The sequence below is a fragment of the Archocentrus centrarchus genome, chromosome 7, assembly GCF_007364275.1.
Source record: "Archocentrus centrarchus isolate MPI-CPG fArcCen1 chromosome 7, fArcCen1, whole genome shotgun sequence".
Lineage (NCBI taxonomy): Eukaryota > Metazoa > Chordata > Actinopteri > Cichliformes > Cichlidae > Archocentrus > Archocentrus centrarchus.
The window spans coordinates 22485464-22629642 of record NC_044352.1 but is presented as its reverse complement, the minus strand read 5'-3'; the positions used below and the strand labels follow the sequence as shown (position 1 = coordinate 22629642).

Genomic DNA, 144179 nt, shown 5'->3' with positions numbered 1-144179 from the left:
ACCTCTGCGTCTTTACACCTCGAGCAGTAGTAGAAGCTGGGGGGAGCGGTGGGAGTGTATAGGTGCTTTCTTAACTCTGAGTCTAGGTGTTGAAAAGTCCTTCAGAATTTTAGCGGCAGGCTCTGCAGTCCTCCTCCTCCCGCATTTGTTGAAAGACCATAGGAACGAGCTGCGTTCTTCTCAATGTGTCATGCTGAGTGCTGCTGGGTACAGTATATCACCTGATATGGTGTTTATCCTTGAAAGCTTCACTGAATACCTCAAACTCCTCTGGCAGGAGCGCAATCTGACGCGTCTGTCTTCACTACAGCCGCTACTGTGTGCACAAACTGGCCTCATTTAGCAATTTGTCAGAACTTGGAGAGAGTATTAAAAAAAACAAAACAAAAAGCTTATCACACTGTGCTGCGTGGTTTCTATATGGCAGGCAGCGTGTCCGCCCCTCATCCCTTACCAAACAGCACCCACTGAAAGTGTTCAGTTTTAGGACACAGGGGTCACACCTGTTGTGGAACTTAATAGAAGGCTTATTTATAAACTTTCGGAGCCCTAAATTCCTCCTTCAGAGAAAACGCTGACACACAAAGAGGTGAGGACACGGTCAGCTGAAATGCTTGTTTGAGAACGCACCAGCAAATGGAAAATCTGTGAGACTCCCAAATGAGGACATTAACAAGCCATAAAAAAAAAAGGGGGGATCAGAGAACAAGTGGGGCTATCAGGAGCAATTCTTCTCGTCTCCACACCGGAGCGTATTTGCACGTGTCATCTGCAGGATCATTTGGGTGTGTGCGGCGCATTTTCTTTCGGTGAACTTCGACACGTAGTGTAAAACTGGGCGGCTCAGCTACGTTTTCTGGCAGCGCTCTGCTCGCAACTGCGAGTGCCGTGAAAACACTCTTTAAATCATGTCACACTGTGTATTCTGAGTGACCTTCACAGAGCCTTTGTGGTAATTTGAAAACCAAGCACCGCACTGGGGACGGCCTCTGTTAAATACTTTGCTCCCTAAAAAAGGCAGAAGTCACAATCAGGGTCCAGAGGGGAGCATCTTAATATATTGCCTAAATTTAGGTACTGAGTTACAGCCCGGGGAGATATCTGGGTGGGCTCAAGTGACGTATGAAAAGTTCTGGTAATGCTGAGTGGATTTTAAGTACAAGAGGGGACACATTGTGGCTGTAGGGGAGAGCTTTGCAGTGACTGATACTGTGACAGGTGCTACCTGACAAGTGTGTGATAAGTGCCCTTTAGAAATAGGAAATATATATATTTTATTATTTCTCAGTGCTTGTTTTCTTGTTTAGAAATAACTGCAGCCATGGAGTATGTTAATCAGAGTATAAATGTCTTTTTCTAATTCAGATTTGACCTTAAGCTTAATATCTTTTTATATACATCGAGCAAAAACCATAAATGAAACGCAACACAGTATAGTAGGTTTCAGGTTCTTCAGCAGAAAGACACTAATAGAAGTGTCATCATATTCTGCTGAGCCCCTCTCTCCGTCACTCTTGCTGTGCCATGTAATGTAATGTCGTTCCCTTAACATTTAGCAGGGTTCAAGTCATTCTGCACTGGTCAGGAAGCCGTAAGGACCAGATTGCGCACAAGTAAGCAGATACTCCACACTTTATTATAGACATCTGGGTATAATATTAGTCATCTCTGCCAATACCAGCAAACCTAACAGGCAAACCATGTGACAAGGCGCAATACCAGACAAATCGATGGCTCAAAACAGATTGCATTGCAGAGATTCCCTTTGCTGACAGGCCAAGGGATAGTTTTGGCTTTTAAAAAATAGCGACATCTTTTAAGGTGACCCCTGGAGTGCTTCTTATAAAATTACAAGAGACAGAAATCCATTTGCAACTGTGCTATAACACTGAGATTACATTGTTACTTTAGAGCCTCGGTGCAAATTAATTTGAGGTTCATTTCATGTATTATATAAATGGATGGTGGTAGGAAAATTAAATCCCAGTATTGCACATTTCTATATATTGTTTTATTTCTGCAGAGGGTGTTTTGGATCACCGTGCTTGCCATTCAATTGGCCAGTGGGGCAGGGTTCCAAGCAGATTTAACTCTTTTATGGGCTCGCTGTCAAGAGAAGGACAAAAACAATCTGCCATTCGCCGTTCGTATAAATAAATGCAGGACAAGACTTTTACTGTTACATAACTGAAGATGAATAATACCTGACAAAAATATAAATTCTTTCAGTGCATGTTTGCAAAACAATTTGTATTTCCTGGGACCAGTAATTGGTTATCTGTAAGTAGACAATAATATTTCTTTGAGGCCCAGTTTTTAGCAGCAGTTCAAAAGTGACCAAACTCACATTTGAGATTTTTCCGCCGTATATACTGCAGGTGTGCCGCCGAATTTGCTTCCGCATTTTAAGAGCACGCACTCACCTGGCAGTAAACAGCAGCTGAGGTCTCCCTCTGATTTAAGATCCGTGTGCTCAGATGGGACTGCAGCACTGTAAAAGAAAAGTTGTATTACTGGATCACTTTGTTTAATTTAGACTTTTATTCTCAGCTGTTAATCACGTTGTAAATATTGGCTGTCATAATGGATATGGTTAAAGCATTTGATGCTACTCTGGTATTTGCTGCAATCTAACTATGGATGAGGAAAAAAAAAATGCGACTACTACAGAGATTTACACTTTGAACTTTATTTTTACTCCAACATCTCATGACTTATTTTTAATCAGATCAGTGGAGGCCACTGATCATCCACTGCTATTACAATATGGGCTGCATTTTCACCTACTTTAAGACAGCTCACATGAGTTTCCACTCTGCATTTTTATTCACTTTGAAGTGAAGCGAGAAAATGTCAGTTTGCTCTATCAGACGCCTCCTTTATTCCTCCTCTCAACACTGCTGTTTCTCGCCTTTCAGCCCTAAAAGAGCTGTTACCACTAAAGTTGTAAACTCTCTGACTGTGCTCGGCAACCCTTGCACCCAACACCAGCCACACATATGGAAAGAGTGCACAGCGTGTCAATGGGGCAGCCCTGTCAGGTATGAATATCGGAGCATCTCATACCCTATCTAGGGACCTTGGAGCCATGTGTCGACATGCATCGCACTGTTAGCTACATCGCCTGGTCATATTGGGGACAGGAAAGAAGTGGCGGAACAGAAGCACTCCAGATGTTCTTCATCAGTGGGCCACAGGGGAAGTCTGTTACCACAACACCTGGCTCATTCTGCTCGGAGCTCGGAGGCAGAGTGGCGACGCTCTGCCACAGTCTGGCTAGCTGACTGAAAATAGACTTGCACTGCTGAAGGATAGAGCATGATCCACTGTTAACATGGACTTTATCATGTTAATTCCTCTATGGATGGATTGGCAACAATCCCGTGTATATATAATGAAAAGAAGCTGTGCAGTGACTATACTGTGCAGGTCTAAAAGTACACATGTGAAGGTTCAGTCTTGGATTGCTTGATCAGATTTGATCCAGCAGGCTTACATCAGCCAAAAAAATGACTAAATGGGAGAACTACATTTATTTTTGTTGCAGATTTATGACTTTGACACAGACTACGGAGCTTTAAAAACATTCAAATAAGTACTCTTTGCAATAAATGATTTAAGGGTGAGAATGAAAATGTTCTCCTAAGGTATAACAGTTTAACCCCAGAACACTAACATCAGTAATAGTGAGAGTGATTGTGTTACAAAACTCACGTTAGTATTCTAGAGTTAAAATAAACTCTGATTCTTCTTCTTGTGCGTACTTTGCAGATTTGCACCTACAACTGTCACCTTGTGGGCGACAGATTTGGAGCCTTTGTACGGGTGAAAAAAGGTGTTTGTTTTCACTCTGGCAGGAGAGAGCAGGGACAGTGAAGAGGGCAGCGGCCCAGGTGAAAAACGGCAGATGCCACGCTCAATAATACCAATGTTAAAATCTCCTTGACCCTGCAGGTCATCAAATAGCAACACCAATTCGTTTCATATTTTGCTTGCTGGATCAATGGTGGCATAAATTTGGGGCTCAATGACAAGAATAATTTAAAACGGATCTATAAACGATAGAACGGTATTCCCCATGGTCACAGACGCATAACAATTTTCTAGATTGACAGGATGGACTGCAGAAAGAGATGTGCACGTATAGGTATGACAATTAAAAAAACATCATATAAGGCATGCTTGTGCGTAGCACACTTTGCCTTTCTCATGCCGCTTCCCTTTATCCTGTGAGTTCAAGAACATATAGAGAAATCAATGTTTTCTGAATTTTCTTAGGCTTTTCTGCTCTGATCAGCAAATACTGGAAGGACAAATTGTTTAACACGTCTGAATAAATAATAATATCAATGGTGAATCTACCGACCCCCTTACTTAAGTCAAATGAATCTGACTTTCAGCACCTTCACACATTACAAGAAGGGCAATAAATATATGAAATCCCAAAGCAGGAATGAGCCTCAGAATAGGAGCTTTAATTAAAAGAACAGAAATACAGATGTTTGTTGCCTTATAGCTTTTTTTTTTTTTTTTTTCTAAATTCAGCTTAAACTTGTGGAGGGGGGGGTGGGGGTGGGGGGGTTGACTTATCAAATCCCAAACCCGCCTGACCAAGCCTATACGCAGACACCGTTTTCCTGCTTAGAGGACAAGATTATTGGACTTCACGCTAATACTGTTTTGCAAAGCATAAAAGCCTCTTGCTGATAAATATTAATTTGAGCCTTCATGATGTATTTGAAAATTCCAGCTAAAATGTCACCACATGGAACATTAATGTAATATTTCAAGGCCTGAGAGCAATACTCATATTGATTGCATTTATTTGACTCTGGGGAGGAGAAATAATTCTTCAGTGTGGAGACACATCTGGTAGCCAAAGATGCGAAGCAGGGAATGAGAAAATGCAAAATAACAATAAAAAATAATAGGACTTGTATTTAAATGCATTATCCCAGAATTGTTTGGATACCAATGCCTTATTATAGCTGAGAAAAAGACAGATGCACCCGGGTCTTTTACTGCTACCTCTGAAAGGTTTAATTTTCTATAAAGTGTTTAATACCCAACAAGAGGAGAGCAGATCGTTTGCATCCAGCTACCCCCCCCCCACCACCACCACCACCACCACCCGCTGCTATTTGCAGCAGGTCCCCTGTGATAAAGCTGAGCAGCTAAATGACAAGAGTACCAGTGCTAATGCTCCCCTTTTCTTTACAGTACTGAGCTACACTTTGCATTGCTGCTTGCGTGAGTTCATCGGGATCCAACTTCAAGGCGTTGTCACATCAGGATTCTGTCCTTTGTTATCAGCGATATTGACTCGCAGCGTGTCGGGGCGTCTCACTGTCTTCGTGCAAATGAACTGAAATCTGAGAAACGGCACTTTGACCCTCAGCCCATCCGTCACCAGCCACGCGGACTTTTATTAATTGGATAAACAATATTTGGGCGTTTGGTCCTTAAATCATTTGTAGGCGGTTTTGTGTTCTTTCTCTCTCTCTCTCTTTACTTTAAATAGGACTCCCTTTTTAATTATTATGCAGCCTTCAGATTTTCTCTGTCACTTTGGAAACAGATTCAAAATTAATAAAAGAAAAAAAAAAAAGACCAATTCTTAATTTTAAAAAGTGCAGGCCTGCTGCAGTCCGTCTGTCTAGTGCTGTCGTATGTATTTACATGCCTGCAGGCGATTTGTGCCACCAAGGTGTTAGTTACAGTTATGGAAACATGCCGAATATCTCCTTCTGCTCCCCACATATCTTCATCATTTCCTCGTGTTGTGCACATACAATAAAGAACGAGGCTACATTTTAGAAACTGTGATCACAGTTTTGCTAAAATGCACGAACGAAAAGAAAAGAAGCGCCCGTCAAAAAAAGAAAAGAGAAAACTTTTCTCACGTTGAGCAGAGAGAGCTTCTCCGTCCTGCACGCAGGCGGGCTGAATACAACACGGCTAAAGCGCCTCCCACTGGCGCATCTCAGTACAAGAGCTTCTCTGCATGGCTCATCAAACACCTGAACACCACCTTCTCCCGTTTCTTTGTTTTCTGACGGGATTTAAAGTTTGAAATATAATGGAAAGTATATATATATAGCAATGCAGGAGGATGAATAGGTGCAGAAAGCAGTGATGGGACCACAGGGGATATTTTTTCCCCCCACTAACTAGTTGTGATGTTCTTATAACTGCAACACTAAACGGTGGCATGCCTGCATTTGTTAGTTAAAGGATACATTCTGTAAATAATTAATAGCACACCTTTATAATTATGTCTTAATTCTGTTTTATGTGGAGAAAAAGAAAATATCTGCTAGTGGTTGAGTTGTCCACAAAAGTATTTTTAGCTGGGAAGCCCTTAATATGTGTTAAATTCAGATTTTGGTTTGGTGGTTAACCCACTAAATGAGGCCTTATTAAACACACTTGGCAACTCTGTCTGTGTGGCCCCTTTTGGTTATCAAAATATCTGTTTCAAAGAATGCCAGTTTATTTAAAGATCTTTTTTCTTCTTCTTCTTCTAGTAACTGCAGTAAATAGAGACAGGAAATGCAGAAGAAACATGATGAGTCAAAAGTCTTCCTCTGAATTCATGCTGCAGCTTTCTCATGAACCACCAGAACAATTTGATCCCATAACGCCACAGAGTTCCACAGATCTGTAGGCCTATTTTTTTCTAGGGAAACCCTGAATGATTTTACCGGATATTCCCTCTGTTTCGTTAAAAGTGGGCCAGTCCGCTAAACCAGCAGATGCCATGTTGGGATAGGATGAAAAACTGAATGGTCTCAAATGAGAATGACAGGTCTGTTGCTGCAAAAGAAACTGTTCTCATTCTCGTCTCACTTTTCATTAAAACTTTTTGAATTTGCACACTTGCGTAGCTGAACTATCCAGGTGGGGGGTTTCTTTCCTTTATGCTTTGCGCCACCAGGAACCAAGAAGTTTTCTCCAAATTCATAACAATAAATATCCAACCAAGGATGGCCTAAATAATGGATTTACACAAAAACCCAAGACAACGCCTTCAAAAGGCAAATACCTTTTATCGCCATCTGTAGCGGGCACCTGGGAAGATGGGCTTTGTGTGTAGCAGAGTGAGGAGGGAAATCACAGTTTTGGCGCAGACAATGTGAGCATTTAAATAAGAAATGGAATCTGAGCCTGACTGTTTACTTGATTTCTCAATTCCCACATCAGTTCATGAAAGCAGCACAAAAAAAAAGAGCAGAAAAAAAGAAAGACACTTTTTTAAGTGTAAAGAAAAACATAGACCAGGAAATGACAAGTTCCAAACCAAAGAGCAGTGGCATGGCAAAGAATGTCACTATAGGATATGTGATAATTGTGATGAATCTCCAGTGTCCTTCTCCCTCTCTGCACTCACATGCACTTTTCACTTCCCTTTTGCATGCATGAAAGCAAGGGAAAGCAGTAAAAAATGATTTCTTTTAAATAAGAAGATCAGTCACAAAGAATACCTGCCTGTTGGTCCTGAACTGCTACCGTGTGTGACATAAAACAGAAGTATGTACTGCTGGGGCCAGACGGGTCAGCCAGGCATCAACAGCGGCATCAGTAAAGTGGCTGCACCGTGGCAGGTGATTTAATGGTTGTCACAGCAGCAATGGAAGTGTACGGAGACAGGATTCCAGTCAAAGCTAATATTTGTGATGAATCACTGTCACGGCAGAGGTAAATGTAACACTAATAGACATGGGGAGATCTACTGTTAGCTAGTTTTGCTAATGAGCGTATTCTTTCAGAGAGGTGGTGTCACTTGTGGGTGCTGGTTCCATACAGTAAGTAGAGAAATGAGGGGGCTTATATTGGATTGAGTGTAATGAGAGTGTCATAGCCATACTGCTGAGAGGAGCTCAGCGGAGGAGCTCAAACATGCAGCACAGCGAGGCCTGAAATGCAGGCAATGTTGCTGGAAGACAGTCTTTATGAAAATTGCTAAACTGCAGGTGAAATGTTTACAACTGAATCTCTACTTTCTTCAACAAAAAAATATGACTTTATACCTTTGTGCTTAACTTTATTTAGGCCTGTACTTGCTTTGCACATTCAGACTCTATATTCACATCAGATCAACTTACAAAAACTAAAATTAATTCTGTTCATATTTCAGAGGGTTTTTTTCAGTTTACATTTACACAGTCTTGTTTCCGTGTGCAATTTAGGCACAAGATCCTGTATTTGATCTGAAACCATTAAAAAAAATTCCCAAAATAGAAATGCAGTCTCATTAGGCAGCATCTAGATTTTTGTTAAGCTGCAGTAACCTGTGGTACACTTTGATTCAGGCCAATAATTCAGCATATGGAAGCCATAATCACAAAAGCTACAAAGGCATCTAATTTCCGTACCTTTTACCTGTTATTTGTTAAATAGCTGGAGGATAATATTACTTTACTGCCTTTCTTAAACAAAGAATGTAGATTTGAAACAAAAAAGATTGAAAATCAATCAGTTTTCAATTTTGCTCTTTTTTTCTGTTTAACTTCTTTCTTGTATTATTTTCATTAAGGCTGTTTTCACATATTAATCAGTGATGTCTGCGGACATTAAAGTCCCAGAATGAATGCTTGAAACAGTTTGCATAAAACTCTCATATGCCACATTTTCAGGATCCTTTTACTTTAAAGACTGTTTTCGATGGCGCTCGGATGTGTCGATCTGCAAAGAGAGGAATTTGTTTTTGCTGAATGGCAAGTGTTTGGTTTCCTGTTTGGATTAGCCAGCTTTAAATCAGGTGCAGTGATACTCAGTGCAGAGAGAGTCTTCAAGGTGGAAGGTCACAGGGAAGTTAGTGCAACACAGTAGCTGCAACTGACGCCCTCAGCCAGGTGGAGTGACTCTTAAGCTGACTTGTAGATGTGTCCACACACACGCACACACACACACACACACACACACACACACACACCACCACCACCACCATGGAGTCAAATCTGTTGTATGCAGGCAAAGAGAACTGTGTGCTGGCATGAAATTCTTTTAGTTTATTAGCCTGCGGCATTTCTCAAAAAGCTATAAATCGGATAGGAACAGGATTTTTTACTTTTTCCCCACAGATGAGAATGAAGTTGTTTGCTTTGGGGTCCTGTTTTTTGCAGTTGTCAGGCAGATTTTAAACCATTTTCTAAGCCACTCTTCAACCTGATTTTTTTATAAAAATCTTAGGCTATATTGCCATGTACTTTCAATCTTATTTGATTCAGCTGCATCCAACTGCTGTTATTTAACAGCAAATCTGAAGGATTGTACAAGCATGAGAGAAGATAGGACTGCTTTCTGCTGCCTTTGCTTGAGATGAAGCACAAGAATTCTGCTTCTCAGACTCAATTTCCAGCTTTTCCAGCAGCTTTAATAAGATCATGGAGTCATACAACGATTATATTTCATTTTAGACTTTCAGTGCCAATGTAGATTTACAAATGTGCCTATATAAACCAGGAACCACAAAAAAGCACTAGTCACTGATCTCACAATTACTTAGTCCCTTTGGCCATCCACCCAGTCTTTGAACTCTATCTTGTGAACTAAAAGCGCCTTCCTACACTGGAACGAGATGTGGCAATACCACATGATTATTGCTCAATCCACTGAGTATTCACAATTGCAATGAGGTCTGTTGCATTTCCTGGAGCATGAAAAGGAAAAAAAAGAAGAAGCCTGAAGCGTATCAAAGTCTTTTGGCCTAATTTGTCTTGCTGGGGGTCTTACTCAGTCCTCTGCATCCAAGTAACACACCGTGCGCTTTTGCTTAGCACCCCACCCTCAGCCGCTCCCAGCACACCCCCCCTCCCCCCTCAACACATTCAGCCCGAGCCCTCAATTGCTTGTTTAACTTGACACATAATTACTGTGGAAATATTTGTGTATTTTGTACGAGTGCCACAGTCTGTATTGCAACCGACTGCCAAGTCCTCGCTGCTCCCACTGCAGCTATCGCAGCCAGAATCCCTGATTAAAACAAGATGCTTTCATTTGGGCCAGCTTTGGAAGAAATCATTCCCAGAGATGGGCCTCTCCCTGCCAAGCCCCTACTGCTGTAAGGTTTGCCATGTGTGGCAAGTCTGACATGCTCATTGTACCAAAGGAGCTTTCCTTCTTTTCTCTCTTTTTTTTTTTTTTTGGTTTAAACCCAAACATGCTACTGAATCAAGCCTCCTCCATCAAAGTGGCGCTCTGAAAGCCCACAGTGGAACTCTGGTCAACATGAAACAGAGAGTTGTTATTAAAACCCCATGCAGTTTGAGGTCATCGCTATAATTTTTCACACAGAACCCTTTAATTTTATACTCATTAAATAGCTTTTCATATTAAGATTAAGGTAAATGTGCATGAAATAAGTACCTTTAGACGCAGAAAATGTTGAAACCTCCTTCACTCCAAATTAAGAGTTTTAATAGCATATTTTACTTTCCCTTAGCCTTTCTTAATCTACTAACTTAAGGGCAATTGTAGGCATTTAATGCAGAGGTGTGAGGGGAGCCAAAGGCCTTATTACAAGCTGTATAGGTAATGCATGTGTGATTATTTTAAAGAAATGTTTGCATTTTCCCAGTACAAATTTGCCTTTACATCTCTTAGTGACACTAATAAAGCTATAAACAGAAATCGATACAATGTTGTAACATTTTAAAGGATTCATTCGTGTTTCATTTGTGTGTGTGCGTGTAGATTTTCTCCAAATGGCTCACAAAAAGGTGCTAACCAATTGCATTTAGATAGTCTATAAAAGGTTTGAATCTGCAGTATCGGTTAGTTTTTACCGGTCATCTTTGCATCTATAATTCATAAGTAGCATGGGAACGCACAGTTGTGGGAGAGATGTGACAACAGCAGGTGAAATGCTCTCTGACATCTCATGAAGTCACTCTCATTTGGCAGTGACTGCATGTCTGGAGAGTCTGGCTCCGGCTGACCCATCAGCTTTGACTCACCAGTGGCCCCAAATCAACAAAATCTGAAGAGTCACTTGAGCTTTGTCCTGACACCTGTCATGCAACTTGAGATCTTGATTTGCTTGTTTGAAATTTGCTAATTTGAAGTTGGGAGGTAATTTCTGAGCCAAACAAATAGACCTGCGGCACTGTAAGCCGCGCGATACAGTACCGCATTGCAACGCATCCCAGCAGCAAAATAAGTAAAACACACCACTTCAATCAATGTTGGGGGCCACTTTCATGTAAATTGGGACCTCATTCACAATATCCAAAGCAAATTATCTTCATTAGATTTCCAAAACCATGCCACTGATTTGTCAAGCTGTGAATGATAATGAAGTTGTCTGGTTAATGAAGGACTGAAGATGCAGGGTTTCACAATCATGATCATCTTCTATATAACCCTTATGAATATTTAAGGATCTTAATTCTGTATACTGTATAATTGCGCACCAAAGCTTGGCATCTCTATAGACTTAACAAATAGAGTATGTAATGGAGGAGACAGACCTAGCTATATTTCACTGATCACTCATATTAATTAATTGGTGAATGTATGGGATGTTTCACTTGCGGGATCCATAGGGAACTGTAATAAACAAAATGTGTGGCAGAGGCACAGATTTCTGTGTTTATGTGTCAGATTATTTACAGGAAGTCACTTCATGGAGCTCAGTTAAATTGTTTCTCTTTCCAGCAGATTCAAATGGTAAAGCTCAGGCTGCTGCTTTGAAATGCTGTAGTAGGGCTCACATCATTTAAGGGAAATAAAGGCTCTTTGGTCTTTATTTCCCTTTATTACAGCACGTGGAGCAGAAGTGCACATGTGACTCAGAGCACGGGGCTGGAAAACAGGAAGTAAATAAGCTTGGTCGTATTGTGATCCCACCAGGTGCCTGTTCCCAGAGCAGCTTTTGGAGTAAACTGGAGTGGATTTGAGTGTCATGGTGGAAATCTTCAGTCAAATAAAACAAAGTGGGGCTGCATTGATGCTCTGTCTTGTTTTATATGATGGCTTGAAATAAATGAACTTTAAATGGAACCTTGGCAGGGACTCGAGCTATTGATCGATTGAAGCAGGAGCTGAAGTTTAAGGGCACAGCTTTCCCGGGGCTGGGGCTGTAACTGGAGTAATGAAATTGATTAGGCCAAGGGAGGGTGACAAGCCAGTAGAGTCAAGCCCTTGATGTAAGGAAACAAGAGTGCCATCTAATTGGGGTGTAATATGGGTCTTTAGAGGACATTAAGCACATGAGTGGCGGAAGGGAAGCCACTCTACTGGATGGAGCCAAGATGATGTTGCACCGGTGTTATTATTTTGTAATTATTCACTTAGATGATTGGATTATGGGAGTCAAAACTGAGAGTCCAGCCAAGGGTCAGCTTAGTCCCAAATTGAAGCAGCTTTTGTAACAAGTCCCACTCGATCCATGTTGTTTTTTTCTTAACAAGTCATATTTTACTTTAAAATGTTGTTTTTTTTAACTGCTTACTTCCTTAATTCTTGAACTTTCACCAGACAGGTAAATACAAATGCAATATTTGTCATTTAAAAACTGCTGGCCAACTGTAGCGTAGAGATGGTTTGTATTCAGCACATAACATATGCAGACTGGCTAAATATTCTATTAGTATTGACATGGAATGTAACTTTACACTTGTCCTCCGTTACTAGTTATGTGCACATTTTGGTGATTTTTTCAGATACACCAGAGCAGGTCTACACCGAATGTGCACAACAATTAGTCTTCTTACATATAATCATTGCAATGGAGGCATTTAATATATAATTAACATCATGAAGAAGGGGCCAAACTACATGTCCAATTATATCAGACTCCTGAAGAAATAACATTTTTTAAATTTGTTTATCATCTGTTGAAATGCAGTCTGAAAATCCTACTTACTGGGCTGTCACTGTTTGGAACTTATGAGTAAGTCTGGCTGGGATCGCGGAGAGTGCAGTGTCCTCCTGCCAGCAAAGGCCCTGTCCAGTGCAGGGGCATTTATCTCCTGGCCTGAACTGTCTCACTCAACGGGATGGCCAGAAGTTACGGTGCATTACAAGCACTTAGCGCAGTGATATCAAGGTTCACCTCCGATTTCCAATCTCAGGCCAGAATGGTGGGCTGGGAGGCCGTCATTAAAAAGCCATTACATGCCCATATTTCATATACCAGTCTCTCCTATGTTTCAAGGTGTTAAAAGCTCAATGTATATTTCCTCTATATTTAAGCAGCAGGACAACGGAGCAGCACATAGCATCTCGCTAGCAGCCATTGACCTTGGCCTAGCCAGCCTTCATTAGCTTTTAGACACTTATCAGTCATAACTGGGTTTGTCCTCTCCGCAACGTTTCCTCCTTCACTTCACTTAGGCCGGAAAATAATGGCTGAAATCCATTTATCTGCCATTTCCAACAAGTGCGTGACATTAACAAATTATCTACTTTTCACTAAGTATGGCCAAGGTACCCTCTAAAGGATTCCTCCACTCTGCTGGCCAAGGTCAGACCTTTTTAGAAACCGCCTTTTTTTTTTTTCCTACCTGAGCTATTTTCTTTCCTTCCCATCTTTAAATATTCATCCTGCTTTTGCATGCCAGGGCTGAGATTTTATGAGCACCATCAGCCATATTTCTCCAAACACACATCTTTATTTGTTTTTGATTATTTATGCTCCACTCTGACTTTATAACTCACATCCCTAGGAAAACATTGATCCAAGAGGCAAATGAATCTAATTAGGACCTCTTTCTTCTGTGCTGAATATTGACTTGTTTTGAAAGGTGCCTCTCCATTTCGAGAGAATGTCTCTGGAATGCTCCTTCCCAGTCTCTTTAAGGAAAACTTCTAAATGCTGATGAGATATTTAAGTCCATAAATGTGATCCTGTACTGATCTACAGTGGCGCCTAGATGTTCATAATGTTTTTCATTTATTGCAGGATGTCGTCAGTGCACTAATTTCCAGCTCTCTGGAACTCACGGGCACCCGTTGTTTGTTCACTTATTGAGTGCTTTTTCCGTTCTTTTTTGAAGTCGTATGTCTTGATATTGAATTTCTTAAACATCCTGCAGAGACAGAGCGGATAATCTCTGCAGTGCATTCAGGGCTCCCAGGCCCAACCTGTCAATCTCTTGAACAAGGACAGCATAGAAAGTGATGATGTACCATTAGTCAAGAATCATCTCAGCTAAGAAGAATCTTTGTTCTTGACACAGAAAACTTGTGTTCCATCTCGATCAGTGAGGAAATGGGGCCTGGCGAAGCGTGCGTCGTCTTGCATTTGTCTTGAGTTGCTGTCCCAAGGCACCAGCGCTTGTTCACAGCATTACGCCGCCGCCTTTTGATGAAAAGCCCCTGCATTTCGCCATTTCACACAAACTCGGTTTCTCAAATATTCTGTCGCATTCCATGTAGTTGATTTCTATTTAAAATGGTCATGATTATTTTATTTTGTAACATTAATGGAAGCACATTTGGGCTGGAGGAGTGTGGTGCTGAGGCATTTGCAATTCATATTCCCCTGCATGATTACATTAAGAGTATGTTCTGTCATATTTGATTAATGTATCGTGTTTTCCTTAAAACAGGATTAAAATATGAAAACAGACAGAAATTATTACATTACAAAGGGTTATCAATTTTTAATAATCTACTTAAAGGGGGGAGGGATTGTGTGCTGCTCAGAAATGCACAGATCAGGTTTCTGCAACATTTTGTAATCAGGCTTTAAGTCACAGACTTAAATTAACACGAAAGGCAACTAGCAAAGCCTGCACGCTACCCATGTTACACAACACTGAATGCCGGGCTTCGGCGTCTTTAATAGCGCGCCTTTGTATGTATCTGGAGCCAGCACAACCGGTGTATTTACTGTAGATATCTTTTAAATTTCCCTGTAATTTACAGAAGCAATCATAAAATTTAATGCGCAGTCTTTAATTTCGAGGGGTGACCGCGAACGAAAACATAAATAACGGAGAAATACAAGCTTAAACACCGTTGTGCAAAGTACTTTAACTGGCAGCTTTTTATGAGCACATAGTACATCATCAGATGCACCCTTAGATGTGCTGTTTGTTGCATGTTCTGAATTATATTTTCAGGAAATTCGTCATACACGTGCAAAAACTACTGCATTCAGTAAAATCTTTACCACTGTAGCAACATTGCAGTGAATCCAATTGAATCTCTCCAGTCAATGTCAATAGCCATTTCTGAAACTGTGTGTATGTGTGCGTCTGTACTGGTATAAACACAGGCCTCCAATTCCAGTGTCAGCCATTTAGCTTGACCATGGGTGACTGTGAATTAAAAAGAGGGGCCTTTATGTGCGACCCTGCAGCACAAAAGGCTACATCCATAACTTATAGAGGCAGGGAGACCATTAGCCACCACTGCTAGTCCGCCTTTACATAATATGGTGTGCGCAGACCAGGGTTATAATAGTTTTGGATTTTACATTATAGTTTAGTTTTAGTTAGTTTTTACTTTTATTTCTCTAATTCAGTTAGTTTTAATTAGTTTTCAGAGAGGTTTTGCTCGTTTTTATTAGTTTTTATTTTTGGTTTCATGCTTAGTTTTAGTTAGTTTCAGTTAGTTTCAGTATTAGTTTTAGTATTTTCATACCTGATCAGGTGCAAGATTCAAGGCGCAAAAGTGACTGTTGTGTAATGAAAACTTGACAAAAGATACAGTTTAAAGAAATATAGTCAACAACCAACTGTTCACAAGACATGCTAATTTTGTGTAATATTAAGGACACACATGAACATCAACAGGGAGAAACAAAGAAAAACATGAACTCCCAAACTCAATAAATTCTACAATAAACTCCACAATAAACTTCAGCATCAGTGCAGCAGATTAATAACGCCTACATGTGGTGTTAAACAAAAACAAACTCTTTGAAGGAGTCAAAGGTCAAATCCATCTGCATCCTGATGTTCTCACCACCTGAAGCTGCTTCTGTTTTGGAGCTAGCTTGGTTAGATGCTCGCTAATTAAACCTGCAGGGTCTTTGCGGCCTCTGTACACAAGCTACAGAAGTTGCCGACCTCATGTCCGCATTTATGCTTGTGTAGCTGGATTGTGTGTGTTAATTACCTTGTGGTCGTGTGCAGGTGTTTGTACTCAAAGAACCTCCATACGGGACTCTGCCGCTTTCTCGGCAGACCGCAGCCATTACTTTGCGGACCAGCGCGGCGAGCGCACGCACATGCGCACTCACACAGTTGTCCTGTGGCGCTCCCAGCTTAAACTCGGAGAGCGGAAACAATGATTTCATATCAATCCACAAGGCTTAAAACCCCCCCCCCAAAAAAACAAGTAAATGAAAGTCAGTTTATCGATAATTTCAGTTAGTTTTAGTTAGTTTTGTAAACTCACAATTCAGTTTTAATTAGTTATCGTTTTTTTCCTTTTAATTATAGTTTTTATTTATTTCAGTTAACGACAATGTTTTTTCAATTTCAGTTTTCGTTATTTCGTTCGTTTTCGTTAACTATAATAACCCTGGCGCAGACTAATCGCTGAGCTGATGAGTCAACGTTCTTTAGCACTGTATTGTATACGTACTCCATCCACAAAGGGGGGGGGGGGGGATCTAAAAAATGATAACAACCTCCTTATGTGTCTCTCAGACGTGTTCTGTGTTAATGCTACTCGGAAAAGCTTTTTCAGGGAAATCTTTCCCTTCGGCTCTGCTTTTGGTAGCAATTAAATTCTGTTAATCCTCGGCTAATATTTATCATATGAGCTCAATTGACAGTTTGTCTGTGAATGGAAGCCTGTTTCTCCAAAACAAATCACATCCATATGGCTTTCCAAATGCTGGGACAAATCAAAATGACTCAGAAAGGCCAAATATTAACGCTGAAGTGGTGCTTTTTCTGAGGGCAAAGACAACAAAGTGTGACTGTGGAACCAGAACCACATGGACCCGGGTGATGAAACTACAGAGAAAGATCCAACAACAAACTATTAGCAGTTGCCAGTATGGAGTGTGAACTCGATATGATCTGCGTGCTTGTTGTCCCATTCTTATCATTTTCAAAGCATCATGCACACTTTCCAGTAAGTATTCGCTCCCAGTGTTTTAGTTCTGCTCGTCCTAATAGTTTTAGATTCTTTTTCCTGTTATTTTTTAATGCCATGGATTATGTTTTAATGCATTAATCCATTAAAAACAAAGTAACCACTCGGAGCAAGATTGAACTGTTTTCATATTCGTCCTGCTTCTAATCTTTCAAACAGAGTGAACCACAAGTGTCTCTGATTGTGCTTATCTAAAACACTTAGATTCACTATAAAGCTGCTAGTGGCAGAAATCAGGTAAATGATACTGTGTATCCTGCTTAAAAAGGATTTGCAAACCATTTGGTCTGACTGCTCTTCATATTACCTTAATGCCTCCCAAAAGGCCAAAGCCAAGAATGAATTATTGATAGCCATCATATGGATCGCACACTGTGGCTCCACATGCCTATTAGAGGGTTTTCTTCATTCATTTGCGCTAGCTTGGACTTCTGCCTTGACCGACGCATCACTCTTCTTCTTTTACTTTTATCCATTAACTGTTAACAATAACTGACTTTATGCAGGTCCCTGCCTTTCCAGCAAACAGTACAAACAAAGTAATGCAGTGCGTATCATTTGCATGCTCTGTGCTGGGGTTGCACATCACTTGCCTGAAATTTGACCTTTGACATCTATTGGTTAACCTGCGGACCATTTAGGCTTTACTTCATTTCTGCATGGAAATTGGAAAAAGGGGAGACAATAATTCCTGGTGAAACCATAGCTGGAATAATAATTGCTAAGTTAAAAAAAACTGAAATCTAATTGTGCCGATCCCTCTGGGAACTAATATTGGACTATCTTATAAAAGGCCCACAGTATCCCAGCAGTGATTTATTGCTGAATTCCAGTCATTTTCAATACATTATAGTTTCCAAATTGTGTTTAAATTGAGTGTAGAGGAGAAAAGGCCATTAGGAGATGCAGAAATGAAGATTATATTTAAATATTCATGTACTCGGTACCTTATTATTGAATCTGTACACTAACAAAATCAATATTAAGTGCAGCTTGACATAAATTTATTTATGAATTTCGACTTTCTAAGTACTTGTGTTTTTTCACTCAAAAAAAGGATGAGTATAATGCTGTAATGATATCAAAACAGAGTGTCAGGGTGCATTAGTCTGGGAGTTTATGAACCCGCACATAAAAACTCAGGAGCGTCCCTGTAGAAGTGCTTACTAGGCAGAAATGTCGCTTTTTACAAACATCAGTCATTTTACAGCCCTGTATCACAGAGCGCTCCTCGGCTGTGGGTGATAGTTAGAGAAAGATGCAGTCATCTTGTTTGTCCTAAATGAGATCTTTGCAGTAAGCCTACTTGTATTAAGGCCTGGGAGTGGGACTGTGTAACATTTAATTAAAATGGATGTCTCTCGTTGTGCCTAACCTGTCCCCCTAACTCCTTCTTGTTTCCAGGCCATGTCTTTGTTTAGACAACAGCCCAATGTGACACTTATGACACGAGGACACTGTGGTTCAGTGGATTTTCTTGTTGCATGAGTCTTAATACAGCAGCATAAAATAGCATGTGATTGGCTGTCCCTTGCTGAAAGCCTCAAGGAGAATTATAAATGTACTACCAGTAATAAAATATCTGCGTAGTTTATTTTTATGTTCTATTGTGTCACTGAGAGGAGAAGAACCGCAACATTTTTCATTCATATCACACCTGCTTTGCGCACACAATACTGCTCAAATTTAATAGATTTTCACAAGTTTTCAAAACAGTTTCTTTTGTTCCCCTTTTTTATAGAAATGTGAGCAAAGTTAAAAGGCTATTTATTGGAGGAGCCGCATCTCTGGACACAAGATGATGCCATAAAAGCAGGAAGGCATGGAAAAGCAAAACATCAATCTGAACTAAGAGGGGGAAGCAATAAATCAGAGAATCATAGCCTTCAGCCCCGCCTTTAAAATCATTTAAACAGATTCAAAAACCCTGATTCTGCTCGAGTATGTCTGTAAGCACCCTTATAAAGCCTTTATGTGCCTTAGACACAGAGGATAAAACCTCAGAACCTTATTGAGAGACAGAAAAATGACACCCTGTTCCTGGTAAGTGGACGCTTTAAATACTAGTATCGGTATCAGGATCGCAGAGCGGACATGAGTAAGTAAGGATAAAGGAAGTCATCCATCCAAAGCATTCTTGTAATATGTTTTAAAAACCCATTCAGGTCTCTGTTTCTATGTTAAGGTCCACTCATATCCAAGGTTAAAGGGTTTACAGGAGTTTATCAGATTGTCAGTTAATCTGCATTGTTGCAATTTCCTTATTTCCCAGTTTAGAAACATATCAGCTGCTCTGTTTAAACTCAGTGCCAGTGAGTGGGGTGGATAAATATGTAACAGTGTGCATCAGTCAGTGTCACCTTATCTGCATTTGGGCCTCAGTGTGACAAAGCAGTGCAAGTTTGCTCCTGACCCAGAATAGAACAGAATAAAACAGGATATCTTTTTAACTTTTCAGCGTAAGAGACAGAAACTTGTTTAATTACACAAAATCAAAAAAGCATCAGAAATATTACCTGTTACCAGACAACAGCTGAGGAAACCTTAATTTCATTTTTCTCCCTGTGAAGGGAATGCAGTTTACTTACTTGGGAAAATAAAAGATTTGGTCTGCAAGTAGTCTTAGTGAAAACTGGAGGGACATGTGTTCAGCAAACTGCTGAGAATGGAAGGAGAGATTGGGACTGTTCAGAGCTAAGCTTAGTTTAAAAAAGAGAAGAACCTGTTTTAGTTAAAAGGACACGGCTGCTCTTCTGGACTTACATACAAACACATGTATCTCTCAGCACTGAGCAGTGATTACTTAGCTCTATTTAAATCTAGTTCTGTGGTACTTCTACTTTGTGTGAGCACGGTGTTCCCCGAGTAATTTCTGCATTATAGAAAACATATCTGACAGGTTGTTTTTCTTCAAACCAATACTTAAAAAAAGTTTTTAAAGCATACAGATGTTTCATCTGCTTTATTTATAGTTTTGTGAAATTTCTCAATTAAAGTGACACTTTATGCGATCTAAAGCAACAAGCCCGTCTGTTTCCTGCGCAATTTCCCAAAAAATTGAAAACTTTTCTTTTCATTTTGATTTTAATATTTCTACCAAGGAATTTGAGTATTTCAGCCATCACTGAGAAAGATTGCTAGAGTTTGCCTTACTTAACTTAAATTTTAAAACCCTGTCATAGACTGGAGCCCTGTCCTGGGTGTACCCTACCTCTCATCCATTGGAAGCTTGGAAAGGCTCCAGCACCCCTGTGACACTGAATTGGAAAAGTGACCAAACAGATTTAAGGAAAAGGATGGATACCTTAAATCTGCTTTTTTCTTTTGGTGCATCTTATCCAGCCACTCTTCCATCATTCTCTATGTTGTTAGATATATACTGTAGTATATTCTGCAGTTACTGTAGGTGCAGGTACTCTAGATTCAAGGTGAGTTCAGAGCCAGCAGTGCTTCCTATTCCAGCAGGTAAACTCACAGAAACATTCTTTGTCTTTTTTATTTTTTCTGCACTGCAGTGACAGAAATGTGAGGACTTATAATAGAAAGAACGTAAATCCACAAACGCTGTTTGAAAACAGCAATGATGTCATGAAGTATGATGAAAAATGCATTAGTACAAAAAAAACACACGTCAGAAGGAAAAATGTTCTCGGTGTGTTAAATGTGGAAATTTGACTTTGAATTTGTTTATTTTTATACTTGGCAAAAAAAAAAGAAAAAAAAAAAGCTGATAATGAATTAAATATTTGTGTAGCTTAAACAAAATGTGCAAACTACTAATAAGAGATGGAGACAGCAGCAGCTTATTAGCAGCAGAGCTTTACAGTGGATGAGCTGTTGGGATGAAAACACGTTTATTTCACAGACAGATTCATTCATGTAGGTTTTTTTTTTTTTTTTCTTTGTCTGAATGTCACTTTTAAAGAGTCTGTGGCGCGAGGATAGTTGGGACATTTTAAGTAAAAGGGTTTGCTTGTGTTGACGGCGAAACAATAAAGTGCTCTTCGGTGATCCTCATGCGTCCTCTGTCTGTTTCAAACCCTCGGTCCTCTTTCATCCCTGTTCACCCAAGAAATGGAATCATAAAAACCATTCATGCTAAATGAAAAAGGGCATCATAAAGCTGCATTACACTGGAGTACACTCCTCTGCGCCTTCCATCCTTATCAATATCACCTTTCGTCTCCTAGCACATCTCTCTTCCCTCCTTCCTGGTCCTCTTGAAACAAAGTATAAAAGCCTTAGAAAGAGGCACAAGCTGTCATTGCTGTAATATAAGATAAAAGTCTTTAAAAGCTAAAGGTCCGGGTTGTTTTTGTTTTTTTCTCTCTCTCCTTCGAGTCGGCAGGCTTTAGGACTGCTCCACAGGATTAGCAGCATAAAGGACTATATATTATTTGCAGAAAAGCTTAGTGAGCACAGTCTAAGCCTATACATATAAGTCAATTTATATTTGAATTTCCATACATGCATTTTCTTGTTAGAGTCAATATGCAAAAATGGTACTTACTAACAAATAATGCATAATGTACTAGAGGCAGGGCCATCAATAACTGCGTTTGAGCTTTAAAAGAAAATGCAAAAATGCAGAGCGTAAAGATGAGCCATATAAAATCTACAATACATTAAACACAAAAACGTCAAAAATATAAAGATGGCTCTTTGCCCGGGAGACAGCGAGTCATTTATCTATGAAGAAGAGGAGGAAATAAAGAGCTTCCATCCCGAGCTCCTGTGTATTTCATTTACTAACAAAGTCAGGTTATCTGTTTAGAGACAACTCTCTTCCTCCTGCCCATCAGCAGCACAGACAAAGAGACAGGAAGGGAAACAAGGCAGACAAAAGACATTCACATTTCTCATCATCTAAACATCCGCTTTTAATTTTACATGCAGTAAAGAGGGAGTTTCTTTTCATGCTAATATATAGTTAACACTTATTATGGGCACAATGAACTGGAAAAGTCTGTCCCTCCTTTATGTAAGATCCATGAAGAAAGAAGCTGTAAATAAAGAGCAGCAATTTGGGAAAGCACTCTTGAATACAGAACCTGTCAATGTACACCTCCTCCGGGCAGTTTGGTACACCACATAACACATGTTCCTCTCTGCTGGCTGGCTCAGAGTAGAGACGATGCTGTGTAGTTTTGTGGTGAGGTGTTCTGTTGCTTCTGTTGCATTTTCTCCCACTGGTTTGACATTCAAGATCTCTCAATTATGTATGAACGGCAAGCAATATCCTTTACCATCAGGCCCCCATGTAACATATTTCATTTTCAAGGGCTGCAGAGCACAATCAGACCCTCTGTGTAATTACGACTTATTAAAAATGATTCCAAATTATCAGTGGATCTGCGGGCTGGTGTCTGGGTCCAAACTGAAAACCGTTGCAGTGTATTACTCACAGAAAAACTTCCCACGGGTGGAAGGTCTGTCAGCAAAGATCCCTGTCTGTAGATCACTGAATACTTCAAATTAATTAAAGGAAAATCACAGTAATTTGGGGGGATTTTGCATACATATGTGTAATGTGACAGGGAGAGCCAATGGAATCTTTTTTTTATTCTGTTCTATTCTATTTTTTTTTTGGCTCTGCAGACATGAGCGGCTTTTGGGAATCAGCATTATTCGAAAATCACCTTCAATGACTTGTCGCTACGCACTTTAAGCACTTTCGTGACTAGTTTTTGCTCCCTATACACAGTCTCATAATGAGAAAACACAGTTCAGCAGAGAAAAGACATCTCAAACAACATGTTTACCCTTCACACAACATGGAGGAATTAAAAATGGATGAGCGCCCCATCCATTATTTCAGCCTCCAAATGGCAAAATCTGTATAAAGCTCTGAGTATCCGTCTGGGTGAAAATAAATAAATCAAATATGCACTTTAGCGTTTCCTGCTCTTTTTCGGCGCAGGATACGGTGGTGTGTTTGTGGAGGGCACATCCTGCTCCTGAAAACATGATGAGCTTTTCTAAACACATGTATAAATAAACCAGGAGTTTTCAATTAGCTTTTGCATCTTTTCTGTTAATTCAAATGATTTTGTCACTTTTCCGGGGAGAAGCGCATATAATATTTAGGCAACTCTCATATTTCTCCCAGACCCGCTCTCCCAGCTGAATCCTCCATATCTGAAGTATTCTAATTTGTGAACACAGTGGTGTCAGGAGTGATTGTGCTGCAAAGTCACTAATTACGTGTAACATCAATGCGATGGGGGGAAAACGTTAAAAATTTAGCATCACAAGACAAATGGAAAAATGCGCGCTGAAACAAGGAAAAGAGGCACTAACATTCACAGTTTTTCAATGAATAATACATGTAGTTTTTTTTCCCCCCTGCTTCACAAGGACTCACCCAGACTGGCTCCAATGTCACTCTCATCTTTATCCTAAAAAAATATATGTGTGTGTGTTTATGACTTTACACGTGCAGCACTGCTGTTTGCGTCCATTCTTTAAAGGAACACTTTAGTATATGATTTTATTAGCAGCCTGTGTGTGCAGAACTGGAAAAAAAGACTAGCAATTCAAACTTATATGTACTTTTTAAAAAAATAAGTATTCAATATGTACTCTAAAGTACAAAGCTTCTCACTCCTGGAATACGAGTAAAAGTTGTTTCAAAGGTTTGAGCATTTCTTGTCAGTTCTGTGCAGAAGAATAGATTAGTATTAACTGGCTTCTAATAACCTCACATATTTGCAACAAGACTGAGTAAAAGTACAAGAGGCTGGGGTTTGCTGTGGCTCCCCAGGTACTCACCAAATGGCAGCCATGTGTACTGTATAAAGGCACAAAGGAGGCTGATAAACTGTTGGTGCATCACGCTGACAACAGCTAACGTGATCTGCCCTCTGAACTCCGGTAACTTAGACTGACATCGTGAGGTCAGCGCCGGATTGACAAAACAACTTTGCTTTATTTTGAAGGCATTTTTTATGGCTCCCCTTACACAGTAATTATATTCCAAATCATTATGTGTTGTAAAGTCTATTGACCCCTGGTAAACTTATATTTACCAAGCTGGAACAGTTAATGAAATAGTCTTTTAATTAGCACTCCTCTTAAGGGTGGAACTTCAGAAGGGGTCTCTGTTTTGTTTTGGCTTTGTGGTTGACTGAAGTGTACAGATCCACTGTTCTAAGATAAAACAGTAATATCTTAATTAAGACTTGCTGTTTAACTGTTTACAGTCAAGCTCGGCACCATCACGAGCGCCCCCGTACCGTTGGCTGCACCTGCAGTACAGGAATAGTCACCACACCGTGAATCAATGAAACAATATCATAATTTCTTCTTTTGTTGTTTTGTTTTTTTTAAGGCCGGGTCATTTTTCAAGCTTGACTGATTGAAAGTGGTCTGACTACTCAAGGTAACAACTGAAGGGAGGGCGGGGCAGGGGGGGGTTCTTTGCCTCTTGTATAATGCAGTCTTTGGCAGGCTCTCTCTTTGTATTAGATACATTAGGATGGAAATGTGCACCAACTTAAAAATGCTCATGTGAAAAAACATGGAATGTATTAAATTAATGGTCTCTTTTGCCTCAGGGCAGTAATGAAAAGGGACCCCCAATGAGTTCATTTTTCACGGCTTTGGTTATGCATTCAACACTCTAATTGAATTTCAATGTAAGTTTTAAAAAGTCTTTATTACAGTGACTCTTGATGCAAATTACATGTGATCTATTGTGGGACTTTCACCCATTAAGTAATTTAATTGTGACACGCACTCTCTACACACCTCGTGCTTTTATGCCCATTCCTCCTCATCCAGATTGTCACTTTCTTCTATTATTGGTGCTGTTTATGTGGATTGAGGAAAGTAGTCTGCATAGACTCTAGGCAACTTTCACGAGAGCAGCTCCTTAAAAGGAGTAATTGCTAAGAGAGGGGACAGCACCCGACAGCTAAAGTATACTGGAGTATATACAAGTCACAAGGATTTGCAAGATGTTTGCAGATGACTGCACAGAGCACATTTTATGTGTGAAAAGAGATTATTAGGTTTATCTCATAAAGAGGAAAAATACGGCGCTGAGAGGATGTGAAATTCATGATGTTTTCCAAACTTTGGCACAGGGGAAGCCTGATCCTGAGCAACCTGCCCCTGAGAGACACGCGAGAGAAAAGTGTTAAAAAGTATACATAACACGCACGCTGCGTGCCCAGGAGAATTCAAGTGGACTCTCAGATACTCCGTGTGTACGTGCTTTGTGCTGTGTTTCAAAACCTGTGAGCTGCAGTCTCAAAAATTTGTCTAAAATGCAACCTGGGAGTCAGTTTCCTCTGTCTCCATCTAGTGTTTCTGGTTGAGCTGATTTTCTGAGCCCAGGGAATAAATAGAAAACCATCACCTCCCTTTTCCTTTAACATGAAAGAACAACAAAAAAAAATGTTTAAGAAAAACATAAACCCACCGAGAAGACGGAAATCCAATCACAAACTGTATGTTTCTCATCAATGGCATGACCGCGTGTGGTCGCACATGTGAATGTGCATGAGCCCTCTGAAATACAGAGCCTGAATTGACCTGATCATTAGAGGGAGGAAGAGGCTTGACCTGATATTTCCTCTGTTGTTTGGTCAGGAAAGGGACGTTATTGTAAAAGGGCTGTAAAGATAAATAACCCTGCCGTTGCCATGGCAAAGGCACAAACAGTGGTCACCGAAGACAAAAGAGCACGAGACAATAAATCCAACTCTGTCAATTTTGTTTAGTTTTCAAAGTGTTTTTCAGGGAAATATGGTTTCAAAACAAGAGGCCACGTCCATTTTTCCACAGAGAAAGGGAAATCAGATCAGTTTTTTTTAACAAGCCACGGTTTCATCTTGTACATTTTTTTTCCAGGCCACAGTATCCTGATTAGTAATAGGAATATCTGACACTGTATTTCGCCTTTGGATCAGGAAACTCCTTGTACAGCTGTATACATGTTTTTATAGCCTTTGGAAGAAAGGGTATTGTCTTTAAATTCCTAAGAAGGCTTTGTGTCCAGCCTTCAAATTTAAGTGGAAAACCATCTTAGGCTCTATTTTTTTCCACAAGCTAAACAATGATGAGTGAACATGCACCTATGCCTGATTCTTCAGGTCAAAGAGAGTTCACCTCATTAGAACAATCCTGGTTCAAACGCAGCCCATCAGCGATTCTTGTCATAACAACATTAAAAAAAAAGGAACTCTGCATTTGAGGATGTTCCTTAATTACCAGCAAAATATCAGGTGCAAGTCTTTTACTTGCTGCCTTTTAATGTCATCAGCCAATCACCATCTACAATGCTGTCCTCTCTGCCCCCCAAACTTCCCATCTTCTCACAGTCAGGGGAGACGAGCCTCATCAGAAGCGAGGTGTGATGAAGTGCAGCCTTATCACTCCAATACAAGAGCAAACACGGGAGTCTTTACAGCACGTTGTCTCAGGAAGCAATGCAAGGCAAGATTACTGCCCTTTAAGAAGCCCTAAGACACGACCAATCCCAAGTAGTCCTTTATCTTGACAGTTTGCAGCTCTTTGTTTGCCTTTTCTGTGAAGCCTGGGGATAAAAGAGCTGCCTCTGTGAGTTGTGTCTGATTAGGATCTAATTGTTAACATTCACTATGTCCCTTTTTTTATTATCAGCCCGGCGTTGCCATACATGCAGCAGGTAGAGGCCTTTTCGGTGTTATGAAGGACTCTTCCCTTGCTGCTCTCGTGTGTTGCTCAAGTACTAGTTAGCACAAGGTGGCAGAAGAGGAGCCCCCAGCTCGACATCAACAACAACAACAACATCAACAAACAGGAATTGATGGCGAGTGTTTATTATCTGGTTTAATTGCTCCTCATCTGGAGGATCTGACAGTTGCGGTTAATGAGAGAGGGAGAGGAGGCACACGCTGTTGGCAGCCAGTTTCACAGTGTAAGACGTGTAAGTGTGTGTGGGTGTGTGTCTGTGGTGAAAAGAGGATAGATCACATTCCAGCTCAGAAGCAAGTACCACAGAAGAAACATCAAACAGGATTCATCGAATTATCGGAACAGGCCTCTGAATCAGGAATTTCAAGTCCACACCCAAACCTGCACACTCTTACTGTAACCTGTGTTCCAGTACTGCACACACAATTAGACAAATACACCTGCACCCATGCAGACAAACACAGGTTTTGTCCCCAATGCGGGTTGTGTACAGAAATGAGAGCTAAGACAGGATATCACCAAAACTGAGCCTCTTCCTCAGTTTTTCATCTGGCCTGCAGCACACCTGGCTCGTGTCCAATCAGGGACCTCCCTGACATTGTGCAGTGTCACGCATTCACATCCAGGCATGGTCTGAGAGAGAAAGTATCAAGAGCAGGAGGCATTCGAGCAAGCAGAGATGCTCAGAAAAGGCCTAGAACGTGGGAAAAGGCTCTCACCTCAGAGAAGGATGGAGGGAAATTGTACTTTTACTGACGATTTTTTGCCCTGCAACTGAAATCCAGACACACACATTAACGCAATATAAACACGCACCACCACAACCACACACAGTGGCTCTTTGTCCCATTCATAAATTTCTCCTGTTGAGAAATAAGGGCATTTCTTAAACAGGGTATACCCGCCCCTTTTACTATTCCAGCTCAGCAGGCCCACATGGGAACAATTAGGGGTGTATGCAAGTTTGGCGAAGGTCCGTAGCAACCAGCTGCATCTGTTTTTATTTACCTTTTGCTCTGGTGCTGGATAATGTCATGAGCACATCTGCTACTGTGCAACGTAACCGTGGTTACATGCGTGGTTGACCCATGATTCTGTAATTACCCGCCGAGCGAGATGAAGAGGCCCAACAAACCACTCAAAGCCACACATAACCTTCCTCTCCCCCTCTTTTCCCCCACGTCTCTCCAGTGGCATGAAACTCCGTCTGCCTGAGAGCTGGTAGCTGATGCCGAAGTGGCATTTAATGGCTCAAAGTTGCTCACAATAGTAATTTTGACTTCATTTGATGTCATTAAATTTGCCAGTCAGTTAATGACACTTTCGTTCTATTATGCAGGATTAAATGTGGTTATTCTGAAATGGGATGAGACTTATCACGTTCCCTAATCTGATTGCTTGTTTGTGGTCATGCAGCACAAGCTGCTCAGCCTTCTTGTTGGCCCACTTTTAAAGGCCTGAAGTAGAAATATTAAATTTTTGCAGCTCTAATCAAGAGAAGCAAGAACTTGCTCCACAGGATGCGTCTTGTTTGAAAAGTTGTGGACAAGCGCTCGTGTACGGAGATCCAGACTAGTCAGAGATGGTAAATTTAGTTGCCTGATCAGACTTTGCAAGATGTCTGTTCTGAACTAAATGAGACAAAGTTTTACCCACATGTTGTTGTTGTTGTTGGTGTTGTTGTTGTTGTTTTTAATATATAATTCTGAAAGTTCACACTATTAAGCATCTTTAGACAGCAAACTCAAAGCGACCAATCATGACAGAACTTGTTTGTAATAATGATGAGTGATTATGAGCAATAACAATGAAGACCATATATGGATCACTTCACAGAAGCTGTGTGTGTGTGTGTGTGTGTGTGTGTGTGTGTGTGTGTGTGTGTTGGGGGGGTGGGGTGGGGGGTGCCACCATGCTTAGCATCTCCCAGATGTGCAAACCATATGCTCTGACTGAAATTAAAACAAAAAAGAAACAGTGAAACATGAAAGGGATTTCTAACTTTGTAAAGACAGTTAACAGTTGATACAGATAGGCTAATGGCCGAGAGAGGCCACATGAAAGAGCCGGGGATGTTGGCTTGCTTTTTGCACCACTTATTCCATTTCCTGCTCATAAGTTCACTGAGCAGATGGGAACCAAAGGCACAAGGAAGTTTAGATTTTCTGCCCCACAGACCATTGTATATGATGCATGTAACTGCGTAACACTGCACGGTTATCATTTAGAGACGCTTTGGTGCATGCCGGGAGGTCACAATAACAAAGGTTAAAAAAGGCTGTGAGACAAAAGTGAAACATCTTCAACCATTTTGCTCAGAAGATTTTGATCCATATCAGTGATTCTGTACAGAATACCTTTAAGGGTGTTACAATAAAGAACCAAGACTGACTACATTTAAACTCCCCTCTATACTACATGTTGGATTTTCCGGAGTTATGTCATGATTAGTATAGTTCATCTAATAGTGCAGACAAAAAAACAACAAGAACAGCTAAAGCTGAATATTGGTTCACACACACACACACACACACACACACACACACACACACACACACACACACACACACACACACACACACACACAATAAAAAACCCCGTCAAACTGCTTAATTTGGAAAAGAGCATCTGGAGGCAGGCTGTGACCCATCAAGAGTCCTCTGAAAACATGTTCAATAGTGCCCTCTTCTGTTGGTTCGGTATACTGCAACACGGTTAGACACCGCTGCAGCTGGCATTACACTTAGAAGCTAAATTTGATTTATTGTCGAAAATAATACATGCCTTTTTTAAAAAGCATAAGCATCATCTAAGAAACATTAAAAAAAACCTCTTAAAGTTTTAGCATGATCACTGACAACCAAGCTTTCATTATGATTTTCTGTACTGTAAGATCACGTTTCTCAGAAAGGTGGCATCAACTGAAACAAGGTCTTCTCTTCATCAGCCTGTTTTGCTGCTCGGAAAGAGACGTGTTTATTTAACGCCTGCCTTTGTCTGAGTCTGGATAATGTCCACCCTCGGGCAATAGCTGGCAGAGCTCTGACAGTAATTCTGCTTGCACTGTATAATCAGCCTTCACTGACCACTGCGTCACCTTTCATGACTGCAAACAGATGCGTATGTGGTACCAATTGGGATAAAAAGGAAAAGGCTAAAAAAGGCCTCAAAATGAATAATACTCAGGACTTTGAATTTGTAGTTGAAGTCTTAATTTGACTCTTTTAAAAAAAAAAAAAATCTACTCATGCTAAATCCACTTCATTTTTTCCCACTTTTGCTGGCGTTTATTCCCACTGGTTGTGTTGAGCTCCTGGTACTGTTCATCAGGCTGAATCAGTGTGGTATGAGGCACATGTGGTGTTTCAGCCGTGGCTGCTGACGTAAGGAAATCTGGCTCTGCTGAAACGTTTGTTGCAGCATGTAGAGAATCAAAAAAAACTAGTTTCAGTTGCATTGATGTAGATACTGGTGTCATTTTCAAACACTAAAGATGCATTATCTCTTCCAGTCGCCATCTCATCAGCGTGGAAATTAAAACTGTGGGCCTCTGTCAGCGTGCGAGGAAAATTAGTTGTGGGAAACTCTGCAGGCTTGAACGGATTTCTTTCGTTTAGGTTTTCCTCAGGGACAGCGGAGAGGTCAGGCAAAGGCTCGTCTGTAGTTACAGTCTCAGGTCTAAAGTTGAGCGTGGACGGGCTCACAATGTTTGGACCAGGAGAAGGTGTGGCATGTGATGATGTGTTACCAGGCCCAGCTGTGGAGATAATGGTGATGTAAGCAAAGGTGAGACTAATAAACAAAAACAGTATTTACTGTTCTACATTTTTAATAACTGGTGCAGTGCTGAGCATACACTACTGTTGTGATTCAGTCTGGCTTACAGGGACTTTAAACCCTTCTGCAAAACATGATCTGTAACATTGCAGCAATCACAGGTTCAACACAGAATTTACACGAGGATGGTGTGCCACATTTTTTTAAACAATTATTTGCATATTCCCAGACTTCCTTTTTTGAAACAAAGAAGTAGTTTAGTTGTACTTTAAAACATTTAAGAGAAAACTAACTGTGCACAGAGATACTGAAAGTGACCAGAAATTAAATGATCAAATTGACATAAAATCAAGATCTCATCATTGTATTGTTAATACTGATTTAGGAAATAAACTAAAAAAAGAAAACACCATGTCTCTTAGACACCAATTCACCAGCCACTTTGTTAAGTACACCTGCTCGTTAAAGCAAACATCTAATCAGCTTGTCACATGTCAGCAACCTAATGCATTTAGACATGCAGACATGGTCGAGATGGCCCGCTGAAGTTCAAGCTGAGCATCAGAATGGGGAAGAAAGGTGATTTAAGTGACTTTGATTGTGGCATGGATGTTGGTGCCTGATGGGCTGGTCTGAGAATTCCAGAAACTGCTGATCTACTTGGATGTTCCCACAAAACCATTTTTTGGGTTTACAGAGAAAAGTCAGAAAAAGAGAACGTATCCAGTGAGCCGACTTCTGACACCGACTTCTGACACCGACAATGCTTTGTCGGTGTCAGAAGTCAGAGGAGAATGGACAGACTGCTTCCAGCTGATAGGAAGATGACAGTAACTCAAACAACCACTAGTTGTAACCAAGATCTGCAGAAAAGCATCTCTGAACACACCACACCGCAAACTTTGAAGCAGATGGGCTACAGCAGCAGTAGAAGCGCCACTCCTGTCTGAGAAGAGGAAACGGAGGCTACCAGATTTGCAAGGGCTCACCAAAACAGGACAACAGAAGATTGGAAAATTGTTGACCAGTTTGATTAGTCTCAAAATGGTGTCCACAGTCACCAGATCTCAGTTCAATAGATCACCTTTGCCAAAGGCATAATTTTCAACAGTGTAGCCAAAAGAATGCCCCAGAAACCAGAAAGTAGGTGAAGCTCAGTTGACCTGATATCAGATGGGCCCCTGCCTCCACCCATATTACACAGAATGCACCCACCGACACATTAAAATTATTAGTTCCACTGTATGTTTAAGTCCTGGTCATATCTTGTGACCCAAAGCCTAACTCTATGCAGTATACAGTTTTCCTTATGTACTCCATTTCAGCTGCAAATAGTTCAATAGCTCAATCATTTAACACTCCACTGATTAAAGCAGGCACCTTTTCTGAAAAGTCTTCATGGCGGAGGGGCCTGCTACAAAATATATTACTTGTACTTGCTGACCTTGCTCCCTCTCATTAGTGGAAAATGTGCACAAAGCTGTTGATGTCAAATATGCAACAATTTGTTTTTCTCCAAGTGTCGTATAGAGCAGTTTGGCAGCACAGTGGCATTTAAATTGTGTTTAGTGAGCCAAAGCAAAAAAGTGGTGCTGAGAAGAGGCAGGATGAGAGTCCAACCAGAACTTTGAGGGCAAGGCCCAAAAGATGAGGTTCTGATGGGTGAGTAGTTGTCTTTGTGTCATGATCCTGGGCCGTTCGCCCAGTGTGCTTTAGGTTTATTCTGAGAGCTGTGTTTGTAAGCTGGCTAATGGATGAGGATGTTAGTTTGCCATAGTTTTCTGTTATAGTTATGTGTTTAGTTCCTGTTTCCCTCATGTTGTCTTTCCTGTGGTCTGTGTTCAGGTGTCTGTTTTGCTTCTCATGTCTTTGTCCCTTGTCTCATGTTTTGTTTCTCTTCCCAGTGTTTCCCTGAGTGTTGTGTTTAGGTTTCCATTTTGGGTCATGTTTAGATTCCCTCTGTGTGCCAGTCTCCCTATGTGTTAAGTCTACATGTACCATGCTTGGTTACTTCCTGTTTTATTTTGACAGTCCTCTGTCCTGTGCACTTGTGTTTAGTTTTGCTTCCCCTTGTCTCGTCTCTGTAATTATGTTCGGCTGTGCTCCTCACCTGTTGCCTGTTCCCTCATTATCCCTCTGTGAATATATTCTCTGTGTTCTCCCTCGTTCCTCATCACTTCCCTGCTGTGTGCTTTATGGTCCATGCTTTGTCCACAGTTCATGTTATGTCCACAGTTCTGAGTTTAGTATTGCATACTGCTGGCACCTGACCAGTCCTGCTTTATGTATAACGCTTGGACAGTAAAGCTTGAGTCTATATTTAGTTCTTGCCTCAGAGTCCTGCATTAGGGTCCTCAGCCCTGCCAGTCACAGCATCACCTCTTGCACTTTGTGTTTTTGTAAAGGATTGAAACATTGTTACCACTCATATGCTGAAAATAAGCACTCAGACTGCAGTGTGTGTGTGTGTGTGTGTGAGGGAGAGAGAGAGAGAGAGCGGGAGAATGTGAGATGCTGTGTTTGCTTCGGCACAAGGTGGCAGTAAGGGCCCAAAACACATCTACCCCAGGTCCTGTCACAGAGTTGTTGCCTGTGACCTTTAAGATGTGGGAGATTCACAGCAACTGTGTGACGCTATTGTGTCAATATGGACCAAAATCTTTGCGGAATGTTTCTCGGCACCTCGTTGAATTGATGCCACAAAGAATCAAAACAGGTCTGGAGGCAAAAGGGGGTCCAACCCAGTACAGGCAAGGTGTACCTAATAAAGTGTCTGGTGAGTCTATATTGCACTGTTTTTATTAATAAGGATGAAATATTAAGCAACTGACTGAGCAACAAACAAAATGTGCCTGGTGTGACTACATTAAATGCCAGGGTCAAAAAAACATCCAATAATTGATCACCTCTTCAGTTTTACTGTGTTCATCAGCAGCACACTCACCTATGCATGGCAGCGTGTGCTCCATGGTCCAGTGCATTTTGTGATTTGTCTCTCTGAAGGTGAGCACAACATCCAGCCTGTAGAACGGCTGCAGGAGCCGTTTGTCGTCTGTGCAGGGCTGTAAAACAAACCTAGTTTAGATGTTTTATTCTTTAATGAATCTTTATGTGTAAAACCACACAGTTTACACGTTAACACATGCCATGAGCCATCCTGTCTGCTTCACAAACCACGCACTACCGCTGTGATTTGGAGACATACAGTCACCACCTTTTGTTTCAGCACTTACCTTTGTCTGGAGTATTTGGGTCGTGGGAATGGACAGAGTTACAAATTCACTCGATTCGTGCAGTGTGAAAGCATCTGTCTGGTTAACTGACACATCACTGACTGTCAGTGCTTCACTGTGATAGGCGCCTCTTCTGGTTAAACCCATTGGGCGTTTGAAGATGTGCAGCACAGTCTTGTCTGCTGTGGATGTATTCACTGAAACATATGTCAAGAATGGAACGCTTTAACGGGGTTAGTAATTAGTAATTACATTTATTTGTTTAAGTACTGTACCCATTATCATTTTGAGGTATTTGATTCTTAGTATTTTCTTCTTTTGGGGGGCCATTTTATACTTCATTGAATATTTGGGGGAAATACTTTTGATTGCACTACATTTATTTAAGAGATATACAATTACGTTTATACGTTTTTTTTGGACAGTGATACATATTTTGTAATTTTGCTTCTTTACACCATCACAGTGGATTTTAATTAAGATGTGACTGAAGTGCAGACTTTCAAGGGGTTTAACAAAAATAATGCATTAACAGTTTAGCAAATACAGACATTGTCATACACAAATGCCTGAAAGACCACAGGAGACAGCTAAAGTGGATGATGACAGAATTATTTCCATGGTTAAAAAAAAAAAACTTCACAACTACTAATAGACTCAAGAACAGTCTCAGAAAGGTACGCATGTCATTGTCAAAGTCTACAATCAAGAGACGCCTTCATCAATGTAAATACAGAGTTTACAACATGGTGCAAACCACTGGTTACACTCAAGAACAGGAAGGTCAGATTAGACTATGCCAGAAAACATCTAAAGAGCCAGCACAGCTCTGAAAACAATCGTTGGACAGATGAAACCAACATTAACTCGTACCAGAACAATGGGAAGAGAAAGGTATAAAGGAGAGAAACCGCTCATGATCTGACATTATCTGTCAAGCATGGTGGAGGCAGCAGTATGGTATGGGCATGCATGGCTGCCAGTGGAACCAGGTCAGTAGTGTTTATTGAATATGTGACTGCTGACAGAAGCAGCAGGATGAATTGTGAAGTGTACAGGGCTATACTGTCTGCTCTGATTCAGCCAAATGCTGATGAGACAGGTCTTCACAGTCCAAATGGGTAATGACCCAAAGGAAAGTGCAAAAGCAACCCAAGAGTTACTCAAGGCAAAGAAAAGGGAAATTTTTCAGTGGCCAAGTCAGTCACCTGACCTCAGCCCAACGGAGCATGTTTTTAGTTATTAAATACAAAGCTGAATGCAGAAAGACCCACAAATTAGCAGCAACTGAAGGCAGCTGCAGCAAAGGCTCTAGAAGAGTATCTCAAGGGAGGAAACAGCATTTGGTGATGTGCATGGGTTCTGGACTTCAGGCATTGACTACAATGGATTTTCATCCAAGTATTAAAAAAATCCTAATGCTTAAAATTATGTTAGTTTGTCCCGTTAATGTTGAACTTCTAAAAATCAAGGACTTTGTATAACAAGAGCTGTAATTCCTGAACAGCTGGTGCAATACTTTCAATAAAATCCTTGAATTAAAGCTCAAAGTCTGCACTTCAATCACATCTTTTAAATTTAAAAGCCACTGTGGCGGTGTACAGAGGCAAAACTACCAAAGGTGCATCACTGTCCAAACAATTATTTAACTCTCGTCAGTCATCTGATGATACCCACAGATTTAAACCCTTTGGGTCTGATCTTGGATCCACTGGACCAAGATGAAACTGGCTAACTTTGGTTCAAATTATGTTCTCTATGATCACATACAGAATAAGTTATTTTACTGTGAATATGTTGCAGATAATAATATTTTTGTACTTTGATTTTTGGATTTAGGACTTTTACTTCTGAATTTTTTTTTTACATCATTACAGTGTTTTTACTTTTTTCTGACATGCCCTCCCTTCAGAAGCTGGAAAAAGAGTTAAAGTCCCCATCCCACACTTTTTTAATCAACAGCAGACATAAAAAAAAAAAAAAAAACAGATCGTAAGTGAATTTTACTGATGTGAAGATCAGCACAGTGGCATCAGCAAAATCGAATCAAACTCAAACCACAGTTTGGCAACCACTGCTCTACTGCTGGGTATAAAACCAACACTTATTGATGTGGCAAAGTAAAAATAACTTCCAAACCCAATTCTTTGCATGTTACTCACCTTTTGGACATGCCGCTTCCATACTGTAGGCATACCTGCCTCTGACCAGCTTTAAGGCCAAAAAATCCCCTTCATTTTCCATTATCTGTAATAACCAAACAGACAGTCCAGTAATTTAGTACATTTCAGTTGTAATACTAGCAATAGTCAATATGTGGCATAATGTTGTGTGAAGTCGCTCACTTTGAGGGGGCTTAAGATCGCCCTCCTCCTGCCTTGAACACTTATGTTCGATACAGTCACATCAACGTTCATCTGAATCAAGCTGGCGTCCTCCAGAGCTACAAGGAGGTGATCATCCAGACACAGAGACCACTGCAGCTGCAGAGGAAAACCAAACATCGTAAATACATAAAACAAAGTCAAAGAAGTTAAACATCTGCAGACATAATTGTGATAATTTAGAAGGCAATCAGTATTCCAGGCACTGAATTTAATTACTACCTCACTATCCCAGTTTCCATAGGGAACTTCTCTGATCACCTGAGGACACGCACATCCAATAATAAAGCAAAACGATGCTAATATAAAAACAGCCTGCTTGGTTGAAATGTGAAAAAATGTCAGAAGTCTCCTGTGAGTTATTACCTGAATATATTCAGGGTCGCAGCGGATTTGCTCTCTGCTTTGAAGTACAGAAATTTCAGGACACTTCACAGTGAAACTGTGAGGTCTGCTTCCGTATCGATTTATCCTCTTCCCCAAATTCAGCGTCAGGACATTAAAGCCATCCTGAATAGTCAGCACACACACACGGATAATTATCACCACCAATCCTGGGTGCACAAGTGAAATATCAGAGGTTGTATATGTGGACTGCATATTTCAGAAAAGGTTGGCACACCTGCTGCTGAACAAAACATCCAGTGTAGCCGACTCTAAAAACATAGTTGTTGTCGGGGTCTTTGTGCAGTGAGAATCCACAGGCAGACAGCTGGAGATTCAGGTGATCCAGAGATGCAAGGCTGACTTATAAAAATACACAAGTGATTCAAATCATTTAAGATCAAATGTGTGTAAATGTTTTTTAAAGTATCTTGTCAGGAAGAATTACCTTGGATATTTAAAGCCCCAGACAGCCAGACGCTGAGCTCTTCGATTCTCGTGCTGTGGATCCACATCTCCATGTATTCAGAAAAACACACCACATCTCCTTCTGAAAGTGCAGCAGGTATATTTTCTCACAAACCGAGTGAATGGACTCATAGCAGCTTCAGCTTATGACAGAATGACTGTTCACCTGTTAACCTTGCTGCTGAAGGATGAACCCATTCTCTTATCTGAATGGAAAACGCACTCTTCATGACAAAACACTGTAAGAACCTGCAGAAAGGAACGTCGAATTCAGCTTACATTTGGAAGATGGTGACGAGATAAAGTTTGCACATCATTACGCTACTCACATAGTAAGGATGCAGAATCTGATGCGATCCATGATGAACTGATGGAAATGTCAGTGGACAGTCCTATTTGTAGGTGAGGGGTGGTGTCAGTAGCTTAGAGAGGTTAAAACACAGCTGTGTTTACTTTTCCTTGTTAAAAGAACAAACACTGTCTCGAGCATGTGTGAAAATAGACTTTACAGGAACGTGTCCCTTTGTGTTTGTGAGCCATCATGAATTACCCATTTCACACTCAGTGCCCTCCTTTTATTAACCTTTATTAGATTGCTTTAAACAATGTTATGCCACAGTATCACACAAATGTGATATTCACATTGAGTGAAGTATTCAAAGAAGTCATCAGTGTTTAACAGATGCCCAGATCCAATAAATATACAGTAGTGTGGAAAAGTCTTGAGCCTTCCTTATTTATATTTTGCATCTTGTAACTTGTGACTTGTAAAATAGTCTTGAGCAATAGTTCTCTGGGCTTTTGTTTGTTTGTTTGTTTGTTAAGCCACTTAACACTGACCTATGAATCATTCAAGTATTAAAAAGGCACCTAACTCAAGGCATGAACCAGTGTTGTGTCTACATAGTAAACATACACACACTCGGGTCTTGGTTAAAGCCAACCAGAGTAAGAAAACAAGACTATATACAAAAACAAGTAATATATTCATATTGTAAATAAAGTATAAAAAATAGACAGTCAGGAAATGACAATCAGTTTTCAAGTAGTTTCACATATCTGTTACTTTTGGCTGGGGGCAGCAGAGACTACAGAGCACCATCAGAATTCAGTCTTACAACCTTCGGGGAGAAGCTGTTCTGGTGGTTCTGCTCTTGATGCTCGGCAGCCTCCTGCCCGAGGGGAAGGGGACAAACAGTGTGTGCTGGGTGAGTAGGGTCTTTCAAACACAGGAGGTCCTTTTTGGCATCTGCTGATATCTCCTTTGTTTTTGACACTGATACAGAGATTGTTATTCCTGTACCAAATCTGCAGTTGCTTCACCTCCTTTTAGCCACTTTTTTTTTACTAGTAGTCTGTTGCAAAAGCACAATAATTTCATTAGCTCAATCTATGAAAAATTTCAGACAGCAAAGTTTGGCAGGCATAAAATAAAATTTTCACACATACAATATGATTCCCAAAGAGCTGTTAGCCAAAAACTTGACATATCTCAGCATGGTGTGCAGTGTACCCTTAACATTTTTGAGGAAACTGGACAAGTGGAGGACAAAAGAAGATGTGGCAGCCCTGAAAAACTATCTACAGCAAATGAACAGTCTCTGAAAGTCATGTGCTTCAGAAATAGGATGGAAAAATCGAGCAAAGGCCTGCCTGATACAGGAAGGAAGGGAAACAGGGAGGAAAGGATGAGTTATGCCAAATTACCCAAGAACTGGGCTGAAAATCAGTAGCAACACGTCTTCTGCAAATTTGAAGTTTTTGGCTGAATCGTCAGCATGTATGGAGGAGGTCAGGAGAAAGGTATAACAGTGAGTTTCTACACTACAGCCATCTGGAAAATACCGTGGAAGCTCTGTCATGGTTTGGGGGCTTTATTTCAGCCAGTGGTGTTGGAGATCTTGGCAAAATTGATTAAATTGTGAACACAGAAAAGTCACATTTTAATCCACCACACAATACCATCTGGATAGAGTCTGATTAGCAGCTGCTTCCTTTTTCAATATGACCATGATCCCAAACACACTGCCTATGCAGTAAAAGCAAACCTGGATAGAAAAACACACAGTGGAACATTATCAGTCATGGATTGGTCTCCCCAGACCCCAGACCTCAACATTATTGAAGCAATGTGGGATCATCTTGACAGAGAACAGAACAAAATGCAGCCAACATCCAAAGAGGAGCTGGAGAATTATTCCTGAAGACTACTTAAAGAGATTACAAGAAAGCTGTCTAAGAGAGTTCAGGCTGTGTTGAAAAATAAAGGACTTTCAACCTTATTAGAATTGTAAAAACTCTCTTTTTGTCTTATATCCTGTATTTCCATGTATGTTTGCACATTTCAATAAATCACTGCACCTATTTCCCATTTTCCTTTTTAGGGGTCAGTGCACATACAGATTTTTTTAGGTAGTAAAAACAATTCTAAGATCGATATAGCTGATCATTTTAATGTAATTACAGTCATAGTTACGTCATACTGAAAAAGAGGAAAATAGGTGTTCATTGTTTATTAGAGTCTCAGCAATGTGCTTCACAAATGACCATAAAGACAGCAGGTTTGGATATCTGGTATTAGACAATATCGGGCAATAATACTGGCCAACCTTTGCATCGCTTGGGCTCTACTTTTTTCGTTTCATTTCTTCAAAATATTACGCACGTTTTGTTTGGGCTTAAAACTTTATGTGAGGGTAATCGGGAGTTTTAAACTTCGCACAAAAAAGTTAGGAGACCCCACTGGATAAACATAAAAACGCACATTAGATTGAACTTAAATTTACTAAAGTTCACAGAGCATTGATAGTCATAAATCAATCTACTCAGAAGACGTTTTAAAAATGATTTTTTTTTTTTTTTTTGTAACCCCACAAATAAAATAACAGTGCGCCCTCCCAAGTCGATGATGTCATCTTTACAAGGTGAGCATCAGCAGCCATTTTGTTAGCTAGCTTGAGGTTAAAGGGGTTAGCTGTGTGTTGAAATGCTCACTTTGGTGGTTACGTTTAATCTAATACGCTAACTTGTCGATGTTGTTGTTAAAGTACAATTTTCGGCCACGGGCTCGTTAGCAAGAGGAGGAGCTGTGCATTTGTTGACAGCGCGTCGCAGAACTGGACGGCCATTCATTTTTCTAGCTGACTTAAGTGTGCTAACTCGGTAGCTAGCTGGCTAACTTGTTTACGTGTGTCGTTTCTGTTAAAGAAAACATCCAGCTTTCTTGCTGCCGGCCTTTGAACGCCAGAGAGTTGTAAAGTGACTGTTTCACATACGTGTCTGCGCTTGTGTTATATTTTGCTTCACACACAGTTAACAGGGTAAACTCCACGGACCCGTTCGCACCGCTCCGGTGTTTACTGATAACTTGAGCTCTCCCAGCTGACTTCTCTTGGAGCAGAGCTCAGCCATCCTGGATACCATGTCGGAGCTTTACATTCGGGTGGCTGAGGATGAAAATGAGGAGCCTATGGAGATCCCCTCAGAGGACGATGGTACTGTTTTGCTGTCATCGGTAGCAGCTCAGTTTCCAGGGGCTTGCGGGCTGCGATACAGAAACCCAGAGACCCAGTGCATGAGGGGAGTCCGGCTTGTGGAGGGTGTTCTGCACCCACCGGAGAACGACTGGGGAAACCTGGTGTATATCGTCAATTACCCCAAAGGTGACTAATTGAGAGCGTCATAGCAATAAGTCCTATTACCATTAATATTGTTTTGGTCCATATTTGAATGGAGAGTGTTCACATTGTAGTTAAGTTGCTTTATAATACTGAATTACTGAAAAGTAAACAAGGTTTGTTACTACACATCTCTCATTATTATTATTATTATTATTATTATTATTATAGTGCAATAATCAACAGCACCACAAACTGGACCCTCCAAAGAGATAAGAGATTACTGTATTAGACTGGCCTAAAAAAAACAAAACAAAATGACGCCAAATAAGAGACTGCTTTTTGATGAAGTTTAGTTGAACTGGACTGACTAAAGCTCAAAGGCCTATAGTAATACCTTGCTTATTTGTATGCTGCTGAATGTGACCTAATCCTGCAGCAAGGCTGTAAAACTGTGGAAAATTGTAACAGATTAGTGGAGGCTGTTATGGCAACATGTTACTGACATGGTAAACTTGTATTTGGGTTTTCATGCCTTTGCTTTATTTAGAGGACCCTTGTAATTACATGACGTTTTTTGTTTTGTTTTATTCTCACTGGAACGTTTTTTTCATTATAGATAACAAAAGGAAGATGGAAGAAATAGATGCTGCCTCGGTTGTGAAGATTAAAAGAGGCTTTCAGAAGACGTCAGATCTTATTGTCCTCGGGTTGCCATGGAAAACAACAGAACAAGACCTTAAGGATTATTTCAGTACCTTTGGGGAGGTCATCATGGTGCAGGTATTGATGTCTCATCTGGCTCTCCCTGTTTTCGTTGATGTCGTGGAACAAGGGTGTATCTCTTGTTTTCATTAATAACGAAGTTTGCTCATTTGGCCTCATTTCAGGTGAAGAGAGATGCAAAAACTGGCAATTCAAAAGGTTTTGGGTTTGTCCGGTTCACTGACTACGAGACGCAAACCAAAGTCATCGCTCAGAGACACATGATTGATGGAAGGTGGTGTGACTGTAAACTTCCCAATTCAAAGGTAGGGTGGGTACGATTTTACTGCATCTCAGCGGAGTGTTTCTAATAGAAATGAATTTAGATTCACTTTAGATTTAAAATAAGCGGATTATGTGCATCTGCTGTTTTAATGAACATTCTAAGACATTTTTACATTCAAAATCATTACCCATTAACAACTCGCCTTGGGTTAGGGTAGGGTTTTCTCTTAGCCGCAACCTGAATAGGAAATTCTCAGAAATGAATTGTTACCTTTCAAATAATTTCTCATACTTCCCGGCAGTTTTTCTAATAAAAGCTTTTCCATTTGGGCATTCCATATGAAAACATTAATTAGACCCTGACACTAGATGGGTCGCCAGGGATCTGGTGGATGTTAAGAAGTTAAAACTGGAAAACAAACTGCACGCAACCATAAACTTCTATAAATCATTTGGCGGTTTTTTGCTGTCCTTACCTTCTTTGCAAAATTACAAGAGAAGAGTTTTAAAATGATATGTAACAAGTGATTCTGGTGGATTTAAAAAAACAAAAAAAAACAATCATCTGCCTTAGTCTAAGTTTAATACAGGTTACAAATGTTGATTAGCTTTTGGAAAACTGAATCTAGATTGTTAAGCAGCCTTAAAATGAAATGGTGGCTGTGGCTTTTTGTCCTCTCAGGCGTGTCCTGATGAGCCCATGCGGAGCCGTAAAATCTTTGTCGGTCGTTGCACAGAGGACATGACAACTGATGATCTGAGGCAGTACTTCATGCAGTATGGTGAAGTCACAGATGTCTTCATTCCCAAACCATTTCGGGCGTTTGCATTTGTCACATTTGCTGACGACCAGGTAAGAGTCACCTTAAATGACAAGCTTTGAGTAGATGATAATACAGGAGGAGTGCGAGAGACCTAATATGTGTGCTTAAAAAAAAAAAACTGTAATAAATCTCACTAAGTATAAGCATAGAAGTTTGGTGTAGGAGTGGAAAACATGAGAGCTATATTACAGATTATTTATACTGTTAAAAAAAAAAAAACATACATAGACTGTTACTCATTTCTTTCTCAGGTTGCCCAAGCTCTGTGTGGAGAGGACCTGATCATCAAGGGTGTCAGCGTGCACATCTCCAATGCTGAGCCCAAACACAATAATAGTAGGCAAATGATGGAGCGAGGGCGGTTTGGGGCTAGTGGGTTCAATCAGGGCTATGGCAGTAATCGTGGTGGACTAGGCAGCGGTAGCGGTGGGGTTAACTTTGGGGCTCTCAGTCTAAACCCAGCCATGGTGGCTGCTGCTCAGGCAGCACTGCAGAGCAGTTGGGGAATGATGGGCATGCTGGCTAACCAGCAGGGTCTGACCACAACGGCAGGCACAGCCACTACAACCCGAGACCAGACCTATAGCTCTGCAAGTACCAGTTACAGTAGCCCCAACACAGCTAGCCTTGGTTGGGCTGCAGGCACTAACACGGCCTCCAGCAGTGGCTTCAGCTCTGGCTTTGGCACATCTATGGAATCTAAGTCTTCTAGTTGGGGAATGTAGATAGCTGTGAGCTGACTTTTTCTGTTGCTATAAGGCTGACCTGGTAAGTATACCTATGAGGGGGAATGGCTTAGATATTATTTAAAAAAAAAAATACACTGCCTTTTATTTTGTTAAAGAGGAAATTTATACTTGTGTGTGACTAATTATGTAGTCATGCATTGAATGGCTGAGAAGTTTAGTTTTAGTGGAAGCTGCCACACTACCTGGTTTTGTTTTTGAGAATATGTTACGCAAAGATGACTGTGCATGCAGGATAAAATTATTTATAAACATGCACGAGTATTTCAAGAGCCCCTAATTGCCCCTTGTGAAATGATGGGCTTTATATAATTATATATATATATACACACACATATATATATATATGTATGCATTTGATTGTATCTTTTTGTTTTTGTTTGACATCTTTTGGAAACGCCTTCATGAAAATCTCTTCTGCAGTTCACCAACTCTTTCCCAATTTCCCGGGAGGAAGCGCCTCATTGGCAGCAATGTTCGACAGATCTCAGTATCATTTCCCCTCCTCCCATGTGTAAATGCTTTGTCATCCAAGAACACAGCTTCACTCTGCATATACTGTATTAGACGGTGGGTGTTGTCTTCTTTCCTCTCCCCTTTTTTTTGTTTTTGTTTTTTTGGGATATAGAAATCATGTCTGCTCTTGTCGCTTTTCGAGATCAATGAGTGGGATTGATGTTGGACCGAGTGAGAGTGAGCGAACGGGAGAGCAAAATGAAAGAAAGCGGTGTGAGAAGGACTGTTGGTGCAGAGTTTTTTTTTTTTGTTGTTGTTTTTTTTTTTTGTTTGTTTGGGTTTTGTTTTGTTTTGTTTCCAAAAGAGACAAATGCCTGCGAGAGTTGAAGAACCTGTGGCTTTGTGCGAGTGTGAGAGGAAGAAGCAAGTACGAGTGTGTTCACAATGGCCATCACAAGGACATTTATTGCATCTCGAGATCCCTATGGTCTCTTTCTCTCATTGTTTTTCTATCAACGTTAATCCTTTAAAATCACAGTGAAATGTTAAGTGCTATGAGTATTTGTATCCTTTTGTAGCTTTCTCTTGCTATCTGATTTGACGTGAATGCTGTGTCTGGTTGTGTGCTTTACTTTCTCCTTGTTACCACCCTCTCTGTGTGAAAATGTGACCTTGTGCTAGTGAAGTCTGTGGGGGGGGGGGACTGAAAGAGTGAAGTTTGAAAGCGAGCTCAGAAGTTGATGTGGTGAATGTTTGATAAGTTCCCATTGAAAGTTTGTGTTTGAAGTGGTTACGAATGCATTTTCTATGTTTTGTGAATAAAAGGAAGTCTGAAATAAAATTGAATTTGACTAGGTATGATACCCTCTTGACAGTCACTTATTTTTGACTTACTTTACATTAATTGAACTGCCAACACTTTAATTCACATGTATAGGGACCTCGGACAAGGAAAGCCCAGGTTTTCGTCTGAATGAAGGTGGGAGTCAGTTGCGTGGAAGCTGAAGCCATTGTTGGGTGTGCCGGTGCAAACCACAATGAACCTTAATCCTGAAAAGGATCTTCACCTCACTTGCAAGAAACCTCGGAGCACCAAATTTAGAGCGGACCATACTCAGTGACAATCGAGGTATTTTTTTCATACATAGAGATGTCACAGTTAGGACCAAAGTAACACCTGCTGTTGGGCAGTGATCAAACCTTTGTCTGATCCCCAATCTGTGAGACTGATCCTGCCCTTCTAAAAAAAAATTTAAAAATGGCTGTTTGTCAGTAAATGCTTTATCCTTTTGTCTCCCAACAGTCACTGATATCAAAGTATTAATTAGACAAGTGTTCGACGTGGTCAGAAATTATCACTGTAGCAGGAAGTGTTGTTTGCCTTGATTGTAACATGGCTGAAATGTATCACCTGACTGATCCTTTTTTTTTTTCTTAACAAAGGGACTTAACTGACTGAACATGCCAGCAGCAATTCACACCTTGTATTCTGACATATAGCATTGCATTGTAAAATAAAAGTTTGGAGTTTGTAATCATTGTGGTCTCTCAATGTAGATAAAATGTCACTTTTTTCCTTTTTTTTTTTTTTTTTTTTTTTTTATAAACTGGGCTTAGCTTCAGGCTATAGTCTTTACAGTTTTCTTTGCTTGTAATCCATATCCCTTTTTGGGATTTATTTAAAAACTCAGATTTAGTCCATTGTGGAAACTCCCAAAGCATCTTTTAAAAAAACTAGCTTGTGTGTAATATATAGACGATACCCTGTGTGTATAGACACACAGTGGACTCTGTTAGTGGATGTAATTTAAAATTTATTCCTCATGATGGTGCTATTATACTTTTTTCTGTTGTTGTTGCTTGTTGAACAAGACTCCCACATTCCCTTTCATCTATTTAAATTGGTCCCTATTTTAATTTTTATAGGGATGTAGGAGTTTTGTGTCTGTGAAAATTAGTTTGCACTCAGTTTACACCTAAAATGCATTCCTAATCTGTCTGCAAGCAGCGGGAAAAATGCTCTTTGGCACTCTAAATGACTCTTAAGTAATGTGTAGAAGTCCCTTATTTTTATGGGCCGTCTGACAAGTTTTCTGAAAAGATGTTTTTGTTGTGCATTTTGTTAGAAAATTATATGAAATTTGAAAGACAAGCTCATTAGAACTGTACATAAATGCATAAATTAAGTGGAACTTTTGAGTGTGGTATAAAAGAAAAAAGGCATTAAGACCAATCAGTTTAAATTTTACAGCAAGGTTCATTAATTTCCTTGTGCTTAAAAAGTATCAAAATTCCCCTTTTGTACTTCAAAACTTTGTTAAAAGTAAATAAATAAATAAACATTTCAACACGGTGTGAATTAATGTGGTTTTTCCCACTGCAAGCAGGTTGGGAAGGTTTTCCAGAAGAATTTGTTTCAGCGTGGTCTTTTCCAGGAGGCCGTCTGGTTTCTGAGGGTCTTCTCTGCCATCATCTCACTGAGGTATGCATCTGTTTATCTCAACTGTGGCTCAGACAGCCATAAAAAAAAAAAGGTGAGCATTTTCATATACATTGCAAAAATAAAGCTCAAACATGAGATTTATGGTTTTTAAATTTATATGGAAGGGTATGGATGCAGCCAAAGAATCAAGTGTGCATACGGCTAAAATTGTAATTGATGTTGGAATTCACTTAAACTGAACCTCAGTCAATTTATCTCGTTGTATTAGAGTCTCGTCTTGTCACTGGTTGGTAGGGCGTGGGATTTAAGTACCAGACAAAATAGATGACATTTTGACCACTGCGTCTGATTCATAAACCCTTAATTCATGAGTGACTCACTTGACGTCAGTTCCAGTCCAAATTAAACCACTTTCCATGTACCCACACAGGTTTTTAATGTTATTTATTGTCGTGGTGTCAGTTTAAAGCTGTTTTTCTTCTATAAGTAACTTTGATATTTTAGACATTTAGAAAGATTCAGCTTCAGTCACATGATGTCATATTTATATTTAATCTGCTTTAGTAGACCAGGAAGCAGAAGTGCGCCTCTAAGTGTGCCTCTAATTGCATGTCCAGTTTAAGCCTGATAAATTTGTTTCTCTCTGTGTAGATTCTCCACTACTACATTACTACTGTATACTGTACTTTATTTTGAGCTACAGTAAATGAGGACCACCCAATTTGTTCCCATTGCTAAAGATGAATCAAAATCAAACACCTTCGACCTTTAAGCAGCCTAACTGCAGCAAAGCTTGTGCTGAAAGCCTCTGCCAGTGAATATTTTAGTGTACCAGCACAGTCATTGAGCTGTTGGCTTTGGTTGCCAGGTTGCTGTCATTAAGGGCTGATGAAACCCGCCACACACACACACACAGCCCTGATAAATGACATAATTTTTCAGCAATAGACCCCGTGTGTTGTTAATGGATCTTAAATGATTTATAGAAATCCTTGAGACTGATCTGAAATGGAAGACATGGACCAGGTTTGATCTTGATTAAAATCAATTTGTGTCCGTCATCCAGTCTTCGTGATGCATCATTGTCACACTGTCTCCTTGGTACCTGCTGTGTCTGCACATGACTCAGAGGTGTCATCTTGCACCTGCACTCCTTTAACTGAGCTCTAGTAGCCTCTAGTGCTCTAATGCAACCCCTGCATAGCATCAGGCCACATTAAGAATACTAGGCCCCATTAAGTTGTGCTTCCCTATGATAATGGAGCAGCCTGTTTATGGTACTTGAAGTGTATATATGTAGTTAAGCATTTAAATGACAGTGATTATATTGTTTTTGTTCTGCTGTGTTCCCTTTCAGGATCAAAGCTCTGACACGAAGAGTCAAACGAGCTCTTTGAAGCGTCCCAAGATGGCCAAATGGAAGCCTGATGTTAACATCAATATGGTAATCACCAAAGCTACTGCAGCACAGGTGCACTGAGGCGAGGCTTTGTTTACTGCTTAACAGCAGGTGTAATAACAGCTGTGACACACTCCTGTCAGGTACAACAACCGTCACTCCTGTAGGAGTTAAAGTGGCCTTGTTAGCATTTTTTTTCCCCAGCAGCTGGGAATTTCCTGACAAGACTTTTAGAGAGGGAAGCTCTAGTTTTTAATCAAGAATTTTATATAATATACTTTATACATGATGCTTAATTATGATGCTGAGTTTAGATTGAAATTTTGAACTTCTGTTGTAATTTTGATACTGACCTGCTGTATATGAAGTAGGTTTTTCTGCATGTTGCTTGAATAACATATCTAACATTATGTCTGATAAAACAGCTCAAAAAAATCATTAACTCAAAATTCATTGTGCGGTAGCCTGCAATGTCAGTGGATAGATATCTTCATGTTGCTGTTCACCAAAACAGTGAACAGTGTTAACAGGATTGCGTGTGTGTGTATATACATATAAAGAAATGTGTCAGCAGGGTCTTAGGGCCACCTGCTGGACAACTACTGAAAAGACAACACATGAAATGGTTCATTAGTCATTTCACTGCGGTAACCTGTATATACATCACATCCATTGTTATTAAGTCATCACAAATCCTGCTTCGAAGCATAAGTATTATTCTAATGCAGATCTGTGTGTCACTGCTGATTAAAACTATTTTTACCAACTGGAATAACTGGAGCTCCAGAGGCATTACGCACTTTCTATCCTGGTGTAGCAGTTAGCACATTCACCTGCTAAGCAAAAGGTAGTAGCTTCATTAATCATATCTTCAGTGTCTAATGACTCGTGTAATTCAAACAAGTGTTGCATGGCTACGTGGCTCAGAGTCTTTGCCTTTAAACTATATATCACAGTTATATATCAGGGTCTTCTGTAACGTGTTGTCTTATTTAGTATTACACACAAACTCACTTCAATCCTGTTTACAGCATCCAGACAGTTAAGGACCATTCAAGCTAATTATAGAGGGATTGAAAATCTTTATTTAGTCTAACACAGGACAGTGCAAGGGTTCACCTTAATCCAGTGTTAACACTGTGGACCCTGTGCCCAACATGACTGGTGAACATTATCCTGACAGCCTGTGTAATATCCAGATGGAGTCGACACACCCCGTCTGACTACATCAAAACAAACGGGGGAATGTTTAGAGTGCACATAACCTATGCTTCCACTTCTTGATAAATAAAACTGCAACAAGTCTCTGTGAGGAGTACAAAGTCGGCTGAAGTTTATTCTGGGTCTTTGATGGGTGAAAGGTGGAATGTTTAAAATCTTCACTCATTGATAACATCCCCTCGTCCTTGGTCTTGTTTTGTGTGATGTGGAGATCATCCTTAAGCATTGTAGGATGAAGAGGAGACATTTCCACCGTGACCTGTCCAGTTGGTGTGGACGAAGTGACCGGGGTTTGAGAGCAGCTCATATGTATGGGCTCCAAAGTAGTCTCTCTGGGCCTAAAACACAACATAAAGCCAGGTCCAGTTAACTTTAAAACAGAGATGCAGGAATCGGTACTGTTACATCTGTAAATCCTTAAAACAGCTGTTTAACCAACAGGATCTTAAAGCCTCTAGATTCTAACAACAGCCGGAGCTCAGCTCTGTGGTGACGGTTTCCAGTGTGGTCTTACCTGGAGAAGGTTGGCGGGCAGCTTGTCATGTCTGTAACCATCATAGAAGGACAGAGCAGTAGTGAAACAGGGCATGGGGATGCCATGTTGGACTCCAGTGCTGACTGCTCTGCGCCATGACTCCTAGAGCAGGGTTAAGGTTAGGTTAAAGGCATCATTAAGTTTGTTTACAGAATAAATTAATTCACTGTGAATCTGGTCATAAATTAGGGGCCATGTCAAGGATCATCAGTTTCTAGTAGCCATGGCATTCACTGCAGTTGGTCTAATCTTTCAAATTCTGCAGGACAAGGAACTCACTGTGACTGCATCACTTGCAGGGAAAAAACAAACAAACTGGAAAGTGGGAATGGCAGAGGAAAACATGTACTGTGTACTTGGGTTCTTTGGGGCTGATTCAATTCTGATCATCTTCGCACAGTTTGAATTAAATGAAAAAACACTGTTCTTTCCATAACTCTATAACACCGGGCACCTGCCGTGAACAGCTGGTTAACACTGAGCGTATCACCACTGAGATGTCTGATCAAACGCATTTTGAATTACTGTAATTTGTCCTATCAGAAAAATTCAAACAGTTTCTGAAAGCTGAAAAATTGCACTTCATACCCAACATAGGGTTATTGTGGTAATTATTGCTGGAAGTCCACGAACAGCGGGACATTTGAAGTACACTGTGTCCCTAATATGTTCTGCGTTATAGGGTTAATGTAAAGGGAAATGGCCAGACCACTGTGAAAACTACCCGTTACAAATCAGCCTCTCAGAGTGCTGATGATTGTAAGACAAGTCGTACTGTTGATTCACTCTTTTGCTGTATATATAAAAAAGAGGAAATAACTTATTTCGGGGCCTTTGTCAATGTGGTGATTGCACCTTATTGTTTGGCCACTTCCTCCTTCCTCATACCTGGCAGTCTTGCACAGCATTACTGAAGAAAGTGTCCAGCAGCAGGTTCTGCAGCTCAGCGTCCCTGTCGAATGCCTCTTTGATTTTACCCAGGAAAACACTGGTGAGAAGAAAAAGCAGTGTTAGTGTTTCTCCAAACATACTGTAATCAAAGTTCAGTGCCCTTTGAAAACTTCTTTCCCATTATTTGGCTGGTGGTTGTACACTGCAAGGCATAAAGTGTGTTTAATTTGGGATTACACAACATCTTTGCCAGATTACACAAAGTAAACCAATGTCACAATCGCAATTTCCTCATTCTTCTCTCAATTTGATTTTATGAGTACAGTGATACCGTTCCTCTAGCTTTTCTCACTCCAACATTACAACACAGCGCAGTAACAAAGAAGAAACTTTATAACTTCCTTCATGGCACTGCATTAAGGTTTTTCTTACAGACTCAGTTGCTCTCAAATCTTACTCAAGCAACAACAACAAAAAAAAAAAACTTCTGTTTTCTTCACACTTTCTCAACAAGTGCTCTCAGGCACCCTCACCACATCTTTCACCATCGGTGTTAAAATTTTTTTTTTTTGCACAACATGGAAGTGAGGCAAACTTGTGGACACATGAGATCAAAAGCACCTTCGGATGATACAGCCTCCTCTCCACATCAGGGCAATCGCACCGTAGTTCAGCGACCAGCCGAACTCTTTAGCGGCCTGTCGCAGCAGCATGAATCCCTGCGCGTAGGAAATAATCTTGGACGCATAGAGGGCCTGGACAAAGAAAGCATACTAGTTTATTCATATAAATTACATAGTTTTAGATACACATTAGTCACAGGTTTTTTTTTTTTTTTTAAGTGATTAAGTCATCAGCAGCAGCTAAAACTTGAAGGTCGATAAAGTGAAATGTGTTTTCATCATTTCTGATACTAATTATAACTGATTTTTTCTGAATAGTTGAGTCATGGTCATGCCAAAGCACTCAAACATTTTTACTTTGAACTCTCCATAATATGCTGGTCTAAACGGGCCCATTTATAGAGCAAATGGCTGAGTAAATACTGTCTGTTCTACCTTCCTGATGTCTTCTAGGAAGGCAGCCTTGTCGCCGCTGAATTTGACCCCCTGTGGCCCTGACAGGCTGCGGCTGGCCTCCACTCTCTCATCCTTTAGAGAGGACAGACATCTGGCAAAGACAGCCTCCCCTGAGAGACAGAACGGGAGGGGAGAGGGGGAGACAAAACAGAAGAAAGTGAACGGCAGTGTTACTGCACATGCTGCACACGCCACATTAACTCTCATATGAAAACACAGCTAGACTTAGATTTCCTGAAACCTCTCCCAACAAATTATCACATAGAATTTCCAAGCTGATAGCAAGTCGCAGTGACACTGTGCATTTAGCTAATGCCCGGGGATCAGCATGACTCAGCAGTATTTGTGATACTGTTTTTTTTAAGCAGGCATGCCAAATCTAAAGTAGACAAACCCCCAGATTAGAAATGATCATTTTCTTGCAAATAGATGGAGAGGGAAAAAAAAAAAAACCTGTTGGGTCAGCATGACTTGCTAAAACCTGCACAGCTCAGTGATGCAACAGACTAAGTCAAACTGGCCTAGTGAATAATGTTATCCCTACTGAGTGAGAGATCCTCCTGTGCATGTTGTACTGCTTCAACTGACTAGCTTAATTCTCACACAATGAAGCCTTTTATTCTGAACCCATCCCGCTCTGTAACAACAAGGTCTACAACACACACCAGGAAGGAGCAAACGGAAGAATTAAAAAAAAAATAAAAATCTCATTTATAGCGATCGGCGACTGGTTGGTTTGTTCCACAAATTAACTGCATTAAATTTTCCATATTGTTTACCCTGTATGCTTTTTAATTTATTTTATTAATCTTGCTTCTTGTTTAGGTCTGCTTATGAAACAGACACAGTCACAGCAAAGACCAAAGCCAAATCCCACTTATGTCTCCTTAGACGCACAGGCCATCAGAAGAGCCTTCAATCTTCTTACAGGCAGCAATATATTGATCACATTCCCTAAAAGAAGCTCACAGCCCATGTTCTGTGTTTGCCAGCTGACAGATCAAAAACAGTAGCCCAAGAAATCTGATCATTAAAAGGTGATTGGATAAGTGGCTTCTGCGGCATTATCATGACACAAGCTTTTACCAAGCAGTTCCTTGTCTGCAGCCTCCTTTCTTCCTCTTACCAATCAGTGTAACGGGCGTCCCATACTCTAGGGCCGAAATGGCCGTCCACTTTCCTGTGCCTTTCTGTCCAGCACTGTCACGAATCTTGGGCAGCAGGTGAGTACCATCAGAGTCCCTGAATTTAAGGATGTTGGCTGTGATCTCAATCAGGAAGGAGTCCAGCTCTGTCTTGTTCCAGCTGTCGAAAGCCTTCAAAACCACATATTGTCTTTTTTTGATTTTACATAATTAATGCTAACAGGCAAATGTGAAAAATTGTGTCATAGAGGTACAACAAGCACACCTGTCCCATCTCATCGTGGTCCATACCCAAAACATCCTTCATCAGGTGATAGGCCTCACAGATCAGCTGCATATCTCCGTACTCAATGCCATTATGGACCATTTTCACAAAGTGACCTGCACCCTCATCGCCAACCTGGTCAAGGAGCAGCAAACAATATTTGTAAGATGACTCGATGTAAATACATATAGACATAGTTACATATATGCTCTTACAGAAGAAGATACACCACTCACCCAGTCACAACAAGGCTCTCCTGTTCCAACTTTGGCAGCGATACTCTGGAAGATGTCTTTTATGTACGGCCTATAACAAACAAAAACGGGTTCGATTTACACATGAATTTTTACTGATTGTCTTTTTAACACACACAAAATTAAGCTTTTCACTTACCAGGCCTCTTTATGTCCACCTGGCATGAGTGAGGGTCCATAGCGTGCACCCTCCTCTCCGCCACTTACTCCACTGCCAACAAACAGCAAGCCCTTCTCTTTTAGACTCTTACACCGCCGCTGTATGACAGAAGCACAGAAGAACTATGAGGATATCCTTAGGTATAAAGAGTTTCTGCTACACGATTATGTGTGACTTACTGTTGTGTCTCTATATTCAGAGTTGCCACCGTCAATGATGATATCTCCAGCCTCAAGAAGAGGAACCTGAGAACGAATGAATGCAGCAACAAAGCCAATAAATATATTGGATACAGTTTCCTAACTTTAGCGCAGTTCAGTACCAACTGCTCACCAGTTTGTCAATGAAGTCATCCACAGCCTGCCCAGCCTTGACCAGCAGGATGATCCTCCTGGGCTTCTTGAGCTTGGACACCATGTCTTCCAGGGACTCTGCTCCAATCACCTTGGAGCCCTTGGCCTCATTCTGCAGGAAGTCATGCACCTTGGACACGGTCCGGTTGTAAGCGCAGACCTGTTGGAGAGAGATTTTCAGAAGTGAGTGAAATAGAAGTGGAACAGGTTATCCCAAGAATAGCGAGTATAAACAAAGGAGGCATCATCTTACCACAAAGCCGTGGTCATTCATGTTCATGATGAGGTTTTGGCCCATGACGGCCAAACCAATCAGTGCGATGTCTGCTCTGAGGAGACAACCACAGCTGTGAGGATCTGATAGGCATCTGGCCTCAGGGTAATTAGCATCAAAACAGCTTATCTAGTATCCACCTGCTCATCTAGTGTATTTCTATTTTTAAGTAAGTTAAAACATGGGCTTCAGAGTCCCCACTCCACAGCTCCCTTTCATTTCCCAGAGTCCACAGCGACCACATACACAATACATATTTCTATAAACCCTAACGCTGTCAGGCCACATAACAAGATAACAGCATGTTTAGCACTTACTACTAAAGAAGATTACTCTGAGTAAAGAAGGAAAAACAAAGCGCAATGACTGAACCTCAACTAGCAGCTACAACCTTTCCACTCGGCTTTCTAGGCATAAAATAGCTGAAGGACTTACTCGGCCATTGTGCTCTGCGGTTAAAGTAACTTCAAAGTAACTGCGTTAAAATGACAGTCGAGCTCGCTAGTCCTTTCCTTTAGAGTTCCTCTTCGCTCGTTTTCTCACTTCCTCGTTCTCCTCTAAACTTGATGGAGACGCTTACGTACGCCCACGTAGAGAACCCTCCAATCGGAGAGCTTCCAGCAAACAAGCCACGTCGACCGCGGTCTTTGATTGGTCCAGAATTCTGAGCAGAGATATCCCTTCTCCCGTTGGCTTCTCCGGAGGTCACTCATGACGCGTCACATGTCTACTTGAACTAAAACCTGTTTGGAGCATGGATTTTTTCCTCCTGAAGTCTTGATATAAAGTTAAACTTGCGTTGACTAGTAAATTTAAATACACATTTTAATTTTAAGCTGATTTTGCCGTCGCTGCTAATTTTATTGGCAACGGTCAAATCCGTTGAGACCTCAGAGCTGTGCTTGCTTCCGAAGACTGAATATATATTTTATAGTTATGCAGACAGCAGCCCAGTCCATTAATCCATTTTTCTCTTTCTTTGGTGAATATCTGAACAAGTGCATTCTGCATTTCTTCTTTTAATCACATTAGATGGAGAAGCTGTACATATTTTTAACCTTTTTAAGCCATGTCTCTGTTACCACAAAATCTAAATTTAATGATGATTTCAGCATCATAATGATTGTTAGCCCTGCACGTTTTCTAGAAGAAGGCCTACATAATTATTGAGATTAAACAACACCAGAATAAGTGAGTAATAATTTCAGTCCAAAAGCGGTCATTTTTCTTATTGCTAACTAGCTCCATGCAACCTTACAGACAGTTATAGTCAGGATATTGACAGTGCAGACATCGATTTTCTCTCTAAAGTTATATTTCACACATTCTGGCACAGGAAAGAGATATGTAAGGCTTGTGCAGCAGTTAAAGCTTTATAATTAGATTTCTGGGTGATATTCTGCTGCTCAATTGCACTATTCTGAATATTTTATTTATTTATTTTTTGCTTTTGCTTATTCTTTTGTCACTTTTATCCCTTTTTATCAATTTTTATCCACTCATTACTTTGTACATCTGTTTATTACATATACATCCACTACTACTGGATGCAGTTTGTACATATTCTTTGAGAACACTTGTTTATGATGTTTTAGTTTTTTATATATACATACAATTACATCTCTCTCTTTTTTCCCTCTTAATCTATTTATCCTGCATGTTTCCACATACTTGAGCTGCTGTGACACCTGAATTTTCCCCTGGGGGGAATAAAAAATGAATATAAAGGAATAAACCATATCTCATAAACCATCTGCTTAAATATAAAGGAACATCTTATCTTGAACAAAACCATCTGCTTAAAGACCTTGTAGTACCATACTATCCTAACAGAGCGCTTAGCTCGCAGATTGCAGGTTTAGTTGTGGATCTTCATTTTTCTAAAAGTAGAATGGGAGGCAGAGCCTTCAGCTTTCAGGCCTCTCTGATTTGGAACCAGCTCCCAGTTTGGATTCAGGAGACAGACACCCTCTCTACTTTTAAAATTAGGCTTAAAACTTTACTTAAAACTGCCGGAGTCTTTCCTTCCCACTGTTGTATTTGTGTAAGTCCTTAAAACACACACATACATGTATAGATTATGACTTTAGAAGTTATATTAGCCTCCTGAGTTTCTACGCTCTCATATGGGGACATTTTGATTTTTCTGCACCTTATACTTAATTCTCCCCAATAAAATGTTCATATTTTGTTAAACAATTTGACTTTATGCTGTAAAATCAACCTACTGTCTCCACACGAGGACAGCTATGTAACTGTCCTCATGTGACTTCCTGTTCAAAGAGGAAATTTAGTTTTTAGCATTGTGAAGACAGCAGCTTGTGCAGCCTGGTGAGAGCTGAATGCTAGGTTATTGCTGTCACTGTTGTGACGACCCCTGCCTGTTTTTCGATCTTCAGGTGTTTCAGGTCTTTGATGGGCAGGGCAGGAATCGTCACACCTGGGCCCTGTGTTCCCAGGCTATAATCCCAGGAACTTCCTTCTGGGTGCTGCACAGCAGCCTGTTGCCAACATGTTTTGTGTTGCCTTTGTTTTCCTTTAAGTTTTGTTGTTTGCGGCATGTGCAACACTTACAAACATCTCTACACTCATGCACACCCTACACCACTGAGCTACTGATTTTCACACCTCACCTGTATTTCTGTTGTTTACAGTTTGTTTAATAAACCCTTTTAAATTGGCAAATGGTGTGTCCATCCTTTTTGTCATGGCCTTACGAGACAGGTTGTGACACTGTACATCCACTTGGTCGTCTTTTACTTCAGAGCTGTTCCCAGTTTAGTGTTAGTTTGGCGTCAAACTCAGGATGTAGCACTTACAAGTCTGGCAAAGGGCAGTGCAAGGCAGGCAGAGTTTCTGAAACTTTGTCCCTCTTTTTCCTATTCCCTTGACTGTGAAGCTTTAATGCATTTCTACAATAATTTAGAGAAACACTTATCAATGCTAAGCTGTTTAGAGGCCACCTATAATAATCTAGCTGACTGTTCAAACACACCACACGTCTGCTGAACCAAAACCTGTTTCAAAGATGGATTTTCCTCCTCAAGTCTTAATATAAAGACAAACTTGTGTTGACTAGTTAATCTAAACAAACTGTTTCAACTTTGTTGATTTTGATTATGTTAGTTTCGTCTTTTACGCCCACTGCCAGTTGGATGCCTCGTTTTTATTGGCAGTTCCTGACTTTACACAGACTACTTCTAAATAAATTGCATTGAATTATAATGCATGTGAAACTTTATCATACTCTCGACCTTTGTTTGAGGACATTTTCTCTGACTGGACTCCCTTAAACTTTAATTGAATACCCCTGCTTTAAAGCTGATCGAGGACAATGAGAACAACCCCAGGTTTCTTTTCAGCACTGCAGCCAGGCTGCCAAAGAGTCACAGCTCTGTTGAGCCAAGTATTCCTTTAAATGTATCTATTAATAACTTAATTAATTTCTTTACAAATAAAGTTTTTAATCTTTATAGAAAAAAATTTCACTCTGGATGGCATTACCTTAGCCTCCAGTAACACTGCGAGGAATCTGTTTTGACCAGGATGTGTCCTTCAGTGTGCACATTAAACAAATATGTAGCTAAAATTAGAATCATTCTGCTGTGATACTGAAAATCTAGTTCATGCATTTATTACATCTAGGCTGTAATTCATTATCAGGTTGTTATAAAGGTTCCTTGAAAAGCCTGTAGTTAACTCCAAACACTGCAGCTAGAATACAAACAGAGGCAAGAAAGAGAGCATATTTCTCCCACGCTGGCAGACATCATATCACCCCAACAGAGCACTTCACTCCCAGGCTGCAGGCTTACTTGTGGTTCCTGGGGTATTTAAAAGTAGAATGGGAGGCAGAGGCTTCAGCTTTCAGGACCCTCTTCTGTGGAACCAGCTCGCAGTTTGGATTCGGGAGACAGACACCCTCTCTATTCTTAAGACTAAACTCAAAACTTTCCTTAAGTTTATATTTAGGTGACCCTGAACCATCCTTTATTTATACTGCTATATGCTCAGACTGCTGCAGGACTCTGTGTGGATGCACTGGGAATTTTCTTCTCAGCTCTCCTCTTTTGTCTCTCCACGTGTTTACACACCACTGCTGCCTTGTCTCTCTTCTCGAGTCTGTGTTTTGTCTGATCTCTGTGGTCCTTCTCTTACAGTATAAAGCATCTTGAGGTGACTGTTGTGATTTGGGACCATCTAAATAAACTAGAGTTGAATTATGCATCTCTTTTAAAAATCTGTGGCAGATCACAGGAAGATGACTCTGAACCAAACATCAGAAGATCTCGTCACGCATGAAGCGGCACAGGAAAGGATGGTCTCCCGGGACTAACCGCACATATCAAATCACAGCAGGAATGTTTTCAGAAGCTCACATAAAGGAGAGGACAAACAGGCACGACTTGTTCTGCTAATGCACATTTTGCACTTTTATTGTTGCCTCATTCACTAAACAGTTCAATGGTGCAAGATTACCATACACAGAATTAGGATATCTGCATGACACATCTATGCTATACAGCGAATGGATTATAATTATTACAAATACAGTAAACATATTTACATTTTAGTTCAAGCTCCATACAACACAGATATTTACAAAATAAGTATGAAAATGAAACCGGTTCTGACAAATAATGTACAGCGTTAATGTCTTTTTGTCGTTTTCCTTTTCTTTTGGTGAACAAATCCGAAAGGGAGCGCGGTCAACTGATATTAACTGTCAGAGGGGAAGGTGGAAAATTTCATGGCTAAGTTTTGTTTGAAAGGCATCAACGGAAAAAAAAAAAAAGTCGGTGTGAAGAAAGACACAAACAATAAGCGTAATGTCGTTTTAGGTGTCAAAAGCTACTTTGTATTACATCCCTGATATTAGAAAAAATAAAAACGAGTTAAATACACCTTTATTTTGATAGAACTCAGATGGACGCCTAGCATGAGCAGTGAGTAAATATTCTCCAAAACAAAAAGCAGACTTCTAATTCACTCAAACCACTTTCTAATAAAGAGGAAGCACTAATGTAACTCACCTCCTCAGACGAGGTGCGGGGGGTTACATTTTAGGTCTCTTTTTCCATTTTTTTTTTTTCTCTCTCTTACATTCAACCCTCCCCCAGTTCACACTAGAACAGGCGGCCACACCATCATTTGGTTTAATATGAGTGGAACAACTAAACCGCACAGACTTTATTTGATCAGTTAGTTGAACCTTTTATTAATATGTGCAAAGAGCTGCAAACTAATATATACATTGCAAACAATAAATACACAATCCAAAATAAAACACCTCTGCAAATGAAGTGAAAATGTTTGCTCTGGCAGCGCTTCCTATCAGTATGTATATGAGGTACATTGCACTTTGAGATTGGTTCTGTGCATAGGTGCATCTATGATGTGCTGCTCGACAGAAAATATTTGCTCCGAGGTCGACGATCCAGCACGTTTTTGTTCCGCTGACCATCAGGTTGGCTAACCTGAGGTCACCTCTGAGCTTTTTAGCCTTTACACTAGGAAACGGTGAAGATATGTCACCAATAATTTATGCTAAAACTTGTAACAAACAATTGGTACCTCTGCTCCTACACTTCATATGATACGGCAGGCACACTGCTGGTTGGCTGGCCAGAGTTTTTTTTTTTTTTTAATGCCTGTCTGTATTAACACATCTCGAGAAGCAGAGGCACCAAAAAAAAAAATGAATCCAGAGCCAAATGTAGCAGCTTTAGTGCAGCACACAGAGCAAATATTTTCATGGGGTAGTATCAGAAATAAAACCTTTTAATATGTAGTCCCTTTAATATCACTTCTTTCTTTCTAGTAAACCTTTTGAGAAACAGCTATCCAGTGTAGTCCTGATGTGTGCTCTTATCGCTTGTTCCTGATGCTCAAATATAATCCTGGACTCGACGTATGCAGATCTGCCTTTGTCTTGCTATAGATATGTGTTAATGTGCAAAAATAAGGTTAAACACCACAAAATTTTGGCTAAAAATTAAGAAATAAATGCCCTCTGTTACATTTCATAGAAACCTTCATTGTGGAATGATTAAAAGCATAAGAGAGGGGGGGACAAAATAAATAAATCAACAATGTTAAAAAATATATAGTAACACAATGAGTTAGATGATGTTTTGATTCAAGAATGCAAATAGAAAAATGAACACATGGTTCCCTGTGGTACTTCACTTCAGAGACTTCAGCCGACACCGGTGTGACAGTGGGGGGGGGGGGGGGGGGGGGGGGGGGGGGGGGGGTCACGGGACCGTATCGTAATCTGTCCTGCAGGCGATGTGAAAGCAGCTTTGCTGGCTAACTACTGGCGTCAAAGCAAAAACATTGCACCGTCATTCTTTTTCTTCACGTCCTCCTACCCATTTCACTGTGTTCTGTTTTTGTCTCTGTCGTCACAAGAGTGTAAAGTTAACATGAAATAACAGTGAACGTCGAGGCCATCTGAGGCTCAGCGAGTCAGCGTAAGCCCGAAGAGCGAAGAGGAATGTCTTAAATGAGGGTTAACTACCGCCCTGATCCCAGAACAGACTGTATGTACAAATGAATATCTCCCTCTAGTCTGTTTTCATTCCCCTAGTCCTCCTCCTCATCTCCTTGTAACCCTGTTTTTTTTTTTTCCCTTGGGATGAAACAGCAAAAGGACAGCGGCACGGACCGATTCCTGCAGGAGGAATCGGTTGTTGCGTTTTTACTGCTGAGATATGAAAGGATCCTCGTATGTTTTTGCTTGTTTTTCTCTAGTTAGTGTGCAGCTTGGATGTTAACACAAATACATGAGCGTTTTACTCACTAAGTGACACTATCGGGGGGTTGGAGTCGGTGTATGCACACAGATTGAGGAGGATCTAAGCATCATGTGGATGACGGTGGAAAACCGGCACTGCCCTCGAGTCAAATTTCTTCCCATTTTAAGTTTTTGTTTTAGAGACCGTTCAGCCTGATGCAAATCTCATCTTAAGAAGAAAAAACCCTATAATTCTATTAGCAGCAATAGTTTAGGTAGCAGAGCATAAACTAACTCACTTGGAGAGATCCTTAGATTTTTCCTTCATGGTTTCAACTGCAAGTTGGCTGATATGGTTCAATTTGTTTTTTCTTAAACTGAGTAAGCCTGGTCTTCTCCTGAGGACTGCTGCAGGTATCATGCAAGCATGTTAATAATAATAATAATTAAAAAAAAAAAAGAATAAAACTCATTTCTGGAGACAAATAACACTCAGACTTTTTTTTTGTACAGATGATTGGCAAACAGAAAGTTTCTGAAGAGTCGTGCACACACAAGTAGACTACTACAACATGCTACTTAGTTAGGGAGTTTGGGAATGACGACAAAGCGGAAACAGAATTAGACCCAAACATTGTCAGAAAAACGAAAACACAAAAAGCTGAGGGGGTGGAAGGAGGGAGGAGGAATAGAGAGGAGGACAGCTAAGTTGGCAGCGGGGTTGCTGGAAGGAAGTGGGGAGGCAAAAGTTCTCTGGAACTTAAAAGTTTTAGTCGCATGAAAAGAGACTTAAGCCACAAGTCTACTTACAAGAGAAAACCGTCAAGAATCACAATGATTAATAAGTGTTAACACTTGGTATTTTCAAAGGCTTTTGAGAAAGGATGGAAGCGGTGGTTTCCGCTCCGCCCGCTCAGTTCTTCATCAGGCCGCTGCGCCGCCTCGCCAGCTTAGATCTGCGGGGACAGTTTTACGTCGCGATGAGAAGGGAATGTTTTTGAAGGGTGCAGAAGCGTCACGTGAAGCGTGAGTGTGTGCGTACCTTATCGTTCCTGCTAGCAGAGGATTAAAAGCGTACAGCCAGTCGTTCATGTCTTTCTCGTTGTTGGCCTGCAGGAGGATGCCTCGGTGTTTTGTGCACACTGCAAATGTGTTGGGAGTCTGAAAAGAAAACATCAGACCTCATTCCTGCTGCTCTTTCTTTGGGTTTCGAGAAAACTTTTAAAATCGGTCAGTTCACTCCAAACTCTAATTTCTATAGTTTTCCTAGAGTGCCTCTTATCCATCAAGATTTATTTTTCTTATTGTTGAAGACCTTAGTTGAACAGATGCCTGCCTTCCCATCAGTATAATACAACTAAATCCTCGTGGTGCTTAAACTACCACAAACAATCCATTTTCTACTGAACTGCATCTACCTGCGCTTGTGCTTGAGGCAGCGAGAAAGGATATAAACACTGACGGTGTCCCCGTCAGCTGATCTATAACAAGAACTACCTGCAGCTTCTTTTGGTTAGTGGGATTTGCCATTTAGTGTCTGATGTGAGTGTCATTGTTAAAGGGCACAGAATAAAAGCACAGCAAGAGTAGAAAAGCACTATATAAATTCCAGTCTATATACAGGGTTCTAGCCGGCAGTAGCAGAACTATCGGAACTGTTCACAATCACCACAATTTTCTAGCGTGCGCGGCTATTAGCCCCCACCCCCGGGTCTCGTGTCTGCGCCGATTAACCTGATGCAGCGTTTTCTCCAACCAACCTGAAGCCCTACCTTGAGCATGGCCTGCTGGTCTTCGCTGTATTCCACCTGTGCCGTGGAGAGGTTGAGGACGCCTCGCTCCACTGGGTCCTTGTCACTGTTGTAGATGAAGACGTAGGGCCGGCGAACAACCACAAAGTGCTTCACCCATGAGTTAGAGCGAGGCTCCATGAAGCTTAGGAAACCCTTCTTGGACACAACAGATCTGAGACAAACACACAAAACAACAATAACAGATCTTTTTTTTTTTTTGCTTGATTTTCTGAGGAAGAAGCAGATTTGGTTTACTTCCAGCTGAAATCACTCAGGTTCAGAAATTTCAATCAATTCACATAATTTCTGCTTGAATCAGAGAACAAGACTATTTATGCAAAGTTGGTCTGTGAGACACGTGCCATCGCGACAATGTTTGGACTAACATGGCATTACTCACCCTGGCCGCATTTCTTCAATATCAGGCACCAAGTTGAGGAACTCATTCTTTCCAGCCCGTGCTAGGTAAGAGGTCTCCAGAGTGGGAACCATTGGGAAGTTTTCATAGTCTGAGCAGGAGGGACTGGAGGCACGAGAGCTGTTTTCTGGGGTCCTTTGACACAAATTACATCAAGTTAGAATCAAAGAGATAATGTGTCGACAACCTTTTAGAGATAGAGGTCGATGCTCAGAAAAAAAGTTTTACTTCTGGTCCATGGAGCCACAGCGGGAGTCCGACAGAGAGGGGCAGGTAGAGGAGGGGGTGAGGGTGGCACTGCTGAAGCTTGTCACTGACGGATCACGTCCGATTGGTGAGATGTCAGAGAGCTGGAGTGAAACAATAGAGTGAGCTAGAAGTTCTAATCACTTCCTGATGTCACACAAAGGTCATTTTTTTGGTATAATTTCTCACCTTGCAGTCACTGATACTGTTGACAAGCTGGTTGTATTCACTATTGAAGGTGTGTGTCAGAAGGCGCAGGCACTACAACACAATAACAACAACAAGACTGATCAGCTCACAGCAGAGGAGGGGCAGCAGCGAGAACGCGTACTAACCCAAAGTTTCTCTCACCTTGGTGGCCAGCTCCTTCTCACGATCCACCAGGCTCTCGATGTCGGTGGAATCGTAGCCGCTGCTCTCGCTCGGCGTGATGGCGCTTTCAAAGGTGGTGTTGGAGATCTGCGAGGAGATAGAGGTAGAGGTGGACAGAGTGCCGGAGCTCATGCTGGGGGACAGCGACTCGCTCAGGGACTTGGTGGTGGGAGCTGTTCCAACTGGAGCCGCCTCTCCCAGCTTCTCCCTCAGCGCGAGAAGGTGACGGGTCTTTTCCACCTGGATGAACAACAGGGGGAAGGGTTAGTCATGTGAAGTTTGTAGTCTATGAGGAAAAAAATCGAAAACTTCATAAAGTTTCTTTTTTAGACATTAAACAAGGAGAAAAAACAAGAGTAACAAATTATGAAAAGGTTTGGAAGGTCAAAAAAGGTAAAAAACTATAATAATTATTAAATTGTATAATAAGTTTAAAAAAAAATAAATAAATAAAGGTCCCACCTCCTGCAGCTGCTCCATTTTCTCTAGCTCCCATTGGTGCTCCAGGATGAGGCTGTCTCCTCTGGGCCTCCAGCCAGCCAGGTTCTCCTCTCCACGCACATAAGCCACCGACGTGTCCAGGACCTTTCTCCTTCTCCTCTGCATCCCTGCTCAGGACACGAGCACCCTCATTAGGATGAGGCTCTCAGAAGTTTTATGATAAAACAGGTGTTTTAAACATTTTTCCAGGCTGCTCACCTGGGCTTCCGGTGTCAGACATCTTACACAAACTCAGCTCGTAGATCCCCGTGACTCGGTTGCTGTAACGAAGCAGAAGAAATTGTGTACAAGGAAACTCGGTGACACGGCAGCAATCCTGTTGATGCATTAAAATATGGTGCAGATATCTTTAATTGTGAAACAGAAAAGGCCGCAGTAAAGAAGGCTGAAGATTTACCAGTCAGGAGTTTTGGAGTATCCACTCCCGAAGAGGTTCCTGAGAGAACGGGGTGGGGAGATCTTGGCGTCTCGCGAGTAAAAGACCATGCAGATGTCTTTGGTGATAATGGCAGGCTGGATGCAATGGTCCAGCTGTAGAGAGGAGATACAGGATGTGTGTTAGCCACGACGACGTCAAGAGACTTGAAAACCAACTGAATGTAGGTACAACACAGCGGAGCAGTGGCTGACCTCCAGATATGCAGACAGGGTCATGTAGATCTTCTCTCCATAGGGAGTGACTCGATTGAGCAGGAGGGAGTTGTGCAGCGAGCTGTCCCACACTGCCTCAAAGCGATAGAAAGTCCTGAAAAAATCCAAGACGGATACAGAGAAAGTTAATTTGACAGCATTATCGTTTATGAAGTCCTACTTGGTGCTAACATTTGAGGGTCTTTGCGGCTACAGCAGTGTGTCATATTGTTTAAAAAAAAAAAAAAAGTGACGCGAGCACAACCCTGATATAACAGGAAGTGAACACAGTGACTGAGGTGGTGCTCACATTTATCCTTAGTCATGACAAGCTGTGAGGAATCACTCTGAGGTGAGACCTTAACAGATGGTCGGAGTGTTAGTGTCAGCTGACACAATCCAGGATGGTGATAAAAAGGAAATTAATTTACAATCATGTGAAAAAAGAAAATAAACCCTCGTTCAATTCTAAGGTTTTGTGTATAAGGGTGTAATAAACATCATCTGGTCCAGATTCTAAAATTATTAAATACAACCTCAGATGAACAATAACACATGACGTATTACACTGTCATTATTTATTTAACAAAAACCAAGCCAAAGCGCAGAAACAATAATATTATAACTAAGTAGATCCCGTGATTCAGTAGCTTGTAGAACAAACTTTAGAAGCAATAACTCGAGGGAATTGTTTTCTGTATGACGTGGTCAGTCTTTCACATCATTGTGGAGGAATTCTGGCCCACTTGTCTTTACAACATTACTTCAGTTCATTGAGGTTTGCAGGCAGCTGTTGATGCACAGCTCTGTTAAGGTCCCGCCACAGCATATCAATCAGGTTGAGGTCTGAACTCTGGGCCACTGCAGCACCTTAATTTATTTTCTTTCTCAGCCATTCTGTTGTAGATTTGTTGCTGTGCTTCGCATCACTGACCTGTTACATGATCTAATTTGTCCAACTTGGGACAAGTAGGACAGACGGCCTCACATTTGACTCCTCTGTATACTTTGGTATATAGAGGAGTTCATGGTCGACTCAATGACAGCAAGGTCCCCTCCACCCCTCCACCACTGTGCTGATGGCTGGTATGAGGTGTTTGTGCTGATATGCTGTGTTTGGTTTTCTCCAGATGTGGTGCTGTACATTATGGCTTAGGTTTTCAACTTTGCAAACCTAAGCCAAGTTGCCATGCTCTTTTTAGGGAGAAGAGGCTTTCTCCTGGCAACCCTTCCAAACAAGCCATACTTGTTCAGTCTTCTTCTAATTGTGAACATTTAACATGATAATTGAGGTCTGCAGTTTTTTTTTCTTCACATTTTCTCTTTGGCACTGCACGGTCTGACCTTGGGGTGAATTTGCAGGGATGTCTACTCCTGTGAAGACTGGCATCTGCCTCGAATATTTTCCACTTGTGAATAATCTTCCTCACTGTAGAATAATGGACTTCTTTGGAAATGGGCTTATAGTCTTTCCCAAACTGATGGGTGGCAACAATTGCTTATTTCCTCTGTGGCACTGTGTTAACACCCACATGAATGTTCCAGACCAGCAAACTGATAATAGTGATCAAGTACATTTGATTACCAGCACCTGGCTGCTACTTACTCTCTTAACTCCTTAGGTAAATAGTAAGGGTGTACTTAGGTTTTCACATGCTGCTTCTGAAGTCTGGCTTACTGTTTGTTGAATAAATAATTACATAGTATATTATGTTATGTGTTGTTTATCTGAGGTTGTATTTACCCAATTTTAAGAGCTGATAAGGACCAGATGATTTTTTTTTTATGTCCTCATACATAAAACTTTAGAACTGAAAGAGGCTGCACCTTGTTTTTCACATAACTGTATATGTTTAGAACATAGAGTGCATATGGATACAAATTAATGCCTTACAGCAGCAATGTAAAAACTACCACTATACAAGGTTACGCCGTTCCTGCTGTTAACACCAGGGGGCACTGTCGCCCACAGACAGCGCTCTGCTGGTGCTTCACTGGCCTCCAGTGTTACTGAGGTAAGACTCATACAGTGAAAAACAACTGAGAAGGAAAACATTGATCTGGAAACGTCTGAGTGTTACAGAGGATAAACATAGCACTGTGGTTCAAATCGGTGTCACACAATCACAAACAAAAACAAAAAAGGGGTTGCCTCAAAGATTGCCTTTACTAGTTTGGAGTTTAGGAGGATTTAATATAGACAGAAATAAAGACAAATCTTATGCAACACACAAGCACACAAACGGTGGAGAGCTTATTTCTATGAATCTATAGGACTAAAGAGAAGCATAAAGGTCTTTCAGTGAAGGAGCCTTATGTTCTCTGGTCATTGGTACCTATCAATATCCTTATCAATAGAAAGCCTGAGCACAATCATGAGTCCAGCCGCAGCAGGAGGAAGAGAGAACGCACAGGAAAAAAAAAAAAGAAAAAAAAAGAGAGAAGCACAGAGAGTCAGGCAAAAGAGACTATGAAGCAAAGTAACAGCAGAGAAAATGGAAAAGGTCATGCAATGACTCCGATGTAGCTTCAGAGAACATAAAGACAAGGATACATGCACAGATGTTAGCTGATAACGGTTCTATAAAGCATCAAAAATGGATTTAAAAGATTTTTTTTTTACATGACAGGAACTCAATCATGACAAAATTAAATATGTGCACGGTGGCTGTTTTTGAAAAAAGTGTTTCATTATAATAAAAGAAAATAATTCAAGCAAAATGGCAAACCCCCCCGCCCCCCCAAAGATCCATGAATGGACACAGTTTATACCTCAAATGCTGTGACTATTGTGTGTTTTTGATCACAGTCAAGCTAACTCAGCGTGGGAATTTCACCTACCTGTTGCTGTTGTGGGATGACTTGATGTTCTTGGCAGAAATGATGTTAAGGGACAGGACAGCATCTGCTGCGCTATCGTCCACTTCAGCCTTGTTCCTGATACGACCTGGTGAGACAGAGCCGCACAACACATGAGCACAATTATAAGAGCTTCTTGTGTTGGAACAGAAGTAAACTCAGCCGGCAGGCAGTTTGTCCACTAACGTCCGTCTTATCACAGTGTCCAGTGCCAACACAATCATCTTCCCTCGAGAGCCTCGTTGGGTTCAGAGGCAGCAGCTGAATGTCTAAAATGTGAAATGTAATTATTTGGTCCATCAGCTACAGCTGCAGCATAAACTGCTTAAAGTCAGAAGCAGCCTAAAACCAAACAGATCCATCTCTCCAGACTGGAAATATCTCAGAGAAAACTGAGTGGTGTGTTTTCAGTGTGCTCTCACAGTCAAATCCCATCAATGGTGCTGTGAATAAGAGAGGATTAATCCCATCTTCCTCTACCAAAAGCACAAACACACTATGAAACAGTGATTTTGTGTTTTGTTTTCTACAGCGCGGCAGTGCTATTAATCCCTGAAGGTAGACTGCTCACCTACAACCAGCTCACGAACATCCTTCCAGTGGAGCTCGCTGCCTTTCTCATGGATGAGGGTCACTGTGATCCTCCGCTGGATTCCCTGCAGCAAACATGACAGGAGGCTCAGGATCACAGTGAACACAGCCAGCGCAACATTACGCTTCCAAAAGTCTCTTAGAAAGAGCAGATTGTTTACTAGTTTCAAAAGAATATATTCAACTCTGGAAAATATCTTATGTCAATCTGTTTATAAAGGAAAGGGAGTGAACAGAAGGAGCAACCATTGTGTGAGTAATAACAAAACATGCAGATCATGCTGTACCTGGTGCAGCAGGTAGGTACCGTGGCAGGGCAGTCCTCCACTGTGATCCACGATGGCTGGGATGTACCTGTGCATGGAGGGAGGTCATACAACATCCCAACTTATATTCTTTATCAAGATTTCCAGAAAAATTAGTCTTGGCTGTACCTAACAGACCTTCTCAATACAACCCTGTTTAAATGTGTGCACTACTGAGTAATACTGCCTACAACATACTAACTTTCTTTTCATTTTTATGGTTTCTCTAAAGCTTGTGTGTATAAATATAAGAATCTAGACACTCACTCTCCAGTGGGCTCCAGCTCACTGATCTCAAACCAGACCAGCAGGTCATACTTGCTGACACACTGACCCAGGTTGGACTTCGTGATGGTGTTCAACTTGGTGGCTGGAACTGGCACACAGATGCATAGAAGCTCAATGTTATCAAGCTGGAATTTGTATGAATTTAAGAGCCGATGAATAAAAGTGAGGGATATTCACTGCACACTTTGGGTGACTAAATGGAGGATGGATATGTGACAAGAAAACACTGCTGACCCTGTATACCGAGCCACAGAGCTATATGAAATATTTTTAAAGGGCCAGTTAACACAGAAGACAGATACTAGAAACATACTGAAATGTTAGGAGGAGCTAAATCACAGATTACACCATCAGTGGCAGCACCCTGCTGTCCCACACATCAGGATTAAGGTCCTGTTGAAACAGGCTAATCTCTGAAGCTCACAGTTACATTCATCTGTGCTCAATATGATCGAAAAGACCATTGAAAACTGCTGCATTTACTCCATATATGCAGTGAATGCTATGTCAGTGATCCTCTATGATTATGATGAATTCTCCTTTTTATTATCTGGATGCAAATGCAGCAGATTTACCTGAAGGTGTCTGCTCAAACCACTTTCTAAGCGACAGGGGACGAATGGACTGAGCTAACTGCACCTGCAGCAGGTGCAGCACTCACAGCAACAGCAGAGCTTTACTGTGCTACTGCCTGCAATCACAGAGCACTACAAGAGCGAAGCACTACTCTAATCACTACAGCACAGATGCATCAAATGCCTGTCTCATTAGCTACAACAGAGTCCACTGTACCAACCATGGTGCTTGGGGACAGTTAGCACAGGGTCACTGGCCGCTGGGAGGAAGGGGAAGTGAGAGAGCTGGTCAGCCTCGTCCTCCAGACTGGCCAGGGCAGAGGAAGCCAGGGAGTTGGCGTGCTCGGACAGCGTGTCCAGCACTTTACCGTTCACATAGCCGCTCACGAGGTAGCGGATCAACTCTATCTTACGGGTATGGTCTGTGTGTGCAATATTGTATGAATGGTGAGAGAGATTGGGGGGAAAAAAAAGAAGAGGAAGGAGGATAGAGTTGGGTAAGAGGATTATATAAATTGTAGGGGAACGATTGAATGAGAGACAAAAAAATCCAAAGGAGGCGAGAAATGACAAGGAAAAAAGTGGAAGGACACGTGAGGCATGCTTATGCAATGACAGAGAACATAAAATTATTGTGAAATGATGGTGAAGAACATACTGTTGTTACAGTTTGTGGTGTAATGACAGAAATCCTCACCTGGTTTAGACAGAGGCATGGGAATAGGGTAGTATTTCCTTGACGGTGTTGGAGGACTGTTGAAATAATACAAATACATTATATATATATATACACAATAGAAAACTAGCCAACATGATCAGAATACAATTATTTACATTTCTAACAACATCTGCTATATGAAATATGAATTATCACTGCATGACTAAATCTGCTCTTTAAACCCCAACCTGATCACGTCCTGGCCGTGGAGATGCAGCGGGTGCTGCTGGTAGTGCCCGAACACTTCAAACACGATGGGTTTGCTCTTGATGTACTCAACAAAAGACTCTGTAACTTCGACAGAAATCTGCTCCAACAATGAAAAAAAGAATCGTCAAACTCAGTTAAAGTAAAATTGCTGAAGCACAGTTAGTGTGTGTGTCCAGGTGTGTGTGTGTGTGTGTGTGGACTCACATTCTGGACGTGGTAAAAGCCCAGCGGAGCTCCTTTGCCTGTGTTCTTCAGAGGCTCAGTGGAGAAAGCCTCATCATGACGGTGCAGGAAACTAAGGGGAGAAACATAAACGAGTGTCAGCAGGTCACATTCCTCTTATAGAAGATAACAAGCGACAGCTGAACGTCACCTTCCTTCCTTCTTCTCTGTGCATTATATTTAACGATGAAGCTAGATTGCTGAACTTGAATCAAATTACTTTTAAACCAACGCATTTTCCTCTAAAGGCCTTTATGCACCAGACACACAAAATTCGTGCAAATGTTTCGTGTGTTACAAAATATTTTTTGGACTCACCTGTTCTTAACGTGATTTCACAGGATGAATTTGCTGCATTTATTTTTTCAGATCAAGTTCGGTTTTTCCAGCTTTTTTCAGCTTGTGAACGAACAGACCTGACCAACCGGATCGATGCATTTGGCAACAAGTGCATTCATAGCTCAAAATGTGCACAGGTATACAATGGTATGGAAACAGTAAAATAATACCATTTTAATTCAGACACAGCTACACGCTGCGGGTCAATCGATTCCCTGAAATTATTTCTTTGCGGCCTCGGACGTGGTCCCAACAACAGTTCAGACTGCCTCACTGACATCCTGAATTATGTACGAAACCATGAAATTCTCTCTTCTGCTGCTTTCTCGTGAGAGTTGGATGAACCCAGAAACTCAGTTTCTTCCTTTTCTTGTTTAGAAACATCATCGCTTAACTTCTACTTCAATTTTTTCCACAGTGTGTTTTTTGGTATTCGCAAAAACAACACAATGCATTCAAGTTACACAACAAGTTTGTATCTGATAATGTAAAGGTGTGTAAAGGCCTTAACCCACGAAAAGCTGATTTTACTGCACTGCATTTTCGACTTAATGGTTCTAATTCAGTACCATCTTGAGCCACCCTTCATTTCTTTATGTTTTACTAGGAAAATGGAAAATAGGTGCAGACATGGGAACAGTGTGTTTTTGTGACAGGCTGCTGGTAACAAAGTGCCTAAAGGTGCAATTTAAAATTGGTTCTTTGTTAAGATGTCTGAACACATCAGTGTTAAGTGGCTTAAACAAACAAACAAATGAGTAAAAAAGCAGCCAATGTCCACAGAAAAACTTTGAAAGACCTTCAGAAAAACTGGAGAACTATTGCTAAAAAACTGACAACAAAATCTGGCTCCTTGGAGGCAAAACATGAAGAATGAGAGGTGGCTCAAGGGGTGACTTTGCACATTACCATACGTATGTATACAGAACATCTCTATCTTAACAGCTTTGACATCAAAGTGTAACAGACGCCTGACTCAGCTACCATGTTCGAGGATCGTGTACTCACTTGAATTGGCAGAAGATGTCGGCATACTCGGGCGGGATGCCGCTGGCCTGGAGCACAGTGACACGGAAGGTATAGACGCTTCCCACCTCCAGGTGGCTTCCCAGATCATCACTATGACCTAGCTTGCTTTCTGCGACATTACCCAGCTTGAGGTCTAAAGAAAGCCACAGGGAAAGGTTAGCAGACTTGACTGCACCTGTGACTTCGCTTTGCAATTGAATTCTAAACTATGCACACATTCATGCTTGTAATTTATAGAGAGGATTCTGCTGTTCACTCAAATAACTTTCATACTCATTCCTTCACAGAACAAGAAAAACTGCAAACTTTCCATAACAAAACATTTGAAGTTCTCCTTTGCATTAAACAGGACCATCTGCCATGCGTGCTTCCCACTGGGTTCATAGGTGGAAATTTACGAGCAAAGAGGTGAAGGTCTGGCAGCCGTACCCATGTCATTGATTCTGTTGAGCTCCTCTGAGGGCGTGATGACCTCTGAACTCTGACCCTGGCCCTCCACAATGCGCAGCTCTTCCAGGGACAACCCGGAGCGGGTTATGACCTTGGAGGGGAAGTCATTCTGATTGGATTGAAAAAAGATGCAAGAAAAAACAGAGGAAGACATTAGCATATAGCTGGAGCAGTGAAACGGAATCTGCAAACCTACCTACAGTGTGAAGCACTGAGGCTACAAACTGTATTTGTAACCCTTTGTTTGACTTGAATAAGTAGAAAAAAATAAATACAGAGACAGCGCTGGCTCGATGTTGGAATTCAAATACAGAAACACCACCACAGAAAAGGAGCGTCTCTGGGCTTACCTTTTTAAAGTACTCATCATCAAAGGAAATCTTGGCAGTTCCTGACTGTCTCACTCCTGACCCGTAGTCTGGAGCTTCCTCGTCAGCTACAAAGAGAAAAATCCTCCTTTAATCGGGATCTATCACCGACACGGCTGACTTAAACTGTCAAAGTGCATCAAAAGGAATGACAGAATCTAAGGGAATCTTCTCTTTGCCACCAGATCGGTGGCTTTAAAAGGTTCTTCAATATGCTGCTATACTGCTACTAAACATTTATGTAGTTAAAAAAAAAAAAAACTAAAGAAAATGAAGACTTTAATACATCATATGACCCAAATACAAGGACACTCATATATAATAAATGGCAGTAAACAAGCTTTTATCTCCCTCAACAGGCATGCTCATTAAAGAACCTCATTAATTACTCACCAGCTATAGCCTGGACCCCCACGCGCAGGAAACCACGGACCTCGCCCTTCTCTGTTACTATGGCAACACGGTGAACCAGAGGTACAGGGTACAGCAGGTTGCTCAGGTACACAAAAGCTCTGAGAGTAAAAAGGAGGAGAGAGACGTGAAAACACGAACGTGGCACAGAGCGGGAAACAGCTGCCGCAGTCTTCAGACACAGAAAACATCAATATCTGATTCATGACGCCGTTCACTAAACTGCCGATATCCGTTGCTTCTGGAAGCAGACTGGACATCGACCAGGTGAAAAACCTGAGCAGTCACAGAGACAGTTTTCTGATGTCTCTACAAAAATATATAGATTGACAGCAATTCAAACACCGTGTGCACAAACATTTACAGTGTTTAGCATCTATTAATGACTACGATAACACAGTAAAATATTAGTGACAACTATGTGAAAAGACAAGCAAAAACAAATGAAGAAGGGAAAAAAAAAAAACAAAAAAAAAAAAACAGAACATAAAATCAAACATGCTCCAGGGAGCTGAAATCTGCAGCAGCTCAAACCATCCGTTTTATTTTTAAACTGCGTGACAGGGTGGTGACGGATCGCCCGGGATGCAGCAGTAAGGCCCGGCAACAGAGCAGTTTATTGTACTGCTTTATGACCATTTGTTTTGTGGGCTTGATTTGTTTGGCCTACTGTGTGTGTGTGTTTTTTTTTAAACTGTACCTCCATCCTAGTGCAGGAAGACTCAAGGCCAAGATGGAGGACAGATATGAATCTGAAATTTCTCTGAAGTCACAGTGACGCAGGGAGCTGAGCACAGTGCAGCGCCTGGCTGCACCGATCTGTCTTCTTCTTCTGAGACGGGCGCGCGGTTTGTTAAGTAGCCATTATGTTTCCAGCACTGAGGCGTCAGCGTGGGTGCAACGTGAGCTGCTGCAGCATTTCATCGTGACAGTGAATTAAAATAAATCCCAGGAAGCCTGATTAAGTGTGACGAGTGAGTTAATATGAACTACAATACATCACATGAACAATGTTAAAGCAAACAAGGTTATAAAAAAAAAAAAAAAAAAAAAAAAAAAAAAAACCCACAATGATGTAATTACAATGTAATAAAGGAAATAAAGAAATATAGAGTTTAGAGGGTACACAAAAAAACAACCCTAAAATGGCAAATATCCAAATCAGCTTTGACACGGCAAATACATGAATTTCACACACAGATGGCAGTTAATACAGTCAGCACTGTGATGGTGGGGGGGGGATGAGACATCACGCTGGGAGGACGGATAAAAATGGTGGCTTTTCAATTTTAGGGGACTGAGTCTAAATTAAAAGTAGCTCAGGCCTGTGAGCACACAAGTGTGACTAATCATATTACGTTCAAAAAGTATCCAAATTATCTTGAACTGCTCTGAAAACATGATCGGACTCCTTCATGAAGTCACGCGCTCATAGTGTTTACTCACATTTCTAAGCTTCTGACCATCCAGCTGTTAAATAATATTAATGCATTTTGTCCCTTTACGTCTGTTCATTGTACTACTGTTAAAAGCAACATCTAATTATCAAAAATCTATTTTTGCATCTTCACAGGGTGGACATCCTCAGTTCTACTGTGAATTTTAGTCACTGGTTTCCCTTTGCTCTACATGTGCATACATACAAAGAAAAATAAACCAAGCCAACATCAGTTCCAAACTCCTGCCCCAGCCTGTGTGTGGAGGACGGGGAATGCCACGGTCACCAACCTTCCCACCAGGATGAACCAGGGGGAGCGGTCGTAGAAGGGGTCCTGGCCATCACTGAAGATGTCCGAACCTTCTTCGGTGCCGGCATCTGAGCTGGTGTCATCCACGAACGCCTCGTCGTCAATCAAGTCCGACATCTCGCTCTGGCGCTCGTCCGCCATCTCTGTGATCTCAGAGTCGGTGGTGGAGAAAGTAGGCGAGGGCGTGCGGTCAGCCAGGTGCTCATTGACACAACCGTGGAAGATGGGGGAGCTGAGAGGGTTGGTGGTTTGGGAACAGTGGCGAGAACCAAGGAAAGGTAACAGTGGAGTAACAGGGTTAAAACAGCTCGATGAGCACGGCATCGATGTGACACTTCACTTTGGAAAGATTTCCCACCTCAAATAACATCAAACACGTAGCTGGACACTAACGGGCAAGAAAAGCATGCATTTACTTTTTTCTCTAGCAGGAAATATAAACAATTATCAGCTACACCAAATAATTTGTAATCTACTGAAAGAGTTATTGCAAATGCACTTTTAGGATTCAATTCATAGTCGGCAGGTATTACGCTAAGAGTGTGACAGAAACATGACCATTTTAAACCAAAATGAAATGTCACTTTAAAGGATTAACATACAAATCGTCTCATATAGGCTGGCTGAAAGAGGATAGAATACAAAATGCCTCAAATTTCCACATTATCCAAATCCACTATGCTGGTAACAAGCGGTTGTATGAATTACAGAAGATATCAACATGGGAGTGACATGTGAGCACAGACACAGCAAAATGATACAAAGGTTTTAAAAAACAAACAACTCACACACAAAGTTTATGATATAAAAAAAAACAATAAAAATGTGATGTCAACAAAAATACAAAAAGGAATGTTGATATGTGACATGAAATCATATGAAACAAAATCAAAATGTAATGTATTATTACAACAACAACAAAAATGAAAAATTTCCATGAAGGGGAAAAAAAAAATACCAACATACATAAATAATAAAACATGTTGTAATACTGGTGAATGTAACTCCAATGGCAGGGGATGAAAGTGAGAAGTGAAACATGAGTAAATGTGATGCACCGTACGCTTCTGTTGTCTCTTTCCATGTTACATACCTCCCCACGAGTTTAAACCAGTGGAAACGGTCATAGAAGGGGTCGTTTCCTGTCAGAGTGCCCTCGCAATCCTCCTGGTGCGTGGAGGCCATTTCTCCAGCGCGGTCATACATTGCTCTCATCTGGTCGAGCCTCTGCCTGCAAATGATGAGCGAGTGCAAATTTTAATGGAAGCAGGATGAGAATATAAAGAGTTGCTCAGCAGCCGAAGGCAGAGACGCTGTTAGATGCACAGACGCTGATATCATAGCTCTTTGTGTCTTTGTTACACCTTTTTTTTCTTGATACAGAAAGAGTAAAATATGAGCGGCAACACAAACACTGGGGAAGTTCAATGAAAAATGCATTCACCAGCCACTTTATTAGGTACACATGTTCAACTGCTTGCTCGTGTTAATATTTAATCAGCCAATCACATGGCAACAACTCAATACATTTAGGCATGTAGTCATAGTCAAGACAACCTGTGAAGTTCAACCTGAGAATGAGAATGGGGGAAGAAAGGTGATTGAAATGACTTTGAACACTGCACAGTTGATGGCTGGTCTGAGTATTTCAGAAACTGCTGGGATTTTCCTGCACAACCATCTCTATGGTTTACAGAGCACGGTCTGAAAAGGAGAAAATATCCAACCAAGGTGTGTTGTGCACCTCTGGATGCACAACACATCAGACCTTAAAGTGGACGGGCTATAGCAGGAGAAGACCTGCCACTCCTGTCAGCTTAGAAGAGGAAACTGAGGCTGCAACGCACACAGGTTAAAACTGGAAAACAGAAGATTGGAAAAACGTTGCCTGATGAGTCACGATTTCTGCCGTGACATTTGGATGCAAACAACATGAAAGCATGGATCCATCCAGCTTTGTAGCAGTAGTTCAGGCTGCTGGTGCCGGTAGTGTAATGGTGTGGGGGATATCTTCTTGGCACACTTTAGACCCTTTAGTACCAGCTGAGTATGGTTTAAACACCACAGCCTACCTCATTATCACTGCTGACCATGCCCATCCCTTTATGTATCCATATACTGATAATACGCCATGTCACAAAGCTCAGATCATCTCAAACTGGCTTCTTGAACATAGCAATGAGTTCACTGTACTCAAACAGCCTCCAGTCACCAGATCTCAATTAGAGCACTTTTGGGATGTGTTGGAACGACAGATTCACATCACTGATATGCAGCTGACAAATCTGCAACTGTGCGATGGTATCATCTCAATATGGACCAAAATCTCTGAGGAAGGTTTCCAGCACCTTTCTGAATCTGTGCCATGAAGAATTAAGGCCGTTCTGAAGGCAAAAGGGGGTTCAGTACAAGCAATGTGTGCCTAATAACTTGACCAGTGAGGATATGCATATATTTGGGATGCCATTTTAAGAATGACCCCTTTCTAATTTATCCGACTCAAACTGAAATTTAAGCCGAGAACGTTTCAAACATGTCTGGAATGGAGCTTTAGGATTTAGATTTATACGCTGTAACTAAACTCAGGACTAGTTCAAGAGGGAATGGTGGGGGCATTACTTGAGTTTTTCAAGGGACCAGTAGTGTGTGGCTCCATTCTTCAGGTCCTGGACCTCTACGGCAACCACGGTGCGAGGGAAAGGCCTGGGGTCACGCTCTTTCTCTGGCTCTGGGGGGAGGAGCTCAGGGGGCAGCGGGGAGTATGGCGTGTCTGTCAGCAGGACAAACTGGAACTGGACCTGATGAATGGGAAAGTAAGAATAAAAGAGACAGTTTAAATCTTCAGGACAAGTTATAAGAACAAATCAAACAAAAAAAATAAATAAACACCCTCCACCCCCTGCCCCGTTATGGTCTTTATGGCATGTATATAGTGCTTTTTTTCGTACTGACCACTCGAAGTGCTGTAAACTACAAGCTACATTTAACCTTACACTCACGCAGTGCTTTATTCTATATATTTCAAACAGGTAAGTGTAAGAAGGTAAGTGTAAGAAAAATCTACAGTCTCAATGCAAGTAGTTTCTGAAACGACAACACCACTGAATGAAAACACTGAACTGCAAGAGTCTCTCATATTTGTGAGTTTTGTTGCCAGCTGATAGCTCTCAGAAGAATATCTTGATGAAGCCATATTATATAAACTGGGCCTCTCGGGAGGAGGGTTTTAAATAAATAAGGAGCTAAAATGGAGCGTTTTGGACCGAGCTGAAAAAGAGGCGGTAAAGCAATGTACAGATATCCAAATGTATTCTAGCAGACCCCTAGAATAATGTTATGAACCTGTAAATCATCATAATATGGGCTCATCATCAGGCGCTACCTTTGTGAGGCTCTCCCAGGCCTGAGAACCTGATCAAGAGGCTTTCTGTTTAGATGGAAGTGAAATGTGTAGAAACTCAGGGATTATTTCTATGGGGATGATTCACTTATATATGACTACCAGTAAACTGTGTAAACAAAACAGAATGGAAGGTCCAGTTTGCTCACTTTCTTCTTTAGCTCCACACTAATAGCATTAGCCTCTTTTAGGTAGACGGCATTTCCCCACAGCTGATCACGGAGGGAGGTGAACTGATGGTACCTCCACTTCCTGAAGGCCCACTGAGCCAGCTCAAACTCATGCTGGGTCCACGGCACTGTGTGGATACAAGGGGCAGAGGTGGTGTTAACAAGATAAACGCAGCACTTATTAAAATATACAATGTAAATATCCATAAAACCCTAAAGGATCATACTAGTTTTGTTTTAGCCAAGCCACAGATCTATTCTACTTAGCATTCAGACCTGAAATTTAAGTCACTCAGGTTTAACATTTTGGCACTGACTACACTAAAAAAAAAATAAATAAATAAAAAAATTATTTTTAGGTGTTCAGAACCCAGAAATACAAGAACTTATGAAATAAGTTGCAGAAAAGCATGAAACTCACAAGCGCTACTTCTGGAGAGTCTACACCAAAATGTTTCTTGCATGTTGTACAATCTTTGAGTATAAAAGGTTTGGTCCCCCAAAATCAATCAATAAAATAGATCTGAACTTGAGTGGCTGTGTGAATACTGTGTATTCAAATCAAGTTTTATTTTGATTTTGATTATTCTAATGTTTTACCCAGATGGATAATATTAAACTCAAATTTAAGAGTAAATTAATCCTAAATAACAATTCTTCACTGTGGATTACCAATCTTTTGTCTTGATTTAATGACCTCATTGCATTTAAAAAGTATGGTCCTTTAGATTGAATAATGGTGTGCCTTCTTAGTCAGGTCTCCCTTGAAAAAGATTTTAATCTCAAGGGACGTTCTGGTTACATGAAGGTTACGTGAAAATTCAAAAAAAAACTAAAAATTGAGTAAAACAATATACACCAGCAGAAATATTTTTTATTTTGTATGGATTAGAGGGTATAGTAGTCTTGAGCTAGTTTTCTCTTAATATGATGGGTAATTAGTATGGCACTATTAAAGTACTTGAACTGAATGAAGATGATATTATAGATACGTAAATACTATACGCACATCCAAGGAGTTTAGGCTCTGGACGTAAAGTATGGAAGAAAACAGATGCAGTTTATTTATACATAATATACATGCATATATATTTTACAGTTACATGTAGTGTGCACAGTGAAAAATATTTCCAGGACTAAAAATGCACACACCTTCCTCTTCTTCCTCCTCCTCCAAGTCTTCTTCATCAGGTGTCTCAGCTACCAACGAACGAGTCTCCACTTGTTTCTGAAGCTCCTGCAATTTGCTCTCGTAAACCTGGACACCAACACACAGGGAAGAGGAGAGAGGTGGAAAAAACTGTCCATCAGCCGCGACAACAGATGAGCTCAGTGACCCTTCAGAACTGCAGCTTCTCTTTTCAACCTCACACGAACACGACGTGGCTCACGCCAACCCAACGAGGGGTTCATTTCTGAAATACTAGCACCGAAGACTGATCACGAGGCCAAACGATGCATGCTGCTGGATGTGTAAAAACAGGAAACTGGTTTGCAGATATTCTTAAAGTATTGAGATGTACATAGAAATTTTGCAACTCCATTCCTTACACTATGAATTTCCAGATTTGTATCACTACGAGTGTTGCGCATAAGCAATTCATGGATCGCTGAAAAAAATAAAATAAAATAAAAATAACCCTACAATAAATTACATTTCTACTGTACATGATATATATCACCAAAATCCAGAACAAAAGAGGAGAAAAACCTAAAGGGGTGATGCAATAAACGAGAAACCATCTCCTTGTGTTTGAAGCATAAGTTTTTATGGAAATAAACCTATACTGATCAATGACAAACTATCTGAGAGAAGTGGCTTGAGTGGAAAAAGAGGTGCGGGTAGAAGCTCAGTCAACTGTAATCCAATGAGGGGGCGCCATCATCATCATCATCAGGACAGGCTGTGTTCCCAATGACCTCATCCTGTTTGTTCACAGTCTTCTGAGAAGACAATGCAGCCTTTTCATTTGTCTTTGCCCTCCTCCTCCTCCTCCTCCTCCTCTCCGCCGAAATCCTACCAACAAGCCGAAGTCTCCTCGTTTAAGGAACTCACGGAAATCCAACATGAAAGTTTCACTGATCAGATTAAAGTGACTGAATTTTATCATATAAACAATATGTGCATAAGAATACGTTCAGCACCTTTAACCTGACTATATTACATAGTTTCCCCTGCACAGAGCCTACATGCAGACATCCGATTCTGTCTCCATTCGGATTTAGTGGTGATGGAAAACAAATACCAACCATATGTAACAAGTAACTGCACAGGGATCATGTCATTTTATTTCATTTCATTCATACCTTGACAATAAAACACATAGCTGTGGTATATACTTTTTTGAAAACTTGTGAACAGTACTGTTCTAATAACATGTTTGCACAATGCGCTCGATCAAGGAGCAACACAACTCGGTACACAGCCACAATGAGGCACTTGATGAGCTTGTGGACTCAAAAAAAAGATGTACAACACTCAGACACAGAGACCTAAGATACTTATAAATGCATATTTCAGAGCTGTACATACGGTAGTTCATTTGATACTGTACACTGTCCAGCACACCTGGTCACCATTTGCACCAGAACTTATGTCAAACAATATTCTTTAATGGATTCATCATGGCTGAAGAAATGTAAGCTATTCCATGCAAAGACAGTCAAAGACATGAGGTGCAGGGTGGCTGAATATGTTATGTTTTTTGGTTGCTTTTATTTTGTCACAGCACAGTAAGGCAGAATATATACTGTCAAAACTTAATAGCATAAAAAAGAATGATAGTCCTCAAAGGTCTCTCCCATGCTGCTCTGAGTGTCACTGTTTGTCTGAAATGATTTGAAGGCCATCTGATATTGAATGTTAATAATGAATGGGGTTTTCTTTTAAAGCTAAAAATGCAGCAGAGAAAAGGCAGATTGAAAGGTAGGCAAATGGGCATAAGCTAAAGCACAGAGGCAAAAATACTGACATGGACTACTTAAGTTATTGACACGGGCAAATGATTTCACACACCATCACACCCAGATCTGTCCCGGTTGTGTGAATATGCAGCTAAAACAAGGCAGTCCTAAAAATCTCATTGGATATGGACATTTCTCCTGAATACCATTATGCAAACATTTCGAGTCTTTGTCCTGCTTCCAGCATTTTTTAAGGCGAGTTTTTGGGAACCATGACAACACTCTGTAGGGCATCCATGTGAAACACAGTGAACTCTGCTTCCTCAATGAACCACAAACATGAAATGTAATTTTAAGACCAGACTGAGTGGTTTATACAGGAAGGAAAAAAAACTTTCAAATGGATACAATTTTCTTTAACGAACAATCGAGGGTTTTCGCTGTGCTTTTCAGCGTAGTGGTTCTTTCATTTCAATGTGTCGTCAATGAGCTCCAAGACTCGGAGATCTTTTAAAACATTGTTTTGACTTGGTCTGCTTTTAAAACTTTTTTTTTTTTTTTTTTTAAAGAATTGAGTATCTTTAAAATTAGTGCATTCAATAACAAATTGTGCAGCTTATTAGTGAAGTGAGCGAGTGCAAAATACTGTAATACAAGTGGTTGGTAGTTACATATTTGAAATTAAAAAAAGAAATTATAAAGTAAAAAAGAAAGCGACAGGAAAAAAGTTTCCAATCATGCAACTAAGAGGCTTACTAAAAATTGTAATAAGTCAGTATGTTATCAATAAAAAGTTAGTTTCGGTTAGGTAAATTATGAAGCTTCCTCTACAAAATTAATCTGCACTCATGTCCATAAGCACTGAATTAAAAGGAAGAGAAAGAAAATACTGAATTGCAAATGCTTAGCAGGATTAATAGAGTTAAAAAAAAAAACATTTCCTTTATATGTCAGTCTGTTTAAAAAGGCACACAATTGACAAGTGCTTCAAGTTATTCTTCAATAAACCTTAAAATCGTCTTTTGATTCCAGATCTAGGCCAATGATGCGTTACAACAAAATGCTGTTTGAGGTAAACGTGATATTGTAAAGAAAACTGATTCTCCCATCCCACCATGCAGCTCCACAGTACGTACATAAACACTGGGTGTTTTCTGTTCCTAAAGAGGGCAACAACAAAATCTCCATGAAAATTTGCCACTTCACTGTGTTCATGCCCCAGTGGCTAAAAACACTCATCATTCATCAATACTAAAATGGCAACAATGTAAACTCAGAAATTTGACCGTGAAAAATAATTTTGGCAAATCAAAGTGTGATTCATGAACTGTCACACATGCTGATAAATGAACAGTAGGTGTGGCATGTCTGAAAAAGCAGTCCCCTTATCATCTGTTGGCTTTAAATCCTTATGACAGGTCTCCCAGCGACAGTGATGACAATGCACACGATGCAGACAACAAATGATAAAAATGGCATACGATGATACTGATGGAGATAAAATGTCTTTTTTTTTTTTAATAATACATACAATACTTGGATCAACCAGTAACACACTGATCTAGTGCAATAGTCACAGTCAGTTTTGTCAGAGCTGTTGTGATCTGTAATGTGTTTGCCTACTAAAAGTCTGTCAAACTAGTTTGTCATTCCACAAGTGCCACTCAGACCGTCGTCTCTCTGCTGGCTTTTAGGTTAGGAGCAGACAGTTGCCTGCGCATTCGTGGAGGTGGCTGAAAGTTGATTGGATGATTAGGGGGGTCGGTGTGATGGTAATGCTGGTAACCACTGAAGCCGCCGTTGGCATACATCATGCCATTATAGTGGCAAGGCTGTTGTTGATAGTGAGGCTGGGGATGTGCCGGCTGGTTCAGATAGTGGCGGGGTTGGTAGAAAGCCTGCATGTGCCTCCGGTTGTTTTCAGACTGCTGCAGTGACTCCATGGAGCCTGAAGGCCGCTGACGGTGATTAAAAGAGTTGCTGCGGCCTCGTTCATGCGGCTGCTGGTGTTGGTTGTTCCTATAGTTATGTCTGTGACCTTGGCTTAAATCCTGGTCAGAGTCCTTGCTTCTGGGCTGAGCTGATGGGCTTGGCAATGGGGGCGAGACTTGGACAACTGAAGCAGCCATCTTGTCGCTACACTGTACACCTTCTTCGGTCTGGCTTTCCACCTCCTCCTCCTGTACAGCTTCTTTGGGCACCTTTAACTCTATAACCTGCTCATCTGTAATTATGATATGAGTACCCGGGCTCCATGAATTGCGATGCTTAGGATTACTTTTGAAGGGGAAGCGTAATTTACGGTCTTCTGGTGGTATAAAGCGATGGGGCCCAGGATGCCGGCGGAGCTGCTTGGAGATCTCTTGTTGCTGAAGATTCTTGAGGCGTAACTGCTCTTGACGCATCCAGCGCATGTGGCCTCGCTTTAGGGTTGAATCGTCTCCCGTACTTTGGCCTCTTAGTGAATCTACATCTTCACCATTAGGCTTTTCAGGCACAGGAAGATTTCCTTCCCGAGGGCTCGGAGTTCTAGCTGCACAAGTAGAGGCACTTACACTGGGAGGCTGTTCTTGACCCTCTGGGGTGATGAGTGGAAGGACCCTTTCCATTTTGACCATCTTGTTCCTGAGTGCGCGGATCTCCTCATCCTTCATGTTATTCTGTTTCTTCACCTCCTGCAGGATGTCCTCGAGTTTATCAATGTGCACTTTTAGTTCATCCATAACGGCCCCTCCAGGTCGAGACCCATTGGTCATGACATCCTCAATGCGCTCGTCACCAACCCCTACAGTGTCCCAAACATCCCGAGCCACTGCCCTCCACGAGTCCCGCTCGTTGGGGTCCTTCTTGCCATAGCTAGCACAAAGCTCCTTCATCTTTACAATAGCCAAAGCCTCAATTTCCTGCCGTGTGTGGCGGAAATCATTGAGCGCCACTTCGTAGCAGATCTCTTTGACTGCCTGGATCTTCAGGTCAGAGATAGTAACCCACTTGGAGTCCTTGGTAATGCGGCGCCGCTGAGGGATCTGGTACATTTTAACTGGCTCTCTTCTTTTCCCACTGCTGGGTAATCCACACTTTTTCACTATGGTTTGCAGCTTGCTGGGAGGTAGCTTTTCCCTCAGGGAAGTGATCAGTCTCCAGCTCTCTTCACAAGACCTCTTATCTGAGTCATCCCCACTATCAGAGTCTCCATCCTTGAGAAAACAACACAGGACACAAACCAGATGGTCCCCCCCCCCAAAAAAAGGAGAAATTACAATGGGAAATCAAGGAGAGGATGAAAAGATGGCTTTAAAAAAAAAAAAAGAATGAATGAACATATAAATATGCAACAAGGGAACTTCAACCACGAGTCAAAGTTAAATCAGAATATTACGGAATATTACGGAATTTTCCAAATTCAGGGTTTTTACCAAAGGTGACATTTACACCAATATTAGAAACATTTTGCATACATCGTTATTATACAAGATGTATGGCAACATGCAGTATTATTTTTAAATTTATGCTGAAAATAAAGTAATAGAAACAAACAAATGAAAGTACAAGAAACTGTGGCTTCCATTGACTTTCTTGTCAGTTTTCTTTCTCTTACTTCTTCAATGAAACAGTGCCATGGATGTGAATTCATGTTCAATATAACATTCACTAAAAACTTTTTACATGTCAGAAAAGGATATGTCCTTTTTAGACGCATCGTTCCCAGTGTTGCATATTGATATTAAAGGTAAAGCATGTCTATTGTGATTAGAAAGAAAATATCAATAGATGGTAGTTGCTGACTGGAGCACATCTGTGCTGGTTTTGTGATATTCCTCTTCTTAATTGAAAATTTTGTGAGCTGGATCCCAAACCTGCTACAGCAGCATGCATGTAGACGGATTTTGGAGCTTTTCCCCTTTAGTCCAGAAGGTTTGAGTGGCTTTAGTATTAGTGGTAAGTTAGCAGACAGAGTGTTCTTGCAGTTGATCAGAAAGCCAGTAGAGAGAGGAGAGGCAGAAGTGAGGATAAGTGTTAATCCACTACAAGAAAGTTGTTAGTTGAGGGAAGAAAAAAAAAAAAAAAAATGCAGTTTCTCATTTTTCGGAGACAGCATACATTACAGATCACAACCAGTAGGGATAATTCAGATCCTGTGTATGAGAACTGTGTATCTATGGGAAGAATTGGACACTGGGAGTCTGAACCCTCTGTATGTAATTCTGCACATATAAAACCACCAGAATATAAGAGAGGCCTGTGATTCACTGAATTGACTGTGAGCTGTGGTAAGTGTTGTTGACCCGCGACCTCACAGATGCCAAAGAAGTCAATGAGAAACCACATTGTCACTATCTGTCAAAAACTACAGCAGAAATTGTTGTTATCACAATGCATTGTACATGTCAGCAACTGCATTGAAAAGATGAAACTCAGGACAAAACAGAGCAAGAAAACTATAGAGTAGAAATCTAATCCAAGCAAATCAACAGCCACTTTAGAGTCGACCAGCTCAACAGCAAACACTGCAACTTAGTCCACAACCAGTACTGAATGAGTTAAGAAAACATGCTATTAACATGAACCATGCAAAAGCAGCGTCACTTTTTAACAGGTTTTTCAATGCTGGTAACCACTGAATCGGTTTTAAAGGAAATTTGATCTTCATATCAAATCAATTTTAGCCGCAAGTTGCTGTTTTGCAAGATTCAGCTCCACTATAGAAGACACAAGAAAAGGGAAAACAGGGATTTGGAAAGGGGGAAAGCTTTACAGTCGAATTCTTGCTCGATCAAGCTGCTACAGAAAAATTGGTTGAACACAAAAGGAAGGCCAGTAAAAAGCTTATCTGTCTCAAACCAGAAAAACTTCCATGCAAGAAGAGACATGCGCTACGAGTAAAAGTGTGATTCACACATAAACATCTCAAAGTGTCAGAGCTCTGAGTGAGAATTAGTACTAGTCAGATTTAAATGGACCAAATGAAACCATCATCCAGAAAACAAGCTGTCAAATGGTAACTGATTGTAGCTTTTAAGATGCTTTTACTTTGAAAGCCACATGACAGATACCCTGAAGTACATTTGACTCAAAATATCACAAAATAGCAGGTTCACTCAAGAGGCTGCTCCTAGTAGCGATTGCATTAACTTACAAAAGGAATAACTGATGTTAGAGCTTGGCTTCTTTTACACACACTCTGCACTTATTACTAATTTGTTTCAAACTTCTATTATGATAACAGAAAACAGAGTGAGTTCTTGAAATTTACAAAAGGGGGCTTGTTTGAACTCACCAGTCGCTGTTGCTCCAGAAGCTGGTCCGCTTCTTCCTTCTCCTTTTTGTACAAGATTTCCATCTCAGTGAGTCTACATGACAGAGTAAAATAAGAGCTTTGAAACACAAACAAATCATGATCAAACAATCCACATTTAAAACTACACAACTACTCACACAGTTAGGAAACGATTAAAATAAATGGATATCATAGGCTGCATACCTTTTCTCCATTTCCTGCTTCATGTCAATGCCCTGTTTCTCTAGGAGCTCTCTCTGAGCAAACGTCCAATCGACCGGCTCCACGGGGGTTTCGGCCGATGGCGTCTTCTCCCGTTCAGCTCTGGCCTGCTCCGGGTGGTTGAACCGGAACACGTGGTTCTTGCCCATGATGATGCGATTGCCTTAAAGAAGGCAGCACAAACATGAAAGAAATTTCTTAAATGCTACAATGTATGAAGTGCAAGAAAAAAAATTCATTTCATTATTTAGGCATTAGGAAATCAGTTATATCATCTCTGCTTACAGTGCTCATACACACATACCAGAACGAAGCTGGATTGCGTCCTCGACACGCTTGCCGTTGACGTAGGTCTCTGATCCCTCGCACGGCACCAGCATGACAATAACTTCAGCAAAAACAAACCAATCATGACTCAATCATTCTGAATGACTCATCATCATTCAAATAAAAAAAAAAAACATGTCATCATTGTATGTAGTGATTACTGACAAGCCGAGTCAAACGTCTACATTAGTTTATATTTATACACTAATTTCACCCATTCACAAAATGCCTTAGGTTGCTTTTGCATGTGTTTAGGGACTATATGTATATAAGTGTTTTTAAACTCAGACTACAAATATAATGTCTTTCTTGCTCTGTTAATTTAACAGACGTTCAACACACAAAATACAAACACCAGTAACAGATATTATTTCTCACCATCTCCGTTGGCATTCCTTTCACTGCGGAAGTAGCAGTGTTCCTCTTTGATATGAGCACCACTCAAAACAATGTCCTGTCTTCTTTCGGCGTCGGCCTGACCCACTCTGAAACAATCACAGAAGCCAATTTGAGAGACTGCATACTGTTAGATGTACTGTCAGCCATCTGGGCAAAAGTGTTGAACGGACCCTTTAAACTGTGACTTATGTGAAGGCAGCTCTAATAACACTGTAGGTTCTTTCATCTTTTAACATTTATTGTTCCTCTAAGTTGCAAATGTAACAAATGACTCAACAGGAAGATTCTATAGAGGGCCCCAAAAGGACAAAGAGGTGTGGACAGTAACTTTGTGTTCATTAGCAGATTTTTAAGCCCGATTCTGACAGTTCCTCTCGCTCATCATAAAAAGGCCCAGTAGTTTTCCAGACACCCTGCCTGGGAGAGTTGCCAGAACTTTCCAAATCCACTGCAGCAAGGTCATTATTCAGGTTAAAGTTACCTTGTAATGCCGTCTTTGATGTAGTAGAGCAGACACTCAGACATGAGAGGATCCTCATTCAGGTTAACCAGGTGTGGAGTCTACAGATGAACATATGAGGCAGACAGTTTACCACAAAAACATTTCTAGAATTTCACTGGTTTCGTCAATATTCATAAGTCCATAAATTAGCCCAATACTAGGATATTTTCATGTCAAACATTGCAAATGTAGACGGAAATGGTCACATCAACAGAGTCCTGACACCTCTGGAGTCTAACACATCACAGAACTACTTCAAAAGGATCCTGTAAGCTATTCCTTAGAAAAAACACCAACCTTTTTAGGTGAGAATACCCCATTAAAGTCTGCATAGAGATCACAAGGCTAACCCGCGGAGCAGTGAATGAAAGGAAAGAAAAGAAATTATGGAAGACAATCGGATGTGAACAAAAGACACAAAAGAAAAAAATAGAACAAAAACTCACAGACTCATGAAAATAATGAGGTGGGGTGATTCAGGCCCTCATGAGTCTACTGACAAACACATACAAGCATGTCTACTGGTTTTTATATCACTGCCCTACAGCTCTGCTTGGTGGAGAAGTAAAGAGTGAAGGGAATGTGCCATCGCCTATAATTTAATAAGACTTTGATAGCACTAAGAGATCTAAGCAACTACAGAAAGAAGACCAAATTATTCTGTTCAAACAAAAGAAAATACTCTTAAGTGATGGAGCTTCGATGTAGTTGAAAGAAAAATTGTGAAATCTTAATACACTCACATCATATTAATACTGATATCATATATTTGACTATCAAACATTTTGGGGGAAAAGAACTGCAAATGTTCAGTTTAAAAGTAGAAAACTTTTTTGGAGTTAAGCGTCTATTAAAGACTAAGAGTGCAGGAAAGGTAGCTTGTCTGCTTATTGCTTATTATTAAACAAACCTTCTTGGTGGCAAAACAATCAAACGGCTCATCAAATGGCCCTTCATCACTAAGCTGAGTATGTGAAGGAAGCAAAGAAGAAAAAGTGGAAAGAAAGACAAAACGATAAACAAAAAGCTGTGATAATGCAGGGAGGGTTCTCATGAAAAAGACATTGAGGAGAAGTGAAGCGATGGAGGAAGGGTGTGCTTCACCACCAGTGGGAACTTTGGCAAAGCGCTCTCCCATCCAGTCTGTCATACCTTTTTAGGAGAAAATACACCCAAAGTGCCTCCATCTTCACGGATTGCCACACCCATCTCTGCAAGTAAAGCCTCCCTGCAATGAAGGGAAAACATTTGTACAGTGAGCACTAGCAATGTTTTATTGGTCTTTTACACAACATGTTACACGTATTATCTGACAGGACTTACAGCAACACACACTGTGTACATTTCCCCCCAAAGAGCTTTTGTACTGATAACTAGGAAAGGATGAGAACTGACGGTGTGAGTAAGTGATTTTCAGCAGGATAAGAATGGCACCAGTTAGACTCAGTGGACAGACATAGCATGTCTGATGTCTGAGAGGGGTGTCTGTGCAGCAGAGTGGGACGACAAATGAGGACAGCGAAATGGACAGAACTGATGCAGTGCAGAAAAAAAAAAAAGAGGTAGTAGAAGAAAGGAAGACAGCACAGAGGGATGAAGAGACAGAGACTGAGCTAAAAGGGAAAAAAACAAAGGTTGAGTAAGTTACACTCTCTCAGGACAAGTTCTTAATATGTGATGTCTGTCTGTGATGCTGAGAATTACATGTGTTAATAGAGAGAGGGATAGAAAAAACATGAGCAGCAAAGACAGAGAGATGACAGAAAATCCTACAAAAACAGTTGTATTTAGCCACACAAGGCTGAGTAACAAACAGAACTAAAGAGAGCTAGAATAACAAAGACAATGTCCAATCAAAGCATGAGGTGGGTGTGAACATCAAATTGCAGATAACTGATGACACAAACATCCCCTGTCTGAGGTCTCGAGGTTTCCAATGCTGCCGGAGCATCTGACACACAGTTAAGACAGACCGCACATCCCTTATAAGACTGACAGGACACAATGAGGAAGAGTTTAATGCACATGCGGGGCCGACACCTCTCCCCTCGAGACAGAAAGATGGAAATGAACAGACACCGTCTGCCCGTACTGACCTCTCCATGCGGATTGCCTCAGTCTTTCGCAGTTTCTCTTCCCAGGTTTCATTGAGCTCAGCAATGATCTTTTCTGATTCCTGAACAAAAAGGAAAACTGTGAGAAAAACATAACCTGTGTAATATAAAAGTAACTATGAGCAGTGGACTGGGGGCAGGAACGGGCACACCCAGCCTGGATTTGTGAGATGAAATGTTAATACACTTTCCCTTCATAAAACAAACTCGTGGCTTATGTTTGCGTTTAGATCCCCAAAATATCTGCAACATTAATACTGAATATTGTTCCTCACTATTAAAGCATAAAGCTCATAGGACCGAATCTATTTTGGTCTGATTTCCTCCGTATTTGCGTTGGTGCTTGACGTCATTGGATGACAGACAGACTGGGCACCACGGTTGCCATGGAAACTGCAGCTCCTCGTGGCTGGTCGTTGCAATCCTGTGTGCTGCCCTATCTACAGAGTGCGAGAGACTACTGTGAGTGGGAGGCATATAAAGCTCAGGGGCCACACGAGGACTGAGATGCAAAACAGATTTTCACGAAAGGCTGTGGGGGGGCTAAAATTAAACAGCTTTCTTGACATTAAATAAATGCATTGAACAAATATTACAGTGGCTGCACTTATTTCATGTTGATGTGAATTTCTTGACATCTAATAAATTTTGTAAATTGACGCATTAAAAGAAAAGCTGCATCTGCATAAACATGCTGGATAATACGCACTTTTTAAGAATTAAAAGCAAGCCTGCTGTCCCCTGGAGCATTCAACAGGTCAGCAATGGTTCCATCAGTTTTTAATCAGGCCTCTACAGTTTAGAGCTTTAAGTGGCCAGACTGGGAAGGTGTCTGTGGGACTCTTCACTCTTAACTGGACACAAAGTGTGACTTGAAGACATTTTCTAATTTACCTTGAGTCTTTCAATGGCCTCTTCTCCTCCAGGTGTGGACATGATGCGCTCCTGGATGCTGGTGACTGACTGAAGGCCCCCCTGGCTGCACAGCAAGCCAGAGGATGGAGAGGCTGTCAGGGAACCAATAGGGGCTGTGGAGAAATGGCCAGGGCGTTGGTTGTCTGAGGCTATCAAGTATCTATTCTTATTGTTCTGAATGTCTTTGAGGTCTGAGCCAACAACAAGAGAGAAGGAGAGAGGGAGAAGGAGAACAACAGAGAGAGGAGGGGTAGGCCAGGAAAGGATGGAGGGAATAAAACACATAAAATGGAAGAAAGAAATACCAAATATAAAGAAGGAAAGAGAGAGAGGGGGCAGATGGGAAAAGAGAAAGGACAAAGGGGAGGAAAGACCAATGTAAGACACACATTTTACGTTGTAAGACAAACACCCAGCATGATAGTCAACTACAGAGAGCAGCAGTTTTCACTTCAGGCAGTTACGCTTCGACTCCTCATCTTCCAGAGAAAACGCATTAGATTTCAGCCTGCACTTTAATAATGAGTTTAAAGGGCTGCTTTTATGCGAGTCACAATTACAGTGGAGAGCAATTAACTCTGAGCTCTTAATTTGTAGTATGTACTGGAGGAATAGGGAGATGCCACTTTATTGCTTCTGTGTATGCGTGAATGAGAACACACTGTGTGAAAACTGCTATCAGAGTATTGGCTACAGGACGGGAGGGAGATGAAGACTGCAAGAAAATTCAGCAGGAGGACAGAGGAGAGACGTGGACACATGCTGGCAAAAAGCTTCAGCCCGCAGTTGATTAGATTAATTCACTGCACACACGCCATATGCACACAGCAACCACCATAACAAAAGCCACGGCAGCCTCACTCAAAGGTCAGGCAGCTCATGTCAATATAATGACCTCAAATGGGCCTCTGAGGCAACACACAATTGAGCTCTCTAAGAAACAAACTAAACCAAAGTGATAAAAGAAAAGGTTGATTAATTTGGGAGATAACTTTCTGAAGACATCAAAAAAAAAGAGAGAGACCAAACTATTTAACCATTTGCCCTGCACATCAGATGGTGCAGCTGAACAATTATCTTTAGCCAGAAACATTTTTCAAGTCAAGATGTTAGGAATGATTGCAAATACAGCAGAAAGCACACTAACAAACTAGTTACTCTCCTAACTACTAAAGCACACAAAGTTAGTCAACTCTTTACACAAACACCTCTGGTGCCTCTATTTAGAAATATAAAATTATGCACCTTTCCGTCTGTAGCTCTGAGCCTCAGTTTGAGCACTCAGCAGGGACATTTTAAAGCTTTGAGCACTGTCACCTGCTGGGGATGATTAGTGAAAGAAAAAAAAAAAAAAAAGCAGAAAGAACCACCAGGGTTAAAATAAGCTTAACGCGAGTCAAAGAGAGTGAGACATGGTTATAAAATGATGCATTTGGATTTGAGGGTGAGGAAGACTAAAGGGTTATTCTAAGATATTCTGAATCTGAGCCTGCAAGTAGCTGCCTCACACCCATCATTCTGATACGAGGAAAAGAGAAAAAAAAAAAAAAAAAAATCACAGAAAATCAAGCGCAAAGCATGCTAACCTACTGCCATGCTTACCCCTGCCAGGTATAAGCACACCTATGGAAGCCTTGCATTTCTGAGTCTCTTTCTATTAAGCTTTTTTTTTTTTTGGCAATTACATGCAAAGCTGGTAGCAGATTCAGTGTACAGGTAATGGGGTTCAAAAGTAATGTCAGCTACTGTAATCAGGGCAAATAAGGGTAAATAGTGATATAAAGTGCAAGTCTACCACGCATATACACACATTTGACTCCACTTCCAGGGTAATCATCCCCCATAGGATCAACTGAAGGGAAGCAGGAAAAGATGAGAAGGGTCAGAGGTGAGCACCAGTAGAATGGGAGGAAAAGGTTACAGAAATTTTTTTTTATTTTTGTATTTTTAGAGAGCTGGATAAACAATAACGAGGCTTAGAACAAGCATAATGACATATTTTGTTAAGAGCTATGGCATTAGCCGTGATCTATGCAGGCATTAGCAAGTAGTCAGGTTATTCATCACTTCAGCTATTATAAGTCATTAATGGGTATATTATATCTGTAATTGACAAGGCCATGAGCCATTACTCGTGCATACAGCAAACGCAGTATGACATTTTAGTGGCGTTTTGAGCCACTATTTGTGTTGTCAGACACTTTTTTTTTTGGTGATGTACCAGCCACAAGTACAAGCACTGTGATGAAAAGAAAGTTAGAAGGCTGAGAGCAACAAGACAAGAATGAAGATAGAAGATGTTGCCAGCTTGTGGTGGGCACTGACAGAGAAGGTGGCTGAGCTGCAGATATGACCAGCTGATACAGCATAAAACTCACTGTCCAGAATGTCTCCCAGGCCCTGGGCACGGAGCAGCTCCTTCAGTCGGGCCACTTCATCCTTCAGTTCGCGCACCAGCTTATTGTTGGGATCCTCATTGATGACAGCATTGCATTTGATGTTCTTGGCCCGGTCTGCATAGCTAAAAAAAAATCATAAAAAAAGAAATCATTTTTAAGATAATTCAAACAATTAATTAATTGGTATTTATTTTGTGTTCAGGACTGAAAGCTTACCGCAGAGTGCTGAGGGTTTCATCGTAATTTATGTCTGCAGGACTGAGGGCAGCTACCATGGCTGTTCTGGAGTTTCCACCTGATAAAAAGTTTAGAGATGCCAGTAAGCAAAACATCATAAACACATATTTGAGTTGTTTCAATGCACTGCAAATGAAATGAATTTTTGTGTAATCAAGAGCTTCGTTAGACTAAATCTAAGTGCTGATACACTGCACACTTCTCTCTGATGCATGTCTGAACCAAGGAGGTGAGTGTCCAGTATGTCTGAAATCCAGTCTGCTGCTGACTGTGCTCTTCTTAAACTGGCAGAGTGTAATGTAGACTACTTTATCCTGAACACATATACCATTATACAAATAGCTCAGTTTCTCTTGCTGTCTAGAAATAAGGCTTTTCCTACACAGTTTCCTGACAAGCATTTCACCATTTTCACAGAGTAAAATAGATACTAATGATCATACCGAGGTTCTCCCTCAGCAGCCACGTCAGAACTGAGTCCCTGTATGGGATGAAGTCAGTCTTCTTCTTCTTCTTGCTCTGCGGTAAGCAAAAATCAATATATAAACGGAAAAAAAATAGTAATAACTGATATAATCATGTACAGATTATGGAAGGCACTAGAGGCTGTGCAATAATATGATGAAAAAGGATATATATAAAAACAACTTCTGTGTAATGGTCATGAAGTCAGGTAAAATGAGCAGAGAGTTGATTTGATGTGCTTTTGCTCTTGTGCAGAGATTGTGGGTTAAATTGCACACTGGTGCCCAAGAACAAAGTAATAAAAAATGATGGCAGCTAAATATCTCCATCATCATCACTGCACACGGCAAAAGGCTGCCAAATCTGTCTCATGGGATGAATGACAGGTTAGTGGTTTAGCTGTCAAAGGGTTTACCTTGCTGGTACAATTATCCTGTGTAAGCAAGCATTACAAGGACAAGAGAAGAGAGAACAGAAGGGCAGACATTACAGCATGCCAGGCTACAAACATGAATTCCTTGAGAAGGCAGGGTCAAGTTGTAGAGGGTAAAGGAGAAGGAGAGAAATAAAAGAAACAAAATCAAACATAAAAGACTCACTCACCACTTCAGCCAAAGCAGAGATCACCTTTCCTAATGTGGTGAGAGATTTGTTGATGTTTGCTCCCTCCTGCAAGCACAGACACACAAAAAAAAAAAAAAGTACACAGATTTCTAGGTTACACAAGCCAATTGTTCATTGATGGCATTCCAAAGTTTTTGTGAAGATCGGGGTCTTACCTTTAGCCTGGTACCTTTAGCTCCAGTTGAATCTGCTCGTTCACTGCCTGCCAAATCTACCAGGCTAATTTTACTGACCTAAAGAGAGGGAGTAAATGCAATAGATGCATTAAGCCTATAATAATATGAATTTAATCAGTGTGAGTAGAAAAGTTTTAAAAATTGTTTTTATCGTCTGTATTTCTGAATCAGTTCACCAATGCCAAATATAGATTTCTGCAATAATGCAGTGCTGATTAGCAAAAAAGAAAAAAAGTGTAGCACTTTGATGACGTACAGACTGCACACGGCAAAGTTACTGTGAAGCTCATATTTGAAAGAAGCAAGTTTTTGAGAACGTTTTATATTTACTTAATTACTTTTGCACGACACAGGTTAAGCATCTACTACTGTTAGCGCAGCTGAGCGTCAACGACAAGCACGCACTATAAAACGGGACCAACTCTCGTGAGGTGAAGAAATATTATTGTGTATACAATATATTCTATTTCAAATGATCTGTTCCATCACAGCATCTAAAACAATGATAGTTGAAGCTGACACTGACATGTCGTAGAAATCAGTTATGACGTTTCACTTCATAGTTTTTACACTCATTGTTAGATGCATTCAAGCCAAGCAGTTCATTTAAGTAAATCACATTAGAAAATAATGGAAATGGAATCAATCCAAAATGCAAAACCAAGACTGGGACTGGCTCTGAATGGATCAAATCTAATCAACAGTACATCTAACCTACAGAAATGAAAAAAACATATATATCTATATATTACTGAAACAAAGTCGTGTTTTCAAAAACCTTTAAATAGCTGAAGTCATGCCATAAAAATCTGCAGAATGAATTCTGAAACATTCAACGCATTTGGGGGCATTCCTGTTAATGCAGCAAGGGTGTAAAATCTAACAGTGTGGCCGCATACAATAGGCATTGTTTACAGTGACACAGTGGTCTTTGTGCCTCCAGAGTCTGAGGAAATGGTAAAAGTCAAAGCTAAAATGGCTCTCTTTCTTTTTCCTGTCTCCGATCACAACCAACTCGAGAAGACTAAAGGACACATCTTAGCTGAAATCAAAGACAGAAACTGAAAAATGAGCTACTAGTTAAAAAAAAAAAAAAAACAGTTTGAAGAAATTCACTAACAAACAAACATGAGGTAGGAACTTTAAGTGTGAATATTTTATAGACTCATTTTATACAAAGGGTGTGGCTTTCTTCCTGCTCAGACCTTTTCTGTGGAGAGGTCCGTCTCGCTGTCGTGTTTCCTCTGTGTGAACACAATGGTGAAAACAGCGTGGGACCTGCTGCTGGTCTCATTCATGTTGGTGGCAGCTACAGTTCTGCAGGTTAGCACATGTGAGCATAGTTAGGAAACACAAACAATATCATTTCTGAGCACCTTAATCATCATACAGAATACCTTTAAAGGAAAATTAATTCCTAATTCTTAGTCTTGGCTATTACTAGCGCTATCATCAATGGGTTTTACACCTATTAGAGTGAACTTAGTGTAAAGGATTACTTTGTGCAGCGGAGGTGGATAATAACGCGAGGACACCAAACACAAATACATGAGGAGTGCTCAGAGGGATAGTCACAGGGGAGATATGGGCTTTACACAGCATGTTCTAGAAATAAGCCTTCTGAGTCAGCACAGTCAGATTAAGGCAGGGTTCACTCCTCCTCATATGAGCACATGCACATTTCATTGAAAAATACTCATTACCTACCAGGTCACTCTTGACATGCTATTATATATATTTTTATAAAAAGTTAGGGAGGCAACACAGGGAAGGTCCTGCTGTTTAACTGTTCAATAAGAACATTTTCTGATCCAAAACAGATTCTTATCTTTTACCATCCTGACTGACTGTTGCCTATCACATCATCACAGCTGTTGCCATCACTTTAACTCCCCCTCCTTCCGGGGATCTCAGCATGATCCCGGGGCTTAGCTCACCTGGCCTTGTTGCCTGCATCCATTAGATCAGCAATGTCTGTGTAGGAGGTGACAGCTAGCTTGGACAGATCCTCTACATAGGGACCCAGCAGCGGGTGTTCTCGGACTCGCAGGTTCCCTTTGTTCTTGGGATTGAGCAAATCTCGGACACGCTCACAGTAGATCTCCATGTAACTGACCTGGAAACAATTTCACAAGTGCTGAGAGTCATTTCATGCCCCCCCCCACGTTGAATATATCAAGCTAAGATTATGCAGCTCTGCACAATGAAGAGACATTATTACACAGGAGCCGAGGTATTTTCGTGCATAAATTAAGATAACATAAGGTAAGATATACTTTATTAATCCCAGATTTGGGAAATTCTGTACACCAGCTCCAGAACAGAATCACATCTCAACTTCACAATCAAACTTTTGTTTTCTAGTTTGACTGGCAGGGATTTAGAAAGAAAACCCTGAAATATGAGACTGATATCTGGGAAATGGTGAATAAAGAGAAGCCAACATGAAAGTTAGAAGCAGAAGTTAAAGGCAGGGATTACAGATGCCAAAGCAGTCTGAGACTCACCTCTACTGAGTAGGAGAGATCCTCTTTGTTGTTGTCCTCATTAATTTTCTCAAACAGATCTTCACATAGCTGAGAGGCAGAGAAACGACATATTTTAGTTCAAATTAATGAGATGCAGAGAAGTAAAGGGAGTAACAAATAGCAATGACAAAAAAAAACAACTTTTGCAGTATAAATTGAATCTAATCTAAAATTGTAAACAGCATTTTTAAAGATGTTACAGGTCTGCTTTTTATTTGAGGAATCTTAGTTGTAATGAAGGACATCTTAATTTTATTTATTCCTTAATTAGAAATTGGAAGCAACAGGCTCCTGTAGCTTTGAAGCTGAGGGATGGTTGCAAAACATCCCAGGCTCACATTGCCCGGATGAACATCTAACGTATTTACTACTAGGTCATATGTCAATCAGCTGTATCCTCCTCTTTCATCAGGAGTTGGTTTAATTGCTTGCCTAGAAATTGAGAAATGTTTATCTAGGGTCCTGTAACTTCATCTCGCCAGCAAAGCTGAAGTTGCCAAATGTCATTCACTTTCTATGGTCTCTGGATGGCACATAACTGGAAATTGCTTCTGGTGTGTTCGCAGCTTAAAGGACAGGATGTTTCAGTTCTTCTATTTTAAACACTTTTAGTGTTTAGTGAGACTTGTCATCAAGATAAAGACCATCTGGCAATCTGATCAAAGGAGGGGAAAGGGCCAACAATCAGACCTTTGGGGGAGATCACCTTTGTCACTAAATGTATTGTTATAATGTATAAGACCCTATATGCAAGACTTTTTCAGGTTTTCATCAATGTAAAAGACACTAAATGTAATTCTTCCAGGGGCCCGGTGGGCTAAGATGTGTACCATGCATAGACTTATGACAAGAATAATTAGTAGAGACAAACCACACACTACAGAAAATGATCAGGACTTAGCAGTTTGTGAGTTGTCCTATACATTCAAAGCTCTAAATGAACAGGAATATTAAACAGACTGCAAGACAAGGGACTGCATTATTAGTCTTAGTCTCTGCATTGCAGAGAATGCTGAATGATGTTTTGTTGAACAAACCATGGGAATGATTCCTTCCTGCCCCTCCTCCTGCTTCCCCATCATGGTGTAGGATTTGCCAGCTCCTGTCTGGCCATAAGCAAAGATGCAGACATTATAACCCTCAAAAGCATGCGCCAGCATTTCCTTGCCGATGTCATTGTACACACGGTTCTGTGAGGCAAAGGAGGGGTCATCGGGCTGTAAAAAAAAAAAGGAAAAAAAAATACATTTAAATCTATGTATGATCACAATAAGATCTGTAGATTTTCTTTGCTTTTAGTAATTAGAGGTAAAACTCACAGAGGTATGAGACCAGTAGGAGTAATCAAAACTGAAGGTCTTTGCTGGTTCCTTTGGGGCTTTGGGGTTGAGGATAGCTGTGGAGGAGGAAAAAAATTAGAAATGTGGTTGATATTTTCTGGTCTGAAAGTCAAAGTGGCACAAAAACTACTCCCATGTTAATTTATGATATGTTTTCTACAGAATTACTCATTTTTTAAATTGTGTTCCTCCCACCAAAAGCAGCTTCTGTACTCTAACTTTAATCAAGTGGTAAGTGAACTTACAAGTTCCTATCCAGTCCTTGTGCTTTCCTTTTTTCTTGTGTCCTCTTTATTTCTTTATGTTTCTTTTCTAAGTAAATAAATAAATCTGTATACTATTAATATTTTAAACTGAGTTACTAAATCGACCCAAATGATACAGTATTTATTCTTATCTTGGTTGGCAGATAGCATTTACCTCAGGTTCCTGTTCCTCAATCAGAGGGATATATTTGGCGATGCAAGTCACATGAAACAGTGACTGATTATAAGATACTGGCTTCTTCTTCTTTCTTTTTTTTTCTTTTTTTTGAGAACCGCAGCTGTTGCCTAAAGTTCTGCCAAACATGCTGTCTTTAACCACTGTCTTAATTTATCATTTAGATATTAACGATATCTAAAATATTGCCGTTTGAATGAAAAACACAGCCTGTCTCAATGACTCCAGTTCACCTGCTCTCTCTCTGCACAGTAATCAGTCATTCCCTGTGGCTACACAGAAAATTTTTAATGAACAGAAATCTGCTGCCATGTCTGGCATGTCACGCTCTTCAACCATGTTGGTTGGTACCCCCGGTGACAAGTGTACTAGCATTCACACTGGATACATGACAGAGAGAAAGCAGGATGTTAATTGACTATATAATGATAAATGTAGAAATCCCCCTCTTAGACAAACTGCACTTCAGGGTATAAAGTTGCCTTGTTGGGGGAGACAAATGCATACCACCACCTTTAGAACTGAGGGGGAAGTGGAAGAGGAAGGAGCGAGAAAAAGGCTAGTGAAAGAAGGGTTTGGAGAGACTGTAAGTAATGTGAGTGCTCAAGGCCCTAGCAACAGTCCAAACAGATCAACAATAGAAACCGACGGCAGGACAAAAGGAAAAACTATCTGCATCTTAGTAAGAACAATACAATCTATGGACATAAGTATTCTCAGTCTGTCCAGGGACGTCTGCAGTACCAGTCACAAAGGAATAATTAGCTTTGTCTGATGTCCTGTTCTGTGCTTGTGGGCAAATTAAAGGCAGGTTTGGCTCCTCGACATGAGGATGCTTGAGAGGCTTTTGCATCAAGATGTCGCCAGCAGAGTGGCTTATGTGCTCAGAGGATTTCAGCTCGCTTATCAATAATGCAGGAGATGTGGAGAGACAGGGATTGCATATCGCCCTCCACGGGTCACATGCTGACAGAAAAGCACAGCATGTCCTCAGAAACCTGAACACTTACTGTTTCAGGCTAAATATGCGATGATTAAAGCAGCAGCTATTGCACTGAAACACATATGGATTTGTGCAAAAATAATGCATTGGTTTGTGCAGTCCACAATCTTTGAACAGGTTAAGGTGCACAGGCGAAGTAGCAGCTTCCATATTGGGCACTGGAAGGGGATACAGCAAGACAGGCGGCTAAATAAATCCCAATTTCACCTTTGACCTGCCTCCAAAGGGAAATTGGAGACTGGGAATGAAGAAATGAAGGCGGATTTAAGTTACCAGTGCCCCCATTCACCTTTCCTGGAACAATCTACAGTGGTTATTAATGAGGAAGCAGCCTAAGCTCTGATTCAGCATCAATGATGCAACTAAGCATTAAAAACAGAAACATGATGAGAGACTTCCACACGTGGAGCATTTAGACAGCAATATTCCCATTATAGGACAGAAGACTGATGGTGACAAACTCTGCCTTACAGGGAATCAGAGTTGTGTTTTAGTATAACAAAACATTATATGAGCTGTTTAATCACTGAGTCTATCAGCTTCCCTACTTCGATCTTGGACTCTCATTAGAAACTACTGTGGATTTTGTGGTGTAAAAAAAAAAAAAAAAAAGGTGCCCACATAGAGCAAAGCTACACAGTAGCAGCTATTGGAGACTTCTCAGCTCCTTAATGTGAATCATGCTCATGCAGTATAATTATCTTATTCAATAGCCCACACCACTGCTACCAGAACAGAGAGCTGGTTCACCCGTGTGGTGTCATCAGTGTGTCATAAGAGTGGGTCTCTCATGTAAAAGCCTATAAAAGTGTACTGAGGTCAAGATAAGAAAACCTACAACAAAAACAGGGCTGTAACTACTGCTGCACGGGCACATGGTAAAGGATACCAATGGCAACAGTTATACTGTTGCAGTCTAGCTTCTTATTTGCACTGTGTGTTGAAAGAAGACGTCTAATATTTGTTCACAATATTGGTCCGATACCCAATCCAGCTATTTAAGTCAGTATCTGTGGTACTGTGACAACAGTCGGATCTATATGAGAGCAGTCTGTTTTATTCAAATATAGGAAGGCCATCCAGTGTAAAACTCTGCCAAATCAAATATGCAGAGCTACCTATTGTGAGCAGCCAAAAAGCAGCTTTATGTGTTATCCTATGCTTGCTTTGCTACGGTATGCACAAGCAGGGGTGCACTGGTTCCTAGAAGGGGAGCTAACATAGCACGGAAAAAACTAACAGCAAGTGTTTGGATTTGGAGTTTTGAAGGAATTTCACACCAACGGGTTCTATTTGGTTGTTTCTTTGCAGCAGTTTGTGAACTTATTTTAATATAAAGGCAAACAGTGACCAAGCGGATGGAATAGATCGTAGCATTTCCCGTGCTGGTTTCTCTCACTCTCCCTTTCATTTTGGGATGTTAGGCTTAAGCTGAGAACCCACCAGCTTAGCCTGTGGGGGCAACGGACAATTTTTCAAAAGTTTCAGGTGCAGACAGCAGATATCCAGGCCAGGATTTTGGTTTCTGTCTGCTAGTCATTGTTTACAAATGTAGACCCCCCCCCCCCCCCCTCCCCACCCCAAAAAAGTAAATAAAAAGCTAAATTGTCACTTATCAAATGAATTTAGGCAATTGCCGGTATGGTTGTGAAATTGTGAAATTTTCAAATACCATTAAACCAAACAGGAACAAATGCTCACAGCGGTTTTAAAAGTCGGTTAAAAGTACGATTAGTGGCTAATAAAACAGCTGTGAATCCTCCTTACTCAATCTTCTGATGATATGATGCTAAAATTTTACTAAGACAATTATTAGTTGGCAATTAACCCTCTTCAACAGGGCGATTGTAATAACACACAATAATTTGTGAACGATAAACAGTATGTAACACTAGTTATTAAATCCTTCCAAAATTACACTGCGGACCAGCATCGTGGGGAACGCAAGTTAGCCAGGTAGCACTGCCGTATGTTAACAGCTGGGAGAGGCTCCTGCACTACATTCAAGAACAGTTAAGACAGATAGAGGAAGAAAAAGAGCCCAGAGATGCACTGAAATAAGCTGCGTCTGCTGTTTGGAAGTTTGGAAGAAAAAAATGAGACTTGTTTTGTTCCATTTTTGCTTGTGTTACTCCTGTGCCTGCTCACTGTTCAGGCAGCTCCTCAACACAGAACAGAGAACCAGGAGAGACAGAGATTCAGTGCTACTCGGGGATAAATAATAATAAATCCAAATGGATTCTTTTTCTTTTCTTTTTTTTAAAAAAGCTCCACTCTGCTCTGCTCCAGAAACATTAACACTAACAATATATTTATTTACATATTTATTGTCTAAGAAGTAGTAACCAATTACATTTATTTATGCATGACAACACATTCCAGTGACTTCAAAGTGCCACCACACTAAAAAAAAAATTATTTAAAAAAAAAAATTTTTTTTAGTTTTTTTTAACTAAAAAATTTAATTTTTCTAGTTTGTAAATAAATTTTTAGCAAAATTTGTTTATTGTTTTGAGATCAGCTACTACACATAATATACATCATTTGTAAGGATTTGAGAATTATAGTAGTATAGTATACAGTATATATTGTAGAAGCTGATAATCGTAGTACCCTAGGGAGCTTAGTAAGTTTGATCCAGATTGATTAACGCATCGGGTGGAGTTAGCGGACAGACATACATACATACATACATAGGCTACAATCATTATATTAAGGCTTCTCTTTTATGAAGACTTTATAAAATAAAAAAAATACATATATAAATATTTTATATACACCATATACTCCTGACAGAAAAATGTGCCACTGAAAATCATTATGAAGGCTAATGTGTGCAAAGTAATATTAATAATAATTGTAACAGTATGACATACCAAGAAAGCGTAAGAAACTCTAAATACTGTGATCCTGATTTCTGCATGCAGCCAAAGCCTGCTCGAGCGCGATTTGTCAGCAGAACTCAGGAAGAACTATAATGGAAACCAGAAAGCTTCCAGCATCAAAAACCTACAGACTCTACATATTCTTACTCATATCATACTTATGTGTTATACTAAAGAAAGGCAACAATGCTTAAATCAAATCCAGTGTTGCTCATGTGTGGATTTATTATTCCCACCCTTTTCCTCACAGTCAGAAATACAGCTTGTAAGTTTAATTACATACTCGCGATCAGCAGATACCCAAAGCCACAGTATCTGTAGGTGTAAAAAGGTTGGGCTGGTGTGTCCATGCTACCACAGCATATCCACATATATCTGTCAAACCACTGAATTTAACTTGAGGCAGAATGTGGAGTTTTATTCTCCCCATCTGATATGCAGTAAATCAGACGACAGAGTCCCTACACTCTGGGATGACATGCCTACACTTGCACCTACACATTTCATAAAGCATATGAACAGTGACTCGCACAGTGACTCGAGTCCTGACTGAAATAAATAATACTTGTAGTATTCCCACTTAAGAGTCAATATTCAACCAGTGTCACATCCTGAACTTGAAATGGCAAACACATCCTGCTGCCTCATAAGCAACGTCATCACTCCGTCTTTCTCATCCATGGCAACAGGTATAGGACCAGATTCTGGTTGCCATAACAACTTCAACTTGGCACAGACAGGGAGGATGCAGCACATCGCGTCCTCTTTTTCTCTCATTTCGAGCATTCACTGTTATTGCCCTCACAAACTAGAGATTCTTGAAATGTCTTACTCATAGATAATTGCAGTTATTTATCAAACACTGATTTCTAAGTTTAAATCATTTACACATCTTGAAACATGCAGACGGCACAGGAGACGTTAAGCCATTTATCACGTCAGCCTCAATAAGCAACGTGAGAAGCAACTTAAACTGCACAAAGACCTTTAACATGTCATAAACTGAAAAATATAAGAACACGAGTGGAGTAATGAATCAAAATGACAGTTTATCATTTAGAGGCACTGACACAGAAAGAATAGACTGACTGAATGTGTACCAGGAAATACCAGGGCACAAGGTGAGAGGATTTATCATCATCACAGGAGCGATATACTCAGTCATCATTAGGCTATTGGTAAGCACTGAACATCCATTATATAAACAGATGACATGCAAATCTACATACGTGAGGGACTAAATTGTCTCAAGACTCAGAAATTTAGTCAAACAAAAGCTACTGGATGGCATATGAGGGCAATTCAACCGTTTGCTTTTCTAAAATGCTACAGCTTTACATTTTCAGCTCCTAGGAATTTAGGACTGATAGGGTGCAAGCCCTCCACAGGAGCTCTCCATTTCAACGCAGGATGGATAGCGGTTAACTAACCACATCCTGCCATCTAAAGAACATCCCTCAGCTGGTTGTAGCCGGCAGACATTTTGTGCTACAGTGCTCAATATGGGGCCTATAATCCAAAGAGGAAAGGGGAAAAAAAAGCCCTCAGTAATTAGGTTGTTAGGAGGTCTCCAATCACCAGATGGGGACTAAAAGCTAGCCCCTTTCACCTGAGACTAGCAGCCAAGAGGAGTCTAAAATGGCTGAACAAATCGACCTCTCTCTTCCAGTAACCCTCTAAGGATGCGCTGACTGCTAAGTGAAGCTGATCGATGCCTATTTGGGATCACAGGCAAGAGATGAAGACATTAGGGTAAATGCACATGAAAACTCTGAAAGAGAAACAGATGAAGTGCTACAGGAACCCAGCCATACAGAGAAATAAGATCACTGCACAGTTAACATGTTGATTCTTTTAACAAGACTGCAGAATTTTAATAGTGTCCCTGGGGTCTGTGTGTGCATATGCAAGAGCATCTGTGTGATGTTCTTCTGAATAATATTACTTCAATCATTTAATTCATAACATAAAATTTACTGAGGAGTACAGACTGCCCTTTTCCACTTCATAAAAATATTGGTTACACCAGTTGAATTAACTAATTAAATAATCTTTTGACATGATAACTGCACAGGAAAATTATACTTAGTGATAAAAACAAATTATCCATTTGTAATAGCAGCTGAGAAAGACCTTCAAGTTCAGTGTACAACGCAAGAGCTCAGCTTCTTAATTCTTATTAAATATTGTCTGCTATAGTGATCGTAGCTTACAATTAACCATCACCGCATGTTTTTATTTCTAGTGATTAGATCTAGGTGCCCACAGCAACACTGGAACCTCACCAAAACAAACCTCATTTCAGAGAATCATTTTCTACTTTAGTAGAGATATGGGTCAAGAATGATTTTCCTCTCTGCTAGTTAATATGTATTAGACAAGATGGAAGCAAGAAAATTTAATTTGTTATTGTTCCAATAATGGAATTTCACCCAATAACATAATCTGATAATGTGGAGCATGGCGCAGATTAGAAATGCCACCCAAAACCCAGTCTGAGTGGTGATCTCTGTCCCCTTCTTCCCCTCTGCCATCTAAAAAAAGGTTTGCACTGGTTTAAAAAAGGAGACGCAAGCTAAAATGGATAAAAGATTACAGTTTTCCCTGTGAGTGCAACAAAATCTGCACCAGTCAATCTGCTGCGTCTTCTACATCCACAGCTGGTAGTGTTACACTGATGTAACTGGTACTGCATTGTTGGGTGAGCAAAAACCAAATGCAAACTATAATGCAAAGACTGACCCCTGAAAGACGTCAGACTTTGGTGAATTCTCGGAAACTTTTGAGATTCAGATTAATCGGCCTTACGTTCCTCTAAATCAGCAGCTGGTCTATATCAGCTGGTCCGTGGGCAGTTTCGGACTGCCTGTCTACTTGTAGAAAGCATCTGTTGTCAGATGGGGGCAGTGAAGAGCGCCCGTGGTTATTGTGCCCGTAGTTGCTTGAAGTCCCGGAATATTGTTGTGTTGAAGAGGACTTGGAGCTGATGGTATCCATCCACCAACGATACCAAGTGACACTTTTCACCATGCCATTCTTGGTGTAGGATCACAGCTGCTCATGGCTACATCACAGTTATACCTTATGCTAAAAAGTGTTCTATGAGAAATATAAATGTATAATGTTGTATATACAGGATGTGAGCAAATTGAAGCAAGGCTTGTTGAGCAAAATCCAATACCACTGCAGCTCTAATAGTGTAGTTCCGTACAATTTTACACCCGCCCACCTGTGTCAGTTTATGTATGAATGGTGAAGCAAAGCAGCTGTCGACCTGAGCCGACGATGTGAGCACTGCCACAGTAATGCTAATATAGCTGTTCACTCTCAAGTAGGAAAACTCAAGTCTGGATGGGGTACACGTTGAGGCGGCCACAGAAATTCCCTGCCTGTTGCACCCAGTGTATTTAAGAGTGTGTTTGATGGCTCGGTTACCAGGGCTGCAGCACAGGTGACAGAGTTGTCGCTGGATGCAGCTTAAAGCTGAGGGCTAAAAGTAGTGTCTGAGCACTGCAGCGCACATCTGACAAACAGCTGAGCTTGTAGCAGCCACAACACAGCACATACAACATCTCCAAAACAGAAACTAACACTGCGATTACCCCCTTGGATACGGTGATGTTCATGTCGGGTCAGAAGGGTGCTATGTTGCCTTTAATTTAAAAAAAAATATATATATATAATCAACACAGCAATATCAAGATGCCTCTGTTAAGTACTTCTAACAAAATTGCTGGAACTTTCCAGGCAGGCAGCTGAGTTTGACCCTTTAAAACAGAATCCATATCACAGTCATTGACTCAGACAAACTACAACAAACTTCCACACACATTTTCATTTGATCAGATGAGCCTCTACTTCAGAGGCATTGCTGGAAGTTTAAAGGAAGGAACTAACAGCATCTCAGCTTCTACTCAGAAGGCCGATCACGTCATTCTTCTATTGGGTGAGAGGAGAGAGGGGAAAAAAAAAAAGCTTAGGAAGACACTTGAACAAAGAACTGAATGCAGGGTATTGCAGTCGACAACAGAGCCTGCAAAACACATTAGGTAATCTGTTATGACAAGGCTTTATGTGCCGAGTCCCCTCTGTCACAATGACCCTTTTCACATTGCCCTACCCCCTTTCTTTTTTTGCAAAAAAAAAAAAAAAAAGACAGCCCCATTCAGAAAAAGAAAAAAAAAAAAAAAAAAAAAAAAAAACTCAATATTTTCACTGGAAAGTGACTGGAGTCAGCTAAATGAGCACGTGAAGAAACAATCGCGCTCCATTCAAAAGCGAGCTTTATTTTTACTGATGCTGTGAAAAAGTCACACTTGAAATGCATTCAGTACATGTGCCTGAAAATACGTTATCTGATGAAATGTGATCTCAGCAGGAAATCAGTGTTTGCATGTAGTGCAAAAAGGCCCCTGTTTACTTGCTGCTCATCAGTTATCACATAAATCCTACCACCTACCAAACTTAAGAGGATTTCATTAAAGCATTTTAAATGATAATGTAGAGAAAAGGGAGGCAATGGAGTAGGAAGATGCCCCCCCCCCTTAATGTGCATGCATATATGGCAACAGGCTTTCTCTTAATTCCTTGCCCCAATTTAGGATATCGGTTTCTTGATAAGATGGTGAAAAATATTAAATTATTGAAAATCTTGAATCAATACATTTTAGTGCACAAATGTCTAATTTTTATGAAAGTTTATTCCAAAAAGGGAAAAAAGTCCCACATGCATAAATTGATTATAGGTGGAGTTCCCTGTTTAGCTAGAAAGCATTGGGAGAGGGTGCAGTCTTGGCCCATGTGCCAGCTGTTCCAGCTCTGACGACTGTCTATTTATACAGCAGCAGATGGCAGTTAGTGGTTTGCATGCCGACAGACTGTCAGTGACAGGAAGGAATGGACGGATTTCAGCCGCCCCACCTTCCTGTTGAACTTGTAGCCAAACCATACATTGCTCCCAGCCCACAGACACTGATAGCTGGCGAGCACTGCGACTACCTCTTGATATTAGCAGGTTATGTGGACTCACTGAGTCTAGGATAACAGAGACTAAAGAGAGGCTTCTAGAAGCCACCAGACAGAGAAAACATGCAAAGCCAGCAGGACTCCATTCAGGAGCTAAATAAACACAGATCTACAACAAAGAGAGAGGGATACCACGCAGCCTCACAGGTGCTGGCATGTTTGGTTAAATAAAATCTAAAATGAAATAAGAATAAATTTACCAAAAAAAAAAGTTTCAAGCCTAATTGAGTGCCGAGAGAACTTTTTGTCAGTGTTTTCAGCCATTTTCACAGCCCAAAGAGACACTGCTTTTCCTGGATCAGGTCCAAGAATTTCATTCTTCTTGTTGCAGGTTCTGCCTTAAAAGGTCAAAGGTCTTTCCCAAGACAACCTGTGCCATAAAGAACTGTAGCATTGCCAGCTCAGCTGGTATATTCTAATTTAAAAATAGCGCTTGCTGTTTCAGCAGCTGAATATTTCCTGCATTAACCTTGGCACAATAAGCCTGCGGAGCTACAGGTGTTCAACTAAGAAAGAGGAACTGAACAGATTTCCAAATAAAGCCGTTCTTCCAGCATTTAAATCTGGTTTCACGATATGGAACGCGTTTATGTCAACTCAATTGAGGTCATCAACATTACGAGTTACAGTAGTGATGAATTAATGGTTTTTACAGACAGAACATGCTAGAAAAACATGAAACTACAGCAGAAAACGTATTAAAACATGTCTGCCCACAACAAGAGCGGCTGATTCAACTCCAGCACCCTATGACGTTAACATGAGTGCGCTGCCATAGAAAGCTTTCCAGATGTCTGCCTAAACTCACATCAGAATCATTACATCCTGGAGAAAGGAAAGCTTTTATGAGAAATATCATATAAATGAATGAATATGCATTATTTTCAATATTAAAATCATGATGGAATAGCATCTCAAGTCAGTTTAAAAACAGCGAGGATGCAATGGTTTAAACGTGGACATCAGCCAACATTCAGCTTATGGACCACCGGCCTGCGGGCAGATAACACGACATTCACGGATGGCGGTGGCCAGTGTTGTACTCAAAAACGAGGGGAATAAATTAAAATAAAAAACAAAAACAAGTATCAGTGCAGAAATCCTCAATCAGAGCATCCCCTCAGTATTCAGATTATTATATGGTCCAAGCATAGTGGGAACAACAGTGGAGACCAAGCTGTGTAGACACGGGAAAGACAGAGCCCCTACACTCACTGCTCACAACAAGCGCCCATTTTACAGAGCAGTGACCTGGATTTCCTTAACTAGCCTCCACTCAGCAACCAAAGTCTCACTTTAAATTTTCCCTGGCTTTCTTTAAGCATTATGACATCATGAGCACAGAGCAGGCACATGGATGGTGAAAGCCTCATGTCTTTTTTTCCTCTGGTGTCCATCTTTAAAGAAGAAAGAAAAAAAAGAAGAACAAAAACATAAAATCCAAAGAAAAGAAGAAGCTGCAACGCTTGTTTGACATGTTTTGTGATCAAAGAAAACTTTCAGGTTAAACAGAGATTGATGCCTCAAGTTACTGTCAGATGACTGAACCTTTCACAGAACATTTTTTCTGCAGAGAACAGAAGTGATGTGTGAAAGTGTGCGTGCATGCATGCATGCGTGCGTATGTGTACACTCCAATGATCTTAATTAGCTTCACAGCAAAGGATTCCAGTACCCAACCTAATCAAGGGTCAGCTCTCCTGCCTGATTAATTAAGGTTTCAAAAATATTATACCGCCAACCCCTCCAACTCCTGACTCATGAATAACACAAAGTGAGCATCATACCCACCAACAAGCTACTCGTGCTTGGACTGCAAAGCTCCCTGGTCTGCCTCTGAATTCAGCCCCAGACTGTGGGAGGAAACCAAACAACACAGTCTGGAAAGAGAGCTGTGTCGGTGAGGGCAAAAAACTTAAAAACACATTCACTCTCTTGAATGTGGGAAAGTCCAACCATTTCAGTCAGCTCGAGCATTGAACCAAAGAGCAGGGATGCAGAGCAAGCCAGGAAGTGACAGGACATAATAACAAACATGCCATTATCTTGCTTTTCTTTGCAGCAAGTCAGAGATGAATGGTGTTGATGCAGGCTGCCGGGAACGCCGCTGCATTTAAAGAAATACCTGCTGGTTGTGCAGTGTGTGCTGGTAATCAGCTGAAAGCACAACAGCATTTTGCTGTACTTTAAACCCTGAATGTGCCAACTGTCCTGTGCAGAAGTTTAATGTTTGCATTCTTCTCAGCCTCTCGTGCAATAACATGAGACAAGCCCAAACCTAAAGGCAGAGCCATAAAGAAATATCTTCAGTCAGAAGAACAAGGCGAGAGAAAGAACTGAACGAGCCTAAATCCAGAGATTTCTCCATTTCTGCTAATGACGGTTTCCCATTTTGCATTTTAAATAACGAAGTGAAAACGCAAGCACAGGCTTCCAATAATGACTACACACTGATAAATGTGAAAATAATGGCATTGTTTTCCTTTACTTTTAGCTAAGCTGCAAATACTTAATGCATTGTCAGCCTCGCTCATAATTATGACTGAAACCTCACGATCTACTGCTATGTGACGCTGACTCACGCTGTCCTACACGTGAAGTGCGCTCGTGCACGACTTTCAGAGTCTCTGCTGCGGCTGCGTCTGCACGCCCCCTCCCCCGCGCTCTCTCGAGGCAGCTCCTCTAATATCCCACTTTTTTCTGCAAAAGGCTCACTCAGATTTTCTGAGCTCCATCACAGGCTGGAACAAAGACTGAGCTAAAAGCAATAAGGTGGATGCAATTTAGCTAACAGGGGCCATGGAAACAATAACCCTCAGATGAATACCGAATGACTTTGGCACATTTCTAGCTAGTGTGCTATGTGAAGAAAATAAATCTCATGAGATCAAGAGGTATACTGGTTCTGTAGATGTACTGCTCTATGGCATTGAGGATACCTAAAGTTTAAACACATCTGGAGCTGGTCCTCAAGCCCTCAAGATGTGATTGAGAGTCACATCAATTAACTATGACATTTTCTTTCACACTGAATTTTTGGTGTTTGCAAAAAGGAGGTTTCTAAAGGATAAACCTCTTTGTTTACATGCATGCCGCTTGTAGAATTTAAAACACAAAGAAATGACAAAAACAGAAAAAACAAACAATAACCAACTGTGCAAAGACTAATTATAAGACTCCAAAATGAGCTGAACAAGGAAGCAAAGGCAGGTTACTTCAAAGAAAATAAAGGAAAGCAACTGGCCTGATCTGTGGCAACATGGAGAGTGGTTGGGTGATCTCAGTGAGATCCTCCCTGCCGTCTAAAGCAGACATCTGTTATACTCTTGGCCCCATTTTGTAACTCGCTCTTTGGGTTAGTAATTTTTTGGGCTTAGAGCCAAAGAAGACATTATACTGCTGCTTTCATCTACTTGAGTATAATATCTACAATTTAAGAAAAGTCCACTTATAGAACTGGAGCATGCATTATAACTGCCTGTGCTTTGTTGATATTAGTCACAACTTCCACATCAGGTGTGATGTGAAATGTTTATCCATCTATTCCATCTGCTGCAGTTTCTTGAGTCCAGCTGACTAGATGGCTCTGATTATTTACGAGTCCGTCTACATTCTAGATGTGGATTAAGTAATGGCATATTTTACTTTGTTCACTCTTTTCCCAACATGATGGGTAGCAGACGCTAACCAGACCTTAGGCTGACGTCAAGAAAGCTCAAAAGGAGGAGTGCATCAATAAGTGAGGAGGCATTTCCATCCATCTGTGATGACGCTGATACATTGCAGCAGATGTCTCTTCTTTGTTTGGATATAGCTTCTATTAATGACAGTCCACAGCTCTATAGTATCACCTGTGATTTATAATATATATAATATATTACAGCCCTGCAGGTAAGATATTTCATTAGTCTAGCTCAACCACAACAAGCATCTCTGTCCCCAGTATTTCTAAGTTAGAAATAATGCTCAGACTCTACCGTAGTTTCTGTGCCAAGAAATCCCACAATGCTTTGCGCCGCTGACATCAGGATCCCATTTTCTATATACTCTATGAGCCAAACAGCATGCTATCCTGAAAAAGCATATCACAAAAAAGTAGGTGCCAAAAAGCAAACACAAGTTGCAGAGTGAAAACCACAGGAAGCTCTGTCAGCTACAAAGCTGTAACCACTTTAAGGAGTTTATCACTTTCCCCTCTGACCTCAGCCACATCTAGTATATGGCAGCATTCAGGCTCTTCCTGATGTGGTAAATGGACGGGTTCTTCTACTCTACACGAGCACTCAACGCACTTTATACAACATGTCTCATTCACCCATTCACACATGTGTTTTCTAACATTTACACACACATTCAAACTCCGATGAATGCATTGCCACTGGCCACTGGGGCTCTGTGGAATGGTTTATTCTCAACTTAAATAAAAATGGAGCCATTTCATTTCAAAGGTTATGACACATGAAGAGCAGCTTACCAAAAGAAACAGTGAATCTTTATCCCGGTCCTAACAGTGTTGAGTACTGTTGTAACTGGGTTAGCATTTAGCGGCCTGCGTACTATTACACAAACTGACCCCATCTATACAAACCTCCCCAACATCTGCCTACTGTTCAGTTTCAATAACTGCCAATCTTCAGCATCTAACAACAATTTGCAAAACTGACCTCAAAAACTTTACAGGTTATCAGGGAGGGTTCACAAGGCCGGATATTGTGAGGTAGACCAACCACAGCACATGAGGCTTTTATTCATTCACTCAAGAGGTTTTAGCACTGCTGCTGCTTTGAGTACAAAGCTCAGAAGACAACCACAGAAGACATGTCAGTGGCAGAAGTATGAGACACAGTTCATCATACCCTTATTTTGTACCTCGGGCTTATTATTTGGTATATTTCATATGTCAAAGAGTCCATGAGCAAGATACTGAATCCTGAATTGCTCCCATTGCATACACTGGAGTGTCAGTGTGTGTTGTGTGATACAAAATGCTTAAAAGGTATAGAATAAAGCACTGCATTAATAGGAATTTGAATGAGTAAATGTGACTTAGCTATATGCTACTAATACAAATAACAAAGCCTGTAACCTTCATACAAGTTTATGTTTATGGACAGTTATGAGACTCAAACAGGGTGAACAGAAGAGAGCCTGTAGTAAGTTTGGGCTGTTCATTGTTGTCAGTTGCAATGTTAAATGTGAGTTAAAATGTAATAATAATAATAATATTCGCACAGTCTTCCTAACTTTAACAGAACTGTGTGGCTTTCTGTAAGACACCTGTCATGGGTAGTACTCAAAACTGGGTGAGCTGCATGACATGCATTTGTGCCTCTCAGCTGACAGTCCCGTGACACAGTAAACACAGTCTGCCTGTCCTTCCTCCTCATTAGGAGGTCATATTCAAATGTGAGAGGCTTCTCTGTACATTTGTGCATGTTTGGCTTTGAAACTATCTGAGTGATGAGGAATGTAACACCTCCGAGCGGGTGTATGTCGGTATGTATACACCTGCAAGGGTCACAAGGATTATGGCTTCTGGGCGTGGTGACCTGAGGGAAGCCAAGGGATTACTGGTCTTAATCAGGTCAATCAGCCCCGTCTGCACAGGGTATGTATGACTGCCCCACATCCAAACCCACCTTACTTCCCGCATGTTCCACCATTGCTCTCTTTAATAATTGCATTTCACTAACATGAAATGGGCTCGTCGTTATTTCTGCTGTGGTGAGAGCCTCCTCTTACTTGTAACTGACACTGGAGCTGAGCTCATTCCTCCCTGCAGGGTAAGGTCAGCATCCACTTACCTCACACTGAGAGGACACTCAGGAGAATTGTATCTGAAAGGTGAAGGTTTAATTGATGTGGTGACCTTCTGTTTGCCCTTGCAATTGGTCATTTTGTTTACTCTTAGCTTATGTGATAATAACATCCAGTTCTTGAAACTGTGGCTAGGGTAGACTACTGATAAGACATTAAAAACACTATTGTTAACGCTACACATCTAAAAGAATAATAATGATGCGGAAATATTCTGAACACAGGTTTGACTTCAATTGACAAAATGCTTGATCATAACACCTATTTGTGTGCTCTGCAAGTTCCGTCGATCATCTCTGGCTATGTATCGTGAGTGGCTGCTCACTGGCTGAAGGGACACATAAAACAGGAGTTACATAACAAGATGGAAGCCGATGTGAACAACACATCAGGCCCCAGATTAAGGCAGAGTTTGGGTATACTGGAGTTATTCAACATTTGGAGTACCAACACAAATCAGCAGGCCATCGCGTCACAGTTTTATAATTACATTAGCTCTGGTATGTCTAAGAGTGTCTCCTGAATGAGGCCTTTGCTTTGTTCCTGTCTTGCCTGCAGAGGCCTTGGATGCATTTCCTGCACACTGGATAATCAATTTCCTGCCCCTTTGCTCTCACCCTATCCTTGACAACCCTCCATGCATGGTGAAAAGGGGAAAGAACGAGAAAGAGACCGAGTTCTTGCGCCCGACCTGTCTTTCTCTGCACTGTTGACACATGCACACGGATGGGCACATATGCCCTTGAGCCAGTCACAACAATAAGGGGAGTGTCATGGCATAATGCACACATCTGCCAAACGCCTCCGAGCTGACCGTGCAACATCCCATTTCCGTCAGGCAGCCTTCAGCCCAATTTAAATGCAAGCAAACACCAAAGACCAGGGAAAACACCCATACTGTAGACACCTTGATTGGCTGGCTATATCACTGCTGATTCTGATTCAAGCAGCTTATCATATACTGGCAAAGGCATGACATAAAGACAACAGATTTTTTTTTTCATTAGGATTTTGCTGCAGCAGGGATTTGAGAAGTTTCTCTAGATGCTCCTACAACTTATTTCTGCTATTGTTCAGCCAGGTGAACTACCAACTGCTTTATAGCCACCTTTCATGACTTTTGGAAAGGCTAAGTGCCCAAAGACATTCAATGAATCACCTTGTAAAATTGTGGGGAGTCTTATATAGATTGTTAGAAAAAGTTCATTTGTTTTTGGGTGACACAGAATTAGATAATTACACACATGGACACAAACATATTACTGTCACTACCTTAACACATCAAAGCAAAATACTTGGCAAATGTAAAATTCACATGACTAATTCTATCAGTGCATCTTATTATTGTAAAAATCATAGAAAGCTTGACTATTAAAATAGTGTTCCAAGTGCTGCAACTTAAACTGCTTAGACTAAAAATGTACAGAAAGAAAGTGTGAGGGAATATAATGACCACATCAATATAAAGGTCGGATTATTTTTCAAAACCTCATGAACCTGTGCGTGTCTGAGCCATCAGGTACGATTCAGCCTCTCAGCATCCAAATCAGACAGCATTCTCAGCATACCATCTGCAATGAAGTCCTGATGAAGGGAGAGTATGGCCGTCTGCCAGCCTCCCTTTCTGCTCTGCAATCTGCTCATGTGATAGGGAGGTAGAGTAGGCAGTACTGCAGCCTACTCCTCTCCCTCACTCACACACACTCACTGACTTACCCCCCCAAAAAAAAAAAACTCTGCATATTCCTCTGCAGTTCTGCTACAAACCACGAGTCACCCTCCAGCTCCTTTGGGTGACATTGGCATAATGAAAACCCAAGGATATGGAGTAAAACTACTAGGGATTTGACACAAAGCTTCTCTTTGGTGGAGTGTGGGAGATAAAGGACAAGTGAGCCATAACTGCTGGGGACACTTGATCTTATGGAAGATTCATATAGGCTTAGTCTAATGAGGGCGATAAGACTGACAGACAAAACTCGAGGAAAATAAGAGCTTTCTGGGGGAGCATGTTTCTGCTGCCATGTTCCTTCTTGATACTGCGGGTTAATAAAGGTTTCCACACTAATGTCGGGGAGATTGTGCTCAACCGTCAGCTAAAATGAGACACATGGCACAGTCATGAGTAAGGAGGCAGCTAACACTTCACAGTAACAGATGACTCACGATCTCAAGCAAGCAGGTTGAATCATATGACTACAAACCACATTCAGGTCTTCTCCTGCTGCCCTGCTATTGTTTTAGCAGCAGTAGTTTACCAGAGTACATGCATTTTTTTCCTAGCAACTTTAAATACTGAGGAATTTTACAGCTCGGTTTTCACACATTCCACATTCGTGTACATGCCAAAAAAATAAAGTATGAACCTGCTGTGCCTCCACACAAAACTAAAGCTTAGGGAAGCATATTAAGTCCATCTATGCATCACTATCTTAATCATGGCCTTGAATACCATGTTGTCAAAAGTGAGACCAATCTGTTGATATTACACCATAAGATAAATTAGAAATTATATGTTTATTTTCATTAAATCAGTCAGCCTTTTCATTTCTACCTCAAACATTCCTGTTTCTTGTAAAAGAAAGATTTAAAGGAAGATCTTGTAAATAATTAACTGCCCATCATGTTTTTATATGCATCTAACAAGCCCTTCACAGATTGTTTGTATACACTCAGAGATAACTCAATCGTAAACTATAAAGCAGCACACACATTCATTATAAAACAGCAACTGTGTGATAAAGCCTAGCTGAATTGAGGGTGTTGGCAGGCCACGCTGTGTGATGACCCAAGGGTCCCCCAGCGTGAACCAACTAAGCGTTTCTCACACAGTCTCCTCTGGCATGCACACCCCTCCAGAGGAGGAGGAATTTCACTCTGTAACCCTTTTATTCTCTTTCAGGCTGTTTGTCCCCAACCGTCCACCATTCAGTCTGCTCATTCTACTGTTCTATGCTAAGAAGCCTGAAGGAGGACCATGCGGGAGCATGCATGGTACACCAAACCATTGCTGCAGACTGGACCTGCATAAAATCATAAATGCCTTTTTGTTCCTTCCCAGTTTGTGTCCGTGGTCTTGTGTGCATGCCAGCAGGCCACTTACTTGTAGTGTTGCCTTGCATCTGAATGATACATTTTGACTCCTTGCTGAGCTCCCTGGAGTTGAAGGGTCGAACTCGAACAGCGACTTTTACAGACGCTCCAGACATGTTTGCAGTTTAAGATCCGTGTCCCTGTAAGAATCCTTATGTATCCCTCCTAAAGCAAACAGAGAGAGAGAGAGAGAGTGTGCATCTTCTCAGTTAAAACAATAAGTGATGGTGACTCAGTGAAGCAGGAGTGTGTTTGATACCCCATTTAAAAAAAAAACACACACACACACACAAAGTGCTTGAGTGCAACAGAGCATAGCCTGTTTTCACTAAATGTAAATCAAACACAATGAAAGTGCAGCCCTCCACCCCCCAAATTTTCCAGTCATAACAGCCCACAACAAATATGGCCGACCAAACCCATTTAAACCTTTAATATTTTGTAAACAGCAGCCGATCCTACATTTAACAAATCAAACGGGAGATGTAAGATTTTATATTTATTTCATAAACCCACAGTCCGTGTGAAATACGCTTTAGCCGAAAACACAATATGAAGATGACAATTAACGGTTGTTGCACGCATGAAACAACGTGTTATTAAATCACCACACAACTTTCCATTGTGTTTACAGTCCATTTAAGCTACACATCCCGCGCCCGGTGACTACACAGCCCAAATATCCCATGTTTTTCCACGTCCCTGCAGTCAGCCATACTTGCCGAAGCATACGCCCATGAAATCCTATCTCCCCTGTTTGGTGCGGGCTACAGCGGGACAGCGAACCGAGGGCCCGTCTGCTTTACCGGACACTGATCATTTTGTGCAAACGGAGAGATTAAATTTCCCCCCTTTAAAAAAAAATTAAACTCGCTGATGTTAAAAAGTAGGCTAATCCTCCGCCGCTGCATGTTGTGGGGAATAATGCAAAGGGAGGAGTTGCATGCTTATTTTAGCAGCCCAGACTGGACACATTGTTCACATTTATCCTGTCCGGGACGGTTAAAGGCGTTTGACATTAAATCCTAATAGGTGCGAAGCTTCCAGCAGCGGCTTTTATATTTTTTATTGTAAGCTAGCTTTAAACCGTGACACGTTATTGGCTCGGACTTCAATACTTACGGCACGACACAGGCTCGACCTACAGTCTAACGGAAACAGCAAACCCACCACATACAACTATGCTTGTAAACGAATTATTATATGTACTTTAACAATTCAACACCTATCTATCTATATTTATATTTTTAAATGGTATCGGAACCTTGGCCACGTAGAGGTCCCCAGACTACCGAACGTGCACGGCTGTATTAGTCAACACAGACAACTGCTCCCCATCTATCTTTGAAACTAATCTGTAATAACAATCCAGTGCGCAACAGTCGTCAAAAATATAAATATTATTAAAGAGGATTTTACTCACGTTTGGAGACTCTTGCAAAAGACAACACCAACACCACCGGACTGTGGCGAGAACTAACGCTAGCTAGCGGGTGTCAAGATATGTTGATTTCTATCACAATCTGTGCGCAAGGAAACTGCTATAAAGTCCACTTCCGTGAAAAACACCCATTATAGCGGTATCCTCCGCCGGAAGGATCTGTATTTGGAAACGGTGACTCCTCTGACCAGCTTATTCTCCCGTACAGATGAACGGCGGACGCCTATATGCATACAAGCGAAAAGAAGAATTGATAGATTGCCTTGATTTAGCCGAGAGATTACGTCAACTCCCTCTCAGCGCGCTGACAGACAGGCTGATGGGCCAATGAGCAAGCAGAACCCGCTGACTAATGTTCCGAAAAGCCTATGGTGAGACTCGAATTCGGGAAGAGGGAGGGAATGGGTGGGGTCTCTCTTCTTTTTATTTTTTTCGACCGTGACGCCACACTGCAGGATTTCTCACTACCGCTCCCCGCAGGACCCTGGGTCACTGCAAAGAGCGCCACCTAGCGCCAAATTAAGCACATACTTTTTCAGTGCCTCGCGAAAAATTAAATCTGATAACATTAATTTAAATTTGCTCATATAAATGACACAAATGTAGGCTCAAAATCTGCTGCTGAGAAGAAAAAAAAATCACAAGTAAATTCATTTTCTGCTGTGTTTGAAGCAATTCACTTTGCTGTAATGTTTTTCCAGTTAAATTGTTTTGTAATGAACTTCCAGTTAAAAGTTTCACTATAGACCTTGCCAATAAATTCTGGACAGCTGCCAAGTTTAATCACAGCAGCATAATGACTAGCCTAGGCACCTTTCAAAAAAAAAAAAAACATTTTTTTGTTGCCTGGAACTGGAAGTTACCTTTGCTGACGCAAAATGAAAGGTTTGTGCTCATCATCCAAGACCAACCTTGTTTTCCTTGCACATTATTTATCTTTAGATTACCATTAAAGAAATATGTGGTTTGTATAATCTGACATTTTGTATTGTGTAACGTTGTAACGTATGTCTTTCCTTATGTGCACTATACTGACACCCCCCCCCCCCCCCCCCCAATAGACCAAACAAAGCCACTAAGGAATCAGTCTGAGGAAAAAATGGTGACCAGTTGTGAAATAATGTGCATCATCATTTATTTGAGTTCAAAATCCTAGCTTCCAAAACAGGTATGTGGTTAAAGGAAATCATTTCCTGTACAGTTAAGGTCAGCAAGGTCAAGTTAGGTACAGTGCTATTTGAAAGAGACCATCTTGAGGTGAGATGACTGAATGGTGTGCTCCTAGGATGGTGATTCTGGTGATCGTGCTACATTCTCGCATTTTCCTTCCACTCGGCCTAAAATGGGGTTAACTTATCCACGTGACCCTTACGAGGTTCTGGACTCGAGGCCATGCACACACAAGTAAGTTCAATCGAAGTCAGTGGGGAAAATGTGTCTGAGAAGGAAAAACTGGACGCACTTTTATCGTGGTGAGCCACAGCTCATCTTCTTACTGTACTCCAAACAAAAGCTGACAGGATTAGTTTACGTTAAGCTACATCCTTAATGGATACTCCCAGTTCTGAACCTCTTCTACAAGCACAAACTGTGCACAAGTTATCTCTGGGACACCAGCAGACATTACGCGGACTCTAACCCATCACTGTTACACATCTTGATAAAGAAAACTCAAGGCTAACAAGTTTATCAGAACCCAACCAGACTCAATAATACAAAACAAAAAGAGAACCATAAAGGAAGATGATCGATGACGTGACTGTATGCACCCCGCAGGTAAACCTGTTGGTAGTGGTTTCTGCAGCTTTATAATGCACTATTGTTAAATAAATGTATATACTTTGATATATATATTTATATATATATATATAATATATATACACAAACTCATGAGAAAAACTTAAAAGTCTTAGCTTTATTATGGTTTGTTTTAGAACCATGATAATGGTTTGAGACAAAAAGGGTAAATGCAAACAAAAAAAACAAAAAGAAAAAAAAAAAAATCAAATCGGGTCTCCTTTTTTTCCTCTCCAAACTGCTTTTTTGTTTGTTCTCATTGGTAGTAGTGATGCTGAATTCAGGTGATTTGGACAGATCCCTTAATGATGATTAGCAGGCCAGACACAGGTGACGCAGTCCTTAGACAGCCCGTCCACCCTGTTTCTCCCTCATCCAGGCGTGGATCCTCTCCTTCAGTTCAGGCACTGCAGAATTAACATAAGATTGTGAGGAACATGAAAATATTAGCCTTGACTCCCAACTATAAGTGCTTTGCTTCTGCGCTCGATATCAACTACCTCAAACAGAAATGCTTCATCAATGGTGGGGTTACCAATGGTGGGGTTACCTGACTCCAGCATGTTCTCTGTGAGGGGCTGCCTGTTGAAGGGGTCAGTGGGGGAGTTGAGCAGGTGGCGCAAGATGATGGATCTGTCCATGATGTTCCCCGAAGGCAGCATCACAGGGTCAGTCATCAGCGTGTCCATCAGAGGATCTGTTGCAACAAAGTCACGGACATTTTACAGAGAATTAAGACACAAGTGTTACACTAAAAATCAGAGATTTAGAAGCAGCAGCGGCAGTACTTTGACTTCAGTGAATCTTACTGACTTTATTTCCATTTGTTTTTTAGGCTTGCTCATTGGGTTAGGAGAGGGGTCAGTATTACATTGTTGGGCACATATCGATTATCATGTGACATCTCTATCATACGTTTGTGTGCATGTCTTGGTTTGTGTAAAAGCCTGCCATATGTCCAAGCTAAGGAAAAAAAAAAAAAAAAAAGACATTTCATATGACAGGGTTATTGGTGCACCTATCCAAACACTAATAAAGTTTCTCATAAAGTCTGATTTAAAGCATTTGATAAAATGGGTTCTGTGTTGAAATGCCACAAGGTTGTTACAGTACGACTTTGGTGCTACAAAAATAAAACCTGTCGTGGGAGATTTTAACTACTCAGACAGCTGATACTCAAGCCTCCTGTATGGCACACTCCCATCAACTGTGGTGGGCTGGCTGGCATATCTGGGAATCAAAGGAGGCATGCAGACGACATTCTCTTTCAAGATTATATTAAGTCTGTGGTTACTCGATAGCCCTCGCACTAAGCTGTCTAGATGACCAATATGAGCTGCAAAATCCACTGCATATGTCTGGAATTCAATAGCAGAAGAGGCAGCTAAAGATCCCATCTGCCACTCACTGACCTGGGGTCACATCAAAACTTTGTTTTCCTTTTACACAATGCCAATATTATTTAAAAACTACATTGGTAGACCTAGAAAGATATTTGTTGATACTTTTAGAAGCAGCTCAATATAACATGTAACTTCAGTTATTTTCAATATGGATATTATTCGAGGATCTCGATACATTAATTTGAACTGATCGAGCTGTCCAAAGTGTCAAAATAGACTATCTGGAGTATTTTTGATTTTTTGATATGTGATTTATACCAGACAGCCATCTGTACTTTCTAATGGCACTGATTTAATAATATAGCACATGTGAAGTGGGATGCTACTACAGAGGCTGTAGGAAAGATGATCCACTTTACCATTACTGGATAACCAGATCCAAAAGTCCTAGTTGTGCTGTTTAAACACAATCTAGACAAGCACAGCCAGACAGACACACACACACACCCACACCCCCACCTTTGAACTCATCCGGTGCATCACTGTAGTCCATTTCAGACTGGGAGTTCTTGGCGACTATTTCCTCCACCTTCTCCGACAGCAGCTTGAATTTCTCGATGGCGATGGAGGACTTAATGCCAGCCTTCCTCATCTTTGAGATCACCTCTTCAAAGAGTTCACGACTGTATGACCTCTGCAAAGAATAACACATCTACGAGGTGAGTATTCAGTGCCTTACTGTCATCATGTCAAAGTCTTGAAATTTAAACTGTGTCCTTTTTTCGCAGGTTTTGTACACAACAAGCAACTGCTGGGCTCCTTACATGTACATTCTGAGGTAAATCTCTCCCAACGTCACAACAATAATTTATCATAATGTGGCTGGTATGTCACTGGCTTCATCATTGAAAATAATCTCTTTGTTATTTAAACTAATCAGAAATTATCAACATTTTGTACTCAATATTTAAATGTTACATAGTGGATTGAACATTTGACTTAAGGCTGGGTAAAATAATTTCCCACATTCTCCACATACAGTAGAGAAATCATGCAAATTGGCATGGCAATACAGTCAAAACAGATGATTTAACATGACCTTTAGCCTTTTCTTGTGATGACTGCACCGCTAAAGCGTTGTACTGCTAGAAAATACTGAAATTTAAATGCAGATTAAAGTCAGAGTATCATCCCCAGTGCCAACCTGGTCATCTGCAATAGCTTTAGCAAAGCGAGCGCAGTCTAGCTGCAGGTAGATGTCTGTCAGCTGGTCTAGGAGCTTCTTGGGCTCAAAGCCATACTTCTCTGGATTCTCCACCTTCAGGTCCCGACACTTGGGCCCGCACAACTGCTGAAGGTTAAAGTTTAGCATGGCAGCTAAACGAGGCCCCAGCTCCTGTGTGAAGAAGGCGCTTCTGTTTAGAAAAGCATGTCTGGAGCAAAATGTCGGACAATGCTTCCTTTACTGTACAACTGAGAATAAATCTCTGGTATAGAATACAATCAAGTACAAATTACAAAATGTCCAGTGGCAACAGTGACACTCACAGGCCTGAGGAAAGGCTTCTGGACCTGCTTGGTGAGGATGTGGAACATTTCAACTGTTTCGGTGGCCAGGGCCAGATAGGAGCGAGACACCCGCTCATCCTGAGTCAGCTGGGACTGACGGCTCTGCTGCTGCTCCTGAAAGTTTGCAAAAAATGAATAAAACACACAGATACATACATACATAAGCCATACTATTCAATGACACTAGCCTTCTTCCTGTTTTCACAGCTCAGCACAGCAGTAAATAAAGTGGTGATAAAACATGACCTCTGATGCAGTTTGTGTCTCTGAAATAAATACAAAACCCTAGAAATCTGAGCACTGACCCTAGGCAGCTGCTCCCACTGCTCTTTATTCTTCATCTCCTCCTGAACTTCGTGAATACGCTTCAGGGACTCAAGGCTCTCATCTAGCAAGAAGGTGGTGTCATTAATCAGCATGTTGATGTAGCGCACGAACTGCTTGCCAGAGCTGGTGGGGAAGGAGGACAGAAGAACATGTGAGACTGGAAATTTCACACAGCCATAGTCTCAAAACTGCGTTTTTTTAAATGGGGGAGGGGACCAAAAAAAAAAGAAACCCACACATGACCACTACTGTTTTTGTCAACAGAAAACTCACTTGAACTCCTCCATGAAGGTTCCATGGTGGGCAATGTTTTGCCAAAGACTCTTGAAGATAGTGCTGATATGGTACCGTATAGTGAACTTATCATAGAACTCACTGGTAGCACCGGTGTGCTCAACATCTGACCAGAGGGGGCAAAGAGTTTAGTGAACTTTTTGAAAGTATCGCAGCTTACAGTCAAAGAACATGTACCAGTTACCAGTTAACATCAGCAGAGAACTGGAGAAGACATAAAACTCACCAGTGTAAAACTTCATGAGAGCAGGGACCAGGTGTTTGACGGACAACGGGTGGTTCTCCATCATTTCAGAGAATCGCTGAGTACGAGGCTGAACAGCAGGGTTGGTGACAAACAGCACCTCCACCAACTTGGCGATAAGGTAGGGGTTCCTGATGTAGTTCTGACTGCAGATGAACACCACCAAGAAGGTGACAATGTCCTGAACACATGGCTCATATAAAACCTGGGGTGAGTACCTGGGAGAAAGGAAGGGATAGCGGTTCACAAATTATTTTGCTTTAGCTTCGTTTTCAAAGAACAAAATTCCTTGTAAATTATGGATTCTCACTCACACACACACACACACACACACACACACACACACACACACACACACACACACACACACACACACACACACACACACACACACACACACACACACACACACACCATTTGATATCAAAAATTTTCCTAATTTTTTTTTACTGGTTCCTTTCTCTTAACATTTTATTAACCCCCACCACCACCCACAGAACAGTCATTAATACACGATGATGATAGAGGAGAGGACTTACTGCACAACAAAAAGCAGAAACTCTGCCACATCTTCAACGTAAAACTCGGGCAGAGCAGCAAAGCTCTTGGGAATCTCAGGGTTCAGAGGCAGGTTAATGCTGTTATAGGGAGGGAAGAACAAACATATTCCATCTTGATTTATAATATACTCTAAAGTGAAACCAGGGCAAACAGCAAAGACTGGAGAAAGAAAAACAAAACAAAACAAAACAAACAAAACATCAACATTGTGATGCAGCTGTTTCTCTGACAACAATATCAAAACAAACGGCAAAACGGTGCATCAGTAGGGAGATGACTAACTTGGGGTAGGCAGGGTCCACCATGCGAAGAATGAGCTGAATGACTGTGCTGTAAAACTGCAGACATCTGCGGAGCAGGTTCTCATCCAGAAGGCCCACATCAGCACAAGCTTTGGCTCGCACCAGTTTCTGTCACACACAATAACGATCACCTCTGTAAATATGCTCCGTGATAGAATCCTGCATGTGTCGGCAAACGTGTGTCTTCCAAATATACCCAACCGTAAACTGCTGAGAGCATTTGCACATTTCTACATTGAAACTGGTGCTCGATGACTGATCATTAAGTGAATCTAAGACAGTGGGAGCATCTACAATTATGTAAAACTGACCTTGAGCTGGGTTTTGCAGCGTTTGAGCATCTCTCTGTGTCGACTTGCCAGGGGAGAATCTTTCCACTGGTTCTCACTGTTTTTAAGCTCCTCTACAGTCCTAAAAGATAAAAATAACAGTATTAAGACACACACACACACACACACACACACACACACACACACACACACACACACACACACACACACACACACACACACACACACACACTGAATATGCTATGATTATTCATGTAGATGTGTAAACGTATACCTGTTGAGTTCGCGGATGGCTCGTAATCTGCGGATGTAGCGCCGGCAGCCAGGCAGGATGGATAAGTGGTGGGTGTGAAGCGTCAAAAAGAAACACTCGGTGGGAAACTTGGGTTCTGTGAACTTGGTGGGGTCTTTGTCTATGAATATTCACAGATGAAATTTAATATTATAAAGAAAAATATCAGCCTTAGGTTATCACTGTTATACTAATATGTTCATAGTTTAACTGATTTCAAAATTAGCAACAGTACAGTATGTGTTGAGTCACAAGCAACAAAGTTTGTGTCAACTTACGTAGTTCAGACAGCCAGGTTTTGAGCTCTTCCATGGTGGCTTTAAGACGAGTCTCCTCGAGGCTGACAGCAAGGCGACACCGTGGATGGAAAATATAGTAGGGGTCCACTGTCTCCAACTTGATCTTCATACTCAGCTGTTGCAGCACCCATAAGAAGTTGAGCATGAAACCATCTGTCGAAACCAGCTTGTCATCAGTCTGAAAGAAAGGAGAAATTGTTTAGAACAATTAAAAAAAAAAAAAAAAAACCCCCAAGGAAGAGTGATTAAGAATGTCTTATAAAATTATACTTTTAACACTGTTTCTCATTGTCCAAATCTGGTAACCTCTGAAACATTTTAATCAGCTCTGCTGACTGTAAAATGATTGACTTGTGCAACTTTACCTGCATCTGAGCTTTCTTCACATTGTAGTTGACTAGAGCTGCCATGTAATTAAGAGCCAACTCCCGCGTTTCACTGTTTAGCAGGATGTTGTGGAGAACTTTGAACATGTCACCCTGTTAAAAATAAATAAATATCAATAAACTGGATTAATCTACACTTCAGCAAAAAACAGCGGTTTAAAAAAAAAACAACAACAACAATATGAAGCAGAGACATACCCTTGCCGACTCCAGGTAGTGCTGCAGTGACTGGCTGACGACTCGCGTGTTCTCCATGGTGATGGCTGGGCCAGAGAAATATTTGTCTCCAACTTTGGTCTAAATAAAAAAAAAAAAAAAAGAAGCCTTCAGTCATCAGTTGGTACTTTTGACAGTTTTTTATACGAGGTTTGCGTTACTTCCCTACAGCCTGATGCCATTCAGTTATGTTAAGTACACTGCTTAAAAAAAAAAATGAAAGGAACACTTTGAAAATGCATTAGATCTGAATGGGGTAAGGGGCAATCATGCTGGATATCCATACTGATATGGGTAATGTGTTAAGAATGAAAGGAAGCCCCGTCGTTTGATGGAAATGAATATTATCAGCCTGCAGAGGGCTGAATTCAAAGACTCCCCAAAAATCCAAGTGAATAAATGATACGGCAGGCTAGTCCATTTTGCCGAAATTTCATTGCAGCAACTCAAAATGGTACTCAGCAGCTTGTATGCATGCCTGACAACATCGGGACATGCTCCTAATGAGATGACGGATGGTGTCCTGAGAGATCTCCTCCCAGATCTGGAGCAGAGCATCACTGAGCTCCTGGACAGTCTGAGGTGCAACCTGGCGCTGTCGAATGGACTGAAGCATAATGTCCCAGAGCCGTTCTACTGGATTTAGGTCAGGCAAGCGTGAGGGCCAATCAGTGGTATACATTCCTTCATCCTCCAGGAACTGCCTGCATACTCTTGCCACATGAAGCTGAGCACCAGGAGGAACCCAAAACGCACTGCACCAGCGTAGGATCTGACAATGGGTCCCAGGATTTCATCCCGATACCTAATGGCAGTCAGGGTGCTGTTGCCTAGACTGTGGAAGTCTGTGATCCCCTCCATAGATATATACCTTACCGGACCATCACTGACCCACCACCAAACCAGTCATGCTGAACAATGTTACAGGAAGCACAACGGTCTCAATGGCTTCTCCAGACCCTTTCACGTCTGTCACATGTGCTTAGGGTGAACTTGCTCTCATCGGTAAAAAAGCACAGGGTGCCAGCAGTGGACCTGGCAACTCTGGTATTCGATGGCAAATGCCAATGTCACTGGCCTCCACCTATAAAACCATTCCTGTTTTGGGGGTGGTCTCATTGTTGCCCCTCTAGTGCTCCTGTTGCTCATTTCATTAACACCAAAGCAGCTGATTAACAACCCCTCTGCTACTTAACTGACCAGATCAATATCCCAGATGTTTAAATGACTCGATGCTATAGTCTGATTAAAAAGTGTTCCTTTAATTTTTTGTTATCAGTGTATTTAACTAATTACACAAAGCTATGGGCAGCATGACTCACATCATCCTCAGCAAACACAGAGAGGCTGAAAAAGGATCCCAGGTAGGACAATCTCTGGATCTCTCTGCCACAACCAGGGCTCAGAGGTTTGGGACACCACAAAGGCAGTGATGTTACCTGCAAAGCAGCATCATTACACAGACACATATTACACAAACCTTGATTTAACACATTTTATTGGCTAGTGTGATTAATAACCCTGGTATATTAAAAGACAATATACCTTCATCAACAACAACAACAACAACAACGGTAACTCATAACTCATTTTAACTGTGTCTTTTTTGACCACAGGGGAATTTTGTCTTGTCCTTTTTCAATGTAACAGGAAAATGTCTCACAGCCCAAAATAGGCGGAGTTCATATCTTCATGATATGACAAAGTTATGAACAAAGACAACAGCTACATTTGGCAAGAAACTTAATTCCAATTAACCAAAAGCTTTCAGAATACACGGCAAAAAAGGACCCAAGGATCAACACTCAGTTTAATGTAACTGATGTCTAATCACAGCGAAGCTTTGGCTTTGCATCAGTATACTTACCAAATTGCACACTGGGTGAGTCTTTCCAAACTTAATTTCACAAAGCTCAGCTAATGCCTGTAAAAACAAAAACAGATGTGAGTCACGCATAACTTATCAGAAGCAGATTAGAATCCAACGCATGTGAACGATATTTAAATTACAATGACGTGGCTGTAGCTCAGTAGGTAGAGCAGGTCACCTACTGATCGGAAGGTCAGGGGTTCGATTCCTGGCTACTCCAGGCTACATGCCAATGTATCCTTGGGCAAGATACTTAACCCCAAGTTGCTCTCCGACCGTTCCGTCGGAGTGTGAATGTGTGTGAATGTTATATAATTAAAAAGCACTTAGCTTAGTTAACATGGAAGTGCTTGTATGAATGGGTGTGCATGGGTAAATGTAAAAAACGTGTTGTATAAGCGCTTTGAGTGCTCTGACTGAGTAGAAAAGCGCTATATAAGAACTAGTCCATTAAATTACAATGACATTCTTAAAATAAATCACCAGATTAAAGTACTATTACTGAGACTGCTATCACGGATGGTGCGTAACAGCCACCGAACACTGTAAAGATATCAAGTAGATTAAACATATTTGGGAGAGAAAAAACGTTATTCATACCACATTTCTGCATACATGTGACACATATAGTGTAAGGTAAGATATACTTTGGGATATTCTTTAGTTATAGCAGTTAAAACAAAACAGAGGTTACTGGTGAGGTACTGAGGTTTCTCACTTGACATCATACGCATTGCTTGAGAGTTGTCCACCATATTGGACATGATACAACCACTGGTTCTTAGGGAAAGATTATTTCCAGTTGGCTTGCAGCGGCTGCTGGAGGTTTCTGGCTGACGCTGGGTGAAATCAGATGCAGAGCAGGTGCTGGACCAAAATCCCCCCTAGCGATTGTTTTGGCTGCTAGCAGATTGCCAAGGTTGCCTGAAGTTTTTCCATGTCTGTCTGCAAATGCTCGCCAACTACAAGCCGAGCAGCAGTACAACTTGAAAAATACCGTCAGCCGCCACTGTTACCCCTCAGCCTGCTGGCAGTAGGATAAGAAATGCTAAAATCATAAGAAATATAAACCACTGAGATTACTGTAACTTTCTGTGATTGGCATAAGAACTAAGTCGCTCCAGATTTTTAGTAGATGCATCTATGGTATAAATTTGAACATTCTAGGTCACATCGTTCTCGAGCTACTGTGTTCACAAAGTTGAAAGATGGCTGCCTGCCGGGGTGTGCAGCTTTTTAGACACGGATAAAAAGCGTGACGCAAACTGGAAATGAAGGTTTGCCTTAAAAGTAAAAGATGTGCCTCAGCCAACATTTTTCGTAAGGGATATAATATGTCTGGAGTTGTGTAAGAGTTGCATGGACATGTGCTTCATCCCATCCTGTATGATATATTCCCTACAGATTACTGTAGCTACATTCCTGAGGATGCAGATCAGGCCAGGACAACATCTCCTTACCATGAGGGGAAATTTAAAGTTGTCACTGTCGAAGGAACATTCTTTCACTGCAAGAGCCAAGCCATGGAGGATAGGAATGAAGATCTAAAAAAAGACAACAATAAAAAGCATGTTTCAGGGTAAGGCCAACAGTCAAAAGTGCAGTTTGACCTCAGAGAAACTTTCAAATGGTGCATTTTGCAAATCACTGTGAAGACGTTTAATTAGCTGCCCTAAACATGGTATCACTCCATTTTTATATTTATGTATGTGGACAAAGAGTTGGCAACATTTAGAAATAGCTGGATTCATTCGGCATGTAAACCTGTAACATAAATTAAAAAAAAATTTCCATCTGCAATATTTTACAGGACTGTTGTGATTCCAGGCGTCACCTCGACTAGTTGGAGCTAGCTGTTTAAATTTCAGTGCTGCATCTACAAGAGGAATGGGGACACTCCCTACTGAGCTGCACTCTCAGTTTGTGTTTTTGTAATTTATTATCATTTCTGGCTAAGCAAGATAAATGCAGAGAAGCACAGCGTGCGGATTCCACCTGGTACAGTCTGTCCCTACATGCTGGGTTGGTAAAGCTTCAGTGTGCAGACTTTCCTGTTCTATCTGTGCTGAACCTGATAATTAAAAAGTGGATATTCGCGCTCTGCTTAGTTGAGACCTTCTACAGACTGTATATGGCTGCATGAGATTATATCCAGTTGTTATGAAGTAATAGAATTTTACCTTTTCAACTGATTCGTGCCCATTAATTACAGTATAGATCATTTATGCAAACATAAGTAATCATGAGGTGCTCTCTAGCCAGTATCGTCTGCTGTGGGGAATAAACTTCCCCATCTCTCTCGCTCCTCTAACCCAGTGTGTGTGTGTGCAGAACTCCACCTAAACAGTTTCACTGTCTGTGCCACACAGTGTGAGCTATAGTGGACAGAAAGCATCATATTAAATGAGTGTGGCAGTAAATTGCACCACCGGTAAGGGGAAAAAAAAAAAGGATGGCTGTGCTTGTCACCTGTCTGAATACTTCATCCTCCTGGTGGGTAATGCGCACCAGCTCCTGAATAAAGCCATATGGAAGGTTCCGACACAGCATGTAAGGTACCAGCAGAGACTGTTGGAGAGGATTCCTACAAGTAGTAAACACACAGCAAATACAGAAATAAATAAATAAATGATGCATTTGGAGACGAGGTGAATGAGTAGTTGCTATGGATACTGAGAGGGAAAAGGAATAGGACATGCACAAATATGGTGAGAGCTTAAAAAAAATAAAATAAATTTAAAAATCCAGAGATTGTTAGAGTTAATGGATGGCTTTCTTACCGAGGCTGGGTCAGGGCACCCTGCAACACCAGGGCAACGTGGGAAATACACTGAGAGCGAATGTTACTGAGAAGCTGGCTGACATCTGGTTGGCTACACATCTGAGAAAGAAACAGAGAGAAGAGTGAGAATGGCTGCAGTGTGATTAAAAAAAAAAAAAATCATTGTGTTATGTGACGAGCAATAACTGCTGATTTCCAGACCTAACGCCTGCAGCTAGTCTAGAAAGCACAGCCTGGTCTCAGCACATTTTAAAACAATTTGGACACAAAGAACACATTAAAAAGAAGTTTAAACATAAGTGATGATTATGATCTCACAATCCAAATACTAAAAAGAAAAAAAAAACAACTCTTAAATGTGTGCTTTTTATCAGTAGGAGGAAAGAAAAATAAATCATCTACTATACTAGACTGCCATCTACCTTGGGAGCTTTCCTCTCCTCCATGCCAACACTGTCAAAACGCTCAATGAGGTAGTTCAGCATCTCTGTCTCTTTGCATGTTTCAATGGTGAAGCGGTCGCTGGCTGACTCGCAGGACATCCCCCCTCCACATGCCCCAAGACTACAAAACACAAAGACACAGATGCAGAGGCTCATCAAATATCAGCAAACATCACAACAGAAACAGGCGTACCGTTAGTATCAAACATTATAATGTGTAAATTGCTGACAAGCTTAAAATCAACTGTCCTGAAAAGTCCTGAAAGAAAAACTAAAGCGCATTAAAGGCAGCACTGCAAACTCTCAGTACTGGCATCTTGAAAAGAAAAATGTTTAGATGATATTACATTTCCAACGGCACATTCTTGAAATCTACATCAGGATTCAGCTTGTCATATCAACCTGACAAACGTGTTAAGAGCTCAAGTTGCCATTAGTGGTCAGCTGTAAGAGCATCAACTTTTACAAGAGTTGTTTCAGAGCACAACCAATTCTAGCAGGTAATAAAATGCAGGAAATGCAGAAACAGCAGTTCTGTCCTGATTTATAACTATTCCCAAAGCTACAAAAGAAAGCAATAAAAGCAATTATATTGTTAAATAACAATGTAACTTTGTTCATGCCAAATTTTTAGAGCCTGACTCGACCATTATTACCTATTTCCTGATATATCAGTATCTGCATTTGTAACAGCTGATAAATGATAACTGAAAACGCAAAGATGAGATGGGTGCCACTGAGGATTTGTTCATATTTGGGTGTAAAAAACAAAATTAGACCCATGTTCACTCTATTCAGGACCAAGCTTTGGTGGTGTAGATTCTAAAAACATTTAGTCCTGTAGGCTACAATCCAGATGAATGACAGCTGTGGGGACAAACTCACCTGAAGTGCAAGCTAAACTTCTGGAGCCATGAAGAACAACCAAAATACTGTTCTTTCAAATTTCTCTCCATCAGTTTCTCGAAGGCATATCATGGAAACATGCACCTCTGAGCAAGCACACGCATAATAAGCATGGCTGTCAACTGATTTCTGATAATTAGCCTCATTCAAGGAATGCGGTGAGGTGCAAAACCCTCAGGTTCCATAGTTAATACTTACCTCCACATTACACACACTAAAATTTATAGTTATGGAAATTAAGACTGTCTAATGACCAAAACACTCTTAAAGACGGTTTAATCTTTCACCACTCTCGCCTGGTGCTTTCGTGCACGGTTAGTGGCAAGCCTACTGGGCCCGCTGGAACATGCAGTAGAGCTCAACTCTGAGCAAGCGTGCACACACGCGCATTAACACACAACGCGCAGTGGTGTACCTGGACCCAAACTGAACCTGTGAAAAATCCTCCTCCTGCTCCTCCTCAGAATCTTCATCAGCACTGTCCTGAGACAGGTCAGAGAGGGCAAAAAACAGGAGCGAAAAGGGGCTGACAGGACGAGAGAAAAACAGGTGAAATGAGAGAAAGACTTGAAGAGAGGAGGATGATGCCCAAACATGAGGAGACAGACAGGCAGCAGTTTAAAAAAAAAAAAAAAAAAAAAGGGGATCCACACAGATGTAGAGGGGTAACGAGTTACAAGAAAAGAGGAATATGAGAAAGGGAGCACTGAGGAAACACCTACACAACTTGTCCATCAAAAGAGGCATAGGACACATCCTATTTGTTTGTGTTTATAGCCAAAACCCTATGAAGCCCTTATACAAAGGGCCATATCTTTTAATATTAAATGTTTGTACATATGAAATGTTTCATTATTTTTTAAATTGCCTAGATTTTCATTATCACTTTGTGATAGAAGTAGCATTTTTTGCTATTTCTCACAAGACTTTAAACATAGATACACTAAAGTGCTAATGACTTCCTCTAGCAAATAAATGTGTGGATGAGAACTGATTGCAGGAAAGTTAATGTAAGAAAAAGTTTAAAATAAAAGAGGCCCAGTGATGTAAATGAAACATCACTGGTTGAAATACATCACAAAGAGTTAAGATTTTAGTATGGTTGTTGCATGTGCACTCCACTCTGACATGCAGATGACAGATGAGATACCTAGACGGAGGCATCCTGGCAGCAAAGGCAGCCTGTCGGGCATTCAGTCGGGGAGAAGGAGGCACCATAGGAGAGGTTGTGGAGGAGGGATGGTTTCGAACCCTAGGGGAGGTCAAGGACAGAGACTGGGGGCAAGGTGATGGCACAGTAACTGGAGTGTTGGGAGGAACAGAGGGTCCTGCGGGGCTGGGAGAGGGTCCAGGGGAACTAAATCCTCTGTGACCTGGGCTCGTTTGGGATGGAGCCGCCCAGGGAGTGGTGACTGAGTAAGGGCGAAACCTTTGGGAAATGGGCATGGGGGCAGATGGGGCACTGAGGGAGTGCCTTGGAGTAGTGGAAGCAGGCGGGCTGGGGGGAACAACAAATTGTGGGGTAGGGGGTGTAGAAGGTACAACGGATGTAGTAGGGGTGAGAAGAGATGGGGAAGTCCTCTTGGCTGCATCCAAAGCCACTGGGTGAGGACTACCACAGCCATACAGACTGTGGATAACATTGATAAGACAGCATTGACAAAAATGATCTTAAAGCCTTAAAAACAGAAATGACTAAAGCATGATGAAAAAGACTGGGAAGAACACATGGCAGCATGATAATAAAGAAAATAGAAAACAGCAGCCTTGATACATGTCTGGGAGCTAGACTGTCTGAGTACTTAATGATTCCTGGCACTTGCCTGGACAGAGAGCTGGCTCCAAAGGATCCAGCGCTGGGGCCCATTGGGCTCCCACCTTGGCTTGAGGGCTGCACCAGCGTCAGACGGTGGTCGGGGGATTTGGCTGCTGCAATTGGCTGTGAGGTGGCTGTCAAGCTGGCGAAAGGGTTGTGGACACGTGACTGGGTGGACATCATTAAGACTTCCATCAGGATCTGGCTGATGAGGTCTTTGAAGTCAGCATATACTGCAGGAGAAAAAAGAAAATCAAAACTTAATAGTTTGGTTATGGAGTATAAAAAAAGTTTGCCTTACATTTTTTTATGGTGAGAGAGAAAGCTGTGGTTTAGTGGCATACCTTCTTTAGGGTTCTGGTGAAACTCTGTAGCCAGTGAAGGGAGAAAGATCACATCTCTATCTTGCTCCTTCCACGATATGCGGAGGATCTTACAAATGAGCTGCAGAGCCTGTTCTTCAGAGACATCTGAGTTTGCAGAAGTTTCCTAAGATGCAGGAAAAAAAAACAAAAAAAAACAAAAACAGTGAAGCCTTAATTATATAAACAAATTTTAAAAAGTCATTTACAGAGCACAGGCATTATGAACAAGCATTGCTGATTCTCGGTATACTTTTTATCTCGTGATCACTGTGGTTGAGCAAGAGACAGAGGTATGTATGAATGAACTGATTTAAAACAAAAATGAAACCAAGATTAGCATTTGTGGAAAGTCCCCAGTTACCTGTCTGCAAACACCCAGACACTCCTTTAATGTTTATCCATTTAGGACTTTTCTGATATCATGATTGGCATAATCAAAGTTCCAGGAGGAGTAATCTTCACCTCGGCTGCTTACCTTTTCGGTCAAGTTTCTTTTCTCCCTGCGGTCACTGTCCTCCACCTCCATGTTCTCTATCCCTGAGTCCACATCCACCTGGGACATGCTGGAATAAAAGAGAAACCACAGTTTTAATGACAGATAAATAATTACCCTCAAGCAAACTATATCATTATTCATACATGGTGCCATATTTATCTAAAATCTATCCACAGCCCTTTCGGTCTAAGCTGTGGAAAACTACATCATTTCACAGCTCCGTATATGGTGTATTTGGCAATCAAAACAGAAGCTGGGCAGAGCAATAGGCCATGAGAGCTCCTACCTCTTTTCACAGGAGGCAGGGTCGATATCCATGCTCTGCGATCGGGACAAACTCTGGGACTGAGTCTCAAGGCTATTGGAGGGGGAGCTGGAGAGTGAGCTCACACCCTCGCTGCTCTGACTACCATAAGCAACCCCTGAAAGAGCAAAACACCACAGGTGAATCTCTCTGAGCAACAATAAGGATCTTCAGGACAAACTGAAATAGGTTGTAAATTAGGTTTTGTTTTTCTGAGCAATGAACCAGAGGGGTGTCCTATGAAGGAAGTTCAACACAGCCAGGCTTTATTTGTGTTAGCTGACCCAACAAAATCTAAAACTCCAGTCAGAGATAAAGGGCATCATGACGTAGGTCATCAGCTTTCTCTGTTTAGTTTAGGCTTTCTGCTCCAAGCTCTGTGTGCGCTCACGTGAAAACAGGCGTTTCACACATCTTGTGACTCTTCTGCACAAAATGATTCCTATGACTGCAGCCACTGATGTTATCAGATGATAACGATGAAAAAATGGTGATCAAAATCCATTAAAAAAACCCACAAAAATCTAACAGTAAAATGCAACACTGTTGTAAAATAAGATGAGCGAATAATGCTGGAGAAAATTGTTAATCTTGGGATTTAGCGCAGAGTGGTAAAATAAACATCTTCAAGTTAATTATTTTAACACTGAGTGCGCTCTCAGTGCTGCTGTAATTTCTAATTGTGACAACAGCACATTAGAGCTTTGAAACTTTAACCTGGACACATTTTAACATTATATGTTGCTGTTCCATAGCTTAACGTGGAAATCCCTTTAGTTTGTCAGCTGATCAAAATAAGGAATTAGCAGCAGATTAGATTCAAGTATAATAACATTTATACATTTTCTGCATCACCAAATTAATACAAGCACATTCCAGTGAGAATGAGATGCACAATTTAAGCCGCTTTAACTTTACAGCTGGGTATCACTGGGTGGTTTTAGTGAAGTAAGGTTTAACAAGTTGCACACATAAAACCTACTATCTGCCCCCCAGAATCTATAATGCACTTATAACACACTGTAAATAAAGTCAGCAGTGAAAACATGGCGCTTCCAGCTGACTGTAACCCAAAACTCTGAACATAGCCTGCTCCTGACCAGGTTGTGTGTTCAGTGGAGCTTTTAGAGCCACTTTTGTGACACTGAACACTGACATTAGACTTGACATAGCTAGCTAACCCATTAATCCCGCTTTGTAGTACACCCCTCAGATGAGCTAAAGTTTGCAGGAATAAAGATAGACAGACAGACAGATAGATAAAAATAAAAACACTGTACATTTTAAATCATTTGTACTTGAACCCTGTGCAGGGTTGAATTTTAGTCTTTCCTGTTTTATTGTTTTTCTGTAATCTTTTTATTGCTTTCACAGTATAAACAGTCACAACATACAGTGCTAACATTAGCACTGCTGCAGTCAAACCAGCACAGTAAGGACGGTAAGGAAATTAAATTGAAACGAGAGAGCAGGTGGATCCGGGTCACTCATATCAAACAGTCGCTCAAAAACCAAACATCAGTCATGTTTACTCTTCACTTTCAGCTGGCTTTTGTACAGGAAGAGAACAGCGTAAACACAGGGTTGCATGCTTTTGGAAAGGTCCTTGAATAATTTTACACATTAAATTTTATTTTCTCTGATGTATTAGTTGAAAAATATTTTTATACGAAAGAATAAACTAATCAAATGCCTCGGAAGTGGACTGACAAAGGCATTTAATCTTAAGGCTGGGTGTTGTGATAAAGGAGAAACTCCTAAATTTGCTACGTGAGCAAACAGACTAAAAGCTTCAACATGTGCAGTGAATACATCTATACATGACTGACATGTGATGACATGAAAACATCAAGACATGAGCTGCCTCTGTGAGGCAGAGAAACAGGGCTCAATGTGCAGATAAAGCTCCCGGTTTTTGGCAGCACTGAAAAATTATTTGATAGAAAACATTTTTTACAGCTGCTGAAATGAATGTTAATATATTTAGCAAGCCAAGAAATAGCAGGTTTAAGGCTACTACTGTAAGAGTTCTTATTTATATTTCATATATCAGATTTAGTTTTTATAGAACAAAGTGTTTACAGTCTTTATTGTTGTGATTTCTGCTACTGTAGTCATAGCTGTTGCTACTGAAGGTGATGTTTAATGCTGGAAATAAGGCACCATACAAAGATGTGACATGATTAAGCAACCATGTACAGTCTTAGAATTACTGTCAGAGCTATTGCTTAGAGAAGAACCAACTGGTAAGCCAAACTGGGTTAGCAAAGGTTTAGATTGGAGTTTTTAAGTTGTTTATTAACTACTGCAGACAGGTAGAGAGAAATCTAAGAGGATCTTTCTCCGAATGAAGGGCTACAATTAACAGTTCTTTCCTAGTTATACAATAAACAACAACTTTACCCTACTGACTCCAGATACAATAAACATTAATATGTTACTGTGCAGGTAAAGCTTGCCAAAGGGCCACTTTTTTTTTCTTAATAAATCACTTAAAATGTAATACTGGGCCTAAAAGTAAGATGCTTAAATCAACATGGCTATGTATACCAACAAACAATGCCAGGAAAACTGTTGCTGTATCCATACATGGCTTCCTGCTGCATTTTCTGCCGTGCATGGGTCAAGGCTCACTTCTACCTTTGTACTGCAGGGCAGGGCTTACCCTTCGTTCAAGCAGGGACACTGTTTATGACAACAAAGGGCTCCTAATTTTGTCTTTGTTACTAAGGGTTCATGAGTGATTCATACTATTCAAACACCAATATCCCAAATATGAAGATCCCTTTCAGTATTACCTTTAAATAACTGTTTTTCTGTCAAAACTCACAAAGAAAATATATCACCGGCTCATCAGGGTGGTTCAGAAGTATTAATTTTAAAAAACTGAACTGCAAACATCAGCTCTTTAGTGGCAAAATATAGAGGTGATCTGTAATATTAAATCTAAATAGCAATTTTTAATCTTAACTGCAGCTTGCCAGAGCGTGTCTTCATTTCTCACCAGAGGTGCCCATAGGGGATGTGGCAGGGGTACCACTGTGGACATTGAGACCCAGTGATTGAGAGGCAGCTGGTGGCACGGGTTGGGGTGCAGCACCTGAGGGTCCAGGGAGGGGTCCAGGCGGAGTCTCTCTCTGTGGGGATGTCAGGGGTGTGCTGAGAGGGGTGTTAGGCTGGGACGTCTGTCCTCCTGCCAGTCGTGCCAGTCTCCTTCTGCGAATCTTGAATGAGCAGATACATACAGTCAACCCTGTAGCCCTTAATAATATTAGATCAAGACTGCTGAAAGGCTTAAACGGGTTAGTGATAAACCCTTTTATATATATAAAATACCTGAACAAAGTAATAAAAGGCAAATGATACATTTATTGCCAACAAAAGGCAGAAAATTGGGGCAGACATCCGCTTTATTGTACGTTTTAAAGTCATACTTTTTGGAAAACATTGCAAATATGGTCAGATGCGGAAACCAATCGTCGCAGCTCAGACGATGAGCTACGTTAAGGCTAAATTATCTGCACACTCGGCTGAGCGTTAATCGAGCAGCTGAAAGTGATGACAGAGAATAAACTGCAACATGCTGTTTGTGGTTTAACATAAATAGCTCAATGGCCATGCATCGGCCCACGGCCGATTGCACAATGGTGGCCCGGTGTGTGTATGTGTTTTTATGCTGAGTCGTCTCGCAGGCTAATTTCTGACTGTCAGCTAGACCGCCGAGAGCAGGCATGAGAAATCAGAACAATGAGAAGAATTTAAAACCTTTCGGGCAAAACATAACACCGAAAAATATCTGCCAGACACAAATGGCTCACTATATTTTACGAGAATTATTGTTTTATATAAAAGCACTGTTCTCCTGCTTATAGCATTACGTTAGCTACTTTCATTTAGCCAGCAGCTCCGGCTAAATAAAACACGGCCCACATACAGCCTCTGGTTCCTTCACTTCTTAAATTTATCAATTCACCCAAACATTTAGCTTATGCGTTCAAACTACGTGACACCATTTGTTTGTCCTAGCGCACTTGGAGGTTTTGTCACCAATTTATTTTCTTTCATCAGCTAGCTTTGTAGCACCTCAGCTAGTAGCAGTAAGATCCCAAAGCAGAGGTAAAGAAAGATATTTCAAACTGTAAATTATAACGTCAGCAACATAAATTCATTTCAATTCTGGGTGTAAGCGTTTATCCGTGTTGTCACCTTACCTCATCTGCGCTCAACTCCTCCATCATCCCAGCTAAATTAGCTAGCTATTTCACTTTCCGCCGCTTTAATGTGCCAGCCAGAGCCAGCTAGCTAGCTTGTATTAGATCTAAATATGCATAGTCTAACTCGTTCAACAAATATGTGTCAAGTCTTTTTGATTGTCTTTAAGATACAAAAAACGACACCAGTATACGGAGGATGGCGAGATATAGTTCCTCCAAAAAAAGTCTGCTGTTTGCTGGTTTTTTAGCAAGAATGAAACAAAAAGAAAAGTAGCTAGCTATTATACGTCAAAATACAACAGCGGCCATTTTGGTTCTAGTACACGTCACGTGACTAAAGGGGCTGCTGGAGGTGGGGGTGTGTGGCTTCGACGTGTCGCACAGATAATGGACTTTTCACCTGCTGTGTAAGTATGTAGCTCTGTTTTAGGACCTCGGATTATCACTGAGGTTACAGTTATCCCATAAAACACATCAAACTGAGCATGCGTGAACCACGGGAAGTCAGAGGGGTGCAAGGGCACCGCAAAGACTTGGATTAAGTACCAATCGCAGGACTGTAAAAATGCTTACAATATGCAGTATAAGCTTATACATTTTATTTTAATTCCCATTTATTATACCACAGTTCCAGGCACATTACATGTGTTACAGGGCAGACAGCGAGTCATATGAACTGGACAGATAAGATAAGATAAGATAAGATAAGATAAGATAAGATAAGATAAGATAAGATAAGATAAAACTTTAATGATGCCACAACGGGGAAATTTGTGCATTACAGCAGTTCATTACAAAGAAAAATGAAAAGGATGAGTAAAAACAAATGAACTAAAATAGAATAGAATAGAAAAACTATTCACATATACATAAGCACTATATACATAAAATATATATCAATGTCAATACACACATATACATATACACGCATGTACACACACATCAAAACACTATATACAGATATCAAAACATTATATATATTTGTAGCCGGTAAGGTACACAGCATATAGGCAACCAGCTTTGATAGGGGAGCACTGACGTCAAGTCGGTTTGCTATTGCATAAATAAAAATAAAAAATTTAAACAACCACCTCGAAGATCGGTGGATCGATCTCTGACTATACTCCAAACTGTGTGCCGAAGTATCCTTCGGCAGGACACTGAACCATGAGCTGCCCCTGATGCATCTTGAAGGTGACTTATAGTAAGAACGCGCTCTGCGTGCTCAAGTGAGTAGAAAGATGCCATTTACCATTTATGTACACAATTCATAATAATAAACATAAATGCATAATACTGAACATGAATGCGGAGTACACTCATAGAGAAATGCAGCCACAGTTATACAAGTCCAAAAATATCTGTCTTAGAGTGCAGGGCCTTGAGAACTTGAAAAAAGAGGGCAGCTGGACTTCTTTAGGTTTGTGAAGATGTTTCATCTCATCCAAGAGATTTCTTCAGTTCGAAAAATGGTGGAGAGTCCCAGGTGTGTGGGGGGCGACGGGAGGAGGGGAGGTGAAGGAGCACAGGGGTACCTAATCAGCGTTGTGCCTCTGTTATTGATCATATCATATGCACAGCTGTTAAATACAGAAAATGCCAACTAGAGAAATAATTACCAAAGCCCCCCCCCCCCCCCCCCCCCCCTTGTGCGGGGGCCCCTATGCATATAGTACATACCCACTTTTTGTGCCACTGGCCTGTGAAAGGGTATTTCTAAAGCAGGCGAAATCGTTTCAAACAAAAGAAACCGCCGCCTGAAGCCCAGCACTGTGGCAAAGCTGTTATTTCTAAATAAAAACGGACCCTAGTGAGCCCAGTTACAAACCAAGTAACACAATCACGTCAGTAACATCACAACTCTCTCCCCAATTTATTTCCACTTTCCCTCTTGACCCAACATTGTATCATAAAGACAGACACCATATTAGTTAGTTCAGGATTTATTTATTACCGTCACAAAAATCATTTATTCTGTTCAGAGCTGCACGCACCAAGCATTGTTGTGATTATAATCAGTCTGCGTGTTTTACACTGACTGTCCACTTGATGGCGGAGGTAGAACCAATGAAGCACCGTGAAGCTTCGACCCATTGGTTCACTGATTGAATGGAAAGCTTCAATGCTTCATGAAGCTTCATCTCACTATCACTACATAACGCGCCTTTAAATGTTAATCCACTTAAACCGATAAGTTTATTTAACCGATAAGTTTATTTTACCAGGTTCAGGCGTGGAAACGTGAATAAACCGTTGATTTTTTACTGGTTTACTGGGAGGAGGTGGGGACGGGACTGTGGCCCGGATGTATTTATGAGTGTTGCGACGCACTTCCTGTAACTGACAAAAATAAGAGCTGGTTTTACTGATTTCTTTATTTTAGAAGTTTCCACGGCTGCTTATTTTTCATTCATCTTACATCTATTTTATTTTTTCCCTGTTGGCAGGAAAATCACTAATTTTCTGCACTTTTAATGGTTTTTTGTTTTTAAGAAAATGGATGGATGATAGATATGGAAACAAATGCACGAATTACTGTAAGGAGGTTATTAATGTTGCAAAAAGCTGACTTAAACTTTACAATAATTAGCATTAAAATGTCAGTGCTTTATTTTTTATGTTTTTTGCAAAGAGTTGCTAAGACTGTTCGTCTTTTGTTAATCTTCCACGTTGTTTATCATGAAAACGGCGCATTTTACAGGAAATGAACAGTTTTGTTTGAATTTTTGCATGCACAGCATGTAAAACTCCTGCAGGCATCTTGGAATGAAGAGTTAGAAAAACTGAAAGCTGAATGTGTTACTGCTGACAGAAAAAACAAAACTGTGACAAACTGACACAGATTCAGGGATTTCTTTGGGCTCCAGTCCAGCTTCATTTCATCTTCGGGGATTTGAAGAGACTGAAAGACCAGAGCTTGCACGCCACACGCACAAAGATCAGCATATTTAGAAAAGCAATCATTGATTTTACATGTGAAGTTTTTTTTTTTTAATTTTTTTAAATAGATCGCAGGACTGACATATGTAGTGACATATATATATTTTACAAGAAAAAAAGATATATTATGTCACTGCTGTGACGTAGGAATCGGCAGTGGGTCGGATCCAGCTGGCAGGGGACCCACTGAGTCTCATCCGGCGCCTTCATCACCGCTGTCAGCAGCTGGATGCAGGAGTCCTGCAGCTCATCGTTGACGATCACATGATCAAAGAACTGCCAGTAGTTTGACTCGATCTTCCGGACTGCTTCCTCCGTCTCCTGGAAGTCTTCCTGATGAAGGAAATCAAAAATCATCCTTCCTCTAGCTTACACTGAGTTTTTGCTTGATTTTTTTTTTTTTGTTAATTTTTGTTTGTCTGTTGAGTTGCCTAGGCAACACACTAATATGTCAGTCCTTGACTCCTTAAATTAGCCATCAGGTCTTCCTCTGTGTGTGAAAAACTGAATTAATTAAAGGCAGAAATCTATAAAACGAGGCCAACTTCAGCTTAAGGTAGCCTCTTCTTACCTTCCTCCACAATGCTCACTTTATTAGCGTGGGGAAGAACAGACACACACACTACACACACACACACACACACACACACACACACACACACACAAAATCCCTTGAAACCTGTCCTGTACAGACTTCCAGTTTGATTCTACACAATATAGCAAAGATCCCAAATGGATAGTGTTAAATAAACTTATATTCTCTTAAACTTGAAAGTTTTCTAAACTCCCATTGTTGCATCATGATTGATATTAATATGACAAAGAATCTGTCCAAATGTGGTTGGGCAAACAGAAGTTATTTTTATAGATGTAAAAGAAAAGATGTTGAAGCTGAAGCATTTCTTGAAGTTTATGAGCTGCTTGTGTAAGCTTTCCTGAAGTTCTCTGGTAGAGATGGTCTTCCTATTGGCAATTTAGCATGTCCTACAAAATAAAAGACTATTATTTAAGTAGGTTTGTTGGAAGTTTTATTTTGAAAGAAAAACATATTCCCTGCAAGTCTCTGACATTCCGTTTGCACTCAGTTGTGTTTGATGTGCCTCCATTCATTTGCAAATGGAATGGAGATTCAAGTCACTGAACACATTAACCATTGTGAGTCATAATGTCAGTCTATAAACAGGTGCATTCTGTTTGCTCAGTGTGCTTCAGAACTGTGAACCCTTGAAAGGAGGAACACACAACGAGCTGGCTGTGAAAGCAAACGCAAGAGACACGCAGAAAAATGCAAGAAAGCACCAACTCCAGCATGCAAAGAACAAAACCCTTCTCCAGAAGAAATCATGTCAATGGACATCGGCAGACCCATGACAAGAAGCATGTTCAAGAAGCTTCAAACTGCCAACTCAAACCCTGGAGAAATGAACCCTGGGCCAGGTGTAGGGACTCCATCGGGCGCTGTCGGGCACAAGGCAAGAATGCGCAGTGGAACCCAAAGCCCAGCAAAGAAACCCTGGACCCAGCAAAAGACTTGGCATCATCAGGCCAATGCCAACTTGAGAACCAATGATGGCAGACCTCCCTGCAACGACAAAGAGGAGATCGCTAGCCTGAAAGCCCCAACTGCAGCAGTCTCTGCACATGCAGCAAAGTAGTCACTACAAAATGGTAGCTGCAAACCACAAAGCTGCAAATTACAAGGCCCAGTTGGATGGGTTAAGCTGCAGTTGAAATGCTGCAGAGAAAATGCTGAGAACACAATTCAAGTTCTCCAGCACAGCTGGAAGAGGCTCGCAGGAACAGACCCCGAGTCTTACCCGGAGGAGAACTTCAGAGCTCAGCTGAGTGAAGCTCCTACCGAAGGCCCTGCTAAGACTCCCATGACTGGTGAACCGGATGTTTCCTGTGATGCACTGGAGGAACTGAGCAGCCACCATGCTGCAGAGCTGTGTGTGGAGGCTTCACC

At 41.0% G+C, this 144179-nt stretch overlaps 4 protein-coding genes across 12 annotated transcripts; 1 reads left to right on the top strand and 3 right to left on the bottom strand.

The window, feature by feature from the left end:
• The first annotated feature begins 39919 nt into the window (after positions 1–39919).
• On the top strand, positions 39920–45160 carry tardbpa (TAR DNA binding protein a). 3 transcript variants are annotated; one of them, XR_004020185.1, is made up of 7 exons: positions 39920–40650; positions 41225–41388; positions 41496–41636; positions 42278–42448; positions 42671–42755; positions 43589–43735; positions 44559–45160. XR_004020185.1 is itself a non-coding variant. In XM_030733563.1 (6 exons), exons 1-6 carry the CDS (start codon positions 40410–40412, stop codon positions 43681–43683), a joined length of 897 nt encoding a protein of 298 aa, XP_030589423.1. In that variant the 5' UTR covers positions 39920–40409; the 3' UTR covers positions 43684–44484. The 3 variants fall into 3 exon arrangements, 2 of the variants coding, with proteins under 2 accessions (XP_030589423.1, XP_030589422.1); XM_030733563.1 differs by lacking the exon at positions 44559–45160 and having other exon boundaries at positions 43589–44484; XM_030733562.1 differs by lacking the exon at positions 44559–45160 and having other exon boundaries at positions 42671–44484.
• Positions 45161–48509: 3349 nt separating this feature from the next.
• pgd (phosphogluconate dehydrogenase) lies at positions 48510–54217 on the bottom strand. Its single transcript, XM_030733237.1, has 13 exons — positions 54076–54217; positions 53620–53695; positions 53347–53526; positions 53193–53258; positions 52993–53111; positions 52836–52905; positions 52600–52734; positions 52316–52505; positions 51169–51299; positions 50732–50865; positions 50108–50207; positions 49199–49321; positions 48510–49022 (listed from the first exon to the last, which is right to left on the bottom strand). The coding sequence occupies exons 1-13, from the start codon at positions 54081–54083 to the stop codon at positions 48903–48905; spliced, it is 1452 nt and encodes a 483-aa protein (XP_030589097.1). The 5' UTR covers positions 54084–54217; the 3' UTR covers positions 48510–48902.
• A 5656-nt stretch (positions 54218–59873) lies between these two features.
• kif1b (kinesin family member 1B) lies at positions 59874–118551 on the bottom strand. Of its 6 annotated transcripts, XM_030733231.1 has the most exons (54): positions 118140–118551; positions 116727–116881; positions 98432–98508; positions 98150–98329; positions 97092–97160; positions 96522–96700; positions 95790–95901; positions 94564–94641; positions 94388–94453; positions 94200–94217; positions 93763–93838; positions 93299–93377; positions 93062–93204; positions 92494–92535; positions 91929–92000; positions 90663–90796; positions 89751–89830; positions 88807–88882; positions 88565–88618; positions 87952–87999; positions 87634–87713; positions 87132–87238; positions 86731–86814; positions 86409–86589; positions 86205–86277; positions 79175–79280; positions 78002–78150; positions 77072–77250; positions 75546–75683; positions 74433–74684; positions 72687–72805; positions 72276–72361; positions 71905–72034; positions 71455–71608; positions 70090–70180; positions 69864–69982; positions 69655–69710; positions 69179–69379; positions 68362–68470; positions 68077–68143; positions 67770–67854; positions 67181–67286; positions 66676–66702; positions 64340–64454; positions 64107–64240; positions 63908–63969; positions 63671–63816; positions 63188–63448; positions 63026–63097; positions 62819–62940; positions 62573–62725; positions 62152–62344; positions 61422–61540; positions 59874–61335 (listed from the first exon to the last, which is right to left on the bottom strand). In XM_030733231.1, the coding sequence occupies exons 2-54, from the start codon at positions 116830–116832 to the stop codon at positions 61293–61295; spliced, it is 5808 nt and encodes a 1935-aa protein (XP_030589091.1). In that variant the 5' UTR covers positions 116833–116881; positions 118140–118551; the 3' UTR covers positions 59874–61292. The 6 variants fall into 6 exon arrangements, with proteins under 6 accessions (XP_030589091.1, XP_030589092.1, XP_030589096.1 ...); XM_030733232.1 differs by lacking the exons at positions 66676–66702; positions 69179–69379; positions 87952–87999; ... (1 more) ...; positions 91929–92000; positions 92494–92535; XM_030733236.1 differs by lacking the exons at positions 66676–66702; positions 69179–69379; positions 74433–74684; ... (2 more) ...; positions 91929–92000; positions 92494–92535.
• A 724-nt stretch (positions 118552–119275) lies between these two features.
• On the bottom strand, positions 119276–139610 carry ube4b (ubiquitination factor E4B, UFD2 homolog (S. cerevisiae)). 2 transcript variants are annotated; one of them, XM_030733719.1, is made up of 29 exons: positions 139271–139610; positions 138064–138283; positions 135042–135177; positions 134735–134822; positions 134239–134383; positions 133902–134127; positions 133229–133708; positions 132494–132604; positions 131152–131293; positions 130728–130828; positions 130417–130531; positions 129408–129491; positions 127945–128001; positions 127400–127516; positions 126060–126158; positions 125841–125954; positions 125455–125653; positions 125159–125297; positions 124906–125005; positions 124575–124702; positions 124271–124369; positions 123714–123949; positions 123467–123593; positions 123172–123316; positions 122846–122980; positions 122502–122693; positions 121817–121991; positions 120505–120651; positions 119276–120361 (listed from the first exon to the last, which is right to left on the bottom strand). In XM_030733719.1, the coding sequence occupies exons 1-29, from the start codon at positions 139295–139297 to the stop codon at positions 120297–120299; spliced, it is 4149 nt and encodes a 1382-aa protein (XP_030589579.1). In that variant the 5' UTR covers positions 139298–139610; the 3' UTR covers positions 119276–120296. The 2 variants fall into 2 exon arrangements, with proteins under 2 accessions (XP_030589579.1, XP_030589580.1); XM_030733720.1 differs by lacking the exons at positions 132494–132604; positions 133229–133708 and having other exon boundaries at positions 120220–120361.
• Positions 139611–144179: the final 4569 nt, after the last annotated feature.

What these genes read in the sequence shown, in the direction of transcription:
- tardbpa (XM_030733562.1), top strand. Translation starts at nt 40,410, where the DNA reads ATGTCGGAGCTTTACATTCGGGTGGCTGAGGATGAAAATGAGGAGCCT. An exon ending in GGGAGGTCATCATGGTGCAG is followed by an intron (nt 41,389 to 41,495) that starts GTATTGATGTCT and finishes GCCTCATTTCAG; the next exon opens with GTGAAGAGAGATGCAAAAAC. An exon ending in TCACATTTGCTGACGACCAG is followed by an intron (nt 42,449 to 42,670) that starts GTAAGAGTCACC and finishes TTTCTTTCTCAG; the next exon opens with GTTGCCCAAGCTCTGTGTGG.
- pgd (XM_030733237.1), bottom strand. An exon ending in GACGCCCGTTACACTGATTG is followed by an intron (nt 51,300 to 52,315) that starts GTAAGAGGAAGA and finishes TCTGTCTCTCAG; the next exon opens with GGGAGGCTGTCTTTGCCAGA. An exon ending in ATGCTGTGCAAGACTGCCAG is followed by an intron (nt 49,322 to 50,107) that starts GTATGAGGAAGG and finishes ACCCTGCTCTAG; the next exon opens with GAGTCATGGCGCAGAGCAGT.
- kif1b (XM_030733231.1), bottom strand. Translation starts at nt 116,832, where the DNA reads ATGTCTGGAGCGTCTGTAAAAGTCGCTGTTCGAGTTCGACCCTTCAAC. An exon ending in CTAAAGGTACCAGGCTAAAG is followed by an intron (nt 94,454 to 94,563) that starts GTAAGACCCCGA and finishes CTGTGCTTGCAG; the next exon opens with GAGGGAGCAAACATCAACAA. An exon ending in GACATCTTCTGCCAATTCAA is followed by an intron (nt 70,181 to 71,454) that starts GTGAGTACACGA and finishes TTCTCCCCTTAG; the next exon opens with TTTCCTGCACCGTCATGATG.
- ube4b (XM_030733719.1), bottom strand. Translation starts at nt 139,297, where the DNA reads ATGATGGAGGAGTTGAGCGCAGATGAG. An exon ending in CCTGCCTCCTGTGAAAAGAG is followed by an intron (nt 134,823 to 135,041) that starts GTAGGAGCTCTC and finishes CTTTTATTCCAG; the next exon opens with CATGTCCCAGGTGGATGTGG. An exon ending in AGGATGAAGTATTCAGACAG is followed by an intron (nt 129,492 to 130,416) that starts GTGACAAGCACA and finishes GTCTTTTTTTAG; the next exon opens with ATCTTCATTCCTATCCTCCA.